Source organism: Spermophilus citellus (genome assembly GCF_964194105.1).
Source record: "Spermophilus citellus genome assembly, contig: SCAFFOLD_102, whole genome shotgun sequence".
NCBI classification, from domain to species: Eukaryota; Metazoa; Chordata; class Mammalia; order Rodentia; family Sciuridae; genus Spermophilus; species Spermophilus citellus.
In genome coordinates, this window is record NW_027672732.1 from 1,064,615 (window position 1) to 1,208,793 (window position 144,179).

The 144,179-nt window shown below is 40.2% G+C and overlaps 1 protein-coding gene, 1 long non-coding RNA gene and 1 pseudogene across 3 annotated transcripts; 2 read left to right on the forward strand and 1 right to left on the reverse strand.

Annotated features, from left to right (window-relative positions):
• Positions 1 to 18,705: 18,705 nt before the first annotated feature.
• Positions 18,706 to 28,587, reverse strand: LOC308640697. Its single transcript, XR_014020337.1, has 3 exons — positions 28,401 to 28,587; positions 24,042 to 24,104; positions 18,706 to 18,835 (listed from the first exon to the last, which is right to left on the reverse strand). It is a non-coding gene; the product is annotated as an uncharacterized lncRNA (long non-coding RNA).
• Positions 28,588 to 32,636: 4,049 nt separating this feature from the next.
• On the forward strand, positions 32,637 to 58,761 carry LOC308640685 (ATP-dependent RNA helicase DHX15-like; annotated as a pseudogene). Its single transcript, XR_014024367.1, has 6 exons — positions 32,637 to 32,707; positions 38,550 to 38,985; positions 42,890 to 43,083; positions 56,187 to 56,346; positions 57,662 to 57,881; positions 58,660 to 58,761. The product of XR_014024367.1 is annotated as an ATP-dependent RNA helicase DHX15-like (transcript).
• A 14,494-nt stretch (positions 58,762 to 73,255) lies between these two features.
• Positions 73,256 to 108,130, forward strand: LOC308640686 (transport and Golgi organization protein 1 homolog; the record flags this gene model as incomplete). Its single annotated transcript, XM_081312477.1, has 23 exons — positions 73,256 to 73,385; positions 74,999 to 75,202; positions 77,367 to 77,470; positions 88,931 to 89,062; positions 91,331 to 91,352; positions 92,277 to 92,365; positions 92,762 to 92,872; positions 94,110 to 94,181; positions 94,361 to 94,465; positions 95,098 to 95,220; positions 95,319 to 95,424; positions 96,445 to 96,500; positions 96,589 to 96,679; positions 96,851 to 96,989; positions 101,667 to 101,768; positions 102,616 to 102,676; positions 102,793 to 102,828; positions 102,905 to 102,972; positions 103,080 to 103,180; positions 103,362 to 103,499; positions 104,472 to 104,746; positions 106,139 to 106,289; positions 107,300 to 108,130. 23 exons carry the CDS (start codon positions 73,256 to 73,258, stop codon positions 107,617 to 107,619), a joined length of 2,736 nt encoding a protein of 911 aa, XP_081168603.1. The 3' UTR covers positions 107,620 to 108,130.
• Between the last annotated feature and the right edge of the window lie 36,049 nt (positions 108,131 to 144,179).

The following is a 144,179-nucleotide window of genomic DNA, read 5'->3' on the forward strand; positions in this document are numbered from 1 at the left end:
TTTGTATTTTATTTAGAGACAGGGCCTCCCTGGGTTACTCAGCACCTGGCTGTTGCTGAGGCTGGCCTTGAGCTTGTGGTCCTCCTGCCTCGGCCTCCCGCGCCCCTGGGATGACAGGAGCGCCACCGGCCTACTAGCTTTGTTTTTGCTGCTGTTTTGTCTGATTCATTTTCATTTTTATTTATTTTATTGTGCGGTGCCGGGGGTGCAGCCCCGGACCCTGAGGATAAGCTCCCCCCGCCCTGATTGGGTGCTTGAGGGACCTCACCAGGGTGTGGAGCCTGTGGATTCCACCTGGTGGAGGTGACCCACTGGGGCGGTGACACTCCCATCTCCATCCCCAGCCCCTACTCTAAGTTTTATACAAATGAAAATTTTTTTTCCAATTAATTCTTAGCTTAGATGATTTGTAGGCCATAAAATAACAAACCTTACTTGTTCACTCAATTACTCCGTCTTTTACTTAATAACATATATTGAGTATGTATCATATATGACATACTTTAGTATAAGAATAAATTATGGTCTTTTACTTGAAAATGACTTATTGGTAAATGGTCATTGGTGGCTGGGGGTGTCACTTAATAGTAGAGCACTTGCCTGGTATGTCTGAGGGCCTGGGTTCCATCCCCATCAATGTAAAAAAAAAAAAATCAAATGGTCATTGGGTTGGGTTTTGTTGATCTTACTACAGACCTATAAATTATAATTATAAATCCCTAACTGTAAAGGTCAAAAACGCCACACTGAAGTCAAACTATTTTTTATATTTTTTTGTGCAAAAGCAATACTTAATATTACTTAATAAAACCCTTAAATAAAACATAAATAATTGTCTTCACTAATAAAATCTAGTATTATCTGACCTTTTAGAAAGGTAAAACAAAATATCAAGCCTGGTTCTGTTAAAAAAATTTTCAATAGAGAACTCATTTTGAAGTTTGTTAATTAAAAACTGATCATGTAGTTCTTAAGTGTTTATAGATTAAAACAAACAAACAAAAAAATCAACATATTATACAAGATGTGCTGGTCACTTCTTCCAAGATGGATACTTCTCCTTTGCGTGTGCCCTCTGTTCCACTGTAATTAAAGTTTATTACTACAAAATGCTCATGTGAAAACTGAACACTAAGCTTTCTCATGTGGCTCACCATAATGGTAAATCAAGAAAGGAAATGGCTTTGCTGCATGGGAAATGGGGCTAGCTGTTAAATGTTTCTTAAACCTTTCCATTAACATCCTGGCTTTTCAATGGCAGTTATACCATGTTTTAATTATGCAAACAGAAACTATTTGAAATTGTTCTATTCATTACATCTTCACCAACCCTCTCCCCTCCCCTCCTCTCCCCTCCCCTACATTCATCACGGTCTTTTTGATGAAAATATGTTGATGTGATTAAACTTGCAGACTACAGACAACATGCCATAGCTGCAGTCAGGGTGTGACAGCCATTAGAAAATTTTGGTAGCCTTCTTTTGTAAATAATGTTAAAATTATTAATGTAAGAAAAGTTAATATTCCCTATAATGTAGTCCTCGTGGCATCCTGTGTGGTAACTACTGTTACTATCTCTTGTCTTATAGATAGGTACAGAGAAATCATAAATACAGGATTCCCTTCCACTCTGGTCCACAGAGTAGATCCTCCTACCAGAACCATGGGCACTTGCCCAAGGGAGTCACCTGTAGGTGATAAAAATCACCTATAAGTTCTTGGTTCAAAACATTTCTCCACTGTCTATGATACATACCAAAGTTTATGACAATGGAATCACCCTCTAAAAGTACATTTAAAAACTAGTTTGTACCAGGTACACCTGTAATCCCAGTTGCTTGGGAGGCTGAGGAAGGAAGATTACAAGTTTGACAACAGCCTGGGCTACTTAGCAAAACACTGTCTCAAAATAAAAAATAGAGATACAGCTTGGGGATATAGGTCTATGGAGGAGCACCTCTGGGTTTAATTGCCAGTATCAAAAAGAACAAAAAGTGAGTTTGTATGAGCATGTGCCTACAGTTGTATGTGTGATAATATTTTTTTAAAATACAAAATCCTAGGGGCTGGAGGTGTGTAGCTCAGTGAAAGAGTGCATACTTAGCAATGAGCAAGGCCGTGAGTTTTTTTTTTTATTCTTTTTTTTTATTGTTGGTCGTTCAAAACATTACATAGTTCTTAATATATCATATTTCACAGTTTGATTCAAGTGGGTTATGAACTCCCATTTTTGTCCCGTATACAGATTGCTGTATCACATCAGTTACACTTCCATTGATTTACATATTGCCATTCTAGTGTCTGATGTATTCTGCTGTCCATCCTATTCTCTACTATCCCCCCTTCCCTCCCCTCCCCTCCCCTCCCCATTTCTCTCTCTACCCCCTCTACTGTAAATCATTTCTTCCACTTGTATTATTCTTCTCTTACCCCTCATTTCCTCTTATATGTAATTTTGTAAAACCCTGAGGATCACCTTCCGTTTCCATGTGATTTCCCTTCTCACTCCCTTTCCCTCCCACCTCTCATCCCTGTTTAATGTTAATCTTCTTCTCAAGCTCTTCATCCCTATCCTGTCCTTGGTTACTCCCCTTATATCAAAGCAGTCATTTAGCATTTGTTTTTTAAGGATTGGCTAGCTTCACTTAGCATAATCTGCTCTAATGCCATCCATTTCCCTCCAAATTCTATGATTTTGTCATTTTTTAATGCAGAGTAATACTCCATTGTGTATAAATGCCACATTTTTTTAATCCATTCATCTATTGAAGGGCATCTAGGTTGTTTCCACAGTCTTGCTATTGTGAATTGTGCTGCTATGAACATTGATGTAGCAGTGTCCGTGTAGCATGCTCTTATTAGGTCTTTAGGGAATAGACCAAGAAGGGGAATAGCTGGGTCAAATGGTGGTTCCATTCCCAGCTTTCCAAGGAATCTCCATACTGCTTTCCAAATTGGCTGCACCAATTTGCAGTCCCACCAACAATGAACAAGTGTACCCTTTTCCCCACATCCTCTCCAGCACTTGTTGTTGTTGGACTTCATAATGGCTAAGGCCGTGAGTTTAACCGCCAGTACCAAAAAGAAAAAAAAAGGAAAAACACCCAAATTTTATCCTGACATATACTACTACTATAAGAACTCAGTACATCAAAACTATCTTTTTATGTCCTTTGAAAATATTGAGAGCTTTAGTGATAGGACTGCATCAAGTTCTCCACTGCTGATTATCCAATTATTTCTAGTAAAAGCTGCACTATCATTTAGTGATGAACAAAGGGCCTCTGGGGCTCTGCTCAGTGTTGAGAGCCCATGCTTAGCATGCCTGAGGCCCTGGGTTCCATTCCCAGCACCAAAAGCAAAAACAAAGAAACCATAAAAGGGTTGGGGGTATTCCTCTGGCTGAGTTTGAATCCAGACTCTGGTACCTACAAGTGACTCCCTTGGGCAAGTGCCCATGGTTCTGGTAGGAAGAGCTACTCTGTGGACCAGAGTGGAAGGGAATCCTGTATTTATGATTTCTCTGTACCTATCTATAAGACAAGGGATAGTAACAGTAGTTACCACACAGGGTGCCACGAGGACTACATTATAGGGAAAGTGCTCATGATGGTGTCTAGCATGTCGTGAGCACCATTCAGTGTCACCTCACAACAGCAGCAGCAGCAGCAGCAGCAGCAGAATGATGCTTTTTTTTCATGCTATTATAATAACTCCTTTCAATAGAAATGTAACTGTTGATCCTATGCTGCATAATGCCAATTAGAGATGATTCCCATTATTTTTATTTATTGTTAAGAGAATATACCTAAATTTCTAGAAATTATTTGATTTTCCCCATTCTTTCTTGTCTTAGACTTTCTAATCTTCTCTGACAATTCATATAAATTCTGATGTAGCTACTAATGTCAAGTAGCCTAAAGGCTGAGAGGAGGGATTGAAGGTGTATTAAACAATTAGGTACATTTCCCCAAGTTAAAATATCTCTTTTATCTCTTGTTATCAAAGTAAGAAATGCTTATTATAAAACAATCAGATAATTTAGTAAATTATGAAGAAAAATTAAAAATTGCTTCCAAATTCCACTACCTATAAATAAACACTGCTAATAATCATCTACCATTCCAGATTTTTATGTGCAAAAATATACACAGATTTGTGTGCACTTGTGTGCACATCATCTTATATATGTATTTGGATGATATTTTATATTTAGCAATATAAACAGCAGTCAGTATTACAAACGTATAATTTCTTTATTATGGCTGTATAGAACTTCATTATGTGTACATATCATACTCCTCTACCTAACTAATGTACTACTTTTTTTCCTGCTTTCTTGAAATTTTTCATTTATTGATTTCCCCATAGCAGGGCTTGGTCTTTGGTTCTAACTTACCTACAGTTTCTAGAGCTGCATATGGGTGTCTAGTGACAAAAATATTATAAAATTCTACCTCCAAAAAAGATACAGATAGAAAATTAAGATGAAATCTTCTTCAGATTTGCTATAGAACATTGACTATAACTTTTATAAATATAAATTAAAATAAAAATTCTAGAATCTATTTATACTAAATACCCAAATCACTTAAAATTATTTGTAATATGTCTTAACATTTTTAAGCTTCCTTTGTTAAAAATACATAAGTAAGGCATTCTGAAAAATATAAGAGGGATTTCACATTTTTAGCTATAAAAAACATGTTGACCTTATTCGCCCCAAGGAAATAAAGCAATCCCTCTGTTATGGAAGGCTACAAAGAATAAAAGCTAAAAAGCTTGATAGTCATGTAGCCTTAAGCCACAAAAGGAGAAGGAAATATAAGGAAGTTTTTGCCTAACAGCGCTTCAATTCTCAAACCTGAAATCTGACCAAACCCACCTGAATGCAAGAAAAATTAGTTTAAAAAAATTATCAGGCAAATGACACATGATGACATACTTAATGAGGTAATGGTAGTGTCAAAAACCAATGAAATGAATTTTTAAAAATTTGTTAACACTTAAACTTCTGTAAGCCAGATAGTAGGGACAGCATGTGAAAACTGAGGTTAATTAGAAAAAATATGGTAATTGCTACTTTGTAAAAGAAATCAGAGACACATGCCTATGAATTTCTTGTAAAACTATCTCTCTTTCGATACAGTCCCTGGAATATTTAAAGTACAATGTGAGACATTTACACACAGAGCTGCCACACAGTTCCTCTAGTGAAATGAACTTTTCAGAAGGCAATAAAGTCAGTCTAGTATGTTGTTCAGTGATCTTAACAAAATGTGGCCCTAGGAGTGCTGTAATAATGTCACACTTGTGCATTCAGCCACAGGTCCACGTACACACACACAGTTATGCCCTGCTCTAAAAGCAGAAGAATTCTACTCTTAGATTTAAAAATGAGGAGGGACACAAAACTCATAGTTTTGGGGTACCTTCAGCTTCTCAACTAAATGAAAGATGGCACCACATTTTGAGAGTCGACACGGTAAAACTTAGTTGGCTAGAGAGAATGTGTACCATCTTAGATTAATTCCAGAAATTGTTTGAAATTAAAATTCCTATATGAGCATGAAGTATCAGACAGCCATCTCTGGTATGGCTCTATTGAAGTCTACATATGAAGATACTCAGGTTCAATTTGAGGGCATAAATCATCAGTTCTCCTGTTCTCATATTTAAATGACTGTAGCCTATGGGCTGAATGGTATAGTCATTTTTCTCTGCAACTAAACAAGGTAAATAAATGTGATATATTGGCACATCACCCCACCACTCTGCATATGGTGCACATTAAGGTTGTATTCATTTGCCATATGAATATAATTCCTTTTACCACATCTACTATTAGTTACAAGCAGTAAATACAGAGTTGTTTTGCTGGAACTTGAAGGCCTGCATTACATCATGGAGCACTAAACATCTTAGACCTTCTGGAGAATTTCATAGACATACTTTTAATGTCGCCTGAACTTGAATACTGCTGGCATACTGCTTCAAAACCCTACTTGAATTCTTCAAGGAGAAAGAAAACACAGGGAAGTCTTGGTACAATGGTATACAGCAAAAGCAGGGCCAAAAGGGAAGCTTTGGATGAGGTACATCCTTGAATTAATGCCCTTGACAAAGAATCAGATCAAGAGTCATGTCCCAGGGATAAAAAGGCTACTAGCTTCAAGCATAGCTTTCCTATTCAAAATCTAGTGAACATAAGGAATCTAAATTAAAATACCTTCTAAAAAGTTTTGCCCAAATGTAGCTTACAAAAGACCTGTGCTCAATAAGATAATGAGTTTATCTCATAAAAACTGCAGCGCTTGTTTTATTAGGCATATATTGTGATTTTTCCTTAAAAGAGTTATTGTTAAGTTCCAAATCCATGTTAGGTAGGGCAAAATAAAAAATAAAGTAGAGGGCTAGGGCTGTAGCTTAGTGGCAGTGCTCATGACTAGCATGTGTGAGGTACTGGGTTCGATTCTTAGCAACACACACACACACACACACACACACACACGGCATTCTGTCCATCTACAACTACCAAAAAAATGTTTTAAAAGAATAACATGGATTCCCTTTGAAAAATAATATATTTTATCACAAACGTACATATCTTGGCATTTGTGACCCATAAATAATAAACCACAGGCAATTAAAAACAAAGTACACCTGTGTTACCAAGTACTGATTTTCCTATTTCCCATGGTAAGTCCCCAAATGCATCCAGCAGATGGTGCTCTAGGCCACCTACTTTCAAGAGGAATATGGTTTGTATTGCATCCACCTATATTTTGGCAAGACAAAGAATAAGGATTTATCAGTAGCTTCAGTAAAACATATTAGGCTTTACGATAAAAGACATAATTCCTAAATATGTGTACAAAAATATACATATGCATAAGCACATGTGCACAGAGGCAACCAGTGAATAATTCACCCCGGACGTCTTACGATACTACTTTATAGTCACATGGAAAGATCATTCCAAATTCATTAAAAAAAATTTAGAATGCCTTAAAGTTAGAATTCATTTTTAATTATTGCAGGAATGTCTCATTAGGGTGATACTAGTAAAATTAACAACAGTAGGATTTACGGTAATGACTTAAGTGATTGATGAGAGTATAACAAAATGAAGTTTTAGACAGAGAAAAAGCAGGGAAGCTATGTCATACAGTACTTTAAAAAACAGCTCTGTGGTCTGTTAGTGCTAGCCTTATGGTTAATAAAACATTCTTTCTAATTAACGGTGCTGAAATATTCTTAAAGAACAGAATCTTTTTGTTATGAAAAAAACTTGAATAGTTTTGTTTTTTTTCAGTAGACGCCATTCCCATAAAGGAGAAAGCTGACATAGATTAGCATGTCTGATTGCAAAGAGGAAAAAAAAAATGCCACCTTTCAATCAAAACCAGAATTCAAGAATGGAAAAGTGCTTTACTGAAATACTACACACACAAATCTATGCAACACTCTCACAGTCAGCAACCATTTGCTCCTAAAGCTAATCAACTGTGGCTTTAAAAGAATTACTCCAAGACCTAAAAGTGCCAAATAAGCATTTAATTTTTAAAATCCAAGTTTATAATTTATTAATATAAAACAGTCAATAAATAATAACTATTTAAATACCAATTGAATGCATGAGGGCATATTTTCTCTAGCATTTGGAAATGTGCAGTATGGACAATTTTATTCTGAAAGAAAAATATCTCAGGAAAAGTCTTCTGCTAGACAGGATTTAGTTCTAGAACAGAGAGAGCAAGTCCTAGGGCAAGGAGAGGCAATGTATGTCTACATAGAAAATATCTGCCATTGAAATACGCTTGGCTAATTTTATTTTTAAAAATCCACAACCAAATGAATCTTATTTTAAGTTTTCTTGTCACTGAGAAAACTGCATTCCATAGCAGATTAACCATCACAAGACAAAAGAGTAAAAAATGAAAAACTATCTGGTGGTATACAGGAAAACGAGCCTTTTGCTAAGTACTCTAGGCAGGTTTCAGAGAACATCTGAATCTTTTTTTAAAACTCCAAATTATACCATGTATAGGCTTTATCAAGCTTGAATTAGCCTGATTTTGTCCAAATAATATGCATATTTATGTTGGATAGCATTTTTTTAAATAGCTACATGGTTATCAACTTTGCATAGAGCCCCATTATCATATTTGAAGAGAATGATACACATAGGCTCATGACCCTAGCAAGTTAAATTTCCACTTGTTATTATGATTTTTAAATTAAAAACTAAATGAGAGCTGAATGAGGCCTATAAAATGAAATAAAAGCAATGTCTTAGTTTTTTTCCATTTAATTATTTCCCCCTTCAAGAAAGAAAAGAAGTCTAAAATACAAATTTTAAGGTTGAGGCATTATATGCATTTTCAGGCCATATTGCAATTAGATATATATAAAAGCCTGACCACTTCTTGAAGGTCATTTCTACTGCACCTAAGAGACATGCTACAGGAATGAGCAGAACCTACAACTCCCCTCTGAAAAGCTCTGTCTGCATCATGGAGCCATCAATGAGCCAGAGGCTTATAAAATCCAAACCAGCTTGTGTGAATGTTTTAGTTTATACATAGTAAAAATGTCTTTGTTTTTGTCATTTTTCTTTCAAAAATCTTAGAAAAGCTTTTTCATTTTTTTTAATGTGTGCAAATTCTTATAATATGAAAAAGTGCCTATTTGTCTTTCTCCCAGATTCATCCTTCAAAGCTAAAGCTAAATTAAATTGGGACATCAGATGTTATAAAAGGGCCAGAAAGGACGAGGTTCACTTTGAGAAAGGTGATTTAATTTAGTCAAGATACATTACAATTTTCTAAAATTTGTATTAGATGTGCTGTTTTATTATTCTTTTATTTTTTCCTCCTCATTACCAGCATTACTAGGAGTTAATGTCCACCATACTACAGACAATGAGAGAGTATAGATGAAGTGCTTCATGAAAAATATAACATTATAATATGTACTCTAATGCCAACAAGATGGTGTTTGTGCGGTGATTTATTTGCTGAGCATCCTGTGCTTCTGATAACACCTTAGGCCAGTTACTGCTGTTGCTTTCATTTTATAGACAAGAGAAAAGAACCACAGCAGAACTGGGAACTTAGATTTTAGATTTTACTACGAACCCCAGATTAGGTCACACCTACTTGATTCATTTTTTAAAGAACATGCGTGTAAAAACCATCTCTACATTAACTTATAAAATACTTAAGTATATAAAGATATATTTAAACATATACCACCAAGCCCCCATATAGAAATAGAATAGTTTCCACATTCTGGAAAAGCTGAGGATTTCTCATTTTAAAATATATTAAGTCTTGCACCAAACAAAAACATTATACCTAAATTTCTGAAATGCAACAGCAATTACATATGAGTATAGCTAGTAATGTCTTTATGTCTCAGAATTCACATTAGTAATGACTATGCACAGCATACAAAACATGATTAAGTAAATGAGTAAAAAAGAAAACAAAACAACCAAGACGCACATTGCTTCCTTTGCAGATGTGTGTACGTGTGTTTTGTTCCTAAATGTTTTAAGATAAATAATAAAATGGTAGACTGATTATCTATGTCAAATTTAAGTTCACCTGAGATAATTTAGTAAATCTTGTAAATGGAAGAAAAGAAATTGAAACTAGTCACCCAACCTAGAGGCCAGAAGGCCGAAGAACAGGAACATCAGTCTGCATATGAGAAGAGCGTCAAGTACGTTCCTACAGAATATGAAGAACAAAATCCCTAAAACCGGTAGCTTTAAAATTGATACTATAACTATATGCATAAAATGGAGAGGTCTGTATAAATATGTAAGATACACACCACACTGCGATTTGATCTGATCACAAAGACTGAGTTATTCACAGTATTATAACCACTGATTTTTCATATTCTATTCATGTAGGGAGTTATTCATACTTTCATTAAAATAAGAAATATATATTAAAAGTTAACTGAGTAAAATCTGTGTTTACTTACCAGTCCAAAGGCTATAACATACATAATAAGAAGCAACTTCGAAAAATACTTTGCATATATTCCTTTTAAAGTCATACTAGCCTTTGACTAAATTTTTTGAACAAAGCTTTTGCTTTCACACAAATATTATCCATTTAAGCACAACTCTGAGGAGTTGATCCAAAATACAATGCGCTTAAACATATTCACAGTGTTTCATAATTTAAGGCTAAGCGACAGAAGTAAATACCACAGTATTCAGGTAATCAGGGACAACATGATCCTTCCTTAGCCAAATACATTGTGACTTACTTTATATTAAGAAACTGTAAATATTTAAGAGCAGTTCAAATGCTCTACCTTATGAAGTAAAAAATCTAAAGCTATTCTTGCAGGAATTCTTCACTATTGTCATAATCATTTTAATTAAATTCTCATTTTTCAGGTGGTCCCTTTAATTGTTTTTTCCTACTTCTTAATGTGTTTTCTGAAGCCATTTCTTTTCTGCAGCTGTGTGTGATTGGCTTTAATGGTTGCTGCTTCCTTTTTTGCCTTCTGTGAATTACAATTTTAAATGGTTACACATTTTTTGTTTTACTGCCTTCAGCACAGTTTCATAAAGATGTTTAAGGCTGTTGGTGAACATTTTCATTTCCCATCTGAAAAACCAAGAGCCAATTTGAATATTCCATATTGGCCTTTTATGACCTATTTTATCTTTTAATATGTAAATGAAAGCATAATTTTATAAAGACTAGTCGATTTCCATGAAATTATAATTTTTATTTTGCTCTTTTAAAATATGAATTCAATAAACAAGATAATATGTGATTGTTCTTTTATGTTATATCTTTTTGTTCATGAATAAAACACCTCTATTTTATTTGGTGACAGCCATTTCCAATGAAGAGCTAGCAGTTTTGGATTGTAAGAATAACATAACAGAAAAGTAGGATTTCATGCATCAATTTTAATTATCATGGCCACAAAATGTTTTAATGACCAGTCCATTTAGATATTTCTTAAATTATAACTAAGAAATTAAAAATACTTGATTATTCAGTTTTACTCTCACCATAAGGTAACTTATACTGCAATATGTTATTTCTACGTCACATGTAAAAGTTTACTTAAAATGTAAGTTGTACTTACCACCTGGGTTATCTCCAATTCCACTGCTTTTTCCATTCCAGTACCACAGCAGAAGTGTGGCATCCCGTGACCCTGAGAGAATGTAGCAATTTCCCCCAATATATGACTCAGAACAAGTGAGGCAAGTGACGACATCCCAATGGCCAAACACCACTTGGATCAATTTTCCTGAAATAGAAAACAATTTTCTTTTAAATTTACTATTTACTAAATTGCTATTTAAAAAAATAAAATAAGTTTCTAGTGAGCAGATAACAACTTGCGATGCCATTTTAACTCAGATTCTGAAAACTCAGATTTTATAACAACAACTCTGAATTTTTCCTTAAATATAAACAATAACAAAAAATCAATTAAACAGTGGTAACGCTTTTGAAAGGCATATGTTAAACCTATTTCAACAAATGATTCTTGAGGACCAAGAGACCATATCCTTTACAAATGGCTACTGTAAGTAACAAATGGATCGTGTTTGCTTATTAAAGCAGGCTCAGGAGCACCCTTATTGGAACCATTTTTAACATTTTCTTGAGTAATCCTACATGATTGAAAATAAAACAAAGCTTGGTTGCCTTTCTGTAAAAGTACTCTGTAATTCAGATTTCACTAATATAAACCGGTCTCTGAATTAGTAAAGATTTAATATATTTCTTTTTCTTTTAAGTCACTTTGGAGAGAGCTTCTGCTTTTTTAAACTGGGGTTACATGAGTCCATCCAATGTAATTTTTTATGAAAAGACTAATTTATTGTGATTGAAATTTGAGCCAAGTCATTCTTTCTTTGTTTTAATTGTCTGAATGATGAAAATTCCTTTGGGGGTGATGATGAAATCAAGATTAGGCAGTTTAATGGTGATGGCTGGGTACAGTGGAGAGGAACCCAGTCAACTTACTATACCCACAGAGCTTCAAACACAGGAAGAGATGTCCAAGTAAAGATGTCAGGAAAAAACACTAAAGCCCTTGCCCTTTAGAACTTTTGTTCAGCCAGAGATTGTGTTAAAATTCATAAGAACTCATCTACAGAATTAAGTATCTGTCGCAGCTCCTCTGCACCATTCCCAAAGTTAGTTCTACTAACATTCCTTTGAAATGTCTACAGAATCTACAAATGAATCTCAAAGAATCTATTAGGCATAGATTTTTTAAAAAGTCTCAGTAGAGTCATAAAAATATAATTCAAATAGTCAAGAAAAAGACTACTAAACTGAAGAAAAAAATGTGCCTAAAAAGCTTATGTGTTATGTAAAAATGTGGATGTGTAACCGATGTGATTTTGCAATCTGTATTTGGGGTAAAAATGGGAGTTCATAACTCACTTGTAGCTAATGCATGAAATATGATGTGTCAAGAGCTTTGTAAGGTTTTGAACAACCATTTAAAAAAATTTAAAAAAATAAAAAGCTTATGTGTTTCAATTGGAATACATAATAAACTATTCAGAAATACTGGCATCTAAGTGTTTTTAACTTTTCAAGCTAATAATGAATGTAACTAAGAAAGCATTTGCATTAAAAAATTTAAGTTCTTGATTCTAATAAACCCAAGGTTTGGTGGTGCATGCCTGTAATCCCAGCAATTTAGGAGACTGAGGCAGGAGGATCACAGGTTCCAGGCCAGCTTCAGCAACTTAGTGAGACCTATGCAACTTGGTGAGACCCTATCTCAAAATAAAAGGGACTGAGAAGGTAATTCAATGGTGAAGAACCCTTAGGTTCAGCACCAACTATGGCATGGTGGTGACCAAGGACACCAAACAGACAAACATGTAACTACAAATAGTGACAAGAATTGTACAAGAAAAGAAGAAGATCAGTGAAAGTAACAAAGTAGAACATAATTTGGGTGTAGGGGAAGCTCTCCATAAGATGGGGACATTACACATTTACATTACAATCCTCACTACCAAAGGAATAAAATAAACCTAAGGTTTATTACAAGTCTAAAAATTTAAAAATAAAATGCTGAAAGATATATTATCCACATCAGGTGGAATGCTGAATACATGTTTTCACTCATGAGTGGTAGTCTTGCACACAGCATAGTACTAGTAACTTTAATATCAAATTTATTTCAATCTCAAAAGCAAAACAAAAAGTACATTATTTTCTTCCCATGATTCAGTGGAAGCAAAGACTTCAGTCAAGGCAGGTGTTAACTGCTAAATGTTCAAAAAGTTGTAGGTGGACACAATACCTTTACTTTATTTTTTTTAAAGAGAGAGAGAGAGGGAGAGAGAAATTTTTAATATTTATTTATTTATTTGTTTAGTTTTTGGCGGACACAGCATCTTTGTTTGTATGTGGTGCTGAGGATCGAACCCGGGCCGCACGCATGCCAGGCGAGCGCGCTACCGCTTGAGCCACATCCCCAGCCCACTTTATTTTTTTAATATTTATTTTTTAGTTATAGTTGGACACAATACCTTTATTGTATTTATTTATTTTTATGTGGTGCTGAGGATTCAACCCAGGGCCTCACACATGCTAGGCAAGCACTCTACTACTGAGCAAACAACCCCAGCCCATCTTCAGCCTTTTGAATGAACACCAACAAAATTTTCACTTACAAAATTAGGTTATATCAATTTTTTAAATTATGGTAAGAATTCAAGACTTTCCAGAATAAAAAACACCATAATAGAAAATTAAGTATGAAAAAACATAATAATTTTTACTTCATTTTAAAATGAAGAGGTCTAGTAGTGAATGGGTACCATGAGATTACAGGCAGGCCTTACATGAGATAAGAGAAGTGAGAAGTCAAGTAGCTGAATCTACTTTTTTCTTTTGTACTGGAGATTGAACCCAGGGATGCTTAACTACTAAGTCACATCCCCAGACCTTTATATATATATATATATATATATATATATATATATTTTTATTTTGAGACAGGGCCTCCCTATGTTGCTGAGACTGGTCTGGAATCTGCAGTCCTCCTGCCTCAGCCTCTGAGCCACTGGCATGCACCACCACACCTGGCTGAATGTACTCTTACTAATAATTAGAAAGCTGAAAGTTAAATTAGTGTGTTTTAATCACTGAAGGAAACTGGACACTCCATATTGTGTGTATGTGTTGATCAGTGAGTATGTAAGTGACTTGTATTTAGCCTATTGCTAAGTGTGAGTGTGTAAATACTAGGGTGACTTAAATACGTTATTTCCAGATAGACTTATTTTGGATGTGAAACTCAGCAAGGAGCATGAGAGAAAGAACTAGAACTAAGTAGGAACCTGTGGTAGGGGGTGCAGAGGGGGCACCAGGAGGTTCCCAAAAAGCAGCCGTTTACTTGCTACCTTACTTCCCAACACCTGTGGGCACAGGGTGGAAAAATTTAGCAAGGAAATAAGGCTGCATTAAATAGAGGCAGAATGTTCTAAGATTTCTGTGTTAATTCCAATTAGTTAAGTCCATGGCCATTCTTCCAATGTCAGAGCCCTTGGAAAGCATATACTCAGTCACTATGCATTCTCCTGCAACTAAAATTCCCTGATGTCTTAATTTTTGCCTATATAGTTATCAATATAATTTTTCATTTGAAAACTGTTGACTGAGCACCTGCAGAGTGCAAGCGCCAGGCTTGTTTAAGTGGCCATGGTGGTGATCAGACACAGTCCTGCTCTCAGAGCACCAACTATGGCATGGTGGTGTCCAGGGACACCAAACAGACAAACATGTAACTACAAATAGTGACAAGAATTATACAAGAAAAGAAGAAGATCAGAGAAAGTAACAAGGTAGAACACAATTTGGGTGTCGGGGAAGCTCTCCATAAGATGGGACATTTACACAGTTAATTGGAAAGGGTTTCATATTTTAATAAAGATTAACTTTACTCTCTACAATTTATACTTCAGACCCAACCCTGGAAAACATTATTTTTTTTAGGTTTACTTTTCCCTGCTCTGGCAGGCTTCTGTGGCAATCTCTGCTGTTGCTACGAGGTTGAGGCTCACTCCTCCTAAATAAATCACAACATATAAATACCTGCTGCTCTTTTTGGTAAATTATTTTCTGATAATCTCATAAGCGTTCCTCAACCTTTATTTTTTGTTTCCTTTAATACTAGTCCACCTCTCCACACACTAATATCAAATATTACCACAAGCACTAGAATATCCCTTTTTTGACAGAACAAATTTTCTAGTTAATGTTTTATTTGACAGCTGCGCTACAAATAAAAAAAAATCCAGCTCAGGACTCTGCACCACTGAATCTAAAATGTGGCCTGAAAATAATTCCAACTGCTGGGGGAAGGTTTTATTGTTGCCTCTGCTGTTCTGGTTGTGCCCCGAAAACATGATTTATGTTTAAAGAATTTCCTGTTACAACCGTGTTTCTCCTCCCTCCTCCCCCCACCAAATCTAATAAGAGAAGGAATTTTTTTTTTGGCTTGTGTGCTAAAATATAATTGAATTCAACACTTGTGATAGCTTTGCCATTATATATTACTGATCATACAGTTTTCCCATGCTTCTCTGACAAACATAGAAAAAATGTTTAATATTCTTTTTGTTGTTAAAAACAAATGCATTTACCTTAACTGAGATTATTTTAAAATCTACCATCCAAGTTTCCATATAGACATTGAGAAAGATACTTGGATTATCATTTGACATATTTTTTTCCTTCAAGTCTCTGGCAAGTATAAATAAATATTTTTATTCACAACTTATGGAAATGAAGTTTAAAGTAAGGCTACTCCTTGTGAGAATGCTTTATTGACACATAATTTTTAAAAAGTACATTAGGTTTTTGGGAGAAGGAAAACAACTGATATCTAGTTTATTAAATTTTATGTAACATGGCAGATGTACCAAGAACTTAGTGTTACAAATTATAATGTTTTCCAAATTAACCAATGATTGGTGACACCTGTATGAGACAAGAGGGTACAATCACAAAGAATGCTATATTTGAAGACAGAAGAACTAAATTACAAGGCCCAGTTCCATCAGCATTACCTACATAAATTTCAACATGCTACTTAACCTCTTTAAACCTCACTTCAATCATCTGAAAAATAAAGATAAGGACATCTGTCTACTCCACAGGATTATTGTGAATTGAAAACAATATCATGTATGTAAAAGAATTTTTATAAATTCTAAAAAACTGTGAATATAGGAATTAGCTTGATTATTAGTATTATGAAAGTGAAGCTACTTTTGGTTTATAATATTAACATTCAATGCCTTTAAAAAATAGAGAACATCTGGGGCTGGGGTTGTGGCTCAGTGGTAGACTGCTTGCCTTGCACACTGGGTTTGAGCCTCAGCACCACAGGAAAAAAAGAATAAAGATATTGTGTCCATCTACAACTAAAAATATATTTTAAAAAAATAGGGAACATCAACAAATTAAAAAAAAATAAATGTCAAAATCGCTTATATGAAATTTTGGAAAAGGCAAGAGGAGATGAGGAACGGGGCAGTGTTTGCAGGAGGCTGAGGGTGTGGGAAGAAGTTGTGCAGCACAAAGGAAATTCTGGAGGGCAGTGGAGTTGCTCTGTACCTTGATTGTGATGTGGTTACTTAACTGTATGCACTGTCGAAACTAATAAGTATAAACCAAAAGGAACAAATTATACCACCTAAATTTAAAAATAAGTCTTTCTAATGTGTGAACAACCAATACACTACTTAAAAGAATATTTATAAGAATCTAGTGAGAAGATATAGCAGGTTTAACCTGAAAGTTAATTTGTGTAAAAAATCGAGCACAATTCAAGATCAAGTAATGCTAAGGCTGTCAATACCATAGAATAAAAAGGCTAAAATTTGAATTTGATTTCAAAGCAGAGAAAATTCGTTATAAAAATGCATTATAATTTCCTACATTTTAGGAAAACTTACCAGTCAGTTCCCACTGTATTTTTAGAGAAAGTTAGTGAAATTTCAGGTTCAATAGTGTTCCACCTCAAAGACTTAAAACATCTAGTAAAAGCCTGAATGAGCATGCTGTATTCAAGACCCCCAGAACAAAGATATAAGCTATAAAAAAAAAACTAGATCACCAATTCCATAAAGCAAAACTCATGCCTAAAAACAATTTATGGAGTTACCTCAATGAAAGGTTCATGGTCAATTATCATTTCCCTACTTTCTCTTAGCTATTTACAATACTATAAAAGAATGAAGGAAAAAAAAACAATTAAACTCCTTGAGTAACAAATACTTCATTTTTCAATATACTATACTTGGTAATATAGGAGCATAAACTCATACTTTATATATTACTAATAAGACTGAAAGATTATTCACCTTAAAGCATTTAATTAACTAGAAATCTCAATTAAATAGATATTTCTATTCTGTAATAATATTTCACTAAGACATATGTAGATTCTTGTTTTAGTTAAAATATCTACTTCCAGGAGTTCAGAGCATAGCTCAGTGGTTGAGTACTTTCTAAGCACGTATGAGGACCTAGGTTCAATTACCGGCACCAAACAAAACAAAACAAAACAAAACAAAAAAACACTTTCATAATAAATATTGATTAGTCTAATGAACTGATATATAATTTTAATTATTTAAAGTATTTGATTACATATTTATTATGTGTTTGTTTTATCCTCTGTTTCTAAACTCCATGAAATATCTAAATGCTTTTCCTATATGCAAACATTTATAAACATTTCTTGGGTTGTATCTCCTGTAATAACACAGAGGAGAGCTTGTTTGTTCCCTAGGGAGATACATGCAAATGCATATACAGACTTAAACTATATTTTAACAAGAGTTCCTGTTACACATAAAATCAGTAGTCTGCTACTTTTCTTCATGATGGTGCAGCTTTTGGCAACATTTTATGCAGAATTGGGTGGAGGCAAGATATCTACTCCCAAGAGAGATACTTAATGAGTCTTTCCAGTGAGGAAAAGAAAATCTTTTAAATAACACAAAAGCAGAAAGATACACTATGTCATAAGATCATGCACATACACATGTGTATGGTATTTTCATAGGGGGTTTTGCCTTCAAAACGGTGCCTGGTAGATAAACCTACTATAAAAGACTGCTACTTAAAAACAAGTTGTAGTTTACTCAATAGTGGACAATGTGGCAGATTAGTTGGCAGATTATTATAATAATAAAATAAATATTTATATAAATAATATTAAATAATATATATATATATATATATATATATATATATATATATATATATATATATATATATATTGGTACTGGGGATTTAACCCAGGCTTTACCACTGAGCCACATCCCCAGTCTTTTTTGTTTTGTTTCTTGAGACAGGGTCTCATCAAGTTGTGGAGGGCCTCACTAAATTGGAGAGGCTGGCTTTGAACTTGTGATCCTCCTGCCTCAGCCTCCGGAGGCACTGGGATTACAAAATGCACCACCATTCCCAGCAGCAGATTATTTTTCGAAAGGGGAAAACAGTGTCCTCTCATTCTTATTTTACAAATTTCAGAATTATATAGTTTTTGGAAGGAAGAAGATAAGGAAAGCATTCTAAGCCTCTCAATGCCAATAGTTACAAACTTTAGCTCACTAATGGAGGAAAATAAAAATTACCTGTGTCTGTAGAGTAGACTCAGAAACTCTTATCCCAGAAGCCACAGACGAGAATATAGCGGTTGTCTGAAGTGATGACAAAGCACTGGGAGTGGACTTGAATACTTTGGTCTAAAAGGTCAGTGATTTGCCTCCTGTGCATTCCTGTATTGCTGGCTGTGAGAATAGAGGAAGGAAGAAAAAACCTACTAAGCACACATGGGCAAAGATTGTCATACTGGGAGTTAGGGGTGAGGAGGAAAGGGGACAATTTCTAAAATAAGAATACTTGACCTTTAACTTTAAATTAATAATATTTGAAAAACCCAATAGGAAAACACAATTGCTAGAAAAATGTGGGTGGTTAAGTTCAAGATCTTGGTAAAAAATTTTTGCTTAGAGGAAAGAAATAATAACATACAATTTAAAAATAGTGTACAATTCGCAGTACATGCTTTCTAGCTCTTGGGCAGGACCAAACTAGATTACAACCTCCAGACTGCATCACAGTTAGGTTTGTGTTTCTGACAATCTCATTACATCTATTGTCATGAGAATGGATTCATGTTGTGACAATCTATTACCTTTAACATTTTGTCACAAGGAAGAGATATTAGGATTTAAATGTCATATACTTGAAATATTGTAGCATCTTGTACTACTTTGGCTTTAACGGGTCTTTAATTTGACTAGATGGGAACTCCCATTTCCCCTGTTTACAGCTGTGCTTGCATGTGAGGAAAGGCTAAAATGACTATTTATTAAAGATTCTTGTAATTGAAAAAGCCAAAGCACAGCACACTGCCACTTTCTTACTCCTTATTGAAGCAATAAAACAAGTCTGGCAGTGTGTTCCAAGTGCTTCAGAGCACCTGAGATGCGGTTTGTCACAAGGCATGAGGGCAGACACAGAGTGACACCAAGCACCAGGAAAAGTAATAATCCTCTTGGAGGATACTATCAAGTATGCCATTATCAGAGAAGGAATTTTCACTGAGATGCATTTTTGGCTTTGCTTCCGGGGATCCAATGCAAATAATGGTTCTCGCACTGTGAAAGAAACTCTATTATACCAGAAATTCAGAATGGACAATACTAATTTATGCATCTAACTAGTAAGCTCTTTTTACCAGTTTTCAATTTTTGAGGAAAAAAGTTACACATTATTAATAAATATGAAAATAGAAAGATATTTATATTCATTGTGTATAATAACTAAGTTTATGCGGATGGTTTAATAGAAGGCTCGGAAACAAGGAAAAAAGTGTTCCAAACACCCTCCTGTGCTGTGCTGGGAACCACTGGGGACACCGAGGATGGAATCGGCCCTGCCATGATGGTATACACCACACGATACACATGTATATGCGAAGTCCTGCAGAACTCTACCAAAGTCTGTGGGCACAGCATGGCCATCTTAGGTCAGGAGATAACTGTTTGGTAATGTAGGTTTCTTATACTTTGGGTGAATTAATGAACTAGAAAGTAGTAGCAGTAGAAAACAGGCAGAATTCTAGTTGGGGATCATTTCTCCCCATTCTTCCACACAAAGGGAAGTTGCTAACAGATGAAAAAGCTTTCACAGATATGGTAATGTTGTAGAAAGAAACAGTATCCTACTGCAGTGAAGGTGTGTGATACATTTTTATTTTAAATTCCCCAAAACCTAGAAATCAAAAACAATATATGTAGTACTTTCTAAACTGGTTACTGCAAGTATTTGTGCAAGTATTTCATTCCACATGGGAACTATGAAAATGCTTATTTTGGGCTGTGTTTATATGACTTCTGCTTCTATGATATAAACTTCCATTGGTCACTTTTGGGTAGTGGCCTCTGGGAAAACCTCTTCAACAGATCTGGGCATATGCATAATTTTGAACTCAGGGACCACAAAGTACCCATGGACAAAGGCTGATGCCCCTTCAGCCTTAAGATGAACTATTTCCTAAGCAAGTGCTTATAATTTAACTTCACAAAGCCATCTATCTATCTATCTATCTATCTATCTATCTAGTATATTTCACAGCAGCTTTTACATAATCTTATTGTTTTCAATAGTAAACTTCTTGAGATTCAGTAAAGTACTTTTATTCAATGAAAATTGAGTATATTTGTCTAAATAAGCAGTCTTCAAACTCAGGCATGCATACCCCTAGGGGTATGAGACTTCCCAGGGGATAAACAGGCACAGATGTTTTTAGGGGAATCAATCTCTAGTTCTTCAACTTTCATATTCTCTTGCCTAAAATTGACTTGCCTGAGAACTCTCCTGTGAGTTTTCCTTTCTCGTCTCCCTTTCCTCATGCTCTTCTAACACTGGATAAAATAATGACACATTTCCCTTCCATGTAGAGTCTTACTAGGATGCTTTACCCCAGGGTATAAACATCTCTTGGGAGCTTAATACAGGGATAATTCAAATAGTGATGTGATATCAAAAAGTGAATGCTTAGATAATATATTCTGTGTAGTTAAGGTGGTTTTCAATAAAATAAAATGAGGATCTAATCACACTGTTAATTAATACATCATTAAAAATAAGCTTCAATAATAGATTGTTACAATGAAAGATAACTTATTATTAAACCACAAAGATAACTTATTATTAGATTGCTATATAAATTTTGCCACATACAAAGGAGTTCAAAGATGTCTGACACAGTTAAAACTCCTTCCTTTCTCATCTATTTTTTATGTGAGTAACATTCCTTAGAGCTTCCATATCTTTCTTTATTTTGGAGATGAGGTCTCAATATCCAGGTTGGTTTTGGACTCTTGGACTCAACTGATCCTCCTGCCTCAGCTTCCCAAGTGCTGGGATACTGGCGTGCATCACCTTGCCTGGCTATCATTCCCATCCTTAAAAACAAAACAGTAGGATAGACCTGTTGACAGATAGTAGGTCCATCTAGGAATACCCAAACTAATTGGGGGAAAGCTCCATCTATTTCAATAAAAACCGGTTTCCAATAAATGTCTGTGTTATTTTTACATTTAATAAATGTTTTATTATAATGCTAACATAAGTATTAATACTTATAATGATCACTCAACGTAGATTAATTTTGTAGAAAGGTGAGCCTTCTGGTCATAGAAAATTTTAAAATTTAAATTTATATACCTGTGTTTAATTTTCTGTATATTTTTATTGCTGAAAAGTGTAATTTTAAAAAGGTAAGATAAAATTATGTGTGGGAAGTAGGATAAAAACATAAATTGAAGATGAAACAGGAATGAAGTAAAATTTCTAATTATTAAGGGCTTTTATATGCATTTTTAAAAAATAGAAATTGTTTCTAGGTGCAGTAGTGCACACCTGTAATCCCAGCAGCTCAGGAGGCTGAGGCAGGAGGATCACAAGTTCAAAGCCAGCCTCAGCAACTTAGCAAAGAAGCCCTGTCTCAAAACAAAACATAAAAAGGGCTGGAGATGTGGCTCAGTGGTTAAGTACCCCCGAGTTCAATCCCTGGTACCAAAAATAAATAATAATAATAATAAAAATAGAAATTGTTGAGTATCAATTCATTCTGATACTTAGGGATTCCATTGGATACATTAAATTTTTTTTATCTATGCCAGAAATTCTAAGTATTTCAACTTGGGATGAAACTTTTAGAAGTCAACCTTAAAATTTTTGAGAAGATAACATGGTTTTAAATAAGTATTTTAGGAACAGAGGCACAGTCTAATGACTGGAGATCTAGAGCACACGGAGGGCAAGTGGTAGTACATAGGATGGATCAGGCCCATGCCTGTTTTTTTTTTAATATATATATATATATATATATATATATATATATATATATATATATAGTTTTATTAGAAAACAACCATGTTCATTTATTTATGTATTGTCTATGGTGGCTTTGTGCTATCATGTCAGAGTTAGGTAGTTGTTCTGAAACCTCATGGCTCACAAGCCTAAAATATTTACTATCCGGCCCTTTACTAAAAAAAGCTTACCCATCCTTGTTATAAAGGTTACAATTCCGGATTTAATTAGGCTTTACACTAAAGATATTTATTGGCACATTTTAAAGCAAACAATGAGCCTATAAATCAGAAATAAGGCTTTCTATGACTTAGAGAATGGGCTTTACTATTTTCCTCACTCCTAAAGCTATACAAGTAAGATTTTAATTTTTTTTAAAAAATGTATTCAAAGCAAAATGCAATTTAGGAAACAGTAGTACTTATCCTTCATATAGATACTTTTTAGATTTCTGCTTATATTTTAGAAAATGGTAAATAAATTGGTTTTGAGCTTTAGGTTATTTTTGTCCATCCTGATAGTCTACCTGCAAATGGTAGCCATTTAGCTCTCTATTGAGATGAAGCTTTTAAAGACAAAAAAAGGTAATGTATGCATAGGGGACATCTTGGATTTGAAAAAATAAATCTATTAATTCATACACTTTCTTTAAAAATGTTAAACTCTACCAAATTTATTTGTACCAGAGAAATCTGACAAAATTATGAGCCAAACATCAATGCTGGTAGCCTACCCCAGAGGGAGGCAACTGGGCTTTTTATTCTAAAAGTTATTGAACAGCATCTTCAAGGCTGAACATTCTTGATGATGCCACATTTGAAATGTTCCCAAATGGGGATGAAAATTCCAACTAAGCTACTCAAAAGACATAGCAGCAATTACATATTCTAAGTCATGTGCTGCAGAAGCACAGTTTATCCCAGTGGCTCTTTCTGATCTTCTCCCTGTTTTACCCCCCCCCCCGAACAAATTTAACCTCCAATGGCAATTTATTGGGCTGCAGGACCCTAGGAAAATGAATACAAATATCTTAACGCTACCATTGGCTGGGTAATATATTTCAACTTTGAAACCGCTCTGCAATTGCACATTAATCCCCAGACTGAACGGAGGGTCTAGGAAGAAAGGATTGATCTCTTTTAATGATGAAACCCTGGCACTACAGTTTTATTTTTTCACAACACAGTGCTGCTAAGAACCCCACTGTTATTATGAAAATTTCCCTAGCAAAGGAGCTCCATCACATTACTGGTGCGCCAATTCATCGTAACGTGCCTCGCTCCTGCTCATCAACAAGTCTGAGTGATGAAAAGATCCAATATTATCCTGACAGTACTTCATGCGCATTCTCAATCACACATTATTACAGCATCCATATTAATTTTCAGTGACACGCATCCTAGGCCTGTTCAAATTAGGCAAACCAATGAGGGGGAGTTGATGAAATACCAGCATAGCCACAGCTCATTGCATTCCAATTTGCATGCAAATGGTTTATCAGGAAAATTCCATTCCCAGCAACCAGCAAGTGAAAAACAACTGTAATCTACACTTCAGGGCCACCATACAGAGCTTAATGAATCGCAAAGAGAGAAGGAAGTGACAGACCTATGAGAGGATCGATTTCCACTGGCAGCTGGTATGGCTGGTCTTGTACAGCACCTTGATGAGCTGGAATTCACAAAAGATTAGAAAAAAAGCATTATTTTTCATATAGTAAACTACATAAAAATGCACAAGTCAAATCTTACGTAGAATTGTTTCCAACCTCCAAATCTTGCAGTTTTGTGACATTTAAAGACTAAAAATCCAGGTGCTTTTATGACTAGCTTATTAAACATTTATTTTAGATTAGTGCTGTTCTGAACATGTGCCATCAGCAGTGGCTCCAGTCCTGGGCCATAAGCTATAGCAGATGCTTGACTGGCAACCTCTGATGCTGCAACAAAACAAAATTAAGTGGTAAAGCGTGCTGAAAACAAAATGTGACAACCATCTGCTGACTGTAGCAAATACTATTTTTTCGTTACTTCTTAAAAAGGCAGTTTTGAATGCTGCAGCACAAAGGATCCACAAAAACGCCAGTTTATGATGGAGAAAGGGAAAGCTCTAAGTCAGGGAACATTTAATGTTTCATCCATCACTTAAAAGCAATCAATTGAAAGTTTGAATAAAAATAAAGAAAGCTATCCGCAGATAAATGTTTTAGTTAAATGCATTTGGCTGAAATATTTTCTTAAAGATTGGATTGAGGGTTTTTTAAAAAAAATGTTTTATTAATATTTAATATTTCCATGGTTTCAATTTAAAAATACTCTGAGAAGCAAATGAGTTAGAAAAATCAATCTATACTAAGAATAGTTTGTTCCATTCTCAAAATGATTTTAAAGATTCAGGCATGCTTCTTTTTTTTAACTGAAAAGAGGTTTTGCAAGCCATCTCCTTGTGGAAGGTAGGAGGACTTGGGCAGAGAGGAAGCCACTGGATGGGTATGCAGGCCAGGCGCATCATATGCCCTAAAAGGAAGAGTTTGGGAGAGATGATCTTTTCAGCTTCACAGTTCTGATAGTTAAATTCTGGGCCCTTTTCCAAACTATTTTCCCCAAATGACTCACGCATTCACCCTGGTTAATATCTGCCTTTTATAGACTCACAAGGATTTACATTACCACTTGGTTGATATTAGAGCTCTGCTCAATACTATAAGATTTTAGGAGATCTTCCTGTCTTTGAGGGGATGAAAATAATAATCAGATATATTTCAATGAGTTCATTCGCTTATTTTAAAACTTACTGTCTTATTTTCCCTAGTTAATACATGCCAACTTTTCAAGGATGTCTGGAAGGCCATTAATACTAATAAATATCTAAGTAAGTACAATATTGGCATTAAAGTTTATAGTTTAGTGTGTATAAGAAGCTGAAGCCACAACGACTCACTCTTTTTTATTGAAGGTATTTGCCTTTGCTGATTACTGGCTCTGCTGATAAAGAAATCATAGGCTGCCTGATCAAGGAAAAAGCCCCAGAGCCTCTGGTCTGCCCAAGAGTAATACCAGTGTCAATCTGCACTAATGCCTTGAGAACTTTTCTCTACTTCTCTGAGAATCTAAGCTCATAGGAACATTAAAACTACTGTCAGTGAAAAGGGCTTATGGAAGTAATCTTACCACTGACCATCTGACCAGTAATTTGCAACTGACCATTATGTGACCTTGGGTAAGTTATGTAGCCTCTGTGCTTCAGTTCCCTAATCTGGGTTTAGTTGGATAATATAAAATTGCCAACCTGACCATTTTGACCTATAAAAACAGCAATTTGATATGGTTTGACTAAAAACAGAACCTATATCCTCAACTTGTTGGAGGGCTTAAGTACACATAAAATCATTAAAATGATCCTTAGAAACTAGAAAATGCTTTATAAACATTAGCTGTTGTTATTTATTTTGGAGGAGGTCTACCAAGTCCTTTGAATGAGAGAGGAAGATAAAGATTTTTTTTCTCTTTTGAGGTGCTAGGGATCGAATCCAGGGCCTGTTTGAGGCACATGCTGTATTGATGAGCTACAGCCTAGTCAGGATTGTGCCTTTTCTAAATCAGGACATAGATAGTACTCAAAGAACTGACAGAGCTAGCTGTTTTGTGAATGAATTATGAAAATCACAGATCCTTAGAAAAGACAGAATCTAAAATTTTTTAAAAGTTAGAGTAACATGAATTTGATATTCAATGAAGAGAAAGAGCGAGTTCTAATGTTGGTTTTAATTAAGGGATTCTAACAGGTAAAGATAAAATGAAATATTGGATGCATACAAACATACCTGAAATGAGGCACAGATTAACAGAATAAATGTTTAATATTTTTAGGTGTAGATATAATCCAGAACTGGAGATCTCATCCTAGAAAGGTAACTCTGTGGTGAAGCCCCACATTATCATCTTTGTGTTTATCTATATGAAGAGTTGCTAGTCACACTGCAAAGGCAGCATGCATGCAAAGGTGGAAATGAAAAGCACTAATGACACAGGCACAGACAATGAGGACTCACTGAGGAGAAGTACAGGCAAAGAATCTGTAGAACTCTGCATTCCCCCAGGCTCTTACCTTACAGAAAGGTGATCTGAGGCTGGGAATTGTCAAATGCCCCATAAGTGATACTCCAGCAAAGGGAACTCTAATTCACTTTACATACTTTTCAAAAAATTGGACATGGAGAAGAGAACACCTGGCCACCAAGTACCAAGGGAAGCAAGCTTTTTAATCAGGAACATTCCCCTTCCTTAAAAGGGGAATGCCAGGAGCTTAGTTGTCCATGCTTAGAGCATAGCATTACAACCTGGGTATCAACTGGAGACTTAGGAGCCCCTTGAGTCTAATAGCTGCTGAGCCAGTTCTTCCAGAGATTGAGGTGGGGTGGTATAGCAGGACTCTTCAGTAGTTGAGTCTATTTTTAGACTAGAATTTCAGTTTAAAGAGAATTATAGAATATCCTCCCATATTCTATAATTCTCTTTAAACTGAAATTCCCAGGATGCCAGAAACAGCCACCCAGGATAAGCATTATTTGTGGTGGCCCTGGTGTTGTGAACATTAAAACATTTGCAAAACTCTTAAGGGCAACTGCACACAGAGTAGGTAAATCCTTGGTACATGTGATAGCACATACCCATCTATGGATAGAAATCAGAGAGCCCCAGAAGTACATTTCTTAAACAAATCATAATGTCCATACACAAGTATGTCACTTGCATATACTTCTCTAAGAGTTCAACTGAAGCAGACCCAATTAGAAAGACTAAATGTCAGCTTCAGTTTTGACCATCTCCTTTTTTTCTAAAATCTATTCTCTAATCAATTGTTTCCATTGTTTCACTTCCAGCGTCCAGGAAAATGACTATATTTAATCAATTCTGATACCACCCAGAGATTCTTTGTGACCAGTGCTTTATTGAACCAGGTCAGTATACCAGGTTTATGTTTGGAATGTCTTTTATTCCATTCTAAAATCTCTTCTATTAATTTGAATGAGGACTTTGCTCAAGAATTTATACTTGGGCAGCCAATTTCAGGTATTCTAATTTGTAGTGCTTTATGCACACTTTATAGATTTAATGACAAATTAACAGACCATTAAAATATATTCTTTTAGAACTTCCTACCTATAACAATGGCTTGGGGAGAAAGCCTGTAATCTGTAGGACTTTAGAAGAGTTTCCTCCTTATTTCTTTTGTTTCTTAAATTACAGGGCAAAAAAGAACAGTGCTAAATTCAGGTCCCAACATTCTGTTCTAATGAGAGCAATAAAATCACAAAGGGATGATCATAAAATCTGAGTTGGAAAACCTGGGTTCAAGCTCTGCCACTGACTGGCAGATGTGATGGTGAGTGAGCCCAGCATCTTCACTGAAGAACACTGCAGCCGAGGAACTCTACCACCTCTTCAAACTTGGATGGCTTTTGATTCTAATGGTTACTTTAATTGGGCATGGTCATTCAGCTCTTAGTGGAAGAATAAAAGGTACCAACAGAAGGGCATGCAGCATGTGAGCTGTGTAATTTAACTATAACAAACACTATCGTGCTGTACACAAAAAGTTTCTGTCAGATACCAGACAATGCAAAGTATTTATCAAATGAATGAGTGGGGGCAAAATCTGATAAATAAGTACACACTATTTATAAATAAAATAGTGTCACTGTATTAAAATGTTATACTGGAAACAATATTTATTTGCAAGGATAAAGAGAAACTGCCAGATGCCAAAGAACAGTTTAAGCTTTAACATTTGTACCACAGACCTCAGAGGTGGGAGGGGCTTCTTCCAGTCTTTCAAACTAATCATCGACATTTTGATTCAGACTCATGCTTGTTAACCAAAAGCTCAAGCGTTAAGATACATGCTCGTGGGTATGACAATATCTTCCTACAGTGTTCAGCAGGCACTTGGCCTTTCTTTACTCACCAGGAAGGTTGTGCCACTTGTTCACAGCAAAGAGTCTATTAGCAGTGACCGTGATCACAGCAGGAGCAGCCCAGCCAGGCTGGGTGTTGGCTGCCACATGGGTGACAGGGGAGTTAGAGGGGAACTTGAGGACCATGATGACTTCCTGCTGGGCTTGGTCTGTGAACATCAATGGACTCTGCAGGAGGAGATACTGTTGAGAGGGCATGACAAGACCCAAATACACATGAAGGAGAAGACAAAGGAGGAAAAGAAAGAGCAGGAAAAGAAGAAGAAGACCATGTTAACACAGGTTGCAAGTCGAGCCACAGAAAGGCTGCAGAAACAGCATCATGATTTGCTTGTTTTTTTACATGGCATTATTTGGGATTTTCGGGGACTGAAGTAGAATATGTTAACAAAAACACTTCAAAAATCTATAAATGTCATTAGCTCCCTTTCCCTGCCCACTGCCATAGAAAACTAAAAGAATGATTTGATTTAGATTCTAAATAGGCAAAGTATTGGGATTACATTAAACTGTTTTAGTTGCTATTACATAATGATCTTTGGGATTAAAAATAAAAGAAGGATAAGAATAGGCAATAGGTGTTAAAAACTAGCCAGGGTAATTTCCAAAGATCATCAAAAGAAGTCTTGAATTAGCTCAAAGATTTTGACAACTAAATAAAGAGATAATTAAAACAAATATATTTATAAGCAATAGTTAGGCAGCATGCATATATTATTATGGTCAAGAAATAATTTATGAATGTAATATACCAACTTAATTATACAGGTGTTTCAAAGCAATGCATAATTAAATGTACTTGTAAAAACAATATATTTATATAGTGTACCAAGTAATAAACACTGCCTATTGTAATGCAAATGCCACTGTTCTCAGTGTAGCTACAAGTAAAGAGAAATATCTAGATGGTTCTCATCCCTCTCATTAAAAAAACTAAAGCTCAAAACTTTTTTGATTTGTCCTTTGAAAGCAAAAAGTAATTGAAAATGTTAAATGAAACACTCTTCTAATAACCTGCAACAAAATAAATCTTGAAGACTGCTAAGGATTTGGAACATTGCTACAACCCATATGTCATAACCCAAGACATATACAACACAACTCTGATTTATTGGCTTTATTTATACTTTGTGGTAATCTGCTATCATACAATAATTGCACTGTACATTTTCAGTGATTCTCTCCAACCATGTGTATTTTCTAATAGCTGATTAGTATCATTCAGAATTGAAACACATTGATGAAATGCTTCTGGCTGCTTTCCTACTGCCATATTTCAAAACACCAGGTATATGTAAATGTGTAGGCACATATATTTAACACATATTTATTCAGAACTGCTAATAAAAAATTAAATACATTTGCATTTTACTATCAGTCCTTTTAAAAAAGTTATTAAGAGTACTTAGAAAAACATATTGCACTAAGAATTCCTATTTGCACTCTTTGCATAAAGGTGTAAATAAAGGCAACTAATAAGCTACCCAGACACCCTTCTGAGCAAGTGGCTAAAAGCCAATCAATATTATGAGTTAATCCTCCCTGGATGCTCATTCCATTAAAGGTGTCAGTAATGCCTCATCTGATGTGGCCTCAATTAAATCCAACTATCTGATGGTGTGAAAACACAAGGGGATACAGCAACAGCAGCAAAACCAGACAAATAGGCAGACTTCGTGTGCCTGCTAATTACTACACCTGGTGTATATTATGGCTCATGCACTTAAAGCAGCACGAGGTGGCATTAATTTCTGCTATATTCATGTGTGTGTGTATGTGTGTGTGTGGGGTGGGGTGCACTGATGGTTGATGGGGGAACTCATCTGAATGTTGGTAAAAACAATTAATAAACGTGTGTGCCTTTGATTTTTAAAATCCCTGATATCAGTAAGTACTTTTTGTCACACAAAGAACCATTTATATGGTTCTTAAGGAATTCTGTGAAATCAGGCAAAAAATAAGAAAAAAGGAACAACAATGAACAAAAATCCTATAAGCTAGTTTTAAACAAGTCCTGTGGAAGGGAAATGAAAATAATTTCAGAGTACCAAGCCTTTTTTTTCAATTACATAGTTTTTAAATAATATTTACTCAAGTCAATTTATAAACTCTGAGAAAATCAGAGTACAACATAATAATAAAGTCTCCCTGAAAGGAAGTTCATACATATTTCTGAGCTTAACAGCTCATATTATAAATATAATTGGGCTCAAATTGAATAATTCCAATGTTTATGCCCTTAAAAACACACACAAAAAATATCTAATGTGTAGGAAGAATGTCTTGTTTACATAGTGACTCTAGTGGGCTGACTCTTAGCCACAGGCAAGGACAAACCACTTTCCACAGCAGGCTGCAGATACAATACCAGAATTGTCCACAGCAGTCTCACAACCAGCTGTCCCTCTAGTCAGTTCCTGCACACCCCATCCTGACTAGAGCTCCCTACACACATGCACACCACGAGAAGCTCTCTCAGGAGCTCCATCATAACTTTCGCCAATAAGCATGAATGAGGAGCACCAGCAGTAAGACAGCACTCTCCACCTTCCTGGGCTGCTCTGTGGCGATGGCAGCAGCCACAGATAAGCAGAGCTACTGATAAAAAGCTTTAAGAGAACAAAACCTCTTTTAACCTGGGGAGCTCAGGCGAGACTGGTCTGAAGTGGAAGCAGCCAGATCTCATTTGGTTTCCCCCAGATTAAGTGTATACTTGCCACCAACTCTAGTTTCTTTTTACTATGCCTTTCTTTTCCACCCACCTATGTATAAGGCAAAAACCAGAATTTATATAAGTCTAAAAAGAAGTTCAGGTATTTAATTCAGAGGATAAAGATAAAAAGAAACAGGGTGCCCCCGCCTCATGTGAGCATGTGCCTTCCCATCTAGGGACAGTAAAGCTGATCTGCCTCAATGAACCAATAATCTTTTGCCACAAGGAAGGCTGGGCATGGGAGCGTGTGCATTGCCTCAGTAACCATGGCTGTGCGGTGACCCAGGCAGAAAGTCAATGGGGCAGCAGAGGGGCTTCCATTAGCCAGCACCCAAACAGCCTGGTCTCACTGACAAGCTATTACTAAAACTAATTCCAAAGCCCAAGCATAAATCATTCTTACTATTTTTATGGCATTATCTTCCATTTGTCATGGCCTTTGTGTAGTAGCTTTCAACCCACTAGACTCACCCTTTATGTTTCTTAAAATCTGGTCTCATTGGTTTTAAAACATGTAGTGAGAAGGTGATAAAATATTTTTTAAAATATTTTTAAAAATAAATATTGTAGTTTATTATTATGGCCAATTCATGTTCCTAAAGAAATAAAGGGGAAAACTCTGGAAGTTGAAAGAAGATGAGAAAGAAGCAAAAGGGAAAAAGACACAGAAGAAGGGGAAGTGGGAAGAGACAGAAAAAAAAAAGAGAAAGACCAGAGGTGGACAGGCCTCAGTCTGTGTCTTACCCCTTTAGCTGTTGCTCCTTCCTTCCTAATGTCAAAATCCTGCCATCTTTAAGCCATAACACAGAATTTGAATTTATCTCAAATTATTCATATTTCCTTCTTTCTCTCTTTCTTTCACTTGGGCCCTATACATGCTAGGCAGGTGCTCTACCATTGAGCAACTCCAGTAATAAGCAACCTCTTTTATGAGAATCATGCAATTTGATTCCTTACTGTGCCAATTTTTTTTTTTCCCATCTCATTGAAGAATTTCTTCCTGAAACTTCAGGAACTACAAAGGTAGAATGACCATGTTATTTTGCAGCTCAAGTCTAATTCTGGACTGGCTTTTGACTTGCTTCGACCAACAAAATATGGCATAAATGATGTATAAGTTCAAAAGCAAGCCTTAAGAAGTCTCCCGATTCTGTCTTCATTTTCTTGGGAACTTCTGCCATGGGAAGAGTCTGATCTAACTTCCTTAAAGGGTGAGAGTCCACATGGAAAAAGAAGCTCATCCACTCAGCCCCAGCGTGAGTGAGTCAAGGTGAAAAGAGCAGAAGAAATGCCAATAGAACTCTCAGAATCATGAAAAATCAAATAAATCATTGTTTTAAGTCATTAAAGTTTTGATATACTGATATCTGGGTGGCGTGCGCGTGCATCACGCAAGCACGCTCAGCACGCACGCTGCGGAAGCGCGCGCGCAGGCCCAGCCCTCGTTGCCGCCGCCATTTTAGCTCCTGGTTCCAGCCGAAGGGTGTGGACCGCTCGCTGGAAGAGTGCGAAGATGTCCAAGCGGCACCGGTTGGACCTGGGGGAGGATTACCCCTCCGGCAAGAAGCGTGCGGGGACCGATGGGTAAGCCAGGCCTGGGGCGCGAGGCAGCGGCTCGGGCTTTGTTGGGGTCCGGGCGGGGAGCGGGCCGCGGGCCGCGTGGCAGAGCAGGTCGCGGAGCCCGAGCCTTTGTTTTCTTTGGGGCTCCGTTCAGCGGCCGTCCGGGCGGAGCGGCGCCGGTTCGGCCCGGCAAGGGCGCCGCGGATGTTGGCGGGGCCGGGTCGGGAGGTGGAGAGGCCTGTGGCGGCCACCAGGGCGCCGCCTCCGCCAGGCCCAGCCTGCCAGAGCCACTTTGGACGGAGCGGGAGCGGAGCGCGGACCTCGTGGCTTCGGTTCCCGACTGAGGCCTGGCGAGGGTGGGGGAGGGCGCGGCGAGCGTTCGCGCCCAAGGGCACCGGGTTCCGGGCCGAGGGCCGGGAGAGGGCCTGGGAAGGGGACGGCGCCGGGCCGCGAGGGCGGGGAGCGCGTGGGTTCTCGTGTGGGCTGCAGCGGGGGTGGCGGGAGTTGAGCGCGGAGTCCGGGGGCAGGGGGAGCGGAGGCCTGCGGGAGGAAGGCACCGGAAGGCTGCCTGGTGGGCCGGGGGCCGCGTCCCGGAGCCTAGGGGCGCAGCGTGGCGGGAGAGCGCGTTCCTCCGTCCATTCAAACACTTCGGAGTAGACGGCAGGCAAACTTCCGTCTGCCGCCCACTCTCCCGCCATCTCCTTTATTTCCTGCTTTGGTGAAGACGGTGCTAGGGCTAGGAGTTGGCAGGCATACTTTTCCCCCCTAAGTTTTTATTTGAAGGAGCTTTTGAAATACGGAGACTTACTCAAGAAGTGGTTTTCATGCTCATGGCAAAATATCGCCATGTGGAGGTTGAGAAATACAAGATTCTTAGGGTTCCGGATTCCTTTTCCTTAGCCATTCTCTAAAGGTACCGAGGAATTTAGCAATTAACTTGAGGAATTGTATCACAGTCATTTTCTGGTCCAGTCAGTGTGTGTTTTCACTCTTGAAGAGCAGAATTCTCTGGGTAATAGGCAAAAAGAAAAACCTCAAACAAAAGTTCGAATGTCCAAATACCTTGCATAATTTCATCAGTTTTCCACGTAATCTTTACTGTCAAGGTGGAGTATAAATCAGAATGGGATGTACTTTTTGATGCCTAACGTATATTTAATTGTAAATACAGAAATATTTATGCTGTTTTATTTTTGTAGGTTTTTTAGAAATTATGATATTAGGTATAGTAATCATACAATAACATAATAACATAGCATCTTAGACTGCTCCCTCAAAAAACATGAGCACGTTTAAGCTCTGTCACAGACCCTTAGAGTTGGAAACAACTTTCAAAAGAGTATAATCAACTCCATTCAAGAAATGAGAAATGGAGACTCAAGAAATGAGAAATGCAGACGGGGTGGAGTTAAGTGGATTGTGCAAGTTAACAGTTTTATAGTGGAATCTGGAATGCTGCTTTTTGAATTTCCACTCTCTGACACACAGTCTGATACTGTACTTAGAATCATTACAGCTTGTTTTAGTGACATTTATAATAGGTTGGTAAAGCAGGGAACACTTGGTTCTTGATTTCCTTTCAAGTAAAAATAAAATTGCTTGTCGTTGGCTAAGATGCAGCTAATATCTCCAGTAAGAGGTCAGGTTGGATCAAAGTATACTGGAGAATTGACTCATCAGGTTTATTGTGTATGTGCACCATTTAAAAGGGCTTTCCTTGGGATTAATAGTCTCATGATACACTTAGGTGAATGCTCCAAAACAGATATCCTAAGTGGATTTTTTGGGTCTCTGATTCCCCATAATATTTGAGATTTGCCTGTATTGTGGAGTTCATCCATGAAATAGTGCTTAAGGTCTGGATAAATTCTGGAGGAAGTTTTCAAACTAACTTCTGTGTCATTTGAGTGCTATTTCTCACAGGGCTAGTTTTCTTTAGCAGTGGACTTCTGAAGTTTGTTATGGCTCAAGGCGTGAAATATCAAATTTCCCCCATTTGATAATTTTAAGTAACTTGTTGAATGACCAACAAACCTGTAGTGTTTTTTTTGTTGTTGTTGTTGTTGTCGTTGTGTTTTAGTGCTGATAGTTAGGAGGCGTATTTGTTTGAGAGCACAGGCATATCACTTTTGTGAACTCTTTTGTTAAACATGATTGTCCCATTTCTCTAGTACTAAAAAGGGAGGGTCATTTATTTAGTGGGAGATTCCATCCATGTTCTTGCTCGTATACTATATAAGGGTTTATTTACTCCTGGCATGTTTTTGTTTGGGAGCAGGTGGAGAAGTTATAGGTCTCTTACGTATTCTGCCTCTTTCCTTTATTCCATGACCCTATAGAGTCTTCAATATAATGTTACTAACAACAAAACAAACCTCTATGAAGTGTGGAAAACACACTAGATGTTGGCTTTTCGATATTTCCTGATCGATACATTGGTTGTTTATTATATACATTGATATAATACAAATAGAGCACATAATGTACACGTGACACTTCCAGACTTTTTACATGTATAAACACATTTTTATGACAGTCCTATATGATAGGTGAAGAAAGTTGCAGAAACAAAACAGAAAAGGCAAATTCCTGGAAATCTTCGAAAAACATTTTGTGATGAACAATTTTGGACAGTCTTGGCATTTTTACTCATGACTATGAAGTATAATATGAATATCAGTAGAATCTCTATTGTGTGCTTTTAGTTTTGCTCAGATGTCAGTAACTATCCTTTTCATTGGCTGTGTAGTACTCCACTTGTAAAGGTATATCATAACTTACCCAGTATCCTGTTCCTTGCTGTTTAGGTGGTTTCCCAGTTGTCATTTTATAGGTTAAAAGTATCATGAACATCCTTATGTATACATATTTGCACACTCATGGGATTGGAAGCTTGTGGAAATAAGATTGCCAGAAAAACTGTGTGTGTTCAAAATATTCTGATTTTGATGACCAGCTTATATCTTCATTTGCAGCATTTTAATACCTATTATCCCTCGTGAATTTTAAATCCCCCCCACCCCCCACCATACCAGGGATTGAACCCAGGGCTGCTTAACCACTGGGCCACTTCCCCAGCCCTTTTTATTTTTTATTTTGAGATAGGGTTTTGCTAAGTTGCAGAGGCTGGCTTTGAACTTGTGATCCTCCTGGCTTAGCCTCCTGAGTCACTGGGATTACAGGCATGTCCCTCCATGCCTGGCTTTAACATGGTAATTCTAACTTTAAAAAAAAAAAAAACTTTAATAATAACCAACATTTACTGGGCATTTTCAGAGTTAGACAACACTTTCTCGTGTTAATTCATTTAATCTTTTCAATACCTCACAAGGCATTAATAGCTGTGTTTTGAGATGAGAAAAGAAATACTGTTATATAGCTACCTTAAGTGCTGAGCCAGAATTGAGCTGAAAAATTGTATAGAATCATACAATTTTTGTGCTTGACAAAAATACATATTTAAAGAAGAAAATATGCATAAGTACAAGCCTATACATATTTATGAAGCAGAGGGTTTAAGTTCCCACTTAACAGACTTAATTTTTATTCTTCCTATCCTATTGAAGATAGATAGCTTGAACCATAAGGCAGTATTTCTAGGTGATTGAATTGTTTTCTACATCTGCCTCTTTCCTTTTTTCCATGACCCTATAAAGTCTTCTCTGTTACTTTCTTACTTTAATCTTACTAATACTTTTCACTATGCAAATTAATAAATTGAGGCTTACACCTTACCTGTGGTTATACTCCTTTTCTTTCTATACTATGATTGCCTTCATTTCTTGGTCAGCTCCTAATCTTGTGTCTTCAGAATGTATTTGATATTTGCTTCCTGTGTTGTAGAGTTTTTTTTTTTTTTTTTTTTTTTAATGAAGCTATGGATGAAGTTGGTCTCTGAAAACCAATCTTTGTTGGCACAGGACTACACGAGTATGTAATACATAGTTTACTTCTTCCATAATCCCTCTTCCCCCCAGTTTTGTAACTATTGAATTTTTGGTCCATATCTTAAGTATCTGATATTATGTGAGAAGTACAAGAGGAATTTATTAAACATTTTCTTTTCTCGGTCCTTCTTTTCTCCCCATGATGGTATGAGTATTAGAAACAATCCTTTTCATTTAGACCAGATGTTCTTAAAGAGTTCACTCTAGTTATGTGTACCATTATCTTTCAGATGGCTACTCTGAATTATTTGTGACTATAGTGCTTCTCACTTGGTGAGCATATTTCTGCTTGCCCAATTGTAAACTATTCCCCATCCACATTTTGGGCTAATATGAATGCTTATTAAATATGTTGAGCACTATGATAAGGTAGAAGGAGGGAAAGAAAGCAGGTAGTTGATAGCATATTTCAAAGATAGGTCAGGACTCTAAAATTTTGAATTGTGAGACTTCATTTTATGGTTAGTCATTTTTCACATTTTCTTTTGGTTTTGAGTAAAACTTTCTAGCTTGTATACCCTATAATTCTGTAGCATGTGGACATTGAAATGGAAGAAGGAAAAAAATCACCTGTTTAAAACAAGGATTTTCCCCCTTAAGTCTTTTTTTTTAATGGAATAGAATGGCATATTTTTAGAAGGAAAGGATCCGATTTGATTGGTCAGCCTACCATTTCTGTAGATGGACCATTCTGACTCAGTGCTGGGTTTATTAGTATTTTATCTTTGGTCGGTCAAGAATTTACTATTGCCCCATTGATGTACCATTATGGAGAATGACTGCTCTTTCTCTGCTACTGATACTTACAGCACAGGAAACTTGTACTCATTTGTGTATTGTGAATAAGGAGCAATGACACATTTAGCTTCCTGTTGGTCCTCATTATTTTTAATCTGGGTCCCAACACCTCGTGGCAAGTTTCTTTGCTACAAACTCCTTCTTTGCTATAGGAGTTTGTCTGAAATAAAGTGGATTAGTAAAATGAGCAAGGAAAGATTATTTTATTTCTGTCACCAGGCCCTCAGAGGCCACCAGATACAGCCCTTTGTCTTGCTGCTTGTCAGGTTTCCTCACCTAGATTAGTTAAGGTTATCATCGTATTGGGACAATCTAGTAACTAGAAGTAGATATCATAATTGACTACTTAAAACTGGCCTAAGTTTAATAAAGTGGCTGCCTGCATAATTTTAGCATTTTTTAAACAGCGGTAAAATGATGAAGCTAGTTTTAATTCTGCTTTATTTCATTTATGGTTGGCCAGTATATGCGGATTTACCTTTTACTTCCAGTGTTTTACTATCCCCAAAGGCTAAATGCAAGAGTAGACACTGAAAGCAAAGGAATAAAAGTGTTTTAGAATTTTCGTTTTTCTTGTAAAGCAGTATACACTTACTGAATAAAATTGAGGAAGTACTGGAAAGTATAATTAAGAAAGCAAACTTGCAGATAATCCTCTAATTCATATTTGTATTACTTGTGATACTGTGTGTAACATTGTACTGTGTTCTTTTCATTTAGCATTAGAACTTAAAGCAAAGTGCAGCTTGAAGGAGAATCTAGGAAAGATTGTGGGGCTGTCTTTTTTTGCCCAATTTATTTCTGTCTTCCCCACTCCAGCTGCAGTCTCTGACTTCTGTTGTGGAAATAGGAAGTTTTTTTTTTTTTTTTTTCCTTAGGATGTCTTAACCTTATGTTGAAGTTTGTAGTAAGATACTTTGAGGCATCATCAAGGAAGGAAAAAGTTTATGGTGGAGTGTGGAAAATTCTTGATTGTTATTTCTAATAGTTATGTAATTCATTGAAATTTTACATTAATTTTTTCATTAGGTTAGTGAACATTTGTGCTCTTATGACTGTAATATTGCCTCGAACATTATGCTTAAAATTTAGAATCTGAATTCTAAAATTTTTGTTCTTAGGAAAGAACGAGATCGAGACCAGGATCGTGAAGATCGGTCTAAAGATCGTGACAGAGAACGTGATAGAGGAGATCGAGAGCGGGAGAGGGAAAAAGAAAAGGAGAAGGAGTTGCGAGCTTCAACCAATGCTATGCTTATCAGTGCTGGATTACCACCTTTGAAAGCTTCCCACTCAGCTCATTCAACCCACTCGGCTCATTCAACACATTCGACACATTCTGCTCATTCAACACACACTGGACATGCAGGACACACATCACTTCCACAGTGCATTAATCCATTCACCAATTTACCCCATACACCTCGATACTATGATATTCTAAAGAAACGACCTCAGCTCCCGGTTTGGGAATACAAGGATAGGTTTACAGATATCCTGGTTAGACATCAGTCATTTGTGCTGGTTGGCGAGACTGGGTCTGGTAAGACAACACAGGTGAGTTACTTTTTCTTTTTTCTTTTTATTATAGTTGTTTGGAACTGAATATTACCTATTCTTTCACAAAGTAGAAGGCATATGTAGTCATCCCTACCTCATGCCAGAACTAATAAGACATCTAGGATATTTTTCAAACATGGATGAGTCATTATTTACTGGGCTTCTGTTAATAGATATGTAGGCTTCACATGGGCAGGTATGTTTGTAGAAATGGAAACTTGGATATCATTTGCAGTTAAAATACATGTAGCCAAATTGCCTTCCCTTCATAAGTAACCTGTCAGTTTACCTTTCCATAAGCAAGTGTGAGAGCATGTTTGGGAGTATCACTGGATTGGAGTTTTTACAGATCTAATAGGTGAAAAAAATAAACCTGGGGTAATTTTTAATTTGTATGTGTGTTTCCCTGAGTGAGGTTAACTATCTTTTTTGAAGTTATATGGACTGCAAGTCAATTTGAGTATTTCATGGAGGCTTTTCGAAAACTACTACAGCAACCAAAATAGAAAAGCTTTTATTGAAGACTGAACTTTAGTGAGAACTATTTTCAAGTGAAGGAAAACTTAGTGCTGATGTTAGGAAAAGAAACTGTAGCCTTTTTTTTTAATTAAACAAAATTTAAAAAGTTTTAGAAACGTGCAAGTCTATAACTCTTAATTATGCTAATCTATTTCATTAAGTCCCATGTTTTTAAATTTGCAAATATTTCAATGAAATGGACACATGTGCATTCAGATACATTGGAAATAATGTAATACTAATTAATTATATCACTATACTAATTAAATGCTACATACTATATTTTTTATAGATGTTTTACATCTAATACAATAGGACAAAATGGAGCATTGTCAGAGTATTTTAAATAATTATATCAACTGTTTTACTGGTTTGCAGAATATTAACACACCTGTTAATTAATCAGGCATTGTGTACTTTACATGTATTATATCATTTTAAGTTTATATACAACTCTGCAGGGAAAGTAATCACATTTTATGGAGGACCAGAATGCGGCTTAGATTAATGAGAGAACTCTAGTTTAGTGGGCTGCTCTGGGTTAAATAGTTTCTGGATTTAGGTAAGTTCAGCATTAACAGTTTTGTCCCTTTTCAATAGCCAGTTATATTTATTTCATACTGCTGTTCTGTGGTCTGATGTGGTTCAGAGGAGTTTTTATTAGTAGTTAGTATGGATAATTTAATCGATTCAAGGCACAAGAGGCTCGTGATGATTTGGATTACACATGCTTTCAGGGGTTACTTTATGTGAATATTGAAGACTGCAGGGAATTTTGGGGATGTGAAAGGGAAACTAGAAAGTTAAATCAGTAAATTTCATCCAGATGCTTTTTAGTATAGTTATCAAACTTGGACACAAACCTAATAAAGAGTACTTAGCAGTTGTTTTGGTTATCCCTGCCTATCAGAAAATGAAATCAAACATAATTTGAAATAATGACTTTAACTTTTGAAAGAGCCATAGAAAAGACATTTTGCATTGTGCTTGGTGTGCACATAGTATGCCTATATTTGAGAAATTAAAGCTAGTTCAGTCAGGAAAAACATGAGTGAGGGTACAAGTTTAGAGAAGGGAACACTGCACACTTTGACTAGTGTGAAGGGTTGGTGGGGTAGGTGAGACTGGAGCCCTAGGTTGAGCCTTACTACCTCTTGCCATAGGTAAGGAAGCCATCAGAGTTTTTAATTGGAGGGGAGTGACACAAATTTTTATTAAAAATGTTCAGTCATGAAAGACCATATAGGAGATCCTAACAAGTTTTGACTTTGTGTGCAAGGTTAGTGGGAATGAGGAACAAAGAATGGAGTCTGTTTTTTACTGCCACTGAATAGGGGACATGGGAAGAATTAAAAGAACTTGAAGGAAGGTGAGAAATGGTTTTGCTTTGAACTTGATGAATTTGAGATACCAATAAAATATTCATTATTCAGAAGGAGATGTGACTACCAGGTTTGGGGGTAGGAGCTAGAGTTATAGGATTGACTTTGTTCTGTTGCAGGCAATGTTGGAATTTAAGAGAATAGAAAAGGCTACTCAGGACAATATATAAAACAAGGATTATGTTTTGGGAAAATAGCCTCAAGTGGAGGAAGGAAGAGCAGAGCAGATGCCTACTTTGAGCAGACCAGTCGCCCACATCTTTCAGGATATGCATCCCTTCCAAATTATATTTCCTTAGAAAGTTTGAGTAGATGCCTTATCATAAACTGTTTTGGGAACCCTTAAAAATCTCTGAAACCCTTTCCAGGGTCCAAGAATTTCTTAGTATTTTTCATACAAAACAAAATATTGCAGCATACTGAATGTAGAGACAGAATTGAGGTTTCTCCCAATAAGCTAGACATGAGAGATATGTAAAAATAATAAAATGTGCTCTACTAGCCAAGTATTATTTTATTTGAAAAATATACATTTTAAAAATAGAAGATAGGTTGTTACTAGTAATTAGTAAACAATTTAGCTGCTTTTCAGTTTTAACTTCCAAATACAATAAACGTATTAATTGTTTGGTATCCTCATTTATTTTAACAGTATAAGGAGTTCTAAAAGAGAACTGCTAAATTAACCAAAACTATATATTTTTAAATTATCAATTTCACTGGAGTGAAATTTTTAAAAATGTGAATAATCTTGCCTTAAGAATTACGAATTAATTTTAAGTATTTTTAATTTGTAAGTCAGTACTTTTTGAGGATTGGTAAAATGAGGGTAGATAATTAAAACCTCATAAGAAGACCACTTAACATGGGTCTGTTGATTTGCAATACCAGGAAGACTCTGCTATTTTAGTGAAGTATTTTGTTCATTTAAAACCATGTAAAAATATTATTATGTTCTCTGAGAAGCAACATAATCATCTTTCATTTGTTTCTCCAGTTACAAGTTATTTCCAAATTAAAAAGTAACCTAACTAAAATGTAATAATAATGCAATAATCAATACTAGTTATCAGATGTCATTGTACACATGGTGTACCCAAAAACCCCTTGTTTTTTCTATAGCATTAGCACCTGATAGGCTTTTGGAAGCTTTGGTGAAGACAAATCATGTCCTTGTAGCAGTAGATTCCAGTTTTATGGGATGGTCATTTGCTTTTTTCCCATGGTTCTTTTACAGTTAAGTCAGTCGAGAAGAACCATAAAATGAGAGAATCTATGAGTGTGTGGATAATTAGGAAGGAAATATGCTGTCATCCTGACAACCATCTTGTGGTTGAGATTTTCTCTTTCCCCTTTTCCCTTGATTGACCTTACTCAGCGAAGCGCTATTGCTGTAAGCCATATTGAATTTGAGACTGGTAATTACTTTCAAGATGGTACCTAAAGTGTTGCCACTGTGCATAACATTCCTGAAAGATGGATTGGAGTACTAGTAGGTGCTAGGATTTGGCTTCTGCTGGCTTACAGAATTTGAATTGAATTAAAAGATACTTGTGCAACAAGGGAATATTTTCTACTTGTATCTGCATATTGTAACTCATTGTATGAATTTTGATGCTGTACTTATTGGAAATTAACATTTTTGTTATTAAGTAGAATTTGTTTCAAGTAGGATTTTTTTCATTGGGTAGACAAATAGTTAATGATGGGACCACTTAAACACTGGTGAGCATACCAAGCAAAGCTTATGTGGACCTAGTGCACAGAATGTAATCACATCACATCCTTGTTACACATGACCTCTTTTTGGATATTTTTCTATCTAAATTATATATGTTAAAGGAGTTATGATACGTTAAGTTTTTGTTATAAATAATTCTCTGTCACTTGCCTAATTGAATTTTATTTTAAATTATTGGAATGAGATAAAAGTGCTTTATATTAAACATAGTTGATATGCGGCAGAATAGAATTAATTTAAATGTGAAATTATTTGATAGATTCCACAGTGGTGTGTGGAGTATATGCGATCATTACCGGGACCCAAGAGAGGAGTTGCCTGTACCCAACCCAGGAGAGTGGCTGCAATGAGCGTGGCTCAGAGAGTTGCTGATGAGATGGATGTGATGTTGGGCCAGGAAGTTGGTTATTCCATTCGATTTGAAGACTGCAGTAGCGCAAAAAACATCCTTAAGTAAGTATTTTATCTTTAAAAATGGATGCTTTTTCTAATTGTAGCTTTTCTGCCACTTGTTAAGAATTTTGCAAGTGGACACTCAAGTTATAAAAATTTAAAATTTGAATAGTTCGAAGTAGGCCACCTTTGACTTTTCAGGTGACATTTTAATGTGGATTCTTTTTCTTGGTTATAATATATGTTGCTTTTTAGTAGAAATTGAAGTTGGCAGATCAGGTTTTAGTTGCTTGAGGTTGTATCTTAAGTGAAAATGTTCCTATAAAATGTGTAGTTTTAGTAGACATGCTCTGAAATATCATTTAAATATGATAGAAATAGAAAAGTAAGATATATCTTAGTGGTCTGGGGATGTAGCAAAGGTAGAGTGCTTGCATGAGGGCGCAAGTTCAACCCCCAGTCTTGCCAAAAAGAAAAAAAAAATGGATTTATCTTTGTAGAAGGACAGCTAATGTTAGAAAGAATGATGTGTAAGATGGGATATGATTTAATTGTAGGCAAGGGACTTTTAATGTTAATTTTGCAGATCTTGATATGTATACATAATGAACTAAAAGGCCAAATCTTGTTATGTAATGTACTCAGGGCACCTGAAGGTGTGTTGGTTCCTTTTAATAGCTGTGGTACATGTGGTCATACTGGTCTTTTTGAATGTTTTAACTTGACAAAAATGTTTTCTTCATTTTATATAGTTGCATTCTGCACAAGTGGTATATATTTCCGGATAGTCATTTCTTTAAAAATCTCATTTTTTTTCCTTATTGCTTTTGTTTATCTGCATTTATATGACATTTAAGTTATTTAAAAAGCTTATTTCTTGATGGGCACAGTGGCAAATGCCTGTAATCCCAGCTACTCTGGAGGCTGAGATTGCAAGTTCAAGGCTGTCATGGTCATGGTATTTGCCTGTACTGTGAAGTTCATCCATGAAATAGTGCTTAAGGTCTGGATAAATTCCGGAGGAAGTTTTCATACTAACTTCTGTGTCATTTGAATGCTATTTCTCACAGGGCTAGGGGATCTAGCTCAGGGGTAGAGCACTTGTCTAGCATGTACAAGGCCCTGAGTTCAATCCCCAGTACTGTAAACATAACAAAAAACCTGTGTCACAATGCAATTTCCCGGGCTGGGGATGTGGCTCAAGCGGTAGTGCGCTCGCCTGGCATGCGTGCGCCCCGGGTTCGATCCTCAGCACCACATACAAAGATGTTGTGTCCGCCAATAACTAAAAAATAAATATTAAAATTCTCTCTCTCTCCCTCTCTTTCTAAAAAAAAAAAATGCAATTTCCCAAAGTTTTAAAAAAAGACATGTTGGAACAAAATGTTACGTGGTCAGTGACATGAGTCTTTGTTGATGGATCTATCTGTATCCATCTATAGGATTAGGAAATAAATGGGATTCTTGTCTCTTTTTTTAAAATTTTATATTTTATAGGTATTTTAAAATGTCTGCAGAAGTATACTAGTTTAGTGAACTCCCTGTGTTTATTATGCATCTTCAACCTTGTTTCACCTATATCCCAGTATTTTCCCTGTCTCATATTATTTTGAAACAGAGTTTAGGTATCATGATTTCATCTTAAAATATTTTCGGTGTCTCATTTTCTTAAAATATAACTGTCACAACTTTAAAAAATCCCTTCAAACAAAATATTCAATCACTTCATGTTTTGTGTCCAGTTTTCCTCTAGTCTTTTGAAATATATATTTTGTTTCAGTAGAATTTGATATACAATTTCATTTTTAAGAGCAATTGAGCTTTAAAATGCTTTGGTCTCCTTAACTTTGATTTATAAGGGTTTTTTTTTTTGTTTAAATCTTAATCTTAACTAAATAAACTTAGTGATCACATTATTTATTGGTTGTTTGAAATTACATTGTAATTGACAATAATTATGTGAAATCATAGCTCATTTGATACTACTGTAAAGTACAGATAATGTCTAGGACTTGAAAAAAATAGAGTAAAATTTTACTTGTCTTTAGTAGGCATACCTTTCTGACATTTGATTCGCTCTATCATATTTGGGCAAGTTACAGTTAAGATTGGAATTTAGAAATCAAATGTGAGAAAGTTACCAGTATTAGAGGTGTGTATGTGTTTGTGTGTCTGTCTAGTAGGGAGTACGCTTGTGCAAGATTTTAAGTTTTTAGTAGGGAGTGACAATATAAATATACATAAGTAACTTAACATATGTTTAGCATTGTGATGTTTTCTTGTGGAGCAGTTCCCAAAGATTATCTATAAGTAAACCTCTTCAAGAAAATTTATTCCAGACAGGGTAAATTTATTAATGTTCCTCCTTAAGGTAGGGAGTAACCAGTGTTGTTTTTAAGTGACACTATATTAGTAAAAGGGTATACATTATTTTAAATTGCTTTAAAAGGAAACGTTAAAATTTCCAGTGTAATTCTTATTTAATATGAAGAGGACTAATGTCAGTTTTGACTAATAAGAATACTTCATTAAGAACAGTGGTTTATGATTCCCTTGGTGTATTTCATAGTCACATGTCAACCCATTAAGAACCCACATGTTATAAACATCTAAAGTTGTAACTGACTGAAATCAGTTATATAGTTAATTGGGTAGGAAGAATGCATTCATCAAAATATTCTCTGAAGATTCTGCTTGAAGGACTCAGAATTTAAGAGTTTTTTTGAGAATAGCCACATTGGTGTATTTTTTAATTGTACACAGAGTCCAAGGTAGTTTCTTCATGGTTTGAGATACATATGGATAGATGATGAGTCTAATATTGTGCTGTTTTCAGAGGATCAGATCTCATGTAAGTTAGTGCGTACTCTGGTTTTGAAGTCGTTAGTAGCTACTCAGTCCCAGTGGACAAGTTGCTAAATGGTTTTTGTGTTCTGTTAGGTATTTGCTTGTTCCCATCCTTTACTTCTTAAACTTATGCAACATATTTATTTTCCTGTTGCTGTCTTAGTTAGAAATTTGTGGGGGGGGGGCAGCCCGATTGAGATGGCTCTAAAGAAGAGAAGACCAGATAGCAAAACACAATGATGCCATGCCATGTTTGTGACTGGTCAGTAAAAATCTTAATTCATTCTCATGGAAAGGAGAAGGTATCGATGGCATCTAGCACTTCTGCTGTGGATTTTAGGAAGCATTTTGTAGTTGGAGTTCTACAGGATCTATTTATTTATTCATTCATTCATTCATTCATTTATTTATTTATTGTGCTGGGGATTGAACCCAGTGCCTCGTGTATGCAAGGCAAGCACCTTACCTACTGAGCTATATCCCCAGCATTTGCAGTTGTACATGATTTAAGAAATTAATCACTTTTTTTGAGGCAGATGAGTTTTTTGTTTGTTCTTTTGTGGTGCTGGAGATTGAACCCCAGAGCCTTGAGCATGCCGGGCATTGCTCTACCACTGAGCCGATTAATTTTTAGGGAAGACAGTGGCTTGATAATTTTGTGCCTGTGAAGAAACACAATATTTGGTTGTTAATTTGGTAGCCAGTTTCATTGTTATTTTAGGGGATATGCCTTTTGTTTTATTCCAAAGCTGCAAAATTACTGAGGTGTTTTGATATCAAGGCAATCCACTTATGTACCATGTACCATGTAATGCTTAGTCATTCAGTCATTTAATTGAGTACTTTGTGTAGGTTGAGCAGTGCTAGGTATAGTAACAAAAAAGAAATCTGGTTCTTGTCCCCATAAAGCAAATCAAGTATAAATATAAAATTTTCAATTGAGATAGAGTCCAAAATAGAATATATGGAAGTATGCTTTGAGGATTCAATTCAATTTGGAAAAGAGAAGTGTGTATTTAAATCAAGGCCTAAAACAAAAGTAGTACCAGCCAGAACAGGGATTGGGGTGCAGGGTGAGTGTGTTCCAATCAGATGTAACAGTGGGTTTTTTTGTTGTTGTTTTTTAAACTTTGTTTTCTGAATGGAAAAAATCATGACCTTTTACTTGAGAAGGTCCTACAGTCCTATACCTACTGTATATTCGTAAAATATCCAACTGATTTGTCTAAGTCAACCTTTTCATATCAGATCAATTTTAAGATGTTAAAGGACTAGTTTGTGTACCATGTATAGATGATTGAAGATAGCCTTTTTGGTCTTTCTTGCTTCATTAAACCATAAACACAGGGAATGGGGTTTGTGTCTGTATCTGTGTACTTGCCATGCACACAACAAATAGAACCTTTGTTCCCTTTTAATCTGAGGAAGTTAAAGTCATAACAGGAGTTTGAAATTTTGTCACTATGTTGTAGAATTTGGATGACTTAAGCAGCATAGTCATGACAAATGGATAGATGATTCATGAAAAGACATTTTCTCTGACTTTGTTAAAATTTCTTTTGTGAAGATGGGGTATAGTATATATAATTTGCCTTTCCCTCCCTAAGTTTTTCCATTTGGGGTGTCAGATTCATTTGAAATTTGGAATTTTACAACACCAAGGACCCCATCTGAGATAAAGTTTATGAACCAGAGCAGCTTTTAGAGAACATGTGTGTTAGCTCTGTAAGACTGTGTACCACCTTGAGATGTTTATCTGGTGTGTAACTTCAGGGCAAACTGCTAAAAAGGCAAGAAAAGGTAAAGACAAGAAGATATGGTTGAAATGTAATTGAATGACTAGAGAGATGAACAGTCTGGGATTTCAGGGTGTGATAAACCGTCCCTTGGAAAGCTTGAGTGAGATAAGTTTTGAACAGACCAGCTAAAGAATGTGTTTCCATACAATTTGGATCATAAACATGTAGAATTTGTTTTTAATCTAAATAAAATAATCTTTGTAGGCAATAAGATGGAAGAGAATACCAAGAGTATTTTAACAAACACAAGCTTAATAAAAACACTACTACAGTAAGGAGCTGGAGGGTGCATTAACCTTTAAGGTGGGCACTGTCATTGTAAGGCATGGCCATAGCAGATTCTTTCATGTCCCTGGCAGATTCTTTTTGTGCCCCAGGAAACAATAAACTGAAGCAGTTCTGTTTAAGGACTACTACAGAATTTCAGAGTGGTTGTTCAACAGGCACCCTCATTTAAAAATAGATGATTTGAAATGAGAACTGAAAGTAAGTAGATCCCAGAACACTGCCTCTGGGGTCACAGTACCTAAGTTGTGTCCTAGCTCTGCCACTTAGCAGTATGATTTTGACTGTTAATTAACCTTCCTGTACTTACTGCTTTTTCAGAGGATGGAAATTATAATAACTACCTTATGGGGTTGTTCTGAGATTCATGTTAATTTGTATGTAACCCTTAAGAATAATTTTCTGATACTCAAGCAGTGTTTCACCCAGCATTGCTGCTGGTAGTGGAGATTTCCAGCTTGAGAAATTATTGGTTCTTATTAATTAGCTAATAAAAACAAGAAAGGAACTTATAAAAGCAGTTTAATGAAGTTCCTTTTAACACAGTGATTGAATTGTAATTGAGAAGGGTTAATTGAATTCAAACTTGACATTGTTGAATGAATGAAGCCATATATTCTTCTAGGGCTTGAGGTCAGAAGTGAAAACAGGTGTGGTAATTTAAAGACAAGTTACAAACTAATTTATTGAACATCTGTTATGTGGGTAGACATTGTTCTCATTCAAGTATAGCAATTACATTATGGGAGTAAAAAATCAAAGTGGTTGGTTACCACTTTAAGCAGTTCTTAAACAGAAACAAGAAAGTTATTACCCTAGAAGTAAAAATTTTTTGGCTTTTGTTAATTCATCAGATGATAACTTGATTTTCTATTCTTTTGTGTATAAACTTATACACTTGTAAGGGATTAATTTTAGAAGGCTTTTTTTTTTTAAATATTTATTTATTTATTTTTTTAGCGGTCACAACATCTTTGTTGGTATGTGGTGCTGAGGATCGAACCTGGGCCGCACGCATGCCAGGCGAGCATGCTACTGCTTGAGCCACATCCCCAGCCCCTAGAAGGCTTTCTTTGCACAGTGTGACATCTTAGAAAATATTGAACAGAATTGATACATTCATCTCAGCTTTCTGTAAGTGCTGTGGAGAAGGTGAAGGCATTTCCTTCAACACTTGTGAAAGTTTGAAGAGTTGGAAATGAATGTTGGGAAAAAATTTAGTTGCTTTACTTTTTATCATTGATTTTTTTATGCTTTTTTCTTACTTTTTTTTTTTTTTTTTTGCTTGATTTGGTATCTGGCTCTGAAACATAACTAAATATATTTTAGCTGTTGGCCATAACAGAGGTTTAAATTCTGGTGTCTTAAACATTTTAGCTAAGAATGAATCCATACATGTTGCAAAGGGTATTTGATATATTCTTTTTGTCTAGTTTATTGTATTTAGAACAGTAAAACAAGAGATTCCAAGGTGTTCAAAATACCACATCTTTCTTGTGATCATTTACATACAGTAGTTTTTACCGTAATCAGTATTATGGTGCTTTTGTGGTTATGGTGAATGGTGTTGCTCCTACTGTGTAATATTGTTGCTGAGAATGTCAAATTGAACTTGAGCCTATGTAAAACATCCATAGAAATGTATGGGTCCTGTTGAAATGCTGAGTCACTTTGAACTAGTAGTTACTATGGTGTCCTTATGTTGATTATGGAAAACAGTGGTATGAATTATGATTTGAATCATTATGATGAGAATATTTATTTTTCACCAGAAATATGGTGTTAAATACATTGAGTCTTCATTGACATATTTATATCCAAAGAAGTGGTTTGATTTTTTTTAATTGGTTGTGATATATATACACATACACATAAAATAAATGTGCCTTGTCTGAATGTCTATACCTTGGTTAGGCTATTAATCAGGAGATTTTAATATTCAAAAACAAAATTTCTTTTCATAAACTGCTATGTTCACATGGATCAAAGTTTATCTTTTATATCATTAATTTACATTCCAGTAAGCCTGTTATTATAAAGTCAAACCATCCTAAATTGGGGCCTTGGGGCCTGACTGTAACCATTCTGTCTTATGATACATATTCAAGTTAACTATAATGTAGTGTGTTAATCTAAAAACTCAGTGGCAGATAGAAAATTTATATATACCTTAAATGTTTATTTTTATTTTAATATAAAAATTATCTATACATCAGTTTATTAATATTGGGTCAACATCATTTTGTTGAGTGTGGGCCCTTTGTTTAGAATTCAATTTTGCTGAAAAAAAAAATTAGTTCCTTTAGCAAGGCGCTCAGCAACCTAGTGAGATCCTGTCTCAAAAAAGAAAAAAAAATCTGGTTCTTAAGGTGGATTTTAACTCGGAATACTTAAAAAAATACATAAGTGTTGCTTTTCTGGAATAGGAGAGAGAATTCAGTTTTGAAATTTTAGAATTCTAGACCCCTTGCAATCTTTAAGAATTGTCTTGCACATTTGATAGTTTGTGTGTGTGTGTGAGAGGCTCATCTTTTTCATTTTTTCTAAAGTATGCAATACTTAAGGTTCATATGTAGAATTTCTCTTTTCTGTGCTTAGAGGCTATCATTTCATGTCAAATGTAATAATTTGTAATTTGTCATAAAAGTGGTAAGTTCAGTAGTTGATAGAAATGCAAGTTTCATTATCCGAAACAATATGGCCAAGAAACAAATGAGAAACTGGTCAAAAATTGCATTTAGTATTCAAAGTGCTGATTTTGTTAAGAGCTCCTACAAATCAGTAAGAAAATGGCCAACCTTTGAAGTCATCCAAGAATTTCTTTGGGTGATGTGGATGCATGTTTTAGATCTTTAGATACAATTTTGAGTTATCTGCATAGTTAGTTATACCAGAGTATAGTCTATACTTGAAAGGCAACCAAACTCTTGACAGTATGGGAAGAGCACTGACTAGGATTTTCAGAACAGATTTTTTGTTTTTGTGCTGTTCGATTCTTCTAGAACAGTAATATCAAGTTGTTTCACTGTTTTTTATTAATGGTTGCTTGGCATTTTTTATTGTCTTCTAGTTTGACTAATCTGATTGGTTAATATTTTGCAATTTTTGCTATTAGAAACAGTTGGTGTCCTCAGCACCCTCTTAGAACTTTGTATGCACAGTTTTTACACATTGGCATATGTGAAATGAATTCCCTCAGTGAAATTGGTTGGATCAAAGGTTTTGCTTGAATTTTATCAGCCTTTGCCAGATTGCCCTTCATGAAAATTTTATCTACTCCCACCAGTAAGGAATGAGCAGATGAGTGTCTGTTTCTTTGCCTTTCCTGATACAGCTTAGTAAAATTTATCTTTAGTCAATCTTGTAAGTGAAAAATGTAGTCTCCTTATAGTTTTAATTTGCATTTCTTTTGTATGAAATTGAGCATCTTATAGGTATGTATTAGCCATTTGTATATTTTTGGGATCTGAGACTGATGCTTTTTTTCATTTGTTGAGAAGGATTGCTATCTGGTTGGCAGCAGTTTATAAGGTGGTATTTTGAAATGCATATCAAATTTCAGAAAATTGACAACATACAGTATCACACAATTGATAAAATTTGGTATTTGTTTGGTTTCTTTACTTATCTTTCTGTGGTTGGTTCTTACTGATTTGTAGAAGCTCTTAACAAAATAGCATTTTGGATATAAATTGCAATTTTTGACCAGGTTGCCATTTATTTCTTACAGGTAATGAAAAAACTTTTGATTTTGATCAAGTACTGAACTTACCACTTTATATGATGTCCCAGGCTTTACAACATAACCTGCCCAAGCTTGTTTTAAGTTATTTGATTCTTATATTCTACTTTTGTGTTTTTATTTTAAGCATCTTTGCCCAATCTGGATTTGGTTGGGGAGGAATTCATAAGGTTTAGGGTAATTTCTCTTACCACTCCTTTTGCCACCTATACCAAATAACATAACATTGAGCTATTGGGCCTTACTTCCCTGTGTAGTTAATTTTTTTCCACTCATAGTTGCAACATTTAGTCATTGACACTAAAGTGAGGAATACTTTATATATATTGTTTATTATTAAATTTTTAAATGACTTGTTTGGTTTTCTTTCTTTCTTTCTTTCTTTTTTTTTTGTAGTGCTGGGGATTGAACCCAGGGTCTTGTGCATGCTAGGCAAGCACTCTACCAACTGAGCTATATCCCCAGCCCTTGTTTGATTTTCATTTAGAAAAATATGAATGTTTTTCTTAGTTTGTGATTTTTCCTTAAGCCAAAGGAATGGGATGTTTCAAAAATTTAAAAATATGTGAGTACAAAATTATAAATAATATATGTGAAGGATATAATGCATTACTATGCTTTGTTCAGAATTGGTGATGTCATCTGGCTGGATCAGAATTGGTTAGCTTGCAGTTACTCTTTCTGCATGTAGTGATTGTAATACTGTTAAGCTAGGATGGTGCTATCAGCACTTTGAGTTTTGGGTTTATTTCGGTAATTAAACAGTGCTTGAATATCTGAATTATGAGTTAATTCAAGGGAGTCTGATGCTACATTAGGTATCTATTTGTTTAATCTGCCTCTTGTTTAACTTTATTAATTTAGACTAAGTCTTAAACTTTAGCAAGAGTTTAAGACTTAAGTCTAGTGTATAGAATTTAACAGTTCTGTTAAAACACAGATTGCTATGCCTCACCTTCAAAATTTTTGATTAAGTAATTCTGGTGAGGCACAAGTTTTCTGTTTCTAATAAGTTGCAGATAATTTGTATGTCTTTACGTGAATAGATCATTTCAAGTTTGGTTGTCTTATAGCATTTTTGTTTACTTATCCATTTTTAAAACTTTAGAATTATGACTCATCTTTTAGCCTGGGTAAATATTTATTACTAGTAAGAAAGGTAGTAAAACTTGACTAAGGTAAAGGGAAATGGTCTGTGGCTTTTAGGACCACCAATATCTTCCTTGTTATGTCTTTTATGTGTTATGTGTCAGGTGGATTGATCTCTCTCTCTCTCTCTCTCTCTCTCTCTCTCTCTCTCTCTCTCAAAGGGTTTCTTAAATTTAGCAGTATAGCAAATGATCAAGTACTCTTTTTTTTCTTGCTTTAGTCTTAAATTAACAAATTTATTCTTTAAATTCTAGAGACCAGGGATTCAGAAGCATTGCATTGACAGAGTTGGTTCCTTCTGGAGATCCTGAGAGAAGAGCCTTTCATTTCATGATTCTTCCTAGCTTCTGATGACAATTAGCAGTCCTTGTTATTCCTTGCCTTATGTATCTCCAGTCTCTTTCTCCATCTTCACCTGGCTACTCTTTGTGTCTCAAATTTCCCTCTCATTTCTTCATTAAGGATATGTGTGATTGGGTTTAGAGAGCACCATAAATGTTTGCGATCTCATGGGAAGATTTTAACTTAACTACATCTGCAAAATTTCTGATTTTTAATAAGGTCACATTCCTAGGTACCAGAGGTTAGAACTTGGTCATATCTTTCTATAGGTACCTTTTTGTTGATATACATACATGTAGGTGTGTTCCTTTATAGTAGTTTTTAGGACAAGTGTGCTAGTGTAGGCGTGTGCTATCATAGTACACCTAAGATTGGGAATCAATATAACATATAAACTAGTTTTAATAAGCTATTTAACTGGTTTTGAGACTCTGGAAAAGTTAACTGCTATTATTCAGGTGTTTTCATTGGAAAAGAAGAGCACATTTGACTCTCTTGACCTTCCAACCTTAGAACTGCCATTTTTTGTAAAATCTGTTGTTCATACAACAAGCTTCACTTGTTAGTAAACTTCACATATTTTGTGATGTAGGAGATATTTAACTGCAGCATCTCATGGTTTGTATCACTGGGTGATTAATCAAATTAACATTGAGGAAACATTAGGAATTTTCTCCGGAATCTGAAAGACAGGGTTTGAATGTGGTTGGCCATTTAATTTAGTACTTATAATAAACATGGTTGTTGATTAAAGCATGACAAATAATAGTTCCATTAACTGATTTGTGATATTCATTTCCTCTTAGGAAAAATGCAGAAGAATGGCTATGCTTCTGTGTATCTCCATGTTGTGGTTGCCTAACGCTTGAGAAATGGGCAGAGGAAAAAAGATCAAAATAGAGTGGTTTTTTAAAGAGTTTTAAGAAATTTTCAAGTTCAAGTTGTATTATTAGTTTTGTGATTTCCCCCTCCCCCATTTTTAAAGTCCAAATTGATGCATATCTTATGTGGGATCATTATAATTGGTGGCACTTTGGTGGTTCCCATTGCTTGTGAATGCTTGCACTTGATCTGGCTGTATATGTTATCGCTTCATTTGAGTATTGTTAGTTATTGGGACTACACATACTGAATTAGCTAATTAAAATGCCTTCAAAAAATGTTACCCTAGGAGTCTCTGTTGAATGAATAGCTAGCTATTGAGTATCTGGAAAGTTGAGAAACAGTGATAGGATATAAATTTTCTAGTATTTGGGCAAAATAGTATTTGCTCGAATGCAAACATTTATTCTTTAAAGCCACAAATTAGTTCTGTTGAAACTAAGGAAGTTACCCACAAATGGATTGTGTTTTGCCATTGAGATAATGTGCAAGAGGATTGCCCACCTTGTGTCAGTAATACATCCAAAGGCACAAACTGCCAAATGTCCTCAAATAGATCAAAGAAATTCCAAAGGATCTAGAGGCCATAGTGTAGCTGACTCATGCACTGTGTTGGACTAACTTTAAGGCATTGAGTCATATTTTAATTGGCAGTGTTTTTTCTTTCACAATCTTAATAAAATAATCTTGTAGGTAATATGTTACCTAGTCCAGGTTGTTGGTTTTTAAAAAATAACACCACCAAAGTAGAAGATAGGAACTATACAATTGGGACGAAATGGACTTGTTTGCCCAAAAATTGGTTAAATTTAGAGTTAAGTTTTAGTGAAGTAAAGAGAGGGATTCACTTCTCTTGTACACTGCCTGCCAGTTTGCTGAACTTACTGCTCCAGCAGATGGCATTAGCTAAAAATATCAAGTTGGTTCATGAAAGATTAGGTTAGACTAATCATGAAAAAAGAGCCAGAGGATGAAATCATAAATGATGATTTCAGATAATTTCTACTGCTTTTAAATCTGTAAATAAAATCATGGGCTTTTATTTACTGAATGAACAGTGAATTCAGCATTTAAAGGCGTATTGTGTTTTGTCCATGGGCCAAACCAAGGATATAATTGTTTTGTATGAGTGTTAGCAGAGTGGAATGGACTGGGAATGAATGGCTGATACTTAATCTACATGGTGCTTTTCCTATGATGCTTAGATTCCATATTAACTGCCTTCTTTTGAGCCATTCCTAATCCTGGTTTCCCTCTCTTTGGTTCATTAATCATTCTTATGTTGTTTGCCTTTTATATTCCACTTACGTACCAGCATTTCCACAGTGCTGTTGCTGCCCCTCAGTCCTAAAACCTTTATGAATGATTTCTTTTTATGCTTCATTAAGGTGTTTTTTCAGGTGGGAAAATGTTAGACGTATTCTCTGTGAGCCCCTTTCAACCAAGAACCTGAGCCTGTGAGCTTTGTTAAGAATTGTTAGGGCTTTACTTTTTTGAAATGTGCATTTGCATGTGGTAACATTTTAGTGGTGTGATGTCTTAAAGCAGCTGAAAATGGTTTATTGGTTTTATTTTGCAGGATGAATATTTACGTCTAAGATTATTTTTAAGAAATTCATTTATATCTAAGTGTCCAATTTGGCATTTGTGTGAAGCGTGTGTGGTCATTGCCTTCCATAATCAGCAATATTTTTTTTTTTCAGTACATTGCAGTATTTGAGAAGATTTTATGATGTATAGCTTGTTTGGTGTGTGCTCTTAAGACATTCTCTTGAAGCTTAATTTTGTAATTAATCTTGAAAAAATAACATTTTTTGGGGGAAAGTCCTGTCTTCCCTTGTCCCTACCCATGCTGGGGGTTGAATCTAGGGATGCTTTATCACCAAGCTACACCTTTTTCGTTTTTTTGAGACAGGTTCTTGCTAAGTTGCTGAGACTGGTTTTGAACTTGAGATCTTCCTGCCTCAGACTCCCAAGTCACTGGGATTATAGGTGTGCATCAGTGTACCTGGTTGAAGAAGTTTAGTTTTCATTTACCAAATGTCTTTGTTTCATCTCTCTGTTTTCAAGTTTTCTTTTAAAATGAACCTTGACCAACATGTTCTTTGTGAATATAGGTATATGACTGATGGGATGTTACTTCGTGAAGCCATGAACGATCCCCTCCTGGAACGTTACGGTGTGATAATTCTTGATGAGGCTCATGAAAGAACGCTGGCTATAGGTATTCTCATGGGTGTTTTAAAAGAAGTTGTAAGACAGAGATCAGACTTAAAGGTGAAGTAGTTTTCTTTACCCATTTAGTTCATTTTGTGTGTATGCATGTATTAAAGTGGGAAATATCCTGATCATTAATCAGCTTTTTTAAAAAACAACTTCTAAAAGTAGTGTCCAAGTACTGCCTATGTTTTTACTTTGATGTGGCTTCATTTTAAACTTCACTTATATTTCTCCTACTTTTTAGTAATGTATTTTTAAACCAAATCTCTCTTTTCTAACCCATCTGATTCTTCATATTCTAACATTTTGTTTTGTTTTTTTGATCATACTAGTCACTCTATTCATCATTAAGTGCAGACATCTCCTTAAAGGATCAGTTTTTATCCCTCAGATTTATGTCTGTCTTCCAACATAAACATCCAGGACGATCAACTCCTCAGAATTCTTGGGGTTTTTTTTTGTTTTTTTTTTAACCCCTTCTTTACCACTTGTACCTTGGCCAGTGTTATTATGTTGATTAAGGTCTTAAAACTGTCTTAATAGTTTATATATATATATTTTTTTTACATTTTTGACCCATAGTTTAGGAAGTTCCCCCTTTTGCTTTCTTGTGTGCGTGTACCATACTTTGAAACTTAAAACTCATCATCTCATCATTCCTTGTTAGTATGTGTGCTGTACAAGCACCATATAAGTACTATCACTGTTAAAAATTATGGATGAGCTGTCAGGGTTTCAGTGGAGAAATCTCATTTAAAATAAGAATTAAGAATTCTAGTGGAATGATGTATGAGGGAGACTTACAGTAAAATTTTATTAGTTTATATGATATATGATTTGTATGGGGCTGTGACCGCATAATCATGAAGTTCTGTACCTGAAAAGACTTTTTTTTTTTTGCTCTGCCTTTGTACAAGTATAGAAGATCCTTGCTTATTTTAGGATTTTTTTTAAAGATGTGTGTATTAAAGATTATTTGGAAGAAGTGAGAAAATTTACACCTGGTCCACTAGTTAATATTGCATTTTTTCTTTTTCTTTCATGTGGAAACATGTTTGTTTGAATAAATGTAGCAATAATCATGACATTAATGTGGTTCTCCATTAGTTCTTTCACAAACTTTCATTTGGTATGTTTCAAGGTAATTGTAATTTACTTACTTAAATAGATATTTCTAAATATCTTTGAATAAAAAGCTTTTACTGTACCTCAGTCTTTCTGTATTTCATTTTTAAAGTGGTTTATTTAAAGATCTTTATAGTTTTCTTTATAACTGTATATAGAACAGTAAATCAGTACTTTTCTGTTTTTTTTTCTTTGAGGCCATGAAAGAAGTTAAAGGTGACTCAAGTAATTTACTGTTTTCTTTCAGGTTATAGTTATGAATGCTACTCTAGATGCGGGAAAATTCCAGATTTACTTTGATAACTGTCCTCTCTTAACTATTCCTGGCCGCACGCATCCTGTTGAGATCTTTTATACTCTAGAACCAGAGAGAGATTATCTTGAAGCAGCAATTCGAACAGTGATCCAGATACATATGTGTGAAGAGGAGGAGGGAGATCTTCTACTTTTTTTTAACTGGTCAAGAGGTACCATTATTATTAGCCTTTGGCCTATCATTTCTGTTAAATGGCAACTTTAAACAATTTGGCATATATTAGCCATAGTTTCCTTATTGTGACATTTTTTTCCTTCATATTGATATATAAAATTTGTAACCGTTTTTCTTTCTACTCTTAGGAATACTTTTTAAACCACTAATACTTTTGTGTTAGGGTTAATTATCCTGAGTGTTAAATGATTTTAGAATTCCAAGATTTAGCAAATTTTATCTTCACTTTGGAAAGGCCAGCAAACTGGGACATGAATTTGCGTCACAGCTGATATGATTTCAGGCAGTCTTCATCAGTTATTTAGCTTGTGTGTAGACTTAAGTGCCAATCAATCATCAAAAAACCTTATTTTGTGTTTCATCTTCCATGTACTCTTTGAGAATTGGGAGGATAGCATGTCTTCTTTAGAATTTACCGCATTTTGATATACAAATCTCAGTGTCTTGTGTTCTAAATTCTTCCAATAGGGTGTTTTTAGACATGTGTTCTGACGTTCTCAAGTGGCTAAAGAAGTTCAGGAAAAACTATTTGGATAAAGCAATTTTAAAAAATGTTTTTGTAAATGGGTCTTAAAGTTTTTTGTTGAGTTTTGTTTATTTTCTAGAATGCACTAGAATTTTCTAGTATGTGCTCTTTAATGTACATGCAAATCACTTAGACAACTTGGAGATTCTGATTCAGTGGGTCTTAGTGGATCCTGAGAGCCTGCCTCTAAGAAGCATGCTGGTGGTGCTGACTTTCCTTCATGTCTTAGTGTCAGGGTCTAGAGCAGGTCCAACAGAACTTTTTGCACTGCTGGAAAGATTCTATATTTGCACTTTTCACTGTGATCGCCACCAAGAAACAGGGCTTTTGAGCATTGCAAGGTGGCTAGTATGAGGAGAGACTAAATTTTAATTGTGTCTAAGTTTAAATAGTTAACACTTACTGACCCACATCCTGTTTTTGTATTTGCATGCCCACTGGTTAAGAATTTCTTTTACATTTTTAAAAGGTTATCTCTGATAAAAGAACCTGACAACTGAGATCTTAGATGAATGAAAAACTTAATGTGTTTTGGCATCCCAAAAGATCTGACTTCTCTTCTGGAACTTTTTTTTTCCTCAGGTGTGGTAGATTGCCCGCTTCTGGAAAACAATTCTTTTAAAACAAAGCAAATTCTTGTCTCTTTTCCAAACTTGCTCTAACAGATGAAGTTTGGGGATGAAATGTAGGAATCTGCATCTTCTGTAAACTCCTGGGGCCAATTTTATGTCCTTTTGGTTTAAGGGTCACTTTTCCACAGGAATAGTTTATAGTATGATGCCTATGATATGATAATGACAGCCTAAACATTGTTAAGAAAAATTGCTGCCATTTGTCTCGATACCAAAGGTGTGCTAAGCAACAACATCTCTGCAGTAAATGTGAATTCTCATTTATGTTCACATTCTACAGGGATATTTGGTTGATAATTTTTGAGCAGATGTCATTGTTAAGAGCTATGAATGTTGAGTAATTTTTTTTAATCTTTGGATTTCTTCTGGTTTGTCTTGATCATTTGTAATTTATAATTTGTTGGCCTTAATTTCCTTTCTTTAGAGCACGGTCTCTTGATGTGGATGCTATATGTATTATAGAACATCAATATCAATGCTTTACGCATCAGATGCATTGTTAATAGTAGAGATCTATTGGTATTGAATTTTCTTACTTTTTATTTATTTGAAAATGTCTATTCTGCTTTCAGTTTTGAAGAGTATTTATCCTGGATTAGCAGTTTTTGTCTTCTAGCACCTTAAACCTTTCCATTAACTTTAACCTCTCATTTCTGATAAGAAGTCAGCTATCATTTTAGTCATTTTTACCAATGCATAACACACCACATTTTTCTAATTGCCTTCACGACCTTTTCCTCCTAATTGATTATTTACAGTTGACTCTGATTCATATAGATGTGATTTGCTTTGTAACTAACCTTAGTACTCACTGAGTTTCCTAAATCTGTTAACATATTTTTTTTGTTAATTTGGGATAATTTTAGCCATCATTGTCTTAAATATTTTTTTATGTACAATTTATGCCTCTATTCTTCTAGAAATCTAATTATATGTATGTTAGGTCACTTTGTACTGATAGTAACCAAGTCTCTATTTTTTTCTTTCTGATTTTTAGACCAGATAATTTTTATTAGTCTATCTCCAAGTTAACTTTTTGCTGTTTTTGTACTATACAATCTGATGATAGATTTGTTTCATGAATTTTTCATTTCAAATACTATACTTTTTATTTCTTTTAAAAGAAATTTTTCATTTATATGTTGACACCCATATCTACTTATTCATTATGATTAGCTTTTCTTTAACTCCTTGAAATTAGTTATAAAAACTATTTAAATTTTTTTTCTGCTAATCCTAACATCTGGTCAGCTCATGGAACTTTTTTTTATATGTGATATTTTCTCTTGTGGTTCTCATTTTTCTATCTTCTTTGCATTCTGGCAAAATTTAATGATATTCTACATGCCTATAATCCCAGCGACTCAGGAGGCTAAGGCAGGAGTTCAAAGCTAATAAATTATGCATGGCACACATTGTTTAATTTTGCATGTAACTTCTTTTTAGTGCATCAATGAGGTTTTAGTGACATTGTCATCCAACACTTGGCCTTTGTTGTTCAGGGAATGCCTTCATGATTTTAATACTGGTTTTCCTATTCAGACTGTGGATTGGGTTTGAATATACTATTATCAACCACCTGGTCTTTTAATTGCTCATCCCAGTAAACTTATAGTTTGTGAAGCATTTGTTTCTCAGATTCATGAGACTGTTAGAACCTGAAGTAGTAGCTGATGGGTATCTGTGAATTCTTTTTTTTTTTTTTTTACTTGAAGTAGATTGTCTGAAATAGGCATATTCTCCTCTGTGTTTATCCAAACCTCCCTGTCATGTGCACTACAAGTTACAATTTGGAAGTTACTGTATTAAAATTCTGTCTGTTCATGGTTCTAGAAGAGTGATGTTCTCTCCCAAACACTGGTTACTGCAGCAGCATTTTTAATGTGGTAAAATAAGAATAAAGGCTCTGAAGGCCAAAGATGTTAAATTGAAACTGAGCTTTGCTGTAATACTGTTTTCTCTTCAAAATGTGATGGTACAGGAAAGGTGTTATATGAAGGGGTGGTATTGCAGGGGAGCATTTTAAATTGCAGAAGTAAAAAAGTTATAATATTTATAATTTTGATGAGTTTATTTTTATAGGGAAGATTTTTCTCCCCTGAAATTTTTTCTGGAATAGCAAAATGTTTCCATTATTAAAAATTGAAATTGTTAAAAAAAAGTTCAAAGCTAGCCTCCACATCTAAGGGATGCACTTAGCAACTCAATGAGACCCTGTATCTAAATAAAATGCCAAAAAAGGGCTTAGGTTGTGGCTCAATGGTTAAGCACCCCTGGGTTCAATCCCTGGTACCAAATTTTTTTTTTAAATTATATTCTGGTCATTTATAGATGATACATCATAGGAAGTCTGGATTATGTTGTCTTCCTATAAAGGATATTCTGTTTTATGTGTCATGCAGGCTAATTACTGGTGAATTGTTTTGATCATATTAGATTTGGTGGTATTTATTATTATTATTATTTATTATTATTATTATTTGGTTCCAGAGATTGAACTCAGGGTACTCAATTACTGAGCCACATCCCCAGACCTGTTTTGTATTTTATTGAGAGACAGGGTCTTGCTGAGCTGCTTTAGCACCTCGATTTACTAAGGCTGGCTTTGAGCTCGTGATCCTCTTGCTTCATCCACCTGAGTCACTGGGATTATAGGCATATTCCACCGCGCCTCACTAGGTTTGGTATTTTTCTTTATTTCCATATTTCATGGTGCATTATACTTGTACATAATGGTGGGATTTGTTGTTATGTTTTCATACATATGTACAATATAGTGGTAAAACTTAGCCAATATCATTCTCGAGTATTTCTCTTTTACCTGCTTTCCTCTCTCCCCTGATCCCTTTCCTCTATTCTACTGATCTCCCTTTGATTGTCGTCAGATTCCTTTCACACACACACACACACACACACACACACACACACACCTTTCTTTTCCTTTTTCCTTTCTGGCTGCCACATACATTTTCAGCATGAATCAATTTTGATTTCAAATTTAGGTCTACCATTTTTCCCTTTACTCTTTTGTGTGTGGTTCTTTTTGCTAAGGCTTATTTCTGAACTCTTAATTAAGTACCTGATATATTAGTGAAGCTGCTGAAATCTGACTCTGCTGGAAACCTAATTTCTTCCAACATTGCCATTTAGCATCATCTTCAGTCTCCTTTATAGCAGTCAAACTCTGCTAAGCCTTAAAGAGTCTCATCTGGTACATTCATATCAAAAATGAATTTCCTCCAGGCTTTTAGTATTCTCTCTCTAACATTACACACACATAATCACATTGCACCCACCATAAATAGCTCAGACATTCTTGTCCACAAAATTCCAACCACTATGGTAATCTTGCACTTTGATAATTTCTACTTAACTCAGTATGACCACCATCCTACTTGAGCTTCATCTCCCTAATTGTGTTTTGTGCACCAGGCCTACAGTCATGTCTGAAATTAATACCTGAAAATGTTTAGTTTTTCTAGTTTTATACTCTTTTGTGTCAGGAAAACAAATCCAGTACAGTAGATCTATAACAGTTTCAAGTAAGAATACTAACTTACTTATATCCTTGCCCATCAATAGTGGTAGAGGCACTTAGGTGAACTTACATAGAAACTGCAACATCTTATATACTAAACAACAATTTCATTGCCCATGGAACGCAAAATTAATTGAAAGAGTAAACCCCAAAATGGATATCTGAAAAATAAACTGGTCAAAATTAGTAAGGCAATCAGACTTAAATAATCATATATTTTACCAATAGCACTAGCTTAAAAGTATGGGTCTACAATAACTAGAAAAATACATGTTAATGGCTAGAGTCATAAAAGTTTCTATTATGATAGGCAGTCTCTAATGATGCTTTAATATTATATGATAGTTGTGAAATGATTACAAACTAATAATGAACATAATCTATTTGCAGATTAAAATGTTCTTCCCTGTATTATCTACAAAGTTTAGATGCACCTCAAAATGCCCTGGAAAAGAAATTTCTTAAGTCTCATCAAAATGAACTGCCAGGTTTTTTCCTCCATTTGACATGACACAGTGCCAAGATTTCTAGTCCTGAATACACACTTTCTATAGGGAAGAGACATTTATCTTGGCAATTAATAGATCATTTATCTCATTTCATACAGCCAATTTTAGTTGTAAGAAAATAAATGTTTATGTATTTATTCTGCTGACTTTAATCTATAATCAGGGATCAACAAACTTTTCCTGAAAAGAGACTGATAATAAATATATTAGACTTTGTAGGCAAGTCTTCATTGCCACTCAAGTGCCAGTGTAGCACAAAAACAGACTAGACTGTGGGTAAATATAAGTTTCTGTGTTCTAATAAAAGTTTGTTTACAAAGCAAGTGTTATTGTTGGACACCGTGGTGTGACCCAACAGTCACAACTACTCAGAAAGCTGAGGCAGGAAGATTACTTGAGCCTAGGAGTTTAGGTCAGCCTGGGAAATAAGGAAGGGAGGGAGGGAGGGAGGGAGGGAGGGAGGAAGGAAGGGAGGGAGGAGAGAGAGAGAGGGGTAAGAATGAAAGGAAGGAAGGAGGGAGGGAGGGAGGGAGGAAGGAAGGAAGGAAGGAAGGAACAATTTAAAAAAAACAGTGTCAGGCTCATCACTGTTCCAGAGTATTAATGTTTATGCTCACAATAGATGTTTGGCTAGGCTGTATACATACATGAAAGCAATTTTGTTCTTTTGTTTGCTTTCTTTTATTTTTTCCATTTTTTTTGGTTGATACATTATAGTCATAAATCATGGCAGTATTTGTCGTTACATATTTCCACATGCACAATATAACACTACAGTTTGGCCAATATCATTCCCCAGTATTTTCCCTTCACTCTTCCCTCTCCTGGTCCCTTTCCTACACTCTACTGATCTCCTCTTTATTTTCACTTTCTTTTCCTTTTTCCTCTCTTGCTTCCACATCCGAGAGAAAACATATGCTCCCTTGATCTTATGAGTTTAGCTTATTTTGTGTAACAGAATGTTCTCAAGTTTCATCCGTTTTCCAGCAAATGACATAGTTCACCTTTATGGCTGAATAAAGCTCCATTGTGCATATATGCCACATTTTATTTATTTATTCATCCTTGATAAGCACCCAGTTTGGCTCCATAGTTTGGCAACTGTGAATTGTGCTGCTATAAACATGGGTATGCATGTACTACTCTAGTATTATGACTTTAATTCTTTAGGATAAACATTGAGTAGTTGTATAGCTGGGTTATATGGTGGTTTCCTGCCTAGTCTTTTGAGGAACCTCCATACTGATTTCAATAGTTGTTATATTCATTTACAATCCTATAAACAGAGAAAAAAGTGTCCCTTCTTCTCCACATTCTCTCTAGCATTTATTATTGTTCATATTCTTTTTTTAAAGTAGTTGGACACAATACCATTATTTTTATTTATTTATTTTTAATGTGGTGCTGAGGATTGAACCCAGGGCCTCGCACGTGCTAGACAAACAATCTGCTGTTTTTTTTTTTTTTTTTTTTTTTAGGAGAGAGAGAGAGAGAGGGAGGGAGGGAGGAAGGAGAGAGAGAAAGAGAGAATTTTAACTTTTTTTTTTATTTCTTAGTTTTCGGCAGACACAACATCTTTGTTTGTATGTGGTGCTGAGGATCGAACCTGGGCCGTGCGCATGCCAGACAGGTGTGCTACCGCCTGAGCCACATCCCCAGCCCCAGCAATCTGCTGTTGAGCCACAACCCCAGCCCCTTATCGTTCATATTCTTGATGGCTTCTATTCTGACTAGAGAGAGATGAAAGCTCACTGTAGTTTTGATTTGCATTTCCCTAATTGCTCATGATGTTGAACATTTTCATAGATTTGTTGTCCATTTTTATTTCTTCTTTTGAGAAGAATCTGTTTAATTCATTTGCCCAGTTAAGCTAGGTTATTTGAGGTTTTGGTATTAAGTTTTTTAAAGTTTCTTATATAGTCTGGATATTAATCCTGTGTCAAAGAGTAGTTAGCAGGGCTGGGGATGTGGCTCAAGCGGTAGCACGCTCTCCTGGCATGCATGCAGTCCAGGTTCGATCCTCAGCACCACATACAAACAAAGATGTTGTGTCCACCGAAAACTAAAAAATAAATATTAAAAAATTCTCTCTCGCTCTCTTTAAAAAAAAAAAAAAAAGAGTAGTTAGCAAATATATTTTCTCCCATTCCGTAGGTTCTTTCTTCATGTTACTAATTGTTTCCTTTGCTGTGCAGAAGCTTTTTAATTTGATGCCATTCTGTTTATTAACTTTTGTCATTATTTTCTGAGCTTTAGGAGTTCTAATAAGAAAGTCATTGCCTGTACCTATATGCTGGAGTCTCAAACCTATATTTTCTTCCAAGGATTTGCATAGTTTCTGGTCTAATTCCTGGGCTTTTGATCTCTTTTAAGTTTGTACAGGGTCTAGTCTTATTTGTCTACATATGGATAACCAATTTTCCTGGCACCATTTGTTTAAAGCCTGTCTTTTCTCCCAATATGTTTTTGGCATCTTTGTCAAGAATCAGATGACTGTTAATTGTGTTGCATCTTTTTCTGTGTCTTCTGTTCTTTCCCATTGGTCTATGTATCTGGTTTTATGACAGAGCCATGCAGTGGTTATTTCAATAGCTTTGTAGTATAATTTGAAGTCAGGTATTGTGATGATGCCTCCAGCTTGCTTATTGACTTAGAATTGTTTTGGCTATTCTGAATATTTTATTCTTCCAAATGGATTTCAGGACTGTTTTCTCTAGGTCTGGAAAAATGACATTTATTATTATTATTATTATTATTATTATTATTATTATTATTTTAAATTTATATATGACAACAGAATGCATTACAATTCATATTACATATATAGAGCACAATTTTTCATATCTCTCGTTGTATACAAAGTGTATTCACACCAATTCGTGGGTATTTTGATGGGAATTGCATCAAATCTGTATGTTGCTCATAAAACCAATTTCAAACATATACAATCATATTAGTAGTGATTTTAGTGTCCAAAAAGAGATCTACTAAACAATAATTACTGGGCTGGTTTGGTGACTTGTAGTCCTAACTACTCAGAAGGCCAAGCCAGGAGGATTGCTTGAGTCCAGGAGTTGGAGATCAGGTTAGGCAACATAGCAAGACCCCCATCTTAAAAATAATAATAATTACTGATGTCAAAACACATCTCAATCATTATGATAGTCACTAACTCTTCATTGTTTTCCTTGAAACTCTAATATACAATTAGTCAATGTCAATTTAGGACTAATTGTGCTGTTTTATAGTGGAGAAAGCTGATTATAATAGTAAATGAAATCAGCTATCATGAACTGATTTGTGTTTATTTAATTACAATTATCATGCTGATGACTCTACATATTAAGTCTCCACCTATAGTCCCCTAGGTGCTAATTTTAAAAACATGAGTTTTCATTAAAAATAAGAAAAAAAAAAACCCTCCATATGCATTTCAATAATTCAAATTGTATCATAATTTGACTATTAACACAAGGGAAAATCAATGCAACTAATTCTGATTTAAATTTAAGATTACACAGTGCAAAAGAGGAAATAGTCTTGGAAAGGGAAGTAGAAAAATGTAAGATACCTCTTAGAGGTCAGAAAAAAGAAATTCAAAAATGTGTTTTTTTTAAAGTTAACTTGAAGTGGAAAACAAAAAGCAAAAAACCTTTGAAGCAAAGTCAGTTGTGTTTACAAGGGCCTTTGAGTTTGTTTGATGTTTTAGTGATTCTGGTTTTTAAAATGTTGATTTGTGGAGGATGGGCACAGGGGATTGAATCTAGGTGCTTAACCACTGATCCACATCACCAGCCCTTTTTTAACATTTTTTTGAGATAGGAAATCCATAAATTACTTAAGGCCTTGCTAAATTGCTGAGGGTGACTTTGAACTCAAGATCCTCCTGCCTCAGCCTCCAGAGCCACTAGGATTACAGTGTGCATCATGAAGCCCGGCCTTAAATGTTGATTTTATAATCCTTTGTTTTTAGCTGATAAGAGAAATTACAAAATACAGAATACTTGCAAACTACAAAATATAGGATACTTACAACTAAAGTTGCTTTGTTAAATTATCAGAGTTTAACTAACGTTTCAAGCAGTGACTCTCAAACTGGGAGAGTGATACTAGTCTTATCAAGAGAAGTTTAGAAATGCCTGGGGGCATTTTGTTGTTGTTTCACCATGACTGAGGAAACTACTAACTTTTTTTGGCCAGGCCCATAGATAATATATAACCTTCAGCTAGTAGGAATAGTCCAAACCAAAGTACCAATAGAGTTCTATCAAGAAACCCTGGTGCAAAGAAGTAATCTACCAAGGAAAACACAGTTGCAGTTAAGTAAGAGAACAGAGCAGGTGCTGGGGACAGTGCTGCATGCCTGTAATCCCAGTGGCTCTGGAGGCTGAGGCAGGAGGATCGTGAGTTCAAAGCCAGCCTCAGCAAAAGTAAGGCCCTAAACAATTCAGTGAGACCTTATCTCTAATAAAATACAAAATAGGGCTGGAGATGTGACTCAGTGGTCTAGAGCCCTTGAGTTCAATCCCTGTTACCAAAGAAAAATAGACCACCCAGGTGACTTGTTTGTACCAGTAGGTCTACCTAAAATGAAAAGGGATTTTATGCAGTCAAATTGTTTTATTATCCATTTAAATATAATTCTTTATTTCTTTATGCTTGTCAAGAAGTAAATATATTTAAGATAACAATGAAAAATAATAAAAGAATGACAAGTGTAGGAACCTAATGATGACTTACACTTTTTGATTACAGACTTGAGATTCATCTGAAATGACAATGCAATCCCTAGCTATTGCAACAGAAATCTTAACCTCTGAGTGAAAAAAAAGAAGGATGTTGAGATACCTTCAATCATCTTTTCTCACTTCTGCGTAAGTACCAAGAGAGGTTGGCTAAAAATATTTTAAAACCTAAAACATACTATTAAACTTGGCTTTTCTTTAAAATAAGTGCAAGTATATGATATGGCCTAGTATTAATTTACAATCCCTACTTTCTTATGCTGCGACTGTCTTTAAATGTGCCCAGTTTGAACTGAGATGTGCCATAAGTCAGATATCAAAGACGTATTATGAAGAATGTAAAATAACAGTTATATTTTTATTTTGATTACAAGTTAAAAGGATGACATTTTGAATATATTGAATTATGTAAAATGTATTATTAAATGAAGCTCACCTTAGCCATTGTTTTATCTGATTTTATCTAATTTTATCTGTTTTATCTAATTCAGACATTTTATATCTTCTCCTTTACATGCTTATGCTTTTCCATAGCATCTTGAACATATGGTATACAACTGTATTAATGTCCTTGTATAATAACTCTATCACAGTGCAATTAATGATCATTTCTATTAATTTTCTTTTCAACATGGGTTATATTTTCCTACCTCTTTGCATGCCTCATACATTTTTATTGGATTCCAAACATTGTGAATTTACCTTGTTGAATACTGGATATTTTGTATTCTTTTAAATATTCTTGAGCTGTGTACAGCTTTTTTGCTGAACTATCTTGGAAACATATTTTGTATTCTTTTAAATATTCTTGAGCTGTGTACAGCTTTTTCTCTGAACTATCTTGGAAACATTTTTATCTTTTTAAGATTCTGCTAGACAGGGGTTACCTCCAATCTTGGGCTAATTTTTCCCTTTTACTGACTAGGTTTCTATTTGAGTTTTTCTATTTGAGTTTCCCTTCTCTGGATGTGGCCTGAAAAATTCTTTCCAGGGAGTAAATTGGGATAATCCTAGCACTCATCTCTCATGCTTAACTTTATCTTAGAGGTCACTCTTATGCTGCTTATTATCTAATATCTGAGAACTGTTGTTTGTATTTTGTCCACTTTTTTTCCAATGTTTCATATGCGAGGGTAAATCTGTTGCCCCTCTTGGAGAGATTTAGTCTTCCATAAATGTTTAACACTATTCTCTGGCACATCATTTACAATAGATGAGGTTCTTCCTGGTAACAGCAGCATTAGGCCTACTGAATGCTCCTAGGCAAGTGCCTTCACAAATTTCCAATGGTATATGTTGTTATGCTGCCAATTATTTGTTTCAGATATGTTTTTCTTGTCTCATTTAGATTGTACTCTGACATTAGGAACACTTCATATCTTAGAATTTTATGTCCCTGCCACCCAAACTGGTCACATTTACCTTTAACAATTAGTCAACACTTACCCCGTAAGAATTCCCTTTGAGGTATTAAAGAATAATGCACTTGAGATTATTTATCTCCAGGCCAACAATCACCACCACATTCTATCCTCCTTTTCTGAAGGTTTTTAATATAACCTTATATTAAACATCATGTTAAACATCAATGCCACATATTTAAATGCTATGAGTAAAAGTGAATGCCGATTCATCCACTAATTGTATGTATCCTGGTAGAAAGAACTACCACTACCTTATTGTGGCCAGTTGAGAAATTTTCTTCTCATTATCCACCAGACTAGTTAATATGTCTTTAAGGCAATAAGTTTAAAAGCTAATACTGATAAATCAAAATATTGAAAACTCTACAAACTAAGCAGCTAGTTCTTCAGTAACTGGAAGCACTGACTATGCATATAAAAGTATATCTGATTATGAGTCAAAGTAAATATCAAGAAGGTAATATGCAATTAGATCATTTTGCTATTCTGATTTTTCCACCAATGAATTATCATTAATTTATTCTACAATAAGAAAAATTCTACAACATACCATATTCTATAATAAGAAAAATAAGAAAAAATTAAAACTAGTTTTAAAAGATCTACTTAAATATTCCAGTATCATGTAACCAAACAACTACTCTCCACACAAGTATGTTTTTATTCAACAACAAACACATTCAGGGGTACATTCCTGGAGTTGAGGATGCATGCTGCTGAGAGGTGGACCTTAAATGCCTTGTTCTCATAGCTTATTTCCTCTCAGTACTATTTATATATGGGGGCTTAATAGTTAATATATGTGTTTAGGTTAATAGTGTAGTATATTTATAATATTATTGGAACCATGAGTTTATCCAACAAATCATTTGTTAACTCTCTCATACATTCTAGGCATTTCCCTAGTCACTGATGTAACAGTAGTGAACAAAACAACTAATTTCCTGCTCATGTTGGAAATTGTGTTTGAGGTTGGGTCAGAGCAGTCAAGTAGATAAACAAATGTAAGGCGAGTGGTAAGAGAAGTCTGAAGTGGTAAGGCAAGTCTGAAGAGAAAGAAAGGCAGGGTAATGGGCTTGATAGTCATGGCAAGAGGCTCTATTTTATGTAGGATGGCCAGGGAAGGCCTTTACCACATGAAATGCCACTGTTACAGAGACATGATAAAGTGAGGGGGCAGTTAGCGAGTCAGATGATTTGGGGAGTTAAGTTGCAAGTGTAAATGCTCTGAAGCAGGGGTGGGCTTGGTGTATTTAAATGGAACTAACAGACAAGAGAAGAATGTTAGGAAATGGGGAGAAGAGGATGAGGGGAGTCACATTGAATAAGAACAGTCCATAATAAGGCAGGGCAGTCCATAATAAAGTCATGGCTTTTTTTCCTGATACCAGAGATTGAACCCCCAGGGGCACTTAAACACTGAGCAACTCCCACAGTCCTTTTTAAAATATTTTATTTAGAGATAGGGTCTCACTGAGTTGCTTAGGGACTCACTACATTTCTGAGGCTGGCTTTGAACTCAGGATCCTCCTGACAGCCTCCTGAGCTGCTGGGATTACAGATGAGTACCACCAGGCCTGGCTAAAGTCATTGCCTTTTATTTGGGAATGGGAAGTTATAGGAAGATTTTGAGCAGAGAGACACAATCAAATTTATATTTAAGAATATCACTCTAGTTGCCATCAGGACAATAGATATTGGGGAAAATGAGGGCAGAAGCAAGGACAGAAGAAGGCTATGGGAATCATTCAGGTGACTTATGATGTGGGTTTGGCCTGTATATTGGCTTAGCAGATGCAGAGGAGTGGTCAGATTCTGGGCATGTTTCAAATGCTTATTTGGAAAGAAGGAAGTCAGAAAAATAAATAAATAAAATGCTGTATAATTTATATCAAATTCTAGAAAATGCAAAACAATCTATAATGACAGGAGATGTTTGGAGACAGCCCAGAAAAGGAGAGGGGAGGGATTACAAAGAAGGATGAAATACTCTTTTGATTTTGGTGATAGTCTCATGGGTATATTCATGTCAAAACTTATCAAATCGTACACCTTAAATGTGCAATTTATTGTAGGTCAACTATATCTCAATAAAATTATAAAAATAAAGACATAATATTGTCTAATGGACTGGAGTTGGAATGTGAGAGAAAAGAAATCAAAAATGGTTTGTAAGTTTTGGGCTTTGAGCACCTGGATAATGGGAATTAAATTGTCATTCTTATTTCTGAGATAGGGAAGACTGAAAGGAGCAGATTTTGAGAGAAAAATGAGTTCAGTTTTCAACATGTTGTTAGAGATGCCTACTAGATACATTTTATAACATAATAAATAGATGGTAGAAAAGAAATGAAGAATGACTCAGATAGACAGTTTCTCTGTATGATCCACTGGTTCTCCAGAAAGCGCAGAAGTACACTGGACCAACGGGGACCTCTCATGGCCCCTGTAGACAAATGTTTGTGCACACCTTTTTTCCATCGTTTTCTTTATTTAACATTATGAACATGGTGGATTACATTCTTTTCTCTAAGTTTTAAAGATTCAGTTAATTTGGGGAAACAACTGATGGGTTCATTGTTGGAGGTTGATGAATAACCTTAGCAGAGACTATAGTAACAAGCCCTTGGTCACAGACAAATGAGAATGGCTCCACCCAGGATGGGAGCATTGCAGACACTCTTCCTTGGGTTGGCTAGCTTGTGCCTTCCCCCCCACCCTTAACTGTACATATCAGTAATTCAGCTATATTATGATTTAAATCATATTTTGTTCCTCTTGTCAGAAAGTACAATTGCTTGTTAGTTGATAGGTTGTGATAAAAAGGAGTCTACTCCTTGGGCTTGAAACTTAGCTCCATTACTCACTGGACGTGTGACTGCCTCAATTTACTCTAAAATAAGGATTGGAATAGGACCTACTACTACTGTAAGGTACTATTGTTCTGAAGATTAAATGAATTGATATGTATAAAACCTTCAGAATAACAACTGGACATAAAGAAAGCGTTCAAGAAATGTTAGCTACTAGCTTTCTTCTCTGACAATAGGTTTTGTCAGTTGGTTCCCACTAAGTTGTGGACTTTTTTGGACCAGGACCAGATATCTTGTCTTTTGATTTTCATCCACTCCCACACCATGCTAGGGCTTTGTCCAGCGTCTGGCATGAATGGTAGCACAAAATGAAAGTTAAAAATATGCTGTTGAATTAAATGATTTCTTCCCTTATGGATAAAGATAAGAATCTCAAGATCTTAGCCCAAAGACTAATGTCCATCTCTCTGCCCCCACCTGTCCCCGCCTTAAAAAATAAAGCAGGCCACTGTCTCCAGTTTACACCCTCACTCACAGTTCCATTCACCTTCCCCTTTCCTAATCAGAGGGATCTTGGGGTGGGGCTTCAAGGAACCTTTAGGAGTTTGAAGGGGAGGGAGCCTGGAACCATAGACTAGCTATGACAAGTCAGGGGTGGGATTTGGTAGTTCAGAAAAGGAGGTACCAGACCAGGAATGGGGGATGGGAGTGATGGTGGAGTGGGCTAGTTCAGGATGGACCAGAAATGAGATGTTGAGGAAAGCCAGAAAGGACCGGTTGGCGGAGTGGGGGGGGATGGGTGGGTGACCACTAGAATCACACGGAGGGTCGCTTGTGAGGTCACAGAAGCAAAGGCAGGTGATTGGACGAGAAGGAGAGTCCTAGTTGCCAAGGCAGCGACTAGAGGAGAAGGTCTTCAGTCGAGGAGAAGTCTCCACTAGAGAAGGATGGAGCTCTGACTCCTTGTGTTCTCCAGTAGAGTCTGTGGATCGACCCCCAGATATCCCTGCTGACGTGTCACCCGGGAAAGGCTTAAGCCTTCCCGGGCGCCACCCCTCAGCGCTTCGCTACCCACCCGCCCCCTGAGCCCCGCCTCCGGCGCCACCTGCCAACGCCTGCTGCAGCCTACTCCACTGCCTCACCGGCTCCCGAGGTGACCACAACATGGCTGCAGTGCGGGGGCTGCTCTTCTGGCTGTTCGTGCTCTGTCCTACCTGGCGAGTGCTGGGCCAACCGGACCCAAAGCACAAACTCTGTGCAGACGACGAATGCAGCAGTGAGTGTGAATGCAGCAGTGAGTGCGCAGGCAGGCGGGCGGGCGGCCCGGGGTCTCCGCGGTGGCTCTTTGGGGCCGCATGGGGCTCCGATCCCCTGGTCCCCAGCCCCGCGGGCTGGGCTAGGGGGTCGCAGGATGACGGGTGGGGCGCAGGAGTGACAGAGCCTCGGGACCCTGCGTGTGTCCCCTCCTCCGGCTCTGCCGGAGCCCCGGCCAGCCCGCTCGGGTTGCGGGGGGCTTCGACTCCCACTTGTTGCCAGCATTTTATGTTTCTCTACTGTCTGAGGCGGGGTTGGGAAAGATATAAATGAGAAACTAATGCACAAAAGTAGACCTGTTAACAGTACACATTTTATGTTAAAATTATAAAAGGGCTTTATTAAACATAATTTCTTAATCATAAAATACCTGTACTAGATCATGTGGGTGTGGAGTGACTAGCATAACCTTTTTTTTTTTTTTTTAGAATTTAATCTCTTTTTATCTGGTGCTGAGGATCAAACCCAGTGCCTCACCTGCACTAGGCAAGTGCTCTACCACTCAACCCTAGCCCTAGAATAACTTTTAATGGATAGCTTGCCTGAATTCCCCTCCCCAGCATTTATCTTTTGTGGATACCATGCTATTTCCAGTCTCTTGGGGGAGAGGTCACTTATTCTGGATTTACTCCACTGGGTTCTAAGGTCCTTGCATTCATATTAATCAAGGATGGAACCAGGATGACAAGCCTTGTAATGTAGTGCTTGACACATAGAAGCCTTTCAATTAAATATTTGTCAAACTGACAATGAGCCAATATCCTGATAAAAGCTTTCTGTTTCCTGGTTTCATATTTGATCATCTCTATCCATTGTTTTTCAAAATGAAATATTTCAACTGAGAGTATATGATAAGAATTCCAGAAGGACATAAAGCCATTGGAAAATTTACTTCCCAAGAGTGCTAATTTTACCTCATAATTGGGGAAAGAAAACTGTTGTACATTTAATCAAAGCAGATATATTTTGGATAAGAATGCAAAGTGCAAGTGAATGTTCAGGGTAGAATATTAAGCTGTAAAGAGATAATCTTTGCTCTGGATCCTATTGGTCTATGTCCTGAGCTCAGGAAGGAGATAGGTTCACCATTTGGCTCCTAGGTTACTTTGAACATATTTGAAAGGCACATTAAGCAAGCTAGACTTATGGAATTCCCTTCTCTATACTGGCTCGTTGAGACCAGCACACTTTTAGATGACAGAGTTCCTGTTATTTCTGAGCAGAATAGACATTTCACATTTTGTTCTGGACCAGAATTCTCTTCTGCACATTTATTCATGTGGGTGTATGTTGGTTTGCCAAGGGAAGGTAAGTTATTGAAGCCTCTATCATAAATGTATTTGTTTATGAAATACTTTGGATTAAAGGCTTCTTTATAAATTTGACTGTATAGTTCAGTCATCCTTTAAATGGAATGAAAACAATTAACCCTCCCGTATCCTTGCCCAGTTGTTCTCATGGGCGCATGCCAGGACATGGAGGGCAGTGTTGAGGTATCTGGAGCTGTGTGCTGAGGGGGAGTGCTGATCATTGGGCTTAAGTGGGGGTAGATAGTATCATCCATCTGGCTCAATGCATTCTTCTCCCTTGTAGAGATGCAGCCACCCCATGAAGATGATTTTCCTAAAGAGAACACAAATCATCTTAATAGAAATCTTCATGAAGAGCCTCGCCTCCTGAATCATCATTTTAATGTGAACCATCCTGAAGAGCCCAGCCTCTTGAGTCAACCTGTGACTGAGGACATGGGTGTATCAGAAGTGTCTCAGATCCCAAATACTGAGAAAGTAGACCCAGGTAAAGCTTGCCAATTTTTCTCTACAAAGTAGAGGCATTATCATAATGAAGGCTTTCAAGGATATTTGTTGCCAAAGGTACGAAATAGAGCAGAGAGTGGTATATGTACATGTGAGTTAAAAAAAATCTCTTAAGTGAGAGAAAAGCAAGAATAAAGATGACTAGAAATCAAAAATAGGCCAGAGACTGTAACTCATCTAAAAGCAAATGTTTAGCTATGACTAGCTTGTGTAAACCATTTACAACTAAAATATTATTCTTCAAAGGCCTTATGCTCTAAAACTGTAGTTTTCAACCAGACCAACAGCACCAGAAACTCTGGGGGTGGGACCCACAATCTGTGTTTAGCAGGCCTTCCAGGAAAGTCTGGCCTGGTACAAGTTAGCTTGAATAATCACTGTTCATAGTCTCATAGATTCTGTGTTTTTTCCCTTTTCTTCTAAATGGAATGTAATATAGCTCAAGTCCTGTTTTGACTTGTTTCCTGGACATGGTAATTAAACTTCTTCAAATGCAGTCAATGGTCCAGATCTTTATACTATATACTTACAGGAAACAGTACAGAACTGCAATCCATTTTAGACTGACACTTATGAATACATCATCATAGTGCACAGATCCAGTGGGAGATGAGAAACAATTTTTCAAAAAAATCCCCAATGATGGCATCAACAGCATTCTACTTTTGTGTTGCTCACTCTCATTTTATCAGTAAATTAGATGATGACTAATTGTTTTATTTTATCCATCCAGTATGGTGCTATAAAGCCATAATTACTGTATTTTTTGTTTTTAAAGGTTCTGGTCTGTAAGCATAGCTATAGCATTATCCTGCACCAGTGAAGGGCTTGGCAGCACTGATCTGAACCCCCCCCCCACCATCTGCACACACAGAGTGTAGGAGAACTCATAGCAAGGGGGGGGATTCAGTTAATTTGAGAAGGAATAACATATCAGTTCTCCCATTTTCCAGAAGACATTGCATCCATATATGAACACTACTGACTTCTGAACTGTCTTTAACTCCATAAGGTTCTGAAAATGAATCACGCACCATTAAGAGTTGTTATTTTCATGCTCCAAAACTTTCAAGATTAGGGAAAACTTGGCTTACAAAATTAAGAATGAATTATTTCCCTGGCCTTTTAGGTTCCACCACAAAATGATGTCAATGACCTTTATAGGTAAAATCTTCCCAAATGTCATTTAATGTGTCTCAGGTGCTGAGATGCTGAGCCAATGGGGCAGACTTCACCAGCAGTCAAATTCATAGACCAATAGTGAATGGAGGGCCTGGGGTTGTAGCTCAGTGGTAGAGCGCTTGTCTAACATGTGAGGCACTGGGTTTGATTCTCAGCACTGCATACAAATAAATAAAATAAAGGTCCATCAAAAACTAAAAAAAAAAAATAGGCAAAAGCTTAAAAAAATAGTAGTGAATGGAATCTCAGGGTTGAGAAAGACCTTAGAGGCAACTGGTCCAACTTCTTAATAACTGCATGTTGGACTCCTGCTGTTTAATCAAACATACCCCAGGCTCATGTAGCTCATACTGAAATTCCACCCCTACAAGCTCTTAGGTCTAACTGGAATTCTACCTCATTCACAGAGCCTCAATGCAGGTCTGTACCCAATTCCCTTTAGTCTCTCTTGGTATTACTGTGTTCTTTTTAAATAGCTGTCATCTGTCCATTCAATAAATAATTGTTGAGTATCTCTGCCAGGTGCCAGATACTGTGTTAAGCCTTGGCTCATTCCACCTGCAAATCTACAAACCAAGACTCCCTCTCTTTTAGCTTTCCTAAAATTTTAAACACAAAGTTTCACCAGCACTAAATCCATGTTTGTTGAATGTGACCCTGTTTATATATCTCTGGTTTTAAAAATTTTCCTTGAGTAAATATTGTTCTGGTAGCAGTTGTATGGCCATGGAAGTAGTGGAGAGTAGACTGGAGATTGTTCATTTTATAATTGAAGAGTCTGAAAGCTCTAATTAGGATTTTGAAGTTTTCTTCTCTGTGTTAATTGTCTTTAGGAGAGCCACATATTCCAGGCACTGTGACTCATATATTTAGTGAAACACTCGAAGAATATTGAAACTGAAGAGAGACAATTCTTATTCTATAGCATAAAATAAAATAGCCATTTCCCCTTTCAATTTTAGAGCTATTTATAACAGAAGGTACGGTGGAAGAGCCAGCAGATGCCACCCTTTTGGACAACATACTTTTCTTGTTATATTCATTCTTGCTTTATTTGTCTAAGATGGTAAGTTTGACATAGTTTCTTCAATTAGAATGTTGATTATTTATTAGTTTTTAAGTGGCTTCTGGTCATGAAGTGAAGAACTTAAAATGTCTTTATGAAAATGACTCCTGACCCTTTGAGTAGATAGCTCCTGAAACAAAAGCCATAGGGGTGTGGCTTTAATGGCTACTTGGTTTAGCACATGAGGAAGATTTGCTGTCTACCAAGGCTGGACATTTGCACACCTGTAAAAACTTGGTTCTTCCCCTCAGAACCTTTCATTCTGGCAGGGAGATAACAGCATTCACTTGAAACACAGTAAGATAATGGCAGAAAGAGAGGTATTTATTCGATGGTAGAACATTATTGTCCATAAATGCATTTATTATGGTTGGAAGGGTGATCAATAAGGTCAGAAAGTAGTTGAGATGTGTTTGAAACACAGGCAAAGGGCAAACAGGAGTCTGACATGTGGTTTGTTGTTGATTAGACAGGCTGGGGTGGAGGGTGGTGGGGGAAGCTGGCAGTCAGAAGAAATGTGTTCAGAGAAATGGAAACATGAAGAAAAGGATATTTGGGGAGGGCAGGAGAATGTGAATAGTTGGTGTTGTAAAGTGTGAAGTTGGAGGGGGATGGGCCTGTTGGAGAGATCAGCAAATCTTAAAGGAAGTCATGAGCCAAAGTAGCATTAGACCATTAATAGTGGGGATCCTTAGAAAGTTTTAAGAATGAAAGGAATTAGGTTAGATCTGTTTTTTAGAAAGAGTCCCTTAAGGCTGATCTTTCTAAAGAAAATCATGATCCAAACCAGACATTTAATCTGTCTAGAAGCTTATCTAAGCATTTTAGGACTTACCTCCCCCCCATTGGTATTTGTTGATATTGGACTTTTAGAGTTTAATTATAGGAATGAGAAAGCTTTTAGAGGTTGGAGGATAAGATGGTCCTAGGGCCATTGTGACAGTAATCCTCCTCAACTGAAGTTGTTTCCTGTAGGTTGTGTTATTTCAAGGCTTGTGTAAGAAAGATGTTCGTGTTTTCCTTGTAAAATGTATAGATTTTGAAGCCAGGTAGATCTGGTTTCAAATCCCAAGGTTATCATTTAGAAGTTTGGGCAAATAACTAAACTTTTGAAAAAAGTTTTCCTCATCTGAACAATGTAGATAATGCTTACTCCAATAATAAGAATTAAATGATTTGACAAGGTAAAATGTCTGGTGAGGTGTCTGGCATTTTGAAGGGTTTTACCCCCACACACCCACTAATTCTCATGTAGGCAGTCAGAAGGTGGTATAAAGACAATGAATACCTGGGGAGGAAAGACCACCAGGGTGGAAAAGATGTGGTGGGGAGAAACAAATCATTTTTCAGTTGGCTCCATGTTTGTTCATGATGGTGGCAACCACCTGGGTAAGGGGTATGTACAAGCCAGGCAGTTAGAATAATGATATTTCCAGTGATTAAAGCAGTCTTCCACAGTCATAATTTGATTATCAGAATGAATCAGCATCACTTGGAAAGTTAACAGCCTCACGATATGGGAAGGATTTCTTTATTCATATTTTTAGGTATGCACAGAGCCCTCCTCTAGGTCTAGGTCGGGGGACATGAATGTGGTGCAGGTATGGTCAGTGATTGTACGGTGATAGGTAAGACATAGACGTGAGTGGCAAAGAAGAGGCACACTGTTAGGAGACTGATTTGAAAGGAGATTTCAAAAAGGCATTTTGATGGCCCAGTATATACAGGACATTGTTCGAGGACTAAAAGAGTCTAACAGGTGTAAGGCATGATTGTGATTTTTGAAAGCCTTAAGAAAAGGACTTAACAAATATATGCAAAAATTATGAACAAGTCAATGTAAAATCTTAAACAAGTAGTATGATATCTGATAGGACTGGAGAGTAATAGGCTCTGATGTGTTTGGGAGATGTGCACCAATCAGATTCATTGATCAATGGAATCTTAGTAGAATCTTAGTGTTAGAAGAAACCTTGGAAGGCTGTTTCTCACTCATTGCTAGTTATTTTCTTTACTGTGGCCCTGACGAGTAGTTATGAGGCCTGTACACCAGTATTTCCTAGCATGAGTCACTCTCTTACAAGACTATCTGTTCTTCTGTTGTCTAGTTCATCCTTGTATTGACTCAAAATTTTTCTCCACATGATTTCCTCTATAAAATTGAATTCTTTTCTACATAGAAATCCTTTAAATATTTGAAGTTATATCTTAATTTAAAAATTATTTTTAGTATTTTTATCATGGAAACTTTCAAATAAGAGCAGAGAGAATAGTAGGGGACTATAGGTAACCATAACATACTGTATATTTTAGAATACTAGAAAAAAAGATTGTGAAAGTTTTACCATAGAGAAATGATGTTTGAGGAGGTAGATATATTTAACTGATTTAAACGTTACATAGTGTATACATGCATCAAAATGTCATGTTACCTACTTCAATAATTATAATGTTTGTTTCTATGTACTAGTTAAAAAATAAATTTTAAAGCTTTAAAGAAAAGCATAGAGAATAGTATAATGAACCCACGGGCCATCACCCAACTTAACAGTAATTCCTTGATAGCCAATATCAGTGAGTTTTTTTTAATTTGTTCTAATTGGTTATACATGATAGCAGAATGCATTTCGATTCATTGTATATAAATGGAACAAAACTTTTCCTAGTTGTACACAACACATGTGTAGTCCTACATGGACCTCGGGTAATGAGGTTCATCTCATTCCACCATCTTTCCTATCCCTATGCCCCCTCACCTGTCCTACCTCCCCTTTGCCCAGTCAAAGTTCCTCCATTCTTTCCATGCCCCTTACCACCCACCTCACCCCCATTATGGGTCAGCATCCACTTTCAGAGAGAACATACAGCTTTTGGTTTTTGGGATTGGCTTACTTCCCTTAACCTGATATTCCCATTCACCCGCAGATGCCATAATTTTTTTTCTCTTTTAATGCTATAAGTAATATTCCATTTCATATATGTACCACAGTTTCTTTATCCATTCATCTACTGAAGGGTTGGTTCCACAAAACTATGGAATGCTTCACAAATGTGGGTGTCATCCTTGCTCAGGGACCATGCTAATTTTTTCTGTATTGTTCCAATTTTAGTATATGTGCTGCCAAAGCAAGCACACTCTGAGTTTTAACAAATGTAGATACCCATGTAAAAACTACCATAATCAAGATATAGAACAGTTTTTTTCACTAGAAAAGGGGTTTCCTTGGGATCCTTCCCAGTGAGTTCCTTCACCACCTGTTCCAGGCAACCACTGATAACTTTTTTTTTTTTTAAACTATAGATTCATTTTTCCTACAGTACTATTTCATATATATGCCACTATAAGTGGACTCATATCTGGGAGTGCAATTGCCTCCTACGTTTAATGTATGTTTTTATCTTATGTGATACTGTCAAGCCATGCTAAAAAATGACCACAATCATTTTATACTTCCACCAGCAATTTAGGAGACTTCCACTTGACTTCATCTTCACTAGCACTTGGGCCATTCTAGTGGGTATGTCTTTGTGAGTTTATTTCCTGATAATTAATGATATTGAGTGAACTTTTTTTTTTCTTTTGAGATAGAGTCTCACTAACTTGATTAGGCCCTTGATAAGTTGCCAGCCTCAAACTTGGGATCCTCCTGCCTCAACCTTCTGAGTTGCTGGGATTACAGACATGTGCCATGATGCCTGGATCAAATACTTCTTAATGAGCTTGTTGACCATACTGTTTTTGTATGTCAACTCTCTCTGGCTAGCTGGAATCCAGACTTCTCCCAGCTCAGTGCCAACTGTGGGATTGGTTAGCTTATAGTTGTTCTTGGCCCTCGCAGGTACTGCTTAGAATGTAGCCCCAAACTGAAGACCACCTCCATGCAGATTTCTGGAACTCTTTTTCTTTGTGGCTCCCATCTTTCTGGTAGTTTTCTCTACATATTTTTGGCTGCTTAATCTCCTGGAACTCTGGTCTCTCTCTCCTCAGTGAGACTGTTATGCCCCATTTGGGTTCCCCTTCCCCAAACTGAGGTCTAGAGGGTGCCTCCAGGTAGAATGCTCACCTATTTGTTCTCCTGCTCTTAGGGGTGACAGTTGCATGTCCCTTGTGGCTTTCTATCTGAAAAATAGCTTTTTAAAAATATATTTTGACTGGGTATGGTGGCACATGCCTTAATCCTAGTGGCTCGGGAGGCTGAGACAGGAGGATCACGAGTTCAAAGCCAAAAGTGAGGTGCTAAGTAACTCAGTGAGACCCTGTCTCTAAATAAAATACAAAATGGGGCTGAGACTGGGGATGTGGCTCAGTGATCAAGTGCTCCTGAGTTCAATCCCTGGTACCAATATATATATATATACACACACACACACACACACACACACACACACACACACACATACATATTCCAACTTTCTGGTTGCTTTCAGTGGGAGAACAAGTCTCATATAAGTTACTCTCTATTGATTTCTCCTTTTGTTGTAACTTTTTGCAATAATTGAAAAAAATATGTTTGTGGGACTTCTAGGATATATTGTAGTTTGGGTGAATAAATGACATCCCCCTGGTACAACAATTTAACCTGTTTTCTCTATTGCCTTTTTTTTTTTTTTTTTTTTTTTTTGGTGGTGCTGGGGATTGAACCTCGGGCTCCATGCATTCTAGGCAAGTGCTGAGCTAACAACCTCAGCCTCTCTCTGTTGCTTTATATTTCTTGGAAATTGGTAGTCAGGTTTAGGTTCAATTCTGTTTCTTATGAAAACTTAATAGGAAATATTGCATTGACATCTGCATGTCCTCTCCTTTGATGTTGACTACTAGTCAACAGTGACCTTGGTGAGATTTGCTAATATATTACAGGTTGCAAAATAGCAATGGTCTGAGTTGCTGGGATTTTTCTTTCTTCATTTAAAGGCTGGGATGCCTATACAAATAAAAATTTATGATTGATTATTCTTTCTTTCTTTTTTTTTGGTACTGGGGATTAAACTCAGGGACACTTGGCTAGTGAGCCATATCCCCAGCCCTATTTTGTATTTTATTTATATACAGGGTCTCACTGAGTTGCTTAGCAATTCGCTTTTGCTGAGGCTGACTATGAACTTGCTATCTTCCCTCCTCAGCCTCCCAAGCTACTGGGATTACAAGTGTGTGCCACGGCGCCTGGCTATGATTGATTATTCTTTACACAGATATTTGGTTTGTATAGTTAAGGCAGGAGATAAACATTTGATTCCTTTTCTTCATTTAAACACTTTTCAGAATAGTAAGGTATTATTCTAGCATTATCAAATGATACCCAAAAGGGCTTTTGAAATCTTTTTAACTTTTATTTAAGAGTCAGTATGATGTCATGCATTTAAAAATATTTGGTGTGTTTAATCTAGTTAGGAATAGTAATTGTTCTTACCTGATGCTCAATTTCTCTCCCTTTTGCCTTGTAGAAGCCTCTTTATCTTGGCTCCTGGGACCCTTTGCCACCACCTAGTGGTCATTGTTACCTATTTCCCTTGCTTTTGAACTATGAGAGATGTTCCAAGTTCATCTTAAACATTCCCTGTCCAGACCTTGAAGGAACTATTTCTCTAAAAGAACTTTGGTTCCTTTCAATAGGAAATGATATTTAGAGGCTACATTCCAAGTACTAAGATTGCTTATTGCTCAAATTGACTGTCATTTGTAGGCCTTTTTAGTGAACAAAGCTCAGAAATATATGGGGATTTTTCATCATGTCATTTAGATAATTCCCATGAAAATTCAGGGTGCTAGAGAGATTTTACTTCACTTCATCTATCTTAGGTTTGTGTTTTCTTTCTCTGATGTTGGAGTTCCAGTTTTCAATGACATCAATATAATTGTTTACAGTCTTGTGCCACTTAATGACATTTTGTTCATTAGTGCATAATAATGGAGCTAAAAAATTCTTGTCACCTAGTATTTTTAATATCTTTTTTGTGTTTTGATATGTTTAGATATATAAACATTTACAATGTTACAATTGTCTACAGAATTCAGTATAATAATATCTTATAGGTTTTTATCCCCAAAGCGATGATATACCATATATGAATACCTACGTGTGGAAATGGCTATATTTTCTAGGTTTGTATAAGTATACTCAATGATGTTTACACACTAAAATTGCCTAAGATGTGTTTCTCAGAATTTATTCCCATCATTAAGCAACACACGACTATATTTATGTTATTTAAAATACTTTCAGGAATGTATTCCTGAAATGAAATGAAATTCTCTTGTCTTTAAGCTATATCCCACTAAGGTATGTTTGAAATAATTCATTTCTGTTGTTTGTCACCAACATGATATCACAGGTTGTTTCATTTTTGCTTTCAATATTTAGGTGTTACTTTTTAAAGATTTTTTTGTTTATTTTACAATTATTTAAATATTTAGAAGAGCCAAAGTTAATTTGTAAAAATAAGTTGTTTCTGTTTTCTGGTACTGGTGATTGAACCCAGGGCTCCTATCCACTGAGCCACATACCTAGCCTCTTTATTTTTTTATTTAGAGATAGTTCTCACTAAGTTGCGTAGGGACTTGCTAAGTTGCTGAGGCTAGCTTTGAACTTGTGATTCTCCTGCCTGATTTTGAAAGAACTCTAGCTTTTGTCCCAGTTCTGTCTACCCTGATGTTACTCTCTTTTATAGTTAACTTTTAAAATTTATTTCATTATGTATTCTGCTATTAAAAAAATAAGCAAATGAGAAAAGGGATATGTAGCTCAGTGGTAGAGCACTTGCCTACCATACATGAGGCCATGTGTTCAATCCCCAGCACCATAAAAAGAAAAAGAAAAGCAAATGATTTTTACATCTAGCCATGATAGCTTTATATAGGTACTGGCTTCACCTTCCCAACTGAAACAACTAAAATTACTGCATATTTATATGCAAAATATTGATCCATGCCTTGCATTAGACACCTGAATTAACTCACAGACTTAAATATTAAACTCAAAACTACAAAACCTCCAGGAAAAAAATAAGAGAAAAATTTTTGTTGAACTTAGATTCGGCAAAGATTTCTTAAATTTGACAACAAAAGCATTAAAAAGGATTTGACAATGTGGGATTCATCAAACTAAAACCTCTGTAATTCAAAATACACTTTGAAGTGAATGAAATAGACAAAACACAAGCTGGGAGGAAATTACTGTAAAGCATTTATCAAGACTTGCATCAAGAATATATGAAGAACTCTTAGAACTCATTATAAAAAATATAGTCCTGTAAAATAACACTTCATCAAAGAAGATAAACAGATAGTAAATACATTAAAAATGCTTGACATAATTATCAGGGAAATGCAATTTTGAAGCATAAGAGTTACCACTACACACTTATTAAATATCTAATATTAAAGACAATTGTGCTGAGTGGTTGGAGAAGAGATGGAGGAACTGGATGGGTACACAGCTGGTGGGGATATAAAGTGGTAGAATCACCTTCTTAAAAAGGTAAACATACACCAGTCATATCCAACCATTCTTTTCCAAAGAAAAGATAAGTTATATAGCAATAGGAGGAATTTTATATCAGTGTTCTTGGCTATTTTATTTGTAAAAGCCCCAAACTGGAAAAAAAATCCAAATGTCTATCAATAGATGATAGACAAATTGTGGTACATACATATAATGAAATGCTACTCAGCAATAAAAATAGATGATAGATAAACTGATGTAGATGAATCTCAAATTATGCTGAATAAGAGAAGCCATAGAAAATACAATATATTATCCCATACACATAAAACTTGAGGAATACAAAGCAATCTATTAAGATAGACATTTTGCTGGAGGAATGGGAAAGTGGGGGGCAAGAAGGAAGGGTGACAAAGGGCAGAATTACCTAGAGAATGAGAATATTTTTGGACATAAAGGATGTGTATATTGATTATAATGGTGATTTCATAATTTCATGTTAAAATTTATCAAATTGCACACTTTAAATACATGTAATTTATTGCATGTCAATTTTACCTCAAAGCTATAAGAAATAATATATTCATCTTTTTTCACTTTCTAAGATACAAATAGTATTCTATAAATATTTTTCTCTACTTCATTTTTAAAAAATGTATTCTGGAAACCAGCTTTTAGCAGTAGTTAAAATTATTTTCTTTCTTCTTTGGTTTATTCAACAACTTTCATTGATGACGGTTGTTTCAGCCTTTTGTGACCATCTTGTATTATTATAATTAATGCTTGAATAACATAGTTTTGTAAATACAAGTTTTAAACATTTGTTGTTGTATTCCCAGTATCTTTAGAAGTTAGGGCTGGGGGACTATAGCTCAGCAGTAGAGCACTTGCCCTAGATACCCTTCCCCAGCACTGAAAAAGTTAAAAAAAAAAAAAAAAAGTGGGGCTGGGGATGTGGCTCGCCTGGCATGCTTGTGGCCTGGGTTCGATCCTCAGCACCACATACCAACAAAGATGTTGTGTCCGCCGAGAACTAAAAAATAAATATTAAAAATTCTCTCTCTCTCTCTCTCTCCCCTCTCTCACTAAAAAAAAAAAAAAAAAGTGGGATTGTTGAGTTAATAGGTAAATATATAAGCAGTTTTGGGAGATGTTGCCAAATCTCATTCATAAGGGTTGTATCATTTTGTATACTTATCAGCAGTGTCTGAGAATTTGTATTCCCCCACATTCTCTCACCTACTGAGTATGTTGTCAAACGTTTGGATCATGCCAATGCAAGTGAGAAATGGTATCTTGGTGTGGTTTAATTTGTATTTTGTTCATTATGAGCTAAGCAGAGCATGTTTCCATATGCTATAGCTATTTGCATTTCTTTTCATGAGATCTGTTTATTTCTTCAGCCCATTTTTGTATAGGTTTGCTGGCCATTTTATTTATAATGTTCTTTATATTTCAGGAACATGATTCTTTGGACAATAATATGTTGCAAATATTTTTTCTCAGGTTGTCATTGTCAAACTGTGTGTGTGTGTGTGTGTGTGTGTGTAGCAGGTTTAGATACATCCAGGAAAGATTTTTTCGATGAGGCAGGTTTTGCCCACTCATAATACATAGAAAATTTCACCCAATATTTTCTAGTACTTGTTTATTTTCTATTTTTACATTCATGTTTCTTATCCATTTGTAGTTTCTTTTGAATAAGTAGAGAAAAATCCAATTTTATAATTTTTCATGTGGTAACGCTACTTATTAGAAAGTCTATTTTCCCCAACCTAACTTTTATTGTACCCCAAATGTCCAGTTGGTTCTGTTTCTGGATTCTCTATTCTGTCCCACAATCTCTATGTATTCCTGGGCTTGGACGAGGGTACATGAATTAATTATATAGTCTGCCCTCCCTGTACCCTTCATTGCTCTTCTTTTTCAGTGCTTTCCTGCTTATTCTTGTTCTTTTGAATTGACTATATTCAACTTGACGACAGATTTTTAAAGATCCACAGATGTTCATTCCCTCCCCAAGTTAAACGTCTCCAGTTTCTTCAATTTTTAGCACGTGCTTTTCGGGGGCTATTCATGATTCTGTTCTTTTCCACAAGTCATGCAACCTTAAAATGTGGCATCCAGAAATGAAGCCACCGGCGTGGGGTGATAATGACATGATTCCTTAGGGTAAGGCTTTTTAAAAAGAGTGTCATCCACAATTGGAGAAAGTAACAGGACTGGAGTGAGCAGGGAAGGAAAGCCCAGTCCGAGCAATAGTCCTTTAGAAGGGAGCAGGAGAAGCTTCTCCTCTTCTGTCTGCACTTTTGGGGCAGGTACCTGGTGTCTCAACACATTGACAAAAGGGTTTTGCTCTGGGAAGGGCTGGGAGGCCTGACTTTCTCCTTTTTCCTAGTCTCTGCCTATAATCCCCTTCTGCTAGTTCCCTGTCTTCCTCCAGGGCCTTCTAAATCGCCGGTCCTCTCCCAGTTCAGGGGACAGGTGAGCCTCTTTCCTTCTGGAGTCCTTTCATTTGGACTCTTCCGCTCCTCCCGCTGTCCCCCGCCGGGCTCCGCAGTTGGTTCTTTCCGCTCCCGGCCCCGCCCCTCGGCATCCTCCCTCTGCTCACTGCAGTCCGCCCAGGGCTTCTTCTGATGATGCGTTTAAGTGCCTTGGGCGGAAAGCACTGCGGTGGAGGAAGGCAAAGTTCACTCCCAGTACCCGCCCCCTGTGCTGGGTCCTACTTAAGTAGGAAACGGCGAAAGAGAGGGTCCTGTGCTGTTCTGCAGGGAAGCGTCGCTTCCGCTCAGCTGTCCCTACACCATGGACTCAGTACCTGCCACTGTGCCTTCTGTCACTGCTTCCCCGGGGGACCCGGAGCTCCTGGGACCCCTGTCGGTGCTCTACGCAGCCCTCATAGCCAAGCTACTGGAGGTGAGGGTCCTATTTCCAGGGAGGGACCCCAGCTCTGGCAGGCGGGTGGCTGAGTTCTGGCAGAGTGGGTGCACTGACTGTCGCGGCGACGGAGAAATGGAGTGTGTCAGGCCCAAGGCAGGCAGGACGTGACTGTATTGTTAAGTGAGGCCGGTGAGAGTGTACTTGAGCTTTTCCCACTTGCACTTTTTTTTTTTTTTTTTGACGGAATAGAGGTGACAACCTCATGGTATGTCCCGAAATGCAGCCAACAATCCAAACAGCTAACGTTACTACAGGTCTTTTCCCTACTGAGACTGCTGGGGAATTGGGCCCAAATGACAGTTATCTCCTATTACGTGTAGAGGACGGTGAAAACAGGGAAGAGTAGGCAGGTGTTTACTGCACTGCCTTTGAGCAACCATTTAAAATTAGGCTTTAAATTATATAGAAGGATGTTAAATTCAGAGAAGTTTATCTAAGCCAGTTTTCAAGAGTTGTCTGAAATTACATGTCACTTATCTGTTTATATAAGAGTGGAATGGAAGTAAGATTTAAAATCTTATACATATATCATCATTGTTTTTATTTGTTGCCATAAAATTAATTAGTTCTTTCATATATTTAAGTATTTGTCTTAAATGAATTTTTTAAATTATAAAAACCAGGTTATCTAAGAGAAAAGAATGATCCAGAGGGATTCTAGCCAGGTGTTAGATAATGTGATGATATAGGGCCTGTTACAAACTGGAAATGTATGCTCAATTTAAAGTATTTAGATTTGGGCTGGGGTTGTGGTTCAGTGGTAGAGCGCTTGCCTAGCATGCATGAGGCACTGGGTTCGATCCTCAGCACCATATAAAAAACAAAATAATGTGTCCACCTAAAACTAAAGATACATAAATAAATAATTTTTTAAAAAGTATTTAGATTCATTATACTTGAAAACACTGCAAGCAAACAAAAAATATGAGACTGCCAGTATCCTCTCTCTTGAAGAAGCTATTGGAAAATATTGAGGAGGTGGATTTCTGATGAGGAGGTTGGTTTAGAATTGCCATGATTCTTTGTGACTGTTTTGTTATAAATTTAAGGTTTCCCATTTCTTCTAATTTGTCTGTTTCAGCTGTTTACTACATTGCCTGATGATACTCAACCTGGAACTGATTTTTATGGACTACCATGGAAGCCTGTAGTTTTCACTGTTTTCTTTGGGATTGTATCCTTTGCCATTTTCTTTTGGAGAACTGCTCTTGTTGTGAGTAAATTAACTTACTTATACCTTAGCACATAAGCACAAGGATTATTTTATATAGTCACTGTCCCCCCCTTTTTTCTTTTTCAGTTGCTAAAACACAAATTAGTGGTTTAAGTCAAACTAACCTTATAAAATAATTTAGTGTGGGTGCATTTGGTAGAACTGGTAATTCTTGCAGCCATCCTGACCAGTAGTTTCATATGTATCAGAAGTCTTAAAAGTGGGATAAAAGGTGGGATAGGTTAGATAAATATCCTTTTATGTAGCATATATGTCTAGTAATCTATCTTAAAGAAATAACTATGCTTTGAAGATTTTGGTAATGTTTTTCAATGGAACAGTGTATTAGATTGAAGACTTAGCACAACATAATTCATTTAGGGGTTATTGTATGTTCGATTAATGGAATAGTAGGCAGATTTATTTATTTCAAAGCTTTGAGGTACAGAAAATGCTCACAATTAAATGTGAAGTGGGAAAAAAAGCAGAAACTAAGATTTAAATGTTGATGAACTGTATGTTAATATAAACACATATAAACGGGGAAATGCTGCAAAGAAATACAGTAAAATGAGAAAAAGGAGATGAGATAATTTTTCCAGTCTTTTATATAAATTTTTCCCAGATTTTATGATTTGATCATATGTTCAGAAAATACCTTTTTATTTGGAAGTATACATTATGTGTTGTCCAAAAATCCATTAAATGTTTTGTTCATTAAGTTTTTTTTTCCTGAGCAGAATTAGTCTATCTCTGTGTATGTGTGTACATATATGTATAAGTGTGTGTGTGTGTGTGTGTGTGTGTGTGTGTGTGTGTATATATATATATATATATATATATATATATATATATATATGCGCTTATACATACTTATGTTTGTACTGTAGGTCATTCTGTTTCATAGTTATTTAACATAATTGGAAGAAAATTATTTTAGGTAAATGGACTTTGCATATGAAAAGCCTAACAGTTAAAGAGGCCAAAAGCATTGGATACAAATCTTTTCAAATCTGAGTGTTCTTTTTCTGATTTCTTAATTATTTCAGACATATCATTGTTAAGATAAGTTTCCTCTCCTTGTACAATTGAGTGTAAAATCTCTTAAAAAGTATTCCCTTCTTAAATAGAAGAATCGTTTGCCTGGATTCCTGTGAGGAATTTTCTAATCTCATTGAACTTTTTCTCAGCTAAAAGGAAAAAGGAAATAGAAGGATAAAGAGAAGGGAAAAACAGGAAAACGTTTTATATTTCTTTCTCTTGTTTCTTTCATTTCAAGAACCCCGGTACCTGTTTCTCTTTTCACTAGGTTATGTGGGATCTGGTTCCTAGCTTGTTGCTCCTCAGTTTCAGCATTTGACTTTGAAACTTTAGTTCCTACCTTAGATGACTGCTTTTATGCTACTTCCCATTTTCCTCTGTTGTCATTTTGAGTAAAAGGTTAGCAAGGCTATGACATTAAAGAAATGTTCATTTCTTTCTGTGTTGGAGTTTTCTGAATGCAGTTTCCTATTACGAAGATCCCATGGATGATCCATGGACACATCTGAGTATCCCATCACCATTTATAACATTTGAAAGTAATATGCTAAGTTACAAAGAAATTTAGTGATGTTTTAAAAAAAAATCTGCTTAGGTTTTATTATCAGGCAGTTTATTGCTGTCTTTTGGAAATGATTGTTTTTGTCCTTTCCAGAATATGTTAATTGTCATTTCTCTTGTTGCTTGTACATTTTCTTCTAGCAGTCTTCCCTTTCAGATTTCTTGCTATATATTTAGTGGTTTGCAGAAATAAGATGATGTAGCCTCTTAGTTTCTAAATTCAGCCAATAGCCAAATTTAAATTGGAGTTCTAAGATGTTTTCTGGTGAGTGAAAGTGGCATATCTTAGTACAAAGATTATGCCTTTAATATTGTTTCCTCGGATTCCTTTTGAATAGTCATTGTTTCTAGACTTTATCCTGGTTATTTAGAATTGTCAAGTAAATGATTTTGAGTACACACACACACACACACACACACATCTTTACTGTGAAATAAGGTACATATCTTAGTGTTTTTATGTCAGAGGCTATTTATGAAATATCACTACCAATTAAATTTAAAAGGCTTGTTAACCTTTACTTATTTTTAATCCTATAAATTATTATCCTGAACCAGAATGTTATTAAATTCTCACTTGGTTATGATTCTGACTGTTGTTTTAGGAATGCTGTTTCTATTGAGCAGATGTTTGACATCAAATTTAATCTTTTTTCTCTCTTCTAGGTAAAAGATAGAGTATATCAAGGTAAATTTTTAGGTTTCTTAAACTTGTAATAACCCTTTGTATTGGTGTTTGATGTGTGTTTTATGTATGTTAGAAGTAGATACAGTGACTTTTAATGTCTATTATCTTTTTTACCTCCTGAAAATTTTACTATTCCTAGGTTGCTAGCATGGATAATAGAGTGGATGATGATGGTTCCAGCTCTGAGATAGGAGATAAAGAGGAGGAACAAATTGTGGATAGGGAGATGATGATAAGTTTTAATTTGGGGCAGATTAACTTTTGAATATTGATGTAATGCAGATGTATTACATTTGAAGAGTATTTGTATGCTAATGATTTAATCATGCATTAAGTAATTGAGTAGATAATTTAAAGAATGGTAATGTGAATCAGTATGTTCTCATTTCTGTTTTTCTTTGCAAAGAATTAAATGATTCCATTTTCTGAAAAGAAAGTATTTTGAGAAGGGAGGAATATCAAGCTACAACATTTTACTGTATTTCCCATCTGTGAAATAAGCTTAAATTGAAATATCATTTTGGATGGGAGGGGTACCTGGTATTGAACTCTGGGGCACTCTACTGAGCCACATCCCCAACCCCCTATATTTAGAGACCAAGTCTCCCTTAGTTGCTTAGTGTCTCGCTCTTGCTGAGGCTGGCTTTGAACTTGGGATCCTTCTAGCTCAGCCTCCTGAGCCACTGGGATTACAGGTGTGCACCACTGCGCCCAGCAAAATATCATTGTTCTTATATTTTTCTTAAATTTTAATAATTTTTATACTCTTATTGCTAATAAGCATAGATTGCTTTTTAAAAGCATAATAGTTATGCAAAGAAGTATTTCCTCATAGTACCATATAACATGTCTTTGCTTTTAGTAGATTGAGTAATTGAATTTCATTTAGTGATTGTAATAATCTTGTGTATTTCCCCCTTTTAGTCAATGAAGAGCAAATTTCCAAAAAGGTGAACAATTTCATGAAAGAAAATGAAGAACTAATGCAGAAATTGTTAAATTATGAACAGAAGGTATAATTATTTTTTTGTTTCTTTCTCCCTTGAATCATTTCTACCTGTTTTAATTTAAAAATCGTATTTTAAAATTTTAGTTTCATTATTTCCTACAAATCATCCAAATTCTAAGCAGTCATATGTATTAAGTACTGCTTTCTTCTAGAAAGGGTCACTTGTCTGGAAGTAACTTGTATAGTAGCACTATAATTTGTGTATCTTAATTCTGAATGCTTTATTTACATAGATAAAGGAATCAAAGAAACAGGTCCAAGAGATCATGAAACAAAATATGATTCTTTCTGATGAAGCAAATAAATATAAGGTAAAAATCTCTTCTTTGGGGGGAATTACATTCTAAACTCAAAAGTAAATGTAATGAGTGAGTAATCTTGACACCTTTTTTTTTTCCAGGATAAAATGAAGCTTCTTGAAAAAGCTAAAGAACTTCTGGATGAGAGAGCTAAAATTCTTCATGTTATGTTAGACTCTGAGAGAGAACAGAAAGCTAAGAATCAGGACTTGGTAAGAGTTTTGCTGCTAAGTGTTACTGCAATTTGGCTTTTGAAATATTTTGTAAAATTGGTTAAGTTGAACTTAGTCCAGCTGTTAACTAAAGTAAGATTAGGAGTCAAGGAAGTTGAACCCACTTCTGCCCATTTTGTGGAACTTTTAAGTATTGATACAACAAATTATTTTTATGGGCCTAGGAAATATTTTTATTCTCAACCTTGGATAATTTTCATATTGCTTTGCTCTGCCCTTGGAAACATGCAGAACAACTAAAAAACTATTGTCCAGTTGAATGGTATTTGTTTACTTTTTACTTGAAAGAGTAATGAATTAATCAATTTTCTGTACTTAAAAAAATTTTACTTACATATTTAATTTTCAATTTCTATAAGTTTCTGTAATTACATAAAAGTTGCAAAAGATAGTAGAGAGTGTGTTCTGAAATATCCTACCCCCAAGTAAGCTTGATCACCTAGCTGAGGTAGTATTTATAAGATTTCTCCACTGTAAAAATTCTTTCCAATCCTTTTCATATTGTATTCTTTGGAAGTTACCATGCACAGCCCACAGTTAAAGTATGAAGAGTTACAAACTCAGGATGCAGCTCATGGTAGAGCACTTGCCTAGCATGCATGAGGCCCAGGATTCAATCCCAGGCATTGCAAACAAAGATTGCAGAGTTATGTCCACTTCCTTAAGGAGCGAGTATCTTTATAAATTTTTTGGAATTCTTCTGTATGTGAGATTAGTCTGTTATTCCTTAAATTTTATCATTTTTTACTTCAGATAAGAAAATTTTAAAAATGATCTTGGGAAATTTTTTTCTCTATCACTAGAAAAAAATTACTAATTTGAACTGGTTTACTTGAAACAGTAATTAATTAGTTAATTTTCTATGCTTTAAAACATTTTATTTACTTATTGCATTATGATTTTCTATACTTTGACCTTTTTTTTCTGGTTATCTCATAAACAGTAAGGTTGTGGATGCCATGAAATATTTATGACTTCATTTCCCTCATCTCTTTCAGTTCTTGAATTTTGCTTAGTCCAAAGCTGGATCCCCTGCATTTACCTGAAATGTAATGGGATGGCTTGACAAAAATTTTGTTGTGTTTATCTTTTTTAGTATATATATGTGTGTGTGTGTGTGTGTGTGTGTGTACACACACACACACACACACACATATATATCAGTATTTCTACTGAAATCATAATGCATATTTTGTGTTCTGTTTTCACCTGGCAGATAAGGGAAAATAAGAAATCTATAGAGAAGCTTAAAGATGTCATTTCAGTGAATACTTCTGAACTTTCAGAGGTAAAGCTGCCAACTCTTGCTAACGGATATTAATACTACATCTTATTTTTGTTTCAGACCAAAAATTTGAGGTGTGCTAAAATGTGCAAAAAATGAGAACTATATGATGTCTGGTTTGGGAAAGTATAACTTTGTTTTTTCTTTGGAATTAATTCACTAACTGTAGTGTTTTGCATTAGCTTCAAATTGTCCTTAATGAAGCTAAGCTTCGTGAAGGGAAGGTGAAGTTGGAATGCTGTCAGCTTCAGAAAGAAAATACCATTCTTAAGAAGAAGAATGAACAGGTAAAGAAAATTTGATGTCATACATAATGTAAACTAGAGAAGTGAATATCATTATCTTGTATCTTTCTTGGATCTGTTTCTGAGGTAAGGAATATTCATGTAGGACCTTTTCTAGATATGCAATGCTCCCCAAATTGAGTGCATATATATGGTCTCCATCTGTTTTGGATTTTTGGATTATTGCTTTTCTTATCAAATGTCAATCAGTTATTAACTTGCATAGCCTCAAAGAAACTTTTTAAATCAGAAAATTAAGTATTTTATGATCCTCTTTTGAGTAGTTACTGATTCACCGGCCAAGGGAAGATTACATGATAAGGAATCTAAATTTAGGAGACAGTCATATGTGCCCAGCCATTCCTGCTGGAGGTAAATTATTTGAATTGGCAGCAATTTTCTGGGGAATGCAATAAACAGGGTCAACTTCCTGATAGCTCTGATGTTCTTACTGCAGCTGTGAGAGTTGGGGCCACTCTGCCCTCTTCCTTAACCAAGGTCTCAACCCCCTCGATTGAGGCAGGCCACTGAGGAGTATGGCTCTCTATTTCTTTGTCTAAGTCTTGTAGTCCTGATATATCCAGTGCAGAAACCCCTCCCTAACCCATAGGAATTCATGTGTTTTGACTTTTCAGTTGCAGCAGGAAGTCAAAGACTGGAGTACATCACACGCTGAGCTCAGTGAACAAATGAAATCATTTGAGAAGTCCCAGAAAGATTTACAAGTAGCTCTTAGTCACAAAGATGATACTATTAATGTAAGTTTATACTCCAAATACATGTTTCATCTCATGAATTCTCCTGAAATCTTCTGAATTAAAATCGAGAGTCTTCCAACCTTTTGCTTCTTTTCTAGGCTTTGACTAATGACATCACACAGTTGAATCAGTTACAATGTGAATCTGAATCTGAGGATCAAAGTAGAGATGAGTCAGATGAATTAACCAATGGAGAGGTAGCAGGTAAGATCAGTCTCAGGGAGGTTGAATCCTTTTTTGCTTTCCTGTCTTTAATTAAGTATACAGATGCTACTTTTCAGCTGGCTGAATTTCTTCTTAAGCTTCAGGGTTGTAGACACATATCACTGGATCTATAGATATGTCTGTTGCATTGGCAGAGGTGGGTTGCTGGGGTATAATGTAGCAATAGGCATGTGAAGAACACTGACTTTTTCTATCCCATTGAAAACTAGTAAGTACACTGCAGCTACAATAATCACATCCTATACCTCTAAGTATTGAACATTGTACAGTAAGAGAAATTTATTTCTTAACTTATGCAGATGATACTTGATTTTGATACTCATCATCTCTATGGCTCTGTGGTTTTAAGGTCCACAGTCAGTCTTAAGAGTCCGGAGGTAGTTGGAACCATAAACTAAGGCTGTGAGAACAGAGGCTAGAGACTATCAGAAAGCTAGAGAGGGAGTGTAACAGTGTTTACTGATGAGGAAAATATTTCCAGATGTTTTCTCCCAAGTTGGATATTGCTTACATAGCAAGTATTTCAAACTACACCTGGTAGTAGATTCAGGGAGAAAATAGAGGATTGAATCTTTCTAAACAAGACACTTACTTGCCCAGGTGAAGATAGATCTGAGAGAGAAGAAAAGCTTTTATCTTACAAGAATAGCATAGATAACATTTTAGTTGTGCATACTAGAAATTCACCTTTTTTTTTAAGACAGACACAGTACTTTCATTTATTTTTATGCTGAGGATCAAACTCAGTGCCTCACACATGCTAGGTGAGCACTCTACCACTGAGCCACAACCCCAGTTTGAAATTCACCTCTCTCTTCTTTTCTTTTTTAAATCTAAGCTTGCAATTCTCTTAAAAGTCATTAGTCTAATCAGTTTAATTATTTAATTGATTTTTTTTTCTTTTGGTGTTTGAACACAATCATTCTTTAGTTTGGGGAAGTTAGGAGAATATAGAGTTAAAAGTAAGGAAAGAAAAAGCTAAAGTCTTTTGTTTTTTAGGTGATCGGAACGAGAAGATCAAAGATCAAATTAAGCAGATGATGGATGTCTCTCGGGTATAGTTCTTTGTAAGAGTCCCATAGTGCCTGTGAATTCTTCCTGTGCCTCACTTTTAAGAATACCTCTCTTTTGTGCAATTTTTAGACACAAACTACAATATCAGTAGTTGAAGAGGATCTAAAACTTGTACAACTTAAGCTAACAGCCTCGATGTCCACAAAATATAATCTAGAAGGTGGGTTCTTCTTGAGAAGAAATTGCCATGTTGGAAAGACTTAAAATTTTATTGGAAAGATAAAGAATGGCTTCTTGCTTTCATGCTTCTTACTTTTCTTGGCACTACTCCCTCGAACAAGTTCTTAAGTCCTTGTACACATATAGAGATAAGCTGTTTTATCCTTTACAGACCAAAAAAAGAAATTAGAAAGTGACTGCAATTCACTACGGTCTTCTAAAGTTGGACTGGAAGATGAATGCAAAACTCTTAGGCAGAAAGTGGAGATTTTAAATGAACTCTACCAGCAAAATGAGATGGCATTACAAAAGTAAGATTTTCATTGTTTGTTATTGTTATCACTGTGTGAACTAACAGATAATTTATCTTTTCTTAAGATTATTTACAATTTCTTCTAGTTAGTAATAAGTAGAGATTTGTCTTTTTTCCTTTGTGTTTTGTTTCCTATAAGTTGCATTTTTCTTTCCATCATCAGTCTTAAGAGTCCTGAGGTAGTTGGAACCATAAACTAAGGCTGTGAGGACATCGTAATCAATTGTCAAATTCATATGAAGGCAGGAAGTGGTAAACTGGTATTAACAGTCACTGATGTGGAGATACCTCTCAAAGATCTAGACCCTTTCTATGATCCCACTATTTATTTTAATTACCTTTCATTGTGATCAGTTATGTAATTCTAATGTTTTAAACTTGTATCTCTAACTCTGGACCTTTAAAAATACTGAGTGATTTGGAATGACATGTTTTAGTAGAATAAAAACTTCAAAAAGGAATAATATTTACTTATTGATGGTACAAGTTTTGGACTTGAATATCTCAGATGTTCACACTAAAAATTGAACTGTGGCAAGGACCTTAGGAGTTATGATTACAGAAGTACTTGTTTGTAGTATATATTTATATATTAATCTTCTCAGTGTGGAGCTAGTTATTTTTTGAAAGTTCATTTGAAGTTTTTAATCCACAAAAATACTTGAATTCTCTAAAAATAGGTTTTTTGTGTCATATTTTATTTGTTTGCACCTGATTTTACTCTTCGGCATATATATATATAATCTTGTTAAAGCAAAGACAGACCTTCTTACAGACCTAACTATTTTTAGGTATTTTGACTTCTGTTGCCTAATTAATGCATTAAATATTGAAACCTTTCCATTAACTTTTCTAAAATTCTTTGATCTCCAAGCGACCTTTTTAGAATCTCGAATTTTTGTTCAGGCCAGTTCTAAATGCCTGGCCTGTTTCAAAGAAACATTTCTCATTTTATCACTTTTTTTTAAAAAGAACACTTGTTTTCTCTGTCCCTATTAGTAATATGAATGACCTAAATGGCAATTAATTTTCTTTGTAATGCAGTTAAATTGTAGCACTATTTTCTTCAACTCCTCCAAAATTCATTCAGTCATCATCTGTGGTTTGTACTCTTTTTACTCATCCCCAGGTACTATGTTAGTTCAAGCCTGTGTCATCTTTTCTGTTTCTAACCTAGGTGATCTGTCTTCATTCTCCGTTATTTATATTTTTATATAATTTATTTCAAATTCTTAGTAATTTTCTCTATAGCCGCTTGAGTGGACTTTCTAAAATATAAGTCTGTCCATGTCAATATGTGCCTGTGGTTTATGAAGAATTTGCTTTCTATTTGATGACCTGTTCTTTTTTTAATAGTTTAAATATTTTTAATCATTTTCCTCATCCCCTGTATAAGCTTGATGTAATCATAAATTATAATGGAATTATAATTATATAATTATAATTTTATTCATCTTCTCATAATTTAAAGGCCATGGTATATATTCTGGATTTAATAAAAACCTGACATAGATTAATAGGTTTATTATTTTTTTTATGGGCTTTAAGTAGCTCCTGAATCAGATAACTGTTGTGGCATTGTATGTTAGTACTTCATATACTGTGAACTCCACAAGGCATTCATTGAATTTATACACATATTTAAAGTTTCTGTAGTTCTGCATTCTACACTGTTGGTTTCTTATTTGAAATTATTTTCATTCTATTTGAACATTGTCCTTTAATGATAGATTTGATTAGTGTATCAAAGGTAGTACAAGGATAAACAGAGAATAGTATTTTATCCACTAAATATTGCTACCTTTACAATCTGTATTAGGTTGACATGAACTTCATGATTAGAGTTAAAACCAGTTTCCATTTTTGAAGGATCTTTCTTTTGGCTACTGAATTTTGACTGTTACTTAGTTTTAGCAATTTAAAAATATCCAATTAATTACCATCTGTTTTAAATTTTTTCTTTAAGGAGTCCATTATCATTGTTGTTTGGTCTTATCCCTCCCCTAGTTCCTGTAGTCATTTCTCTGTTTTTTTAACAGTTGTATTGGGAAGTGCCTAGGTGTAGTTTTCCCCACCCCACCCACATTTTCCTCGTGCAGTTATGTTGCTTGGGACCATTAAACATTTCTTGAATTTTCGAGTCTTTTTCTAAATGTTGATTTTACCTCATTCTCTCTTCTGATTATAATAATGCATATTAGAATTTGATTTCCCCTGCCTCCTACATTCTGGATTTATTTCTTCTGGATATTTTCTTCTGACCTGTCTTAAAAGTGCTAGGATTTATTTTACTTCCCAAATCTGCTGCTAAAATCATTCATTGAGTTTAGGATTTTAAAAAGTTCAGGGTTTAAAATATTATTTTAGTTGTAGATGGACATAATATTTTATTTTATTTTTTATAGGATTTTTTTAAGAGAGAGAGAAAGAGAGAATCTTAATATTTATTTTTTAGTTTTTGGCGGACACAACATCTTTGTATGTGGTGCTGAGGATTGAACCCGGGCTGCACGCATGCCAAGCGAGCGCGCTACCGCTTGAGCCACATCCCCAGCCTGACACAATATTTTATTTATTTTATGTGGTGTTGAGGACTGATCCCAGTGCCCCGCACGTGCTTCACCACTGAGCCACAACCCCAGTCCTATTTCAGTACTACAGCTCAAACCCAGGACCTTGAGCCATGTGCTCTACTATTGAGCCACCTCCCCAGACTCCTTGCTCTTTCTCATAAGGGACTAGTGTCTTACTACTTTCCAAGCCATCTTTAATCTCATCATTCTGCCTCTGCCTCCTGAGTATCTTCGACTGTAGGTAGGTCACCACACCCAACTATTTCTTGGTTTTATAGTTTCTAATCCTTTGACAAAATTCATAATCTTTTTTTTTCCTTTTTTGTGGTGCTGGGGTTTGAACTCAGAGCCTTGTGCATGCAAGGCAGCACTCTACCAACTAAACTATATTCCCAGCCCTGAAATTCATAATCTTGACTTTACCTTTTTGACTATATAAAGCACAGTGATTTTAAAACATGTGCGGATAACCCCATTAGGTGGTTTACTTTTCTGTGGGATTTTTTCTCACAGAATTTTGTCTTACGGAGTGCCTGGTCAGTTTTGATTGGCTAACATTGTGATAATTATAGATGAAATTTGAGGACTAAGATGAAGTTATCTTCTTATAGAAAAGTGTTGAGGTTACTTGAGTAAGATTGTCACTTTAAATTTAGCAATTAAGATAATTCAAAAATGACTTGTCTTTTCAATGTTTCAGTATTGTTCCTTTTGAATTTTTTGCCTGTTCATCACTTAAGTGTGCAGTACTTTCTAATCTAAACTCAAAGGCTAGGGCTTTTATTAAGGGTCCCTTTATTTGTAGCCCCAAACACTTCTTTTTTCCTCTAAGCCCAGGAATTTGATGAAGGCTTAGTTCAGACTCATTATATCTTTGTGTTATCTTCAATATGTGGGTAAACCTAGGAGAAAAGTACCTCAAAGTGCCAGCCTTTTTCTAATGGATCTTGGCCACATACATATATCTTCACTGCCTTTTTAGCTTGGATCCTTTCAAACACAATTTTATATTCTTATAAAGATGTTTTAATTGTTCTTAGTGCTCTCAGACTAACTCTTTGATAATTGGAAACAAAATTCTCTCTGTCCTTCAAGATTCAGTTTTCTCCATATTCCTTCTTAAGCCAGTGGGGAAAATTATTATATTCCTTTAGGCGTCATTTATACCTGAAACAGTGAGCTCTTTTATTCTTTAGCATCTTACAAGGTAACTAGTATATTATAGCCACTCATAAAATACTTGCTGAAGAATTAAATGAGAAGCTATATAAGAATATATAATCCCCTTTTTCTATTTGGTATCAATAATCCTTTTTTACTATAATTCTTCTGATTTATGGAAAATTAAGTTTCAAGTTAATTATCTTTTGAATTGGAACTATGGCTAAAGTAGTACAAGGATAGCAGAAAATAGTATTTTTTAAATCATTAAATGTGGCTACCTTTGTCTCAGTAGATGAACATCTTGAGTTTCATGATCAGAGTTAAAACTTGTCAGTAGATAATACTCTGATCGTGGGTCAGTTTGGCTTCTTTTTCTGGTTGACAGACATTATCAAAACTCATATTTGTCTTTTTGCTTAATTGCAATTCTTTTGAAATAGATATCTAAAGTGTGAAAAATGTTCTGTGGTTAATTGCATAGCTAAAAGACATATTCTAGAAGATTTTTTCTTTGACTGACTATATCTTTATTATGGTACCAGTCTTGGATTGAGAAAAGAGTTCCTCCATGACAAAGATATACTTAGTGTCCTACCCATGGCAGAAACGAGAAAAGAATTATCCCCTGCTTTATCCTAATATGTTTAATGATGTTAGGTAGATCAGTCCTGATCTTCCACATTGAAGTAAAGTGAGTTTTTATTATCTTACACACAGGATACTTGCCCTTGGGGCACATGTTGTTTTCACATTTATTTTATTTACTGGTAAGTAGAGAATTAAGAGGAGAAGTTAGAAAATGTAAGTGATTTGCCAGAGTTTGATTTACAAAATTGCAGGTTTGAATTCCTATTTTATGTGCTTAAGCATTTTATAGAATTGTGGGAAGTGATATTCACAGAGAGAAACTTTTGATTTGATAACTGGCTTTATTTTAGGAAACTGAGCCAGGAAGAATATGAGAGACTAGAAAAAGAGCAGTGGCTGTCAGCTGCAGATGAAAAGGTGGTTTCCGCTGTACAGGAAGTTAAAAATTACAAGTGAGTTCAGTTTCTAAAGGAGGGTGTCAATGTCTAATGAACTAGTGTTAGCTTTCTTTTTTAATCTTTTTTTACATTATGTAGATAGAAGAAAATAGCATGGAAGTATAAATAACGAGAGGATATGAATACATTCAATTCACACAGGAGAAAAAATAAATTTCAACTTTACAAATGAAAAATGTTAACAAAAATTTACTTATACCCAATGGGCAAGACCATAGGGAACTTGGTCAATGCAAACAGTTCGGAGGGTTTTGTATGTTGTAGTAATTCTTTAAGAAATCAGTTTGCTGTGTGATGTATCAAGACCCACAAAAGTGTGGCATTTGATAGACCTTGGAAATCTTCTATGGATATAATTTGAAAAAAAGAAAAAAAGTTTTAAGGAGGAAGATATTTCTAGCAGAATTACTTGAGAACACACTGATAAACAGTTAAGGAAATTATAATTTATCATTCAGAATCTCTAGCAATTAAATGATAAAGAAGTTATTAGTATTAGGTTTTTATTTTATTTATTTATTTATTTTTGGTGCTTTACTACTAAGCTACATCCTTAGACCTTTTTTTTACTTTGAGACAGGGTCTCAGTTGCATAGGTTCCCACTTAATTGCTGAGACTGACCTCGAACTTGTGATCCTCCTGCCTCAGCTTCCCAATCATTGGGATTACTGGCATGTGGCATTGCACCTGGCCTGTAGTATTAGTTTTGATCACACTGGATTCATATAACTATAGAAATGTTTTTCTTATGTATGATAAAGTCTTTAAAAGTATAGCTGATGGAATAAAGGGAAAATGGTCAGAATGTTTCAAATGTTATTCAATTGTTGTAATTCTTAGGCGGAGAATTGAAGAGATGGAAGAAGAATTACAGAAAACCGAGCGCTCATTTAAAAACCAGGTAGTAATTAATACTGTCCTGTAGTTGCAGAATTCTTTGATATCTAATACAGACAATTATAGGCTATTATAATGAGTCCCTAAAAACATATTTTTTTAATGTGTTGTCCTTTTCAGATTGCTATGAATGAGAAGAAAGCTCATGATAACTGGGTAAGATTTTTTCCCCCTTTTCTTTATTTTGTGCATAGCCTACCGCAACTGAATTTGAATATTTTCTCTTTAATAGCTCAAAGCTCGGTCTGCCGAAAGAGCTATAGCTGAAGAGAAAAGGGAAGCTGCTAATTTGAGACAGAAGTATGTGATTTTGGTATCTTACTATATGTTTTATAGTGTTTTAAGGTTATGCTAGATATTATCTATGAAGGTTTCATAATTCAGCCCATTCTTTCTCAATATTCAAGACTATTGGAAATGGCCCAAAAGATGGCACTGCGGCAATATGAACCCGTGATTGTAAAACCTATGCCGGGAAGACCAAATTTACAAAATCCTCCTCGGAGAGGTAGGGGACACTTTGTAAAAGGAGCTATTTTATTTCTTGGTGCAGAATGTATGTAAATTACTTTTTATTTCTGTGTGTATTGGTTATGAAATAATCTGAATGATTTGCTAAAGCGGGAGGTGAGGGTTGGTGTCAGGGAGAAGGCTGCCTTAAAGTAGTAACATGGCATTGTTGTCTTTAGGCCCACTGAGCCATAATGGCTCTTTTGGTCCATCCCCCGTGAGTGGTGGAGAATGTTCTCCTCCACTGACAACAGAGCCAGCTGGGAGACCTCCTTCTGCTACTCTTAATCGAAAGGATACGCCTAGAAACGGATTTGGTGAGCATTCACTTGTTGCTTTATAGTAAACTGCTTCAAGGTTTTGTTTTTTTTTTCCCCTTTTGAATATTCTAATGAAAACATAGAATTTGGGCCTGAACAATATATAGAAGATAATTTCGTACTTTATCTTAGTGAATGTTTTCTGTAAAATCTGTTCTAGAATAGAAAACATTTTTTTTTCCTGGAGGTCCCTGTATTGTTTTTTCCTTTTAAATTTTACACTGTGAAGTGTAAACCTTTATCTTTAAATTAAATCTCTATGGTGTTCCTTTCCAAAATATTATAAAAGTAGTCTTAAACTTTATGTAGCATACATATTTCCAACATGAAATACTGAGTCTTATTTCCAATTCTAAACAGGACTGTAGTCTTGGTAAGATTGGAAGTCAGGTTATACAGACTAAAGAAAAGCCAGCCTATACATACTTCAAGTCTATAGCTTAAAGTTTAGGACCAGTACTTATTAATCTGCTGTTCTATCAACCCAAGGCAGTTCTTTATTTTACTTAAGTCTCTTCATAAATTGTGATTTACGTATTGGGCAACCCATTTTTTTAAAAAAAAATATTTTTAATTGTAGATGGACATGATATCTTTATTTATTTTTTAAATGTGTGCTGAGAATCAAACCCAGTGCCTCACACATGCTAGGCAAACACTCTACAACTGAGCTATGACCCCAACCCCTGGGAAACCCATGTTTCATGTTGCTTTCTAGTTATTGTTGAACCCTGACCTGTCCACCAGTGGTTTATTTCTTCTGAAAAATACATACAAGGGCTCTGATCTTCCTTTCCCAAGGGTCAATGGATGGACCTTTACCTCGTACTGGTCTTCTGAGGCATCTGGGAAACCCGTTGCCTCTGGTAAAGGGACCAAGTAATTTCAAAGAATCTGTAATTGTGGATGGAGGATTTTTATTCTTTTCATGTTAGAATAAGTCTGAATCCATTCTTTGATCTCTAACAGACCCAGGATGTGGTCCAGCTCACGTGAACAACAGCTCCAGAAGTTCTTCTCCAGCTAAGGTGACAAATGAGGGCAAGGTAAGTTCTGTAGTTACTGTGAATCATGTGGTCATGCAGGAACATGTAGCTTTCCTACAGTACTTGCTCTTTGCTTTATCCTTCTTTGTGTTCTATTTGTACTATCCCATTTGTTTTTTTAAAAAGCAAACTGTTCCCCAAGAACCTGAGACCCCCTCAGTCTCCACCATTACTTCTTTGACTGAGCATCCAGTTGGAGTAAGTACTTAGAGGTTGAGAACTGAATTGGGTTTTATTCTGTGCATTTCTGGAAAGGATATTCAGAGCATGACACTGATCTTGTTTGCTTTAAACTGCATGCAATATTGAGCTTACTTTTCTCCTTCACTTGGGAATGTTGCTTAATGAACTACAGAATGTGAAAAGTTATCACTCTAACTTTATATGGTGTTTTGTGTTGAATGTTCTAAGGCAAAGTAAATTCATTATAAATTACATAATTCATCATTTTTATTTTTGTTTGGAAGAATGTTATTTAAGAATTCCTCCATTTGTGCAAACCCTATTTTGAGTGATTTGAATTAGACTGGTATCAGATTTTCTGAAAGTGAAATACTGTTTCAGTGAAACAATGATAATCTGAAATGACCTCTTGAGCCAGTCCCAAGAAATGGTCTCATTTGTTCACATAAGTGTATTCTCTTGTAACTGTGTTGCTATTATATCTGGTAGGTCTTCTGCAGCTCTATAATAAAATAAATTTTTAATTGTTTAGTTTCAAACCCACTACTCATAGGAAATGATAAATCAATATCTCAAATGGTGTACAGTAAATGAAAGTAAATATTAAAGCCTTGTCTTCCTAATTTGTGTGTATAGCACTGTGTTGGAAAATACTTCTCAAGTTCCAGTGTATATATATTCCAGGAATATACATCTCTGGAGAAATCTAAGGGCAGCTTAGATTAGACCCCAAAACCCTTTGTAGTAGAAGATTTAAAAGAGAGCAAAGACCCATTGTTAGAGAGGAGTAGAGGTGGGAAAAGCATGGCTTGGAGGCAAACCTGGGATTGAGTTCCTTTAATATGCAGTGTGGCCTTCAACAAATTATGATATTCCATTTGCTTTTGTTCCCTCTTATTTAAAACAAGACAGTCTACTTAAAGATCTCAGAGGTTGAATAATATATGAAAGACTTACTGAAGATACTCTGAATAGTAGCTATTATTACATGGGTAGAGAATGGATTTTTCATTTTATTCTGTTCATTCTTAATATGGAAATAATGAGCTATTGTGATGAAAGGGAAGTGATGGGGAGGGGGGGACTCCCTTTGAAATAGATTGTAGTGAACACAGCATGACATACTGGTCAGAAATCACCTCTGTTAATAACCTCTGCCAGTTCTCTTGCCTTTCCCTTTCCTGTGCAGATATAATCAGTAACAAACTGCTCCCTCTTGTGGCATCCTTCCAACTTCTGTAAGCTGTCAGGGGGAATACACAGGAGGGGTGGGTAGAGTTTTGTTGCACTGATGGTGCTCTCTGGACAGGTGCCTGTTTTGGGTTTTAGCTTTTATCGGTGTTGGTACTTTGTCTTAATATATAGGAATTTTAAAACTTTTAACTGCTTTCAAATCTTAAATTGCAGGTTCATATGGCTATGAAAGGGCCCCCTCCTTTCTCAGGGGTACCCTTCATGGGCCCCCCGATGGGATGGCCTCCACCACCTCCCATTTGGTATGGACCGCCACTTCAGCTCAGTGGGCCTTTTGGGCCTCGGCCAATTCCTCCACCATTTGGTATGATGATCTGAACAGTAGTGATTGACTTATAAATCACATTCATCTTTCATTTCTATTGCTTGCTAAAACGGTTGCTATCTCAGGTCTTAACAATGAAAGGATAAAGCTGAGTACATTTTAACTTTTCCTCCAGTTTTCTGGGACATATGGGACACTACATAATCTTATACTGAGATAGGCAATAGCTATCTCTCATAGACAAGGATAAGGGGCTATATACAGAAAAGCCAGAAATATTACTTCTGCAGATGTTTGTTGAAAATCTGTTGATATGCACTGCAATAGATGGAAAGGTGGATGAGACACATGCCATAACTTAAAATTTTGTCACAGATATGAAAATCCTATAACATAAAGTTTGTAAGCACCCATAATGGAAGCATAAGCAGTAGGTTATAGAATATAGAAAAGGAAAAGTCAAACCCTCCTTACCTTGAGAAAAGTCAGAGGGAAGTGTTAAAGAGGAGGATTTAACAGTGACCTAATAAATGTTGCTGATTTAATTAGGTGGCTGTGGAAGGCCTTTTCCAGGAGGGCATGCACCTTGATTCTGATGGCATGTGTAAAGTCCATGCTGAAATACTTCATGAATTTTTAATGGATACAGTAATAAATAGTGGGATTTCCTTTTATCAAAATTTATTTGATGTAGTAAAGTTCTTATTTCATAATCTATCATCTTGTCATGGTAATATAGTACTTCCAAATATAAATGGAGCTCTTGTGAGACAGAAATAATTCTGCAATTATATAGTAGGGAAAGAAAAAAGACAAGCCTGGAGCTAGGTAGAGCCATGTTTAAATCCTTAATATGTTGCTTCATGGCTGGTTGGTCAAAGGCTATAACCTAAACTTGTTCCATCTCAGTTTGCCTCATCTAGCAAGTCAGGATGTTCGCCAGTTGATGTTCTAGGCTTGGGAGAAATTAAAGACTATATTAACATACTTGAAATCACCCTAGTTCAGAAATTTCTGGGTATTTACATAACTTTCTTTTTATTTTCCAGGTCCTGGTATGCGTCCACCAATAGGCTTCAGAGAATATGCACCAGGTGTTCCACCTGGAAAACAGGATTTGCCTTTTGACCCTCTTGATTTTTTTCCAGGACCCGCACCAGCACCATTTAGACCTTTAGGCTCATTTGGCCCAAGAGAGTACTTCATTCCTGGTGCCCCATTACCACCTCCAACTCATGGTCCCCAAGACTATGGGCCACCACCTGCTGCAAAAGACTTAATGCCTTCAGGCTTTAAAGATGAACCTCCACCTACACCTAATTCTCAGAGTAGTGAGGGCCGTTCACAGGAGTTAAAACAGGGCCCATAAAATTAACCTCTGACACTTAGTCAGAAAATGGACTATGAACTATTCATCAAGTTAAAGGATTATTGGCTTCAAAATATAAAAGTTTATTTTAAATGGTTTATGTTTTTAGAATGAAGCTGCCTTGGCGCAGTATACATTTTGAGCCAAAATATTTTCCCCCTAAATATCCCCCACTTAAGCTAGAGTATCCTTCCAAGTTTAAAATGTGCAATAAGGAATACCTTTGTTTTAGTTAATGTAGCATATACAATTGCTAAATGATTTAGAATGTCATAATTATGGACATTTCCTGTGGAAATGCTTTAAGAACATGTATTTCCATTATCCTATTTTTAGTGTATTCCAGTTGATAACAGAGAAATGGTGTTTTATAAGCTTGATTTTTTTCTCTTTCAATATCTGGTCAAAGAGACTATTACACTAAAAATGTTTACTCAAAGATCATACACTTCATTTTCCTTCTTGCTGAAGTTCTTTGTTGTAATAGTTCATAAAAAATTGTTTATTAATATTTCCCAAGTGTCTGTTGATTCATTGGATCGTCATGAGACTTTGTGCCATTGGGGAAGCATGTAAACTCACTCTCAGAACTGAAGATGGTGACTTGACAGCATATTCCCTGTTGCTCACTGTTACGGAGGCTGGACCTTGGTCAACTGTGGACTTCTACACAGGATTTCTTTTACTTGTGAGAAGTCTTGTGGCTCTATTTTTGTAGCACATTCATGTACTTTTTTCTAACCACTGTCCATGTGAGAATGGTTTTCTGAGAATGAGTTTACATTAGTAGCAAGAGTTGTTTGACCTGAAGTTCTACTGCTTTTGCCATTATTGCATTATAACAGTAAAATATAAGGTGGTATGTTGTGTCTATAAGAAATAAGGAAATTTCTTTTTAAAAATGTACACAACACACTCTTCTCTTTCCCATACCTTGCCACTGATTTTCAAGGAAAATGATAAAAAAATTAGAAAAGTATAATCCTCTAAGAATGAATGAAACTCTAAGGCTTATAATGTCTTTAATCAGCAACTATGGGCTGAATTAAATTCTTGTTTTTGATAGATACTCAAATATATTTTATTTAAAAATCAATTAAAGCAAGTCCTGAATCTGTAACTACTGTCTTTAAAACAATGTTTCTAAGAACTAGCTCTCCAGAACTGTAATTTTAATTACGGCAATTTTAACAGTACATTTTAAGAGGTTTAAGATTTAAATAAAATTATAAAAGCCTGGTACTTTTGTTTACTGCTAGACCATATTCTTCCATTCTTTTAAATTCTAGAAAGTAATAGGATTGTTGAAACCTAGAACATAACATATCATTGTTCTTTTTATGTCCCCTAAGTATTCTCAAAATAGGGGCAAAACCAAAGTCATTTGCCAACTATTTTCTCCCATTAATCTCACAATGCATTTGCTATTTTCCTTCCATAATGACTCATTTAGCAGCAATGGAGTAATTAGGCAGACCAGAGAATATTGATTTTGTAAGTGGGAGAAATGTCAGCACAAACATCATTCCATGCCTGTCTTGGGTCATCACTCATCATGATGAGGCAGACCCTGGGAGGGCTGGGATGGATTTAGATTTCTGTTGGCTTCAATCTGAAACAAGCACAAAAGCATGGCATATGCAAATGTGTGATATGAAGATAATATGATAAAATTCTAGGTGTCATGATCCCTTGCAGGTGGATCCAGGTGGTAGGGACCACGATCATGAGGAGACAGAGAGTCAGAGGTCAGGTGACCTGTCTCAGATCACACAGGAAGTTGGAGAGCCAGGCTCAGACCTAGGTCAGCAGAGCAGAATTCTGCTCTTCAGGGAGCCCCAATGTGGTTTGCTCTTTATGGGACCAGGCTGGAAGTGCCATGTGGGCAATGCAGTCCCTTTCATGAAATATGGTATGGAACCTATGGGGAAACCTGAGAAACAGCACTCCTCAGTCTCAGCCTAGCTAAGAACATATCCATCTCAGGCTTGGCCACTCACACTCAGGCCTGGAAAAAGACAAGCCAGCTGGACCCCATGTCCTCCTCCTCTTCCCCTCCCTCCCCATACCACCACCACTTCAGTCCCTACCTAGTTCTTGGGACACTTCAGACATCCCATTTTTGAAAAGAAAAGGGCTGGACAAGGAAAAGGGTGAGAGAATCAGGAATGGTTTAACAAGCAGGGAAAGTAACAGTTTTATGCCCGTATCAAGGTACAGCTCCAATCCCTCACTAGGAAACTAGTAAACAGGGCTCTTGCTTACATCCTACCCTCAGACACTCCAAGCAGTGGAAGGAGAACTGTAGAAGCAACAGGTCACCATGGCTCCACCCCAGACAACGTACTGACATTTATCCAGGAATAAATGGTTTCTTGGTGGCCAAGGAGAAAGAGCTGAAAGCCCAGTTGGCCAATATCGGTTTAAATGCCAACTCTATATGCCTCTGGGTGGAACAATTACCCTTCCTGGGCCTTAGTTAACTCATCTGTAAAATGGGATAATCCCTGCCCTGCCATGGTCTTATCTGGTGTGAGGGCCAAGAGGGAAATGATCAACTCCATATAAATGTTGGCCAGACACCAGACATAGCGGCACATGGCTACAATTCCAGTGACTCAGGAGACTGAGGTAGGTGGATCCCAAGTTCAAGGACAGCCTCAGCAACTTAGCAAGACTCCATCTCAAAGTAAAAAATAAAAAGGGCTGGGGATATAGAGTCACTCTGATTCAATCCCCAGTATTGCAAATAATAAGAAGTGTTGGCTAAGGCAGCTCAACAAAAGGGAATGTGTCCAAGAGCTGATATGTGCAGCAATGGCAGGGGTTACTCCAGGTGGTAAGAGTTCCCCATCAATGAATCTGTGCAGACAGACTCAGCATGTCAGTATAGGTGGGAATCAGAGCATCCTGAACTCCCTTTTGTGGACTCAGAAGCACATTTCCAAGGAGTTACACATCTAAGAAACTTCCTTCAAGGAGTCATGCATCTAAGAAACTTCCTTCCTTTGGTTCACTGGATGCTGTCCCAATCTTATTTGGACTAGGAAATATCCTCATCCCAAGCACAGATTAACATCTTAAAGAATGTGGTATCCTGTGGAACCCAGTGTGAGAAATACTCCTATGAGAGCTTTGGACAATGAATGAGGGAGGCAGAGAAGAAAACAAGGATATCCAAGTGCATCGCTGTCTCAGAGAGACTACAGCACTTTGCCCAAAGTCAACTAGATGCCAGGGGAAGACCTACTCCTCAACCTCCCTTTCTAGCATGGCTGGAGACAAGACACCGTAAAACAGGATTTGGAAAATCTCAACTAGGAATCACTCCCATGCTACCCCTGACCTTAACAAGCCCAGAAACCTGGAAGGATTGGACGGGAAGGACTCCAAGGAAATATACCTCCCCCTTCCCCTGCCTAAAAATTCACCTCACTCTACCCTGAGGGTAAGCAATGTGCCTTCAGACTACCAGAAAAGGGACTACGTCCCTAAAACAGTAGACCACACTTCAAAGAAAAGTTTGCAGAATCACAGAAAGCAGAGAGAACAGGGAATCCCAATCCATCTGTGCACTAGAAACCCCCTTTGTTGATCCTGAAGGAAGAAGCATGACCACCATTGCCACCTATTAGGACACTGGAGGGCCACTTGAACAAGACACCAGCACCTTTTCCCTCACAACCCAGTGCCCTCTCCTCCCTGGAGGGGGTTGGGGGGGTGTCCATGCCTGGAAAGACCAAGGAATCCAGGAACCACTGGCTCCCCTGGAAGAGTTCTGGCAAGCCCATCCATGGCAGACCCATCCATAATGGCGGAGACTTTGCTCCCAGCAAGGACAGAGCTTTATTAATTATTCAGGGAACAGCGCAATTATGCAAATCTGTGGGCAGCCACTGCCTGACTATAGCCTTCTTCAGAGGGAGCCTAGGGGGGATGGGGAGGCCCAGAGTCCAAGCTACTGGAGTTACCCAGCCTGTAAAAGGGCAATAAACCCAGGCCAGTCTCAGCCAGACCACCTCCCCACTAGAGCCAGCCCCACCCTTGCAGGAGAGCTGGTGGCTGCTTTAAGGAATGATTTTGAGGACCCAGGATGCCGTTTTCAAAAAAAACACACACTAGTTGAGCCAGCAGTGCCATCATTCCAGGCTTTCTTCTGAAGGTCCTGAAGGCAAGGAATGATTCCAAAGTTCCCTCTTAAAAAAACATGTTTCCAAGGAAAAGGAATACCTCAAATCCAATGTTTACCAAATGATGTTCTGCAGAACATTCCTGCTGCAAGATATTGACAGCTGCTCTGGGATGGGAGACAGGAAACCCAGAACTAAACAAAACTGGCTTCTTTACTGCAGGTCCTCTCAGGGCCTTTAACCTCCTAGAGTAAGGATGCAAAATGTATTTGAAGAGCAACATCAAATCTTACCCCCAGGAACCTCTGAAATTGATTTTGAGAAGATCTGAATAGACTGCTTCCCTAACCTATTGGAACTATGGAATTCCCACACCCCCGGTACCCATTAACATCTGCAAAATTATCATGCTCTGTGGAACTCAGTTCCCACGGGTGCACAGGACCCAATGAGTGGGAGAGGTAAGGAAGACAGCAAGACCTTCCAAATACAGTCCTGGCTTGGAGGGACTATAAGTCTCATCAAGTTCTCTGTCGGCAGTTAACCCTTGACTCTGAACTTCCTTGGAGTAGGTTCTCACTTCCTTAGAGTAGATTCTCTTCATAAATAGTCATCAACAAACCTGTGGATTTCTTGAGCCTACAGTGAGTGGACAAGACCACCCCAGGCAGACTGGCTTAGGAACTAGTCAGAATGTCTGGCTAAGACACTACCACTGCCTCACACCATATCCAAACACCTTGGGGGCATGGCCTGCAGCCAATCAACAACCCCCTCACAAATCTGCTGCAACAGCGCCCTGGGTCGGGATTCACCTACCTTCCCCACAGATCCAGAGCAAAGTTGGTCAGAGAGCCCATGCTCGCCATCACCACTCTATCAGCCTTCACACCCTCCTGGGCAAGGGAGGAAGCAGGTGCTATGGAAACCAATTACCCAGCACCATCCCTTCTCCCTCCCGTCCATCTTGCCCAGCATCATAAATCAACAGATCAAATGCAGCCACTACTCATCAGTTCTGCCAAGAGGAAAGGGTATGTGGAAACCCAGAAGCCAGGGGGAGCCCATGAGAAAGACACTTGAGAATAACTGCAAAGTTACAAATGGAAGAGCCAGTCAATAAGCCTGCCCTTCTGTTCCAGAGTCCCCTTCCACTTGAAGGCCCACCTCTACTGCTACTCCATCACCATCTTAGGGATTTCCACACCATAATAGCCTCTGCAGAGCCCCTGGTGACCCTGGACTCCCCCAAGTCTTCCTGGGAGCTGCCATGTTCTCTGAGAATGAAAACACTCTCCAGAGTGTGAAGACACTGGAGAAACCTGGGTGCAAATCCCATCTCTACCACTCATCTGCTTTCCACTCATGGAAAGTGACTCTTACCTTTCAGAATCTCAATTTGCTCATGTGTAGAACAGGGAGAGAGGGCAGCACTGTGCACTGGTTGAAGCACAGACAAGGGAGCCAGGCTGCTTGGGTTTGAATCCTAGCTCTGACAACACAGAACACACTACATGGGCTGTTGTGGGAGTGAAGCGAGTTTATCTGTGCAAAATGCTCACAGGAGTGAAGCGAGTTTATCTGTGCAAAATGCCCACAGGACGTGCTCAGTCACATTAGCCAGTATGTTAGAAAGGGCCCTGCCTTTGGGTCCAAAGAGATCTGGATTCTAAATCCATCATGAGGCAAGTCCTGAGTAAAAAAAAAATTACTGTCTAGGCCAGTCTCCTCTCCTGTCAGACAGGGAAGGACAAAGTAAGAGTGGTCCAGAGGATTGGAAATCATGTATGTACATCACATAATGCCCAGTGCACAGGTGCTTCACAAATGGTAGGCAGTTTATTGAGGTGACTATTGACAGAACATGAAACACATGTTAACAGAGTTTGTGAGCAGAGACCACATAAAAGAGTGATGGGGGTTGGGGGCAGGGGCTTCATGAGTAAAGCTGGACTGTCTGCATTTCAATCTCAGCTCTACCACGTATGAGCTGCAGGACTTGGACAAGTTGCTCATATATCTGGGACTCCATTTTCTTTTCTGTAAAGTGGGGATAGTAACAGCACCTGTCCTTTATAGTGCCAACGTAGGGATGAAGTGAGGAAATGTATTCTGGGCACAGAGCCCAGCCCATCCTCAGTGGCCACTCAAGGGCAGTGGGTGGTGCCATAGCAGCACCAAGAGAAGCCTGCCTGAAGACAGCAAGATGGAAGACATCTGTGTCCCACCCCGCTACAATGGCTCTATTCTACAACAGCTCCAGGGGCTTCATGACCTGAATGCAGCAAATCAAACCCCAGGAAAGACTTCATGCACCCCTCTGTGTCAGCCTGCTTTCCTCCAGGAATCCTGCGCCTGCAATATTAGTTTCTGGTTTTGCTTTTTGAGACAGGGAATCTGAGGCTCAGAGGAAAGCTGCTGGCGAAGGTGGGCCTTGGACCAGACCTGGGAGATCAACTACTCATCAATGGGCAGTGCAGGAGACAGGGCTTTGGCTTTTCAAATTCCAGCTTCTGACTCACAGGTCCAGATCTCCCTGCACTTTCACCCATCCTCAATCCACGGTCCTAGCAAATACTTGGCCCCACAGGGAAGGGAGGTGGGGCAGTGCACCCTACCTGGCCTGGCCTCTCCATAGACAGTCGCTCTCATCACTGAGCAAGACCCCTCCAGCTTTGCTGAAAACCTCCACTCCCAAATGGGGGCAAATGGCAATTGGTTCAGTCCTGAAATACTGGCTTATAGGGGCTTTGACTCCACATCTACTCACACATCCCATCCCAGGCTGGGCTTGAATTATATTACAGCTGTTTGTTCGATCCTGGGAAGTGACCTCATCTCTCTGAACCTCAGTTTCTCCACCCATAACCAGGGAACCGGCCAGAGGAGTAGGTCTTGGTCGCAGAGGTAGGCTCCTGGAAATTAGGAGCCAAGTTCCAAATTAAGCTCTGCCCCTTCACCTCTCTGAACCTCACTCACCTGCTGATCATCAGATCTCAACACCCTCAGCTGCTCCAAGCACCCCCAGGAAACCAGAGCACTGGTCAAAGGAGCTTTCCAAAGGGGGAGCCCCATGCAAGCACAAGAGAGGGCTCCTGCTACTGCTCTGAGGAGAGTTTATTTAAAAGCCTTCACAACCTTAAAAACAAATGGCAAGATGGACTAATGGTGGGACTCTTAGGCCCCAACCAGGGAATAAATTGCCTGGGCTGGGGGTTTTCCCCAAAGGGTGATTTTAGGCCATTCACATATTGAGTTTCAGTTTCTACATCTGTGAAATAGGAAATAAAAACCCTCCTGCTATGAGGAATCAATAAGAATACAGCTTGGGAAGTGCTTAGGCAAGCCAGTGGCACACACTGTGGCACAATTCTCACCCCTCTGCAAGAGTTCTCAAACTTTGGGAAAACACAGTTGCTCCACCCACTCAGAGAGTGTAATGCAGAAGGTCTAGGGTGGGGCTCAAGACCTGCATTTTGTTAGGTATCCCAGGCAATTCCTCCTTGTATGGGCCCCTCCCCTGTTGGTCTATGCATACAAGAGGGGAGTTTTTATCACAGTCCATTGTGAGCTAAGTTTCCTGATGCAATCTGAGGAGGCTGGAAAGAAGAAAGAAGGCATGAAGGGATAAGGAACAGAGGGGGTGGAGCTGGAAACAATCTATTAATCAATCTCCTCCCCTGCCAGAAACAGTAATTGTTGAGGCTCACACATCCTTCACGTGCTAACAATCTGCAGCTGCAATACAACGCTTTGATTATGAATGTCAAAAAGACAGAGCATGAAATTAACTTCCCCTTAGTCAGTGGGCACAGGGAGATGTTACACTAATTCACTGCCCTCGGTATGAAAACTCCCCATGACAATGTCGCATCAAATTAGAGCCCATGCTACCCTGGTGCCATCCATATCTCTGCCCAATGTGCTCTTTTACCTTCAGACTGAGCCTGTGAACAAGGTCTCTGCTTGTTGGAGAAAGGTCAAGGCGACAGGCAGAAGGTGCCATCAGGGCCTAAATGGGGATGGGAGGGTGGCCTGAGCCAGTTGGGACAAAGGCAGGGCCCCTCAGTTCCCCCATGGGGGAGGGAAGGGGTCACTGTGCTCATGAGTAACAAACCCTGCAAGGCACTGAACAGGGAAATAACTCCTGTGCTACTGGCCCTGAGAGGTAAAGCTAAACCCAAGAGCTCTGGGGGCTCTTCTAACACTGAGCTGGCAGTAGAACCAAGACTATAATCCCTGAACTCCCTCTCATCCAACCTGAGCCATACCCTCAAGGGGTGGTGGGAGGGGCAGAAGATGGAGAGAGGGCAAAGGCCTGCTCGGCTGCCTCTGGGGGAAGGTTGAAGTAGCAGGGTCTTGAGGCGGCCCACTGGCCCATCCCTCTGGCAAACCCTGAACACCTCCTTTGTGCAGTCCACAAAGTGCTCTTTTAGTGCCTCCACCCAGCACACCAACCACCAAGGCACTGTCACTGGCCAAGGTCTACTAGGGGATGAGCCAAGAGTCGGGCATGCAGGCCTCCTGAGCGAACACAGAGCAAGAGCAGAGGCCCTATTATTCTTAGCATACTCCTAGGATTGAGTCTGACCTCCAGCCTGAGTTCACTTCTTACCCTCCCTCAGAAATGCCCAGGGAATTCCCAGGCAGAGTGCCAGGGACCCTTGCAAGAGGGATAAATCCTGCCTCCACCTCCCTCCCCTGGGACCTTATCTCACCACCCACCTGGCACAGATGGAGACATCTAATGCAAAACTGGTGACTTCCATGGGGACTTGCTTTTTAAGTGCCAAGGATGGGTCTTGTGTGTGCATGCAAGAGGGTATGTGGTGTGGCCTGTGCAAACAAGGATGGGCAGTCACATGCCCAAGGAAGACAGATACCCTGTAACTCAGAAGGGAATGGTAAAGCAGGCACACCTGGGTCCAGGAGGGAAACATCCATATCACCTGCATCACACTAGTCTCTTGAGTCCTGGTGTCAGCCTGAGTGAGGGATGAGCAGGTGTTCTGAGATAGGTGGCAGGCAGGATTATGATGGACAAAAAGGGGTGCAGAAAGGAACTGTGGCTTGTCCACAGTTGTAGAGAACAATAGGCAGGGCCTGACCAAAGCCCAGATAAGGGATGTACAAGCTGGGTCTCACTTCACACATGGGCCACAGGTGACTCCACCCTGAGCACTCGGGAGCTGGGTCCTAGGCAGAGATTTGGTGATGGCAGCTTCCTAGGGTGTGGTTGGAGCAGAGCCAGGGGTGAGTATCCTCTGCAGGACCCACAGAGTAAAAAAGGGGTTAAGCACAAGGCAGAGTGGACAGTGACTCTGGTCTTAGGCATGTCACCTGGCCACTCTGAAGCAGGGACAGCCTTAACTCAGTTCAGGCCTCCAGTCCACACCTACTCACACATCCCATCCCAGGCTGGGATTCTTTCCAAGGCCTTCCTTCTAGAAGGTTGGATGGTCTGATGGCCAGAAGATGAAAACCACCTGAGTTTCTTCATGCAAGGGGAGCTTGACCCATCACCAACAGCCAACCTCACAGGAGAGTGGGCTAATAGCCCAGAGCACAGGAGAAACTTGGCACCCCAAGCCTGCCAAGCGCCGCCCCCCCCCCAAAGAGTCACCAAGCCACTGGGGGAGCCACATGCTTTTTCTTTTTGCCTATTCAGTCTCCTTATGATCTCCTCCAGTTTACTTCTGTGGCCTTCTAAAATAGCCATTAATTAGAGCCTGGTAATTAACTTTCTGGTTCAAATAATATTTTGCAAAGGAATTCCATTAAAGAGTTGATTTGCATATCTTCAGACATGAGGCCTGGTAATAGGCAGGGCTACTTGGGGAAACTGGAGGAGATCCCACTGTACCCTCAGGCTGCCTGGCATCCAGTTAAGAGGATAGTCAGAGAACTTGGGATATTCTTCCCAAGAAAGTGGGCAGCTTGTTCATAAAACCAGCCAACAAAGGTTCACATGCCCAGACAGAAAATGCACCATGTACAAAGATATGCATGCATGGGGACCCAAAGAGATCACGCTGCACACTTGAGCACAGCTGGGCATATGTAAACACTCATGCACACACTGGTACACACAAATACAAGAAGAAAGCACACAATAATAATAATTGTAACCAACACTTAACTGAGCACTTACACTGAGTCATCTACCTATATTTAATCTACAAAAATAGCTACTTCATATGGCCCAATCTGACATGACGTCATATTGGTCTGTTCCAAAAGCTTTACATGTATTAACTCATTTAAAATGCACAGACATGTACAAGAACATTTACATACCACATATAGACACCTTCACAAGGACAGGGGAATACTAGCAAAAATACAAAAACATGTACACACACTTGTTCAAAGAAAGGGTTCTCCAGCCTTTGAAACCCCAATCTGGAGCTGATCACATTCTCACCAGCTAATTTCCACCGTTCCTAAAAATACTGCCCAGTTCAGATCTCTGGAAGGTACACAAGGGAGCTGCAGATATAAAAGGAGGGCAATAAAAATGAGAAAGCAAAAATAAATTGGCTCTTCTATGTGTCCAAGTCGTGTTCTGTGGCTTTCCCCTTCCTCTCTGGAATTGAGGCTCAGAATCAGGTGCTCACAATTATGGCTCTGGTCAACCCTGCCCCCACCCCCAAGGTGCCCATAAGGCTCCAAGTTAAAAGCTGCAGTCAGGAGGGGTTCTGGTTAAAGGGCCTGACTACTCTGAAGGTCCCACCTCCATGCCTTTGAGGGCATGCCTCAGTTTCCCTGGATCTAACAGTACCTTCACTGCCTATCTCCCTGTAGGGCAGAAGAGCTCTCACAGTGCTATATAAACACAAAGCCTCCTTAGAACAACTGCTGTATTAAGAATTAAATCTGATTCCCTTGTGGAGAGGCAGGGAGAAGAGAGTAGAGGGAGGGCAAGGCCCAGCAAGCAGTCCTTGCAGGTAATTAATGAACTCCCTGTCCTACCACTTATCTGTAGAGTTTAACAGGCAGGCTCCACCTACACTGGCCTCTGGGCGCTGAGGAAGTCCAAACAAGGCAACCAAGAGTTCTGCAAAGGACTTGTGGGAACATTCTGGAGGCAAAGGACAGGAAGAGACAAGTCTCAAAAGAAGCAGCACCATTGATCATTAAACTTGGGAAAGCAATATTCAATAACAAACAACTAAATGGAAAGATAACAGAGAAATACCATTTTTCTACCTATTCATGACAGTGACTATTTTAATGATAACATTCAATTATTTTAAAGAGTGTAAGGAAAGAGGTAGGCACTCTCAAAAATTAGGGGAGAGTAAATAATTACAGGCTTTTGGTGATAAGTATTTTTATCAAAAACCTCAAACTGCTATTCCCTCCTCTCCACTGCCCTCCCCCATCACAGGATGAATGAACTAGGTCCACACACAAGACACTGTCCTTTTCCTGACTTCCGCACACTGTTCCTTCTAGCAGGGAAAGGACAACAGTTCACACTCATGTGTGTCCCTAGCCAGGCACAGGCTTCCAGCTTTCTGCATTCAATTTATCACACGAGGTCACTGAGGCCTGGAGAAGTAACTAGCCAAAGGATAGTTTTCTGCAGAGGTGGGATTTGAACCCAGACCTGACTCATTCACTCCCCTGCCAAAGGAAATCCGATCCATCTGATGAGGCATGCTCCAAATGTCACCTCCTTTGTGAAGCACTCTGATTTCCCCAGATAGACTTCTGTTCCAGGACAGTCCCCTCCCACTCCCAGCAAGGCTGTGAGGAGGATGGGACACCAAGCAGAACTCAGGCACCCTTCGGGCCTTGGAGCTGGATCTCAGGTGACAGCCTGACACATAGATGGTCCCCTGCACCATCTGGTTGAACGGAAGGAGGAGTTTGGGTACTCCCTACACCTGCAGTCAAGGATGGAGCATCCCATAGAACAGGTCAGGGTGTGTGCAGGAGAGCTCCTGGTGGCCAGAACATGACCGGACATTTGTACAATTTCCATTTTTCACAGCATGAAACTGTCTCCTCCAGGAATCCTTCACCTACAGCTACTGCCATTTTATGGCTGAGAAAACTGAGGCACTGAAGGCCCTGTCCAAAGTCACAAAGCTTAAACCCAGATCTCTGGTCTCCCACACCAAATCTGGGGCCTGGGAGTAGCCTGAGGCCATTTCAGGAAAGGTAAAGGGCAGAGGAGAATCACTGGCTTTGAGAGACCCACAGGTATAGAACTCCCAGCACACACCTGTGCACACACCCGGCCTTGAACTTGAACTCTTGTGTGCATGGGAACTCACTACTTCCTGAAGAAGCCCTGTACATCGTTGTTCCCGGACTGAGGGAAAAGTCTTCCCCATTCTGGGGGGAAGTGACCAAATGTGAACTGCCTGTCTGCCTCATCTACCCTCACACTGACAAGAAAACTGAAGTTCAGGGACAAGGGGACCCAGGTCACAGGCCGGTGGGAATCTAAACCCCCTGGGCCTGCCAGACTGGGCATGGCCTTTGCTCAAACCCCTCTGCGGTCAGGCTAGGCACAGAGCCAGCCTGCCCGCTCCCCAAGATAACCTGGCCCCCTCCTCCCTCCAACCTCAGGGACACCCCCATGGGGCTTTGCAGGGCTCTAGCCTTCCCAGGGCTCCTTGCCCTCCGCCTCCCAGGGGCCTCCCTCCCACCTAGCCAGGGAAGGAAGTCCCCAGGATCACAGCATTTCCAGCCGAGGATCCTGTTACTGGAAGAGAAAATGCGGGGCACACCTCCCCCTCGCCTGGTCCTGCTGCTCAGAAGAGGAACCTTTGCAAGGACCCCTCAGGGAGGTCCTGGACAGAGGCTCCACTCCTTCACCTCACCTGTCCCTCCACCAAAGAGGTGGGGAGCTGTTAAGTCCCTGAGAAAGAGAGAAGTTCAGGGCCGGATGGTGGCTAAGCTTGGGGCTGGGCAACGCAGCCTGGTGAGGGGAGCCCAGACCCTCTCCACTAAGGAGGTGCGGTCTGAAAGGCGGAGGAAAGAGGCCCCGGATCCCAGTGTCCCTTGTCCTCGCAGGGCCTCGACTTCCCCAAGAAGCAGGATAGGGGCAAGCTGGGGCCATGCACATCAGGCAGACTAGGGTCCCGGAGAGGAGCGGAGGGGGCCCTGGGTCCCTGGGCCCCAGGCCCTCGGTAGGGAGGACCCGGGGTCTGGGTCGGGGTGGCGCCTACCCCTGGCAGGCCGGGTCCGGCTGCGGGAGCGGCTCCTCTGTCGCTGCAGCCGGGGCCGCCGCAGCAGCCGGTAGTAGTAGGAGGACCTCCCGGTGCTCTTCCTGGCGTTGCCGCCCGCGGACATGCTGCCACCCGCCGGGCACCGGGCGGGCCTGGGCGCTCACTCGGGCCCCATCGGCCGCTCCGGACCGCCCGGCGGGCGCCCCGCACTCTCCCGCGCTGCGCTGCGCCGCGGCCGCCGCCGAGGCCCAGGCTGCCCCACAAAGTCGCCCAAACTCCTCCCTCGTCTCCCCGACCCTCCCCCGAGCAGCCGCCCCGCCGCACCGGCCCGGAAAGTCAGTGCGGGAGAAATCCCGGCCTGGAGTCAGCCGGGCAAGGCGGCCCGGAGTGCCCCCGACCCCAGGCGGGACCCCTGGAGGGGTGCACACCCCCCCCCGCCGCGGGCCGCAAGGGGCACCCCAGCGCGCGGGCAGGTGTGAACGGTGCACACCCGCGTGTGCGCGGCCCCGAAAGATGCCTGCTTGGAAGCCAGACGGGCACCGTGCTACGGGAACAGCCACCTTAAATTAGGGTCCCAAAGAGGCTGATGGCCCAGGCTGGTTCCTGTCCCAAGGGAAGGAACTGAGCTGAAAACCCTCCCGCAAACACACAGCTCCACAGGCCCCGTCCCAGGCAAGTGGAAAGCCTTCCCTTTCTGCAGGACAGTTGTCTAATCTCTCCATTTTAAAGGCTGCCGTCTAACACAAACAGTATTCCTACATCATTAAGATTACAGTGTGTATCTCAAGCACACAAGAGTCCAGACTATCAGGAACTTCAGGGGGCTTTGCCAAAGCTGTACATTTTGTTCCTTTTGATCTGGACCCTTCCCCAAATAAACCATCACAGATCCCTAGTCGTCCTCCCACTGGGCATGGTCAGCAGCTCTGCAGGCCTGAGGGGAGGGCAAAATGATCCCCAGGCTACTCTGGGGACCATAAGCTGAGCTGAGAAGGGAAAGTGCCAACCCCACTCTCTGTATTGCTTTGCCTGAAAAACTTTCTCAAAGTCTCTCACTCTCTAGCTCAAGAACCTTCCTTGGCTCCCCAAAGTGTAAGGGAAACAAGTCCAAACTTCCTTCCTTGATATTTGGCCCCAACCAGACCACCCTTCAGCCTCATCTCCACCTGCTTCTCCCTTCTCTTTGCTCTACACCCACCAGGGACCCTCCTGCCTCCATTTCTCCATGGAGCCCAAGTCCACCCTTTTAGGTCCTGTTGCCCTCCCTGACCATCCGGGCCATCAGCAATCTCTCTCTCTCCCCTCAGCAACATTTATCTTTTAAATTATTAAAACAACTACCTATCTGAGCTCCTCCCTTCAAGGACAGAAGGGGAAACTGAGGACGCGAAGGGAAGTCTGAGTTCCATCAGTCACTCATTAAGTGACAGACGCAAGGGGCCTTGGCCTGGGGCTGTGGACATGCACACTCAGGGGTGGCAGGTCAGTGTCTGAGGCTGTCTGGGTGTCTCCCTCCAGAAAGGAAGGGAAGGTGGGGCCTGGAGGGGTGGGCAGCCTGGTGGGAATCCGGGCCCGGTTTTGGTCCTCACTGGGGAAGCCCCCTCCTTAGCTTCTGAGCGAGGAGGGAGGGCCCAGGTCAGGAGGAGCTGGGACCACAGCTGGAAGCCAAGCGCCTTCCCAGGACCAGGGGGGAGGGGCGGGAAGGGTAAGGCTCCTTCAAACCCAGTCTGGGGAGTCCAGAGCCATCAACTCCCCTGGCCCCTCTTCCCAGAATAATGGCCAATCCCACAGAAAGATGGAAAACCACAGTGTCCACGGGGACATCAGTAGCCTTCTTTGGGTTAAGCATTGCTCCATCTCATTCCAACAGCAGAAACGCACAGGAACGGCTTTAGAGACCCCAGGTAGAGCCTGCACCCAGCTGCTAGGTGCCTCTCTAAGCTGTGGGCCTTCCTTGCAGGCGCCTCCTCCGCCCAAGGCACCAGAGCCCAGAGGAGCACCTCCCATGCAGGTGGGGCTCAGAAGCCACCCAGTTACACCCCGACACTTCCAGAGGACAAATAATCTCCACCAGTTTGCAGGATGAGGAGTCCCAGGAAGTCCTGCTCAGAGTGGGGACGACAATCTTGCTCCCAAGGCCGGAGCTCCTCTGGCCCAGTTCTAGCTCCTTTGAGGGAATGGAAGCTCGCTCGGAAGCTTGCTGCTAACTCTGACTAGTGCTGGGGACAAGTGGTCTTGGCCTGCCCCCCAACTGGCAGCCTCAGACCCTTGTGTGGCGGGGCGGGAGGGAGCAAGCCCATCTCAGGATCTCATCTGTAAACAGTTGGGTTCCAAAGGTCTGGCCCAGTCTCTGCTTCAGCATCTGCGGTCCTCTGTACCTCAGCTTCCCTGCCTACCTAGAGGCTTGGTACCCCTGACCTAGACCCCTGGCCAAACTGCCTGGAGGGGAGTCAGCTAGTGAATTCCTGGCTTTGGGATAGGATGGCTATTTACCCTGGTGGCTGGGTGCTGTGTAGGAAGGGGGAAGGGCAGGATCTGCAGGCCTGGCCTTCCTGGCCCAGGACCCTGTGGTGGGCAGGCAGAAAAAGACAGCTCCCTGGAAGCCCCAGCAGAGCATCTGGAATGGATCCTGCTGGTGGAGCTAGCCACCCACCCCCTCGGCCACCCCCACCTCCTGCTGTGAACAGGAACCCCAGGCCTCCTCCCCTGAACAGCTCCCTATCCTGACACAGCCTAGGCTGTGGGAGGGGCACCTGAAAAGCCTGGTCCATCCCTTCCACTGCTTCCTGTGGCTGACAGACAGACCTACCGACAACAGGCCAACACACACACCAGGGGCAGCCCCCTATGATTGCCTCAGACAGAACAGGCTTCCCAGGCCCTGCCTGATCCAAGAGCCCCCGGCCTAAAAGTCCAGTTCTCCCACCTGGTCCACCTCCAGAGGGGCTCCTGAGTCGGTCCAGTTCCCCACTCCACAGCATGCTGCTCTGAGTGGGGGTCAAGACTGCAGCCCCCAAATCACCCCAGCTTATCCAACGGGCATATTCCCAGGTTTCCTCAAGATACTTGGTCTGGTAGGTCTGAATGGGGCCTAGAAATGTGTGCGTTCAATAAATCCCAGGCAGGGAACTAGGGCTCACTCACTACTCAGTCACCCAACCCCAACACCGTCAGAGCACCTACCTCTGCCACAAAGCAGCCACCCCCTCTGCAGGTCCTGTCTCACTCCTCCATCCAGCCTCCAAGGCTCTTTCCAACCTCTGGTCTTTCCCCTTTTATAGGACAATGCCACCAGGCTCTTGGGAAGGCCCAGGACTGATGGACACAAAGAATTCCCCTCTGGGCAGAAAACTCAACACCAAGTAGAATTACACCATTTGGAAGGAGATGGGGGTGCCTTAGAGCTGGTCTGAGAAGTCCGGGTTCACCAGGGGCCAAGCAGGGGCAGGTCAGAAGGTGCTGCAGACGCAAGGGGCTAGCGCTACCCCCCTGCGATGGCGCCTCTTCCTGAGATGTTAGGTTGAAAGTCAGAGAGCCAGGAGAAAAAAAAATCATATGGCCAAATTTACCTTTGAAAAGCCTTAAATTGCCCATAAAGCAGTTTTTCCTTGAGCACTGGAACGGATCACCCATTCCTTCAGCAGAGCACAAGGCAAAAGGGCCTGGACTACATTGAGGGACCCTGTTGTATTGGGAAACACCACCATTGGCAACCAGATATCTATCTTCAAAACCTAGATTCTCCAAAGGAGGAGAGATGGCCATGCATGGAGGGGATCACAGAAACCAAGACTTCCCAACAGCACAGAGGCCTGAGCTGGACCTCGAAGGGCTTGTCTGAGGGCAGAGTTTGGCTTTAATATTAGGTAGCTGGACTGCATTTAGCAGGTGCCTTGCCCCAGATCTTGCTCTTGGCATTCCACACACATTATCTCACTTAATCTCACAGCAACCCCAGTGGACAGATGTTTTTTGTTTTGTTTTTGTAAAAAACAGTGGAGACACAAAGAGAGTAAGTTCCTTAAGGTCACACAAGGAGCCAGGATTTGAACCCAGGGAACTGGCAAAAGCAAAGGTCATTATAAAGTTGAGCAGGACTTAATGCGGAGGCAGGGGAAGGGCAACAGTGCAAAACTTCCCTGGTCAAGGGACAGCAGGGGGCTGGGGGGACGGGAGTCCTGACCGGGGAAACAACCCACACCAGGCTCCACACAATGGGTGTCTGGAGGGCTCAGACCTGTCAGGTTTCCTGTCGGGACAAGGGTGGGGGGCGGTAAGCAGGGAAGTCCCCAGCCAGGCGGTCCTGTAGACATCCGCCTTCCAGCCAGTCTCCACCTCTGTCCTCAGAGCCCTAGATGGGGCATGGGGGGAGTGCCTGGCACTGAGGGTTCAGGTCACAGCCGCTGCCCTCAGAGGCCGCCTTCCTGTACCCATCCTGCCTTCAGAATGAGGCTGGACCCGCAGGCGGACCTTCACTGGGGAGATGGGGAGGCTGGAGACCAGTTCGCCCTGTGCAGGGGAGAGCAGAGAGGCCCCATGAGGCCAGACAGGGCATCCCCACCCCACCCCCACCTGCCTCCCAAAAACCACCAACAAATTTAATGACATCCTTTGCAGAAAATGGCCACAGCAGGGCCAAGATCACCCTGGGCTCGGAGGGCTCTGCTTCTCACCTCAGACGGAACTGGGGACATTTGAACACACACAGACAGAGCCTCCGGAAATGTGAGTGCTTTTTCAAACAAGTCACCTCCTGCTGGGAGTGGAGCTGGGGAGAGGCCTGGGCTCTGACTGGGGTAGGGCTGGGAAGCAGCACAGGGGACTGGACCTAGGACCTTGTTCCCTCAGGTTCCCACAGGCCACCTCCCCGAGAGTCTATCAGGATCCAGAACCCAAACTCTCTTCCAGAAGCCCGGAGAAAAGGAGCTTCTCCCTGGTACCTACCAATAGCCTATTTTAAAATCCTGGGTCGTCAAATGTAGAAAGAACCTGAGGATAAACGATAGGGGCTGGGAAAGCGTGGCCCAGAGGGAAGGACAGCACCATCCTGCGGGAAGGCCCTGCCTAACCCTGGGCACCCCCCAGTCACAGAGGGTGGATGGCCCTCTTACCCAGCGCCAGCACCTCGGGGGTGCTCAGCAGGGCTCCTTGAGGGTGAAGGGGCGGGGTCAAGGGAGGGCATGACCCTCCCAAGGTCACGTGTAGGGGAGAGGCTAAGCCAGGACTCCCCCTGGGGACCTAGATCCAGCTGCCCAGGCTGCCTGCCTGTGTCTGCCCTTCCGTCACGTGCCCGTGCATTCTGCCCACAGGCCCCTTAACTTCCCCTCCAAGCTGGCTGCCCCCAAGCCGAGGGTCCAATCCCGTGGCCCTGGGGAGGCTGGGATCCACTCTCCGGCCCGTCCTGGCCCTCCCTTGCCCACCCCCAGCAGCTGGTGTGTCTGCCCAGATGGCCAGGCCTGGAGCCACACTCTCTCTGCACTTCCTCTCCCTGCCCTGACCCAGAAATTCTGCCAAGTTCCAGGTGGGCCCCGGGCCCCAGCCAGGCTCAAGGCCCCTCCTTCTCCCTGACCCAGCCTGGGGCTGAGGCTCAAGGTCTCTGGGCCTCTTCCCCTCCCCCTCACCCAGTGATGGGCCCAGATTGCTTCACCCCACTGGGTGGCCAGAGGGGGTGGCATATGGTCCCAATGTGAGGTCAGGGAGCCCCCTCCCTTTCACAGGCAGGCCTGCCTGGTTATCTTCAAACCACTTCATGGTTGGCACTGGCCTCGGCTCCAGGACCCAGGGCCTGGCTAGGTCTCTGCAGAGCTCATGAGGAGGTCAGCTGAACTGGCCCAGTAGCAGGCTCCTAGGAAGTTCTGGCATAGGCAGGGAGCTGGAAGGGCATGGGATTTGGAGTGAGGAGCTAATGCCTTTTAGCTGTGTGATCCCAGATCAGTGCCCTCACGTCTCTGTGCCTCTATTCCCTGGAGCTCTATGAGCGCTCTATGAGCGCTTGGGAAGGTCAAAGAGCACAGCGTATTAAAGCCTTGGGGATACACTGGGCAGCACCTCCAGCTCTGGGCTATTTCTTTTGTCACTCATTTGTAGGTTCTTTAAGAGGACAGCCCAGAGCTGGTCGGATCAGTTCTTGACCCAGAGCAACTTAAGACTGATTGGGAGAGAAGGTGGCAGCATTAGAAAAGTGGTGACTGAGTCCATCGGTCTGGCATCAGCCCTGAGAGAACTGAGAGGAGGAGGAGGAAGTCCTGGAAGGCTGCCTGGAGGAAGAGGCACTGGCACTGCGCTGGAAGGCTGAGTACCAGTGACTGGGTAGAGAGCAGAGAAGGAGAGGGGAGAGAGTATGGCCATAGGCCCAGAGGTGGGAGCCAGCAAAGTGTTTCACTAGGGACAGTGTGTAGAGCTGTGAGACTGGAGCAGACATGGGGTGGGGACTTGCGGGCAGGCTACATGAGGGGTGAGATCAGGGGAAAGCGATGGAGAGAGATCCAAGTGGGGGCGAGGCCCAGGCAGCCCCTCCAGAAGGGCAAAGAAGAAGTGGTGAGGACAGAACCCTGAGAGGAGATCTGGGTTTGAGGCTTAGATCTGTCGCTGTGTGGCTGTGCACCTTCAAATAAGTCACAGCCCCTCTCTGATCCTCACTCTGCCATTATAAAAAGAGGGGCTAGCTCCTAAGACAGGCCTGAGGTGTGGGGCGGGGCTGCGTGCCCATGAACTACACTTGGAGCATTCAGAAACAGACGCCGCGGGGCCCCACTCCCAGCATCCCTGAATCCAATCTTGGGGACAAGGCCCAAGGAATCTATATTCTTAAGAGAGCTTGCTAGCAGCTTTTTGGGGGAGCCACTGGCTAAGACGGTTCTGGACTCTGTGGTCCCACCCCAGGTTCTTTGCATTGCTGTCCCTTCCACCTCCTTCATGCTGACCTGGTCTTCAGAGGGTCACCTCCTTCCCAGTGTTCAGGCCTCAAATATGACTCCTTCAAGACCTTCCCGGCCCCCTTATCTCAGGCCCTAATCTCCCCCACATCTGCCCACAATGTCTCGTTGTTGCCTCATTGGGTTTTCTTCAGCTGACCACAGCCTCCTGAAACCATCTTATCTGTGTAACCTGTGTCCACCAATCATCTCCCCCAAACTCTAATGCAGAGGGGCCCTTCTCAGCCTGATTCACGGCCACATCCCCAGAGCGCATATCAGCACCTGACATTTGTTTGATGAGGGAGGTGAGTGGAGGGAGCTGGGCTCAAAGTCCCCATTCTTTTTTGAAGACTGGCAGTCATGGGACCAGGGACAAGAGACTGCCTCTCCGGACCTGGGCTTTTCTCCCTGTGTCGCAGGCTGGAGGGTTTTCGTGCACATGGCAGCCCGGGGCCAGTCAGGAGGCTGGGGTGCAGTTCCTGGCTCTGTGCAGGAGCTGGCATGGGGGTGGCTCAGAGGACACACGAATGGATGAATAAATGCCCTGGCTCCGTTCTCTGCCTCTGGACAAGCCTCCTCCCATTCACGGCCTCAGCCTCCCCTCCTGTAAAATGGGCTTGTTCTGGTGGGTCTTTCAGAGACCTTGAACACTACTTGAACACTACGCTCACAGTCTCTGTGCTTAATCCAGAATACAAGTGGGGGCCACAGAAGGTGTCAGGGGAGGGGTAAGCATTGCCAGAGCCATGGGATCCCACCTAACCCACGGTGACATCCTAAGGCCACATAGGTGAGAAGCAAATACAGCTTCTGCCACCTTTTCCCCTCAGGTCCCCTTCTGAGTCAGAACAGTGAGACTCTGCCCCAACCCTGGGAACAGCATTTCGCCTGGAAATTCTCCGGGGGAGGAGGAAGGGTTGGGGACTACAGTTTCTGCACCTGCTCAAACAGGAAGTGGCTGAAAGTTTGGGGCCAAGGAAAACAAGTTCAGGGTCATCCTGGAAATCAGTCCCCATGGCTAGGGACTTGCCCATTCCCCAGATGAAGCTATCCTAGTGGTTAGTGATGAACACACACAGATGGAGCTCAAGGGGGAATGGCCCTGACCACGGGCAAAGGCCTAAGAGGAAGCCAAGTCTGCCCAGCCTGTTCCAGCACACCTTTGGCCATGGGGAACTCACTACCAAACCAGTTCCTTGCCCTTGGAAAGTCTGAAAGTGAAGCTGTGCCCCTATTAGAAACTGAAGAAGCCACGGGGTGTGACTATGCACACGTAGAATCCCAACTCCATGGAGGCGGAGGCAGGAGGATCACAAGTTCAAGTCCAGCCTGGGTGACTTAGCCAGATCTTGTCTCCAAAAGAAAAGGAGGAGGAGGAGCAGAAGGAGGAAAAAAGAGAGGAGGGGGAGGGGAGGAAGAGGAGAAGGAGGAATAAGTAGATTTCAGAGGCCATGAGGGATCTAGTGGTCAGCTCCCTCTTGAATCAGCACTCAAGAGGCTCAGGACTTGCCCGGGGTTCCTCATGCACCCCAGGGTCCTGCCTCCTTTCCCAGCAGCAGCTGTGGGCACAGTGAGACGATGCCAGTAGGCGAGGGCTGGAGTCGGGGCTCCTGGCCCAGGTACCTACTCCTGACTATAATCTCGGGTTAGGTGTGGGGGCTGACTTCTGGCTAACCCTTATTTGAAATGCCAGAAGACACAGGCAAGGATCCCAAATTGTCCTCGTGCCCCTGAGAGCACCGGGGTGCAGCTGGGCTACAGAGGCCTCTACACCGCCCTTAGATGGATGGCCCTCTCCTCTCTCCTGTAGCCCAGGCCTGAGGAGGCTGGAAGGTGGTTTCAGAGCTTGCGGGGCCTGCTTTCCCTGACCTCGAGTTTGTGCGCTCCTGGTGCCCTCTTGCTCACACTCACCACCCTTACGCGGACTTCCATGCACACACACACTGACTCCCACTCAGGCCCATCCCCCACCCCAATGCTGGGCTTGCCAGGCCCAGCCCCAGGCCCACACAGCCGCCTGGAGCCTCACCCGCAGCCAGGGCTGCCCCTGCCGGGCTGGGGCACCCCAGGACAAAGTCCTTGCCCCAAGCTCCACCATGGGGAGGGACAGACTGGGGAGCCCTTGCTCAGAACTTCTGTGTCTCTAGGACTGTGCCCAGGGTGAGCCCCTGAGTGGCACAGCTCAGGGCTCCAGTCTGCTGAGTGACTTGGCAAGGCTCCCCCCACCCTTGGCCCTGTTCTCCATGGTGCAAAGAAAGCGACAGTCCAGAAGCACAATTCTCAGACTCTAAGACACTTCAGGGAGCCAGGCATGTTGACACACACCTGTAATCCCAGCAGCTCCAGAGGCTGAGGCAGGAGGATCATGAGTTCAAAGCCAGCCTCAGCAAAAGTGAGGCACTAAGCAACTCAGTGAGACCCTGTCTCTAAATAAAACACAAAATAGGACTGGGGATGTGGCTCAGTGACTGAGTGCCCCTGGGTTCAATCCCTGGTACCAAAAAGAACAAAAGACCCTTCAGAGGCGCGTGTTAAAATGCAGATGCTCAGGCTCACCTTAGAGAGTCAGGTTTAGCCAATCTGGGGCAGATCCCAGGAACCTGAATTTTCATGCAGCAGGAAGTGGGTACCCCGGGTATTTTTCTTTAGAAGTGGGGATTGAGCCCTGGGGTGCCCTGTCACTGGCCGACAGCCCCAGCTCTTTTTATCTTTTGAGACAGGTCTCAACCTGCCATGGGAGCCTCCTGTCTCTGCCTCCTGTTGTCACAGGAGTGAGCCAGCAGTTCCACCTGTGGGCTCTTAAGTTCCCCATGGAATCCTCAGCAGAGACAAAGGGGCCATGTTCAGACTCCAGCTTGCTCTCTTTCCCGGAACCCAGGGCCCACAGGCAGGCAGGGGTTATGAACCTCGTGGTGCAGAAGGGCCGACAGAGGCCCAGGCTGCAGCTTGCACACTCCCTGAGCCACCGTGCAGGCTCCAGCTCTGCCTCTCTCCCCAGATTCCCAAATGCAGTCTGCAGCCTGGGGCCCAAAGGGTCAGCTCAGGCCAGGCAGCAGCCCTGATTGGCACCTCTGTCCTGGTCTTGGAGCCCTCTGACTTCATCAGGTCTGAGCTGATGAAAAGATCCCCTCACGTCTCTGATAGGCATGGTGTCCCCTTACAGGACTGTGAGGGACATGGTCCCATTTGAGGCAACACGGCCTGCTTGGCCCTGTGCTCTGGCCAGCTTCAGAGTGGATGCCGCTGTCACAAGGGAGGCTGAGACACACGCACTGGGAGAAACGGAGGCACAGAGAGGAGAAAGCCTTGCCCACACTTGGCAGCACCCAGTGCTCACTGTGTGCCAAGCAGCGTGAATGCAGCTAGTCTTCACTGCAACCTGAAATGCGGACACTAGGACTGTCCCCACTTACAGACACAAGGGTTGAGCAGTGGAGGAGACTCAGCCCCGCAGCTGCCTCCATGGTAACTCCAGGCCGCTACAAACGGTCTCCCTCTCTCGTTTCCAAGTAACTAACCTGCCAACAACCCCTTTCCAAAGGCCAAGAGGATGGAGCATTTGTAAAAATGTGTCCCGGAGCAACGAGGCTGGGGGCCCTGGCTTCTGGTCCTAGCCCAGGAGCGCGGTCAACAGATGTCCCCCAGTAGCCCACGGTGCCTGTCTCCACTGCCTACGTCTACCCTTGCCCATGCCCCCTGGGTCTCTCCTCCATGCCTCTGCTCCTGCCATTACCCCTCTGGGACACAGGGCACAGCGTAGGCTTCCTAGACCCTGCATCTTGTGACCTCTGACCTCGTCGAGCTTGTGTCCCCTTCTCTTCATCTCTACTGACACGACCCAGGGCCAGGGCAGCACACCTCTGAGAAGCTCCGGGGACTCCCCACCTCCCAATTTCCCCCACTTCTTCTCCTCCCTCCAGAGTCTATTCTCCACTAAACACCCAGAGTGGACATTTGAGAAGCGGCCCTATGTCCCAAGCCACCAGGAGCTGGCTGGCTCCTGGCTCCTCTTTCTGGCTCACCTCTCCCCAGCCACCTGGCCCACTCCCACCCACTCTTCCTTTCTAGAAGAGCTGCCCCTTCCTTCCCAAACTCACCACCAGCCCCCACGCCTCCCTGCACCCTCTTCTCCAAGCTCCCTGCCCCTTTCCCGTCTCATTGTGCCGAGGAGGACATTTTTGGATGACTCATTTCACATCTGTCTCTCCTGGCACACCGTGCACTCTCTGAGGCTCAGTCCCGTTGGCCTGGCTGGGGGTCCTACCTCCAGGGCCCATCCCAGAACAGTCACAGGACAGCTGCCAATCAGGAGAGGGGGCGTCGCAGGTAGCATTCAGGAAAGCACCGTCTGGCGCACAGACTCTGGAACTCCCAGGGAATCTAGGCACCATGCAGCTCCGGGGCTCTCAGGAGAACAGGACCAGAGGCCCCCAGCCCCACCCCGGCCACTGCTCAGGGCTTCTCATTCCCTCCTCTCAGGTTTCAGTGCTTCTCATTCCGTGATTTATAGCCCATCAGACGAATCCCCCGATTATCTCTCACACCCAGCGCGCTGCCTTTCTGCCGTTTAATAATGCCGGTGGCTCGCTGGGCCTCTCCCTGGAGAAATCTAAGGTTTGCCTGTGCTTCAGGAGCAGGCCCACAGGCCCTTGTGGGATTCAAGGGCTCATCTCAGACCCCAACTGGAAGAGCAGGTCAGCGCCTCGCACTCAGGGCTAACTGTGCGCGGGCCCCATTGCTCTTGCCTCCCGCCCTCCAATAGAGAGCATAGCAGCTGAGTGCCCATCCCAGTGACCTGAGCATCCTGGTCGATTTTAGGGCAAGGTTGGAGACTCTGGCACTCCTCCAATAAGCAAGGTCACCTCCAGCCCTGTCTACCTAGCAGGGGGGGGGGCTTGCTGGGCTCAGACACCACGGTATCTTCTGTGCCAGGCTTGACTTGAATTATCTCAGCACATCCTCCCCACAACGTTCAGAGGCCAAAAGCACTGCTATGCCCATTTTACAGACGGGAAAATCAGTCCTCAGAGAAGCAACGTTGTGCCCCTTGGTGTGTCCGGGAAGCAGAAGGCAGCTCCCCGGGGGGAAATCTTACTGGAGAGAAGGTCAGGAAGGGTCTAAGGCCATAGGGAGCTCATGGCTCCCTGCTCAGCTCCCCACACAAAAGCAGAGGATGCAGGAGGCAGTAAGAAGGCAGGGCCCTAGGGTCTGACAGCCTGGGGGTTGCAGTTCCACCTCTGGGGGTCCTCAGCTGTGTGACAGGGGCAAGTCCCCTATCCTGAAGTGGCCCCTGTGCACACCTCCTGCCCAGGGCGATCCTGCGACTGGGCTGAGAGAACTCCTGGGAAGCTGCCTTGTAAACTGTCGGCCGGGCGTCACTTCTGCATGTCGGAACCGTGGAGTCAAGTCGTCATGTGAAGACCTGCAGGGGAGCCCTGCCCTCTGGGCGGAAGTGGGGCTGTGTGCTCAGAACCAGCTCAGAACTGTGCCAGGATCTGGGCAGAAGACGAGGCCCCTCCTCAGGCCACAAACGGCTTGCCTCGCTCTGGTACCAGCCCGCTCACCAGCCCAGACTTGGGAGAAGCCGCACAGCCCTCCTGGGCCTGGGCCCTGAGAGCACAGGTTCCAGCGAGGCCCAGCCAGGGGGCCGGGTGGCAGGACGTTCCAGGTAGCTGGGGCCAGGCCTTCCCACTCATGCTCCCCTACTGGGTCTGCTCCCCTCCCCCTCCTGCTCCTGAAAGTTTCTGCTTCCACTTTATAGTTTCCGTGGCAACCACCTCTCTTCCTCCGATTGTTTTCTTCTTCTCAGTCACTTTGCCATCTTATGCTGAAGGGAGAATGAGAGCGGGTGGAGCAGGAGGTCTGGCCAGGAGACAGAGGACAGTGAGGGACACAGCTAAGAGCAGGGTGACCTCTGGGGTGCAGCCAGGGGGTTCTGCAGCCCTGGTGTGCCTCCCAAGGACTTCTGGAACAGGCACTGTCCTTTGAAGGGTTCTCGAATGCACCCCCCAGGGCAGCACACCTGCCTGGCCCTGCAGGGGATGCCTGTGGCTGGGCACGCCAGGCGTGGCAAGCTGGCTGGACCTAAACCCACTTCCCACTACCTTGTCTTCACCCACAGGACAGCATCTGACCCTGAGCCCTGCCTTCTCTATTCAAGACCTGCTTCCTTCTCAAGGCCTGGTTCCACAGTCCCCTGCCTGTCCCTTCTTCCAGGAACCTACCACCCCCACCCCTCTGAGAGCTCTTCTTCTGTGTGTCTACCTCTCCTGGTCCTGATCCTTCTCTCAGGTGGGCCTCTCCTCTGCAGGCAAAGCCAAGACCTTCCTGGTTCCACTTGCAGGTGCCCAGGGCTCTGCACAGCACCTACACACAGGAGGTCTGCAGGGGGCAGCACCGAGCCCACAGCCAGGCCGACCAGGGCTGCCGTCCAGTTCCACCACCAGCTAGCCTGGAACGCCTCAGAAATCTGTTCTAGAACTCAATGTTCCTGGTGGTAGAAGAAAGACAGAACTCACTTCCTCGCAGGGTATTGAAGACTGGAGGGAGTCTGTGGGTCTGAGAGAGCCTAGAAAATTCTGAAGTATTATACTGAGTCCAGGATTATTTTTAGACCCTGAATTGTGCCATCCAATGAATGGCCCCAGTGCCCCTTGATGCTCAGATCTCATGGCTCTCTTCCTCCACCTGCTGACCTCCTGAGGCACTGGCTGCTGGTGTCCAGCCAGCCCCACACCACAGCCACCCTCTACCAGCTCCTCCTGCACATGCACGCAGGCGCACGTGCACACGAACACTGTCCCACAGCTCTGCCAGCACACAGCAGCCCAGCTCATGAGGTGGAGCAACAGGGTCTTCCCAGGCCAGCCAGGGCTGGGCAGGACCACAGGGCTGTCTTCTGCTTTCCCTATTGCCACTTCCCCTGAGGCTGGACCACCAGGACCCCTTCCCTTGAGGTCTGGGATGACCCTGCCAGACAAAGGCTCCCCCTCCCAGCCCACCAGGATAGGTCCCCCTCTTTCCCCCACCCCCACTGCCTGCCCAGCCTCAGACCAGCCTCGGAGGCTTCCCTTCCCGACTGCTCACTGAGGCTGCACCTGCCCAGACTTGTGCTAGGATGGGGCTGGATTCCATGCAGGAGGGGATGCAAGGGCCACGTGGCCCAGGGTGGGGCTCCTGGGGATACTTGAGGGCCATCTCATCTCCTTCCAAAGACCTGCAGAATCAGACAGCTTAGCAGGAGAAAAAAAGAATAAGCCCTCAAATATCAGAACCAAGAAAGTAAATGCAGGGCCAGCTGTGGCCAGGCAGGGTTTCTGCCTCCACACTCCCTCTTCTATCCCCACTCTACTCCTGCCTCAAGAGCCTAGGATTCCCACAGCTGTCACTGGGAAGTCAGGCCTTTCAGCACCCACCCTGGTGTGCATGAGGGACACTTCCCAGGGGCTCGCATTTGAAAACCACTGCAGTCCCTGAATGCAGAGAGTTGTCAGCTGGGCGAAACACATGGGCTCCCACAGGGACTCAGAGAGGCAGAGAAAGCCTAAGAGACAGGGCAGTTGAAACCAGGGGAGGCTGGGCCTTTGAATAGGATCCCTCAGGCAGAGGGTGTGGTGCCTGGAGCGAACCCACTGAGATTAGCAGCAGTCCAGGCCCACAGGAAAGACCTTACTTGACCTCTCTCTAGGTCATAGTGAGGGTTTGGGCTTAGAGGATGCTGGCCTGGTTCCAGGGCCTCTTAACCCAGGGCAGTGTTAAATCTCCCAAAATGGCCCAGAATGAGGCACTTTCCAGACTAGCCCCTGAAGCCAGATCTGCCCTGGTCACTGATCACAGGACAGTAGCCCAAGAGTGTCATGAAGCTATTGGGTGGTGGGCGCTTCCCAGGTCTTGAGCCCTGCAGAAACAAGTCTCCTCGAGTTCCCTGAGCAGCCCATTCCAGGATTTCACACCACCCCACAGTCAGCCAGGAAGTTCTTCCCCCTATCTAACCTACTTCTCTCTTGCTGAAATGTACACCCACCTCGCTTCGGAGACACAGGAATAACAAAGCACAGAAGCTGAAGCGCCTCATGAGGCACTGGGTTTGCAGCAGAGGTGGGAGCTGGGGAGGCTCTGGGGAGTCAGTGGGCAAAGACACAACCCCCAGCTCTGACAAGAGCGGACAAGGCCTCTTTGTGTGCATGATTAATTTATAGGCCTGGGGAGGGCGGCGGGAATGTCCTCTCGCTGGGCCTCGGAGGCTTCCCTGACCCAATTTAGAAGCTGTGTTTATTGTGTTGCTCATGTCAAACCTTCCTGATGAGGTCTCTATTCCCAGCGTGCTCATGAATTTTCTGGGGGTTTAATTGTGCACAATCTGAGAACAATTTATTAAGAAGATTAAGCCCCCAAAATATGCTTCTGCATGCTCAACAAAACAGGGCATATTTATTCTCCGCCATCGGTAGGCTCCCCCTGCTCAGAGCAGCCCCATCTCTCAGTGGAGTTAACGCTTGACCCCCTTGACCTGGGCGGTAGGAAGCCATGTGGAGTGTCCAGTTGCTGGGAACCGTCTGGGTCGAGTGTGGGAAGGTACACATGGAAGTCCAGGATCCCAGGGTCCTGGCCAGGTGTGCCCAGGGCTGGGAGACCTGCTCCTGCAGAGTTTGGGGTTTCAGACCCTCCTTTGCTCATTTGCTCAGGACATGCCTGCTCAGCAAGGCTCCCTGGTTCACTCCAGAGAGAATGGTTTAGATGCTTCCTGCTCGGAGGCTTGGAAACCAAAGTGGAACTCCTGATGTCACTCTCTGAGCTCTCTCTCTCACGCCCCACACCTGCCAGAGCCTGGGGACTCCTGGATGGAGAGAACTGGTTTAGGTCCTGGGAGGTGCTAGAAAGAGACAGAAGTCGTTTGGTTCTTTCTGGGGACGGGGGCTCAACTGGAGGGGTCAGAGGAGGGTCAAGCTGGGCAGGGGAGGTGAGACTAGGGAGGAGGTGTCCTAGGGGGAGACAGCACCTGGACACCTGGTCTGTTCTCAGATGCCAGCTGCAGAGGCTCAGGCCCTGGTTCCAGTCTGAAACCTCAGGCTTGGTCCCCTCCTCCTGTCTGTTGGTCACTGGGGCCATCTGTTTATTACTGGTCATAAGCAGAGTCGTGCTGTGGCGTGCCTGGGCTCACTCCATGCCAGGCCTGTGCTGAGCTTTCAACTCCTGTCTTCTTGCACACCGAGCACTGCGGACAGGTGCTGCTATCACCACTGAGTCTCAGAGGAGGGGATAAACCTGAGGAGCATCATCGATGTGCCCACAGCATACAGAGCCAGGATGCAGACCTGAGCACCTGAGGACTGAGCCTCCCGCGCCTCCACCTCATTCCACAGGTGGGACGACTCCGTCACAGGTCCCCAAGAGGACACTCAGTCTGGGCTTAGGTCAACTCTTAACACCCCCCCATCAGATAACTGCCCACCTGACCTCAATCCCAATCTCTCCTGTCATCCTTTCATACAGCAACCAGGTCTGTCCTTGAACCCAAAGCTGACCTTCCAAAAGCCATGCCGTGGTCCCTGGGCCACCAGCCCTGGCTTACCCGCTCCTGCCTCACATCCTCCATCCGGCTCTACCTTCCAGTGAACCCGCCTCCTCCTGCAGCCCACTGGCACCCTGGCCTTTGGCGTCCATTCCTGGGCTCAGCCTTGTCCCCTCCCCTGGCATTCCCTCCTCCATGTCTTGGAAGTCCTCAAGGCCAAACCCAGCACCGGCTCTTCCACGAAGCCTTCCCAGGATCACCACACAGGCTGCGGCAGCGGAGGGGTCTTACTCTGAATCCCCAGCAGTGCAGGGGCTCACTGTCCCCTCACATAGCCATTTGTGTTCAGGGCTCATGCCCCTTGCCCACAGCCCCTGGGGCTCCTGGATTACAGGGTCCTCTCCCTGCTTGTTCAGTGAGGACACCTGACAACAGGACACCTCGGTCCTGTTACTGCACATGGCCAGAACAGCCTGCAAGCACCCTTCCCCTGGCCTCAGCACGACTTTTTTGCCTTTTCTGGTGCCCATGGACCCCTTGGGCCTCTGCTGGGGACTAAGAACCCCTTTCCAGAAAAAAAAAAACTGTTTAATTGCATTAAATAAAATACTAAGGATTACCACTTTGCTCATTTATTAAGAAGATTAAGCCCCCAAAATATGCTTCTGCATGCTCAACAAAACAGGGCATATTTATTCTCCGCCATCAGCAGGCTCCCCCTGCTCAGAGCAGCCCCATCTCTCAATGGAGTTAACGCTTGACCCCCTTGACCTGGGCAGTAGGAAGCCATGTGGAGTGTCCAGCTCACAATTACACTGACATACAGTCATCAAGATATTTCTGAGTGCCATGACAGTACTGCACCTCTTTATCAATGCCTTCAGTAACGAGATCTTGGTCTGTTATTCTGAAGTATGATGAACAAAATCATCATTTCAAGAAGTCCACCATCCTATGTCATGAGAGCTTCTGAGATTTCTATAATTTCAACCAAATCAGAACAGCCAAAGCTATTGTAGGTTACCGCCTGCATTTGCAATTGAAGAAATTACAATGTGGCATTTAATTAGATGTTAGTGAAAATAAAGGTAGCATATGTATTCCACCCGGAGACTCTGTAGATCCCTACTCTGTAGATCCCGGGAGCTCTGGCCAGGCACAGTGGTGCAGGCCTGTGATCCCAGCCACTCAGGAGGCTGAGGCAGGAGGATCGCAATTTTGAGGCCAGCCTCAGCAACTTCAAAAGATTGTCTCAAAATGAAAACTAAGACCAGCGGGGGCTTAAGGGAAAAGGGCAGGATTTGTCCTGGAACTTAGATTCTGGCTGTGCTGGTGGCCAAGCTCTGACCTTCTGGAAGCCTCCATTCCCACCCTCCCACCTCAGTCCCAGCACAGAGGAAGGAAGCCTGTGCCCACAGTTTGGTTGTTGCAGCTGATTCCAAAGCTCCCGGGTGGCTCCAGTTTAACAGAAGCCCCAGAGAAGGATCCCGTGGAGCTACGTGCCCCAGACTGGCCCTGCCGCCTCCCAGGGAACTTGTTTTATGTCTGAAAGAGCAGGGATGACAGAAGATAAATGGCCGAGGAAGGCTGGGGTGGGCTGCAACTGTCTGCACAGAGCCTGCCCGGCCGCCCCCTTAGGAGGAGGAAAGCACCATCAATTCCCCAGGAAGGACGGGTGCCATGAGGGCCACCCCCACGCAGCCACATTTCAACCCAAGCGCCAAGCCCTCCATCTGGCTGTCCACCCACCTCCCGCCGCGGTCAGCAGCCGGGCTCTCCTCCTCCCCGGCGTCCAGGGCCACATCCAACCCAGTCCTGCCCCAAAGCCTCGTCGCCTGTTCACTGTTCCCAGCAGAGCTGCTCTTTGCAGACAGGTCTTCTGGTAGATTGAGGGGTGCCCTGAGAGGGACCAGGACCCCTGTGTCACCCTGCCCCTCTGCCAGCAGCACCTGAGGCCCACTGCTGAGGCCTGAGGACTCCACTTGGGAAATCTCTCTGGCCTCACTCAGACCCCAGGGCCTACCCCTCATCAACTACCTGATACAGATCTGTCCCAACCACGCCTGCCACGAAACTCAGGCAACCTCGCACCTGTCCTGAAGAGGCAGGAGTGTGGCAGAGGGAACACTCACATGATGCTCAGGAAGCAGACAGAGGTAGACTCCACTCAGCAGATACAAATATACCCGCCAAAGGCCTTCCCCCAGGGACCCACCTCCTCCAGCCAACCCTACCTGCCTAGAGTTACCACTCAGCTAATCCCACCATGGGATTAATTTGCTGATTGGGTTAAGACTCCCATAATCTAATCTTTTCTCCTCTGAACCTTCTTGCATTGCCTCACACATGAGCTTCTGGGGGATACTTAACATCTAACCCATAATATCCACAAAAACAAACAAGGGTTAAAAAAGTATAAACTGTTTCCAGAACAGCCCCCTGTTTACTGTGTGGACAGACTCAGGCTCCAAAGCCCTGAGCCATGCTGTGGATGAGGATGAAGATGGTGCCATGGGTTTTATCATACTTCATTTCTCCCTTCCCCTTACTTTCCACCATTTCCGTTAAGTGAGGAAATGGTACTGAGGATTGAACCCGGGAGCCCTCCACCACTAAGCTACATCCCCAGCCCTTTCTATTTTTATTTTGAGAGAGGGTCTCACCAAATTGCCGAAGTCGGTCCCCCTCTGAACTTGCCATCCTCCTGCCTCAGCTTCCCAAGTTGCTGGGATTGAAAATATGTTAAAGTAATAAATAAATAATGTGTGTATACATGTAAATTAAAATGTGATACACATTATAATGAAAAAACACAAGTATTCAGGTGGAGACTAACTGTGGGGAGGTCACTGTCTTTCAGACATACGGTCAGGAACAGCCTGACACTTGAGGTGCCAGCAGAAATAGGACATTCCCCGGAGGAGAGGGGCCAGGCCAAGGGGCAGCAGTGGAAAAGCCAGAGGCGCCTGTGGTCATGCAGCTCAGGACAGCTGCCTGGCCTCTATGGAGCAGGGCAGCAGGACCATGGACTGATTGGTGACATTCCCCAAATGCCAGCCACCTTCTCCTCAGCAGCCATCACCCTCACCCCAAGAAAACCCCCAGGGAATCAAGGTAAGTCAAAGCCAGAGGACCCGGAATGGCATGATCTCCACCCCATGCCCACACACCCATGGTACCTGTCACTGTCTTGGCCAAACCTGTCCCAAGTGGGCTGTGAAACAATCTCTTCCAAGGGGTCAAGTGACATTGGGTCTCTTCCCTCCTGTGGGGAGGGGGTGGGGTGGCCACGGTATTTTAAAGCTATGAACAACTGACATCTGTTAATTATTATCTGTCTGCTTCTGTTTTGCTTTCCCACACCCTTGCTCAATCTAGCCAGCAGCCCCAACCCTGAGAGGTGGAAATACTGCCTCCCAACAGAGAGAGAATTTGGGGGTACAGAGGCCCCTTATGTCGTAAGTGAAAGGCTCCTGGCCACATGGTCTTCCAGATAGTGAGTGGGGAAGAGTAGAACTCAGGCCTGCAGCAGGCGCTAGGGGTCCTCATCCCGGCCCCCCTCAATCCCACTTATCTGGAGGTACCCACTTCGTGCCTAAGAGGTGGCCATACCCATCAGGCCAGGCCTTCTGCTTGCAGAGCCCCGAGATTTCCAGGCTGACCTCCAGTCAATCAAACTGTAAATCCCACGGAGTCTACAGAATGAGCACCCCAAGGAGCCAAGGGCACGGGGAGACACACAGAGCCACGCTGTTGTGGTGGCAGGCAGGGGTGTGCGGCACGGGGCCTGCACCCGCTCTGGCTTTGTGAGGGGACTGTGTTCCAGGCAGGGGAACTCTGAGAACAAGGGCGTGGCCATGGGACAGGCGGGAGGACTCGGAGTGAGTATTCAGGGGGCTGAACCAGGGCTCACAGGAAGGAGCTGTGGGCAAGGGGTGTTGGGCCAGAGAAAATGGGGAGTGCCAGAGGATCAGGAGAGTGACCCCGTCACACCAAGGTTTAGAGAGCTCCCGCGGGACAGCACGAGAGGAGGTTGTGGCTGGGTCCCCCACAAGAAGTGAGGGCAGGGATCGGGCACAGGGATGACGCCCAAGGGGAATGTCCAGACTTGCATGTAGCAAGAGAGAAGGGACAGGAAGGGGGAAAGCCACCTGCCCAGGGTTCCCTGGTGGGGACAGGGTTCAGCAGCCTTCACCCACAAGGGGCAAGTTGTGGGCTGGGAGAGGGCCACTGTGAGGAAGGAAAGCGGGACGTGGGAAGAAAAGGACTCCACACTGGACAGGTGGATGGGCCTTTGAGCATCCAGTGACAATCACTTCTCTCCACCTGGAACGCAGGAGAGCAGGTCAGAGGCAGCAATTCCCACCCGGGACTGGGAGCAGTCCAGGTTCAGGAAGCCACGGACACCCGAGGCGTGAGCAGGGCTTCCAGGTGAGGACTGGCAGGTGAGGAGAGGACAGTACCCAAGATAGGACCTTGGAGAGTCAGGAGGCATGCACAGAGAAGATGTGTGCAAGGACACTAAGGGACAGTGATGGGGAAGGCCAGAAGTCCCCAGCTGGAGGAGAGTCAGCACTCAGCAGGGCGAGGCTGGCTGGTCTCAAGCAAGAGCATCACAGGATCAAAGTTCTGGTGCATTGAGCTTCTTCTTCATGCCAGGCCTTGAACTAGAGGCTGATTCGTATTAGCCACCCTGAGGGGACGCTGGGGTTAGTACTGCTATCCCATCCGACAGATGGGAAGGTCTGCAAAGAACAGCTCAGTTACTTGGCTGGCCAAGCCCAGTCCTAAACCCACACACCCCAGTGGCCACCATCTGGAGAGAGGTAGATGGTCAACATTTACTGATGGGTCAGAGGCCAGGATTTTCAGAGGGGAAGGAACTAGAAGGTGAACGGGAGGGGCAGACCGCCTTTCCTACAGCCCAGAGGAGCAGGAGCCAAGGGGTGTCTGGCCGGCGCTTCAGCAACTTCCTGCAGAGCCAGCCCAGGCAGGCAGAGAAGGAGCCGCCCATCAGAGCGGAAGGATCTGGAAGACTACAGCAGGGGGTCAGAGCCGGGAAGAACCTTCAGTTCTTGTTCTGCCTTTAGGATCCAAACTTGGAAAACAATGACCACTAAAAGCGATCTGATGACTAAAAATTTTAACTATTACTAAGTTTAGCGACCAGGGTGGAGCCCGCAGAGTGACGTGTAAGTGCAGACTTTGACTGTCACTGCCAGCTCCAGGTTGTACCCTGCTCCCCTATTTAACTCCATCTATGACCACCCCCACCCCTAATAGGGGTCCTGTCTTCTAAGAGCCTTGTCATGGGAGAGAAAAACAAATACTAACTTCCAACCCACGGAGGACTTGGGGATGATTGAGATCATCCCCATTCAGTGTCCTCTCAGAACCTAAGACGTAAGCTAGAAAGAGTCGGGTTTAATTCAAAGGAATCAGTCACTAATGGTGGAATTCCGGGCACCAGAGTTAATCTCAGGGAGCTTGTGAAATCATTACCAAGATCATACCACACTCTGCTCAAGTGTAACGGCATCTTCAATTCTCACCAAATCCTCACTAAAAAAAAAAAGGAATCCTAAGATCTGCCTCCTCCTCCAACATCTCTTCTCTCACAAGCTTGGCCTTAAATAGTTCAGTGGGAGAATTTCTCAGTTTCATTAAAACAGTGCCTGGCGCATGGTAGATACTCCATATAGATGTGTTGACTCTGTCACTGCAGAGAACAGTTCAGTTTTGTCACAAAGCACTTGAAGTCCTCCTCAGATTCCTCAGAGTGCCAGGAGCCACACCTTCCAACAATCACCCTTCTTCATGTGCTTTTGCATTATAATCCTCTTGGTTCTAGAGGGTGCCATTGCACCTGGACAGAAAGGGCTGCCAAGCATGCACATTTGGCCTTTAAAGTTTGGAAGAAGCTGCCAACATTATTTAGGTTCAACCCAATTGTTCTCAACTTTTCTTTATTTCTTTCTTTTTAATGGTACAGGGGATTGAACCCAGGGGTGTTCTACCACTGAGCTATATCCCCAGCCCTTTTTATTTTTTAATTTGACACAGGGTCTGTCAAGTTTCCCAGATTGGCTTTGAACTTGAGATCCTCCTGCCTTAGCCTCCCAAGTAGCTGGGATTACAGGCATGTGCCACAGTGCCTGGCTATGGTCAACCCTTAAAAGAACTTCTATAACACCCAAACTCACAGCAGCCAGGCATGTGAGATGCGCAGCACCCACTCTGCCACACCCTACCCTGCAGCCCAACACAAGGCTAGGGCACATCATTAACCAATCATGGGACTCTTTTCTGCTGAGCCAAGGAGCAGTTGTAGAACCCTTCTCAATGCACAGAGTTTGGTTAATAGGAGATGCAGTGCCTGGGTATTGGACCTACAAGGTAAATTCCCTCTTAAGGGGAAAAATGTTTCTACAAAAATCCATTGAGTCTGAAGCGGTGATGCACTCCTGTAATCCCAGCAGCTCAGGAGGCTGAGGCAGAAGAATCGCCAATTTCAAAGCCACCCTCAGCAATTTAGTGAGGACTGGGATGCAGCCAGTTGGTACAGCACCCTGGGTTCAATCCCCAGTGCACATACACACACACACACACACACACACACACACACTATCCATTGAGTTTAACAACCATTCATAATACGCGCATTGCATGCTTATGGGTGGCTTGTTTGTTTATACCTGTGTTTGGTCCTGTGTGCCCAGTTTTCCTGGGGACTCTCCTTTCACCATTCCCAGTGCAGGGAAGAAGCAGAGCCCAGTAATGGGGGACAGGGGGCAGGGATAGGAGGAGAGAGACAGAT